General features: G+C 43.0%; 6 protein-coding genes across 7 annotated transcripts; 4 read left to right on the forward strand and 2 right to left on the reverse strand.

The window, feature by feature from the left end:
- Positions 1-31,143: 31,143 nt before the first annotated feature.
- mxd4 (MAX dimerization protein 4) lies at positions 31,144-57,843 on the forward strand. The gene is made up of 6 exons (XM_071912979.2): positions 31,144-31,352; positions 31,989-32,088; positions 36,052-36,081; positions 48,448-48,562; positions 51,094-51,256; positions 52,877-57,843. The coding sequence occupies exons 1-6, from the start codon at positions 31,289-31,291 to the stop codon at positions 53,035-53,037; spliced, it is 633 nt and encodes a 210-aa protein (XP_071769080.1). The 5' UTR covers positions 31,144-31,288; the 3' UTR covers positions 53,038-57,843.
- A 386-nt stretch (positions 57,844-58,229) lies between these two features.
- Positions 58,230-70,063, reverse strand: LOC144538072 (PRELI domain-containing protein 1, mitochondrial-like). Its single transcript, XM_078281893.1, has 6 exons — positions 69,977-70,063; positions 68,968-69,159; positions 67,344-67,569; positions 65,972-66,085; positions 65,199-65,277; positions 58,230-59,715 (listed from the first exon to the last, which is right to left on the reverse strand). Exons 2-6 carry the CDS (start codon positions 69,057-69,059, stop codon positions 59,573-59,575), a joined length of 654 nt encoding a protein of 217 aa, XP_078138019.1. The 5' UTR covers positions 69,060-69,159; positions 69,977-70,063; the 3' UTR covers positions 58,230-59,572.
- Positions 70,064-72,806: 2,743 nt separating this feature from the next.
- ndufb6 (NADH:ubiquinone oxidoreductase subunit B) lies at positions 72,807-75,325 on the forward strand. The gene is made up of 4 exons (XM_071912981.2): positions 72,807-73,064; positions 73,896-73,988; positions 74,620-74,664; positions 75,175-75,325. The coding sequence occupies exons 1-4, from the start codon at positions 72,885-72,887 to the stop codon at positions 75,238-75,240; spliced, it is 384 nt and encodes a 127-aa protein (XP_071769082.1). The 5' UTR covers positions 72,807-72,884; the 3' UTR covers positions 75,241-75,325.
- A 1,033-nt stretch (positions 75,326-76,358) lies between these two features.
- Positions 76,359-81,164, forward strand: toporsa (topoisomerase I binding, arginine/serine-rich a). 2 transcript variants are annotated; one of them, XM_078289764.1, is made up of 3 exons: positions 76,359-76,507; positions 77,982-80,589; positions 80,695-81,164. In XM_078289764.1, exons 2-3 carry the CDS (start codon positions 77,985-77,987, stop codon positions 80,718-80,720), a joined length of 2,631 nt encoding a protein of 876 aa, XP_078145890.1. In that variant the 5' UTR covers positions 76,359-76,507; positions 77,982-77,984; the 3' UTR covers positions 80,721-81,164. The 2 variants fall into 2 exon arrangements, with proteins under 2 accessions (XP_078145890.1, XP_078145888.1); XM_078289762.1 differs by having other exon boundaries at positions 77,982-81,164.
- A 2,467-nt stretch (positions 81,165-83,631) lies between these two features.
- Positions 83,632-98,712, forward strand: mtap (methylthioadenosine phosphorylase). Its single transcript, XM_071912971.2, has 8 exons — positions 83,632-83,746; positions 85,259-85,345; positions 85,514-85,572; positions 85,832-85,999; positions 90,197-90,299; positions 91,651-91,890; positions 96,186-96,308; positions 97,419-98,712. The coding sequence occupies exons 1-8, from the start codon at positions 83,723-83,725 to the stop codon at positions 97,455-97,457; spliced, it is 843 nt and encodes a 280-aa protein (XP_071769072.1). The 5' UTR covers positions 83,632-83,722; the 3' UTR covers positions 97,458-98,712.
- A 2,122-nt stretch (positions 98,713-100,834) lies between these two features.
- cdkn2a/b (cyclin-dependent kinase inhibitor 2A/B (p15, inhibits CDK4)) lies at positions 100,835-103,077 on the reverse strand. Its single transcript, XM_071912978.2, has 2 exons — positions 102,760-103,077; positions 100,835-101,610 (listed from the first exon to the last, which is right to left on the reverse strand). The coding sequence occupies exons 1-2, from the start codon at positions 102,886-102,888 to the stop codon at positions 101,359-101,361; spliced, it is 381 nt and encodes a 126-aa protein (XP_071769079.1). The 5' UTR covers positions 102,889-103,077; the 3' UTR covers positions 100,835-101,358.
- Positions 103,078-144,179: the final 41,102 nt, after the last annotated feature.

Here is a 144,179-nt window from a genome sequence, read left to right on the forward strand (position 1 = left end):
TGTTCTTGGTGAGTATGTCCTGTGGACGTAGCAAAGAGGTAGACAAAAAACACATTTAAATTTGTCTTTCACCGAGAAAATATATTACACATTTTGGTCATCCAGATTCATACCACCAGATGGTGTTGAAAGCCTGTACCACTGTGTTTGGTGATGGGTGATCAGTGATCAATTGCCCTTGGTATTACCAATATCAGCCAACTATCCCTTCATTCCATTATAATGGTTACAGATTTAGAAACTTCACTTGAATGTTGGGGGCTTTCCGTTCTTTTCCTCTGGGGTTTTCTCTACTGCATGAAAGTTGGACCACAGTAACATACCAGCCTTGTGCTAACTATTTCTAGTGGAACAGTAAATTGTTCCTAGTGAGTAGAATCATGACATTCATGTCAAGGTCAGATAATGTCTGGGTATGACAGTAGCCTACGTAACAGTGCCAGTGTGGAAGACTGCTAATAGAATGACTCAGATGTTCTCAAATATTGTGATTGTCATTGCAAATACACAGTGCAGTCAGTTGGATGTTGACACTGATTTCAACTCATTTTTTTAATATGGTTTACTGAAGCTTTCGGAGTGACCCCAGCCTAATGATTCATTCTGAGTCTCGGTGACACAAACTCATGAGTAGGTGTGTTGATCTCATTTGCTGCCTACAAATTTGAGTTTCAAAGCAGAATATTGCTTGTGTCTCAGGCAACCACTAGATTTAGCCAACAAAACACACAATCCTATTCACACACTACCACCAATAGTTTGTAATTGTCAAATAAATACACATTTTTCTATACAAAAACATAGACATTTAACTGTGTAGCACTTGGTAACATTTATTTTGACACAAAATCCACAGTTTTTGTTGAATAAAGTGAGGCAGATGTCCATGTCCAACATGGTAGAAAACCAATGAACAACAATGAAAGATCGTGAAAAGAAATAAAAAATGGCAAAACTGAACCGAATACAACTAAGCGTTCTGAAAAAGCACCAAGTTATGCAACCAAACAAGTACTTAAAAGATGTGAGAGCATCTCATTGTGAGGATTTACATCAGAATATGCTTCAGAAAGTACTATGCCATACACAAGGATACAAAATGAATGTGATATTCATTATGAGATAATCTTAAAAATGTTTGGATATTAATATTGACAAATATCATCATGTTAACAAATACCAACAACAATCAACTTTGGCCTCATAATAAGCTTCAATGATTTAACAGCACAACAATACGGTTGACGATAACTCTCTCACACATGCGTACTACACAGATAAGAGCTGCAATTAGAATTGTACAATAAGATACCCTCAAAGAACACCATATGTTGTAATAATATTCATCTGAACTACTCCACTTACAATCACGTATAGATACTGCTATAGATTCTGCTGTCTTTCAACGGCCGGTGCAGGAGTAAAAGGAGAACATTTTGTTTCCTGGGAGACGAACAGTCTTGAGCTATCCTGAATCAACAGTGTTTGAGATATATTTTTTTTTTCCTCGCAAAGTAGTTCAACCAAACCGATGTGGGCTCTATCTCTGTTTTTGAATTCTTCAATTCATCTCTTGGCATTACAAAATAAAGTCAGTACAAATATAGAGTAAATACTATCTTGATAAGGAGAAGTAAACAGTCCTTTGCAGTCATAACTCAGCGAGGTAACAGTCTTATATCGGGCCTTGGCCTATAATGGAAATGAAGGCGGAGATTGGGCGTATACACACTAGTTGCTGACAAGGCAAGGGAGATTAAATTAGTTCTACGCACTGAACTAAGACCAGTTTGGCTTCCGATCCTCACAAGGTGAAATCAGAGTTGGGGTAAGACCAGATAATCTGAGTTTGCACTTAGGAGCAACCTTGAGCCTAAAAGGCATTTAAAATGCTGTGTTGTGTACAATCAAGGGCCTCTGCCCAGCACAGGTTATGGATCAGTATTAAGAGGTAAAAGTCATTTTCACAACGTGTCATTTCCTATCAACCAGCGTTAACTAGAATAAGGAAAAAGTGTGAATACTATGCTATTGCTAAATACTATTTTTGCAAGTCTCACATGTACTACGTACTGTGTATATTTTATAAAGAGACTGCTTAAGTACTGCTAGAAAATGTTTCCCCATTTGGTATACAACTATACACAACTGACAGAAAACACACACATAGCAGCAGTAAACGATAGAATGCCTAACAGAAAATATATTTTCATCTAGGCACAATATACTTCAATAGAGAACGGAAATCGGCTAGAACCAATGAGAAAATAACGAGTCTGTCTATTCTTTAGCCAAAAAGTGTACAGTAGCCAACGGGCTTTTTGCTGATATGTTCAGAGTATACAGTTTCCTTCCAGTCGTCCTCTACTGAACTCTACTGAGAAGTCTCAGTCAGAATACTCTGTCACCTTTAAAAGACGCCACTGCACAAGACCTCTGAATGTAAAATCTGGGCAGAGGATGTCAAAGTGACATTCATAACCAAACTGCAACACACACCTGCTTGCACACCCCAGACACACACACACACACACACACACACACACACACACACACACACACAATCTGTCTTTGACAAATAAAGATATCATAAAGATGAACGGAGGCAACACTTTCTGTCCACCTAATTATAAATGAGCTGAAGGCTCGGGCTTTAGGCATTAGGCAATTTGTCAATACCTTTGAAAGCTTGCACAGGCTTTGCACCGAGCCAAGGAAACAAGGAAGTCCTCATAGCAACAGTCTCTATCAAGTGGCCTCTGCTCAGTGAATAACGGAGACGCTACCTTTGTCTTACAATAATTACGAGAAAAAGCGAGACAAACATTTAAAATTAGATTTGAGACATTCTCTCTTTCTTAACCTTGTTCTTTGCCTCAGTACATTTTGTACTGAGGAGGTAAAATTTTGTTTGAGCCAATTCGCTGCATGAGAATTAATGAGTAGATACTACAGTATGTGTGTTCTATTCCCAGCAAGTACTGAGACCAGAAGTGAGGCAGAGAACACTCTGCAGTGATGGATACTGTACAATTGGGCGTAGATTGGTAGATTATTTCACATACAAAAACAGAATGAACCATAATACACAATATCTTAGAGAAAAACAGTCCATCTCTAAGAAGTGACCACATGTGGAGCCACAATAATAATCACATAGGACTGAAGAAAACATTGTCATGGCTCTCATTTTAAACCTTCACTTCATACACTTGCACATGTAATATCAGACGATAGCAGAACTGGACCCAGACAGACGATACAATGGGCACTTCATTTCAAATGATATCTTCTTTGTATGCTTTTTTCGGTCAAAGCCCACACCATTGCGTTGCCTTCCTGCGGTTTCGGAAGCTTTTCCAGAGGTTTCTGTTAAGCGTCATGCTGTACAAGTTCTTCGTAAACAATTTGGGTTTTTTGTTGCGATGCATAACCTTTACATTCAATATCAGTGATGAGGATTAGGCTTAAAGTTCCTGCCTCATAAAAACTCAACAGTCCATCATAGAAGGAATCAGATTTAGATCGTGCTGCAAAAGGGCAACAAAGAACCCTAGTACATGTTTGTTAAAATACTTCAAATCCAAAGTCAGTCTTTAATGATACAATAAATTCATTTAACAGTCTGGAACAACAATGGATAATCATAAATACCATCATAAAGCTTTGTCACCCACACACAAATTTCATCAGTTTGCATTCCCTCTCGTTGAGGGAGAAACAGAAGACACAACGTATAAAAAACACACCCTTTGAATCATATAGTCATATAGTTGTTTTTTTCTCATTGATGCTTTCATTATTGCCTCTGACAGACAGAGGGGACTAGGCTGGTGAAAGCAAAAACACACCCAACAACAGAATTCACACGTTATTACCGTGATCTCAGACCGTCCGCTCAATATTTGTGAACGCAAACTCTTCTCAAAAGTTAGAGAGCAAGACTCTAATAATGTGATGTGATCAAGAGACACTTTCTGGAGCTGCTCCTTTGACAATGAATTGATCACTAACTTTACTTTACTTTAATATACTCATAGAACTTTTTTTTTCCAAGCTTTTACAGTAAAGGGAGCAGTGACAACGATTCTAACAATATTAACCGTTACAGTCCACAAAATACAGTCTCTTCAGTGGAGCAACTCGAGAAATTGTCACTTGATGACACACTCTCTTGTTCATGTTTATAGACATTGATTAAACTGTCTGGGATGATAGGAGTAATATGAGGTCTCATTCCAAAATGCTATATAGCCATTTTGAGAAAGATTTTACCTCATAAAGAGAGATGAAGAGCAAAATAAAAGAGGGATGTTGGGATGTTGACACTGTGCCAAAGACACAGCTGGGTTAGGTAAGCGTGTGTGTGCATGTGTGTGTGTGTGTATGTGTGTGTGTCTGTGTATATGAGTGTGTGCACTTGCAAGCTGACTTCACATGAAGCTGTTGCTTCTTACAGTGACTTCAGCAAGAGAAGGAGAGGAGGGAGACAGAGAGAGCCAGAGCGATCCATGAGCATTTTCACCACTCTGGTCTTTAGAGAAATAAATCTGCCTTCTCCCAAACCAGGAACAGAACGAACTAACAACCACAAAATCAAAGACTTTGAGTTGTGTTCTCTTGGAGTTCCTAATTTGAATTAGAATTACAGAGAAAACAACAAGAGGATCTACATATTTCCCCCCCTTGCTAGAAACTATACACACAACCAGCTAGGCTTCTGTTAGGTGTTATGGGCGTTCACCTGCTAGTCTTGATCCACAGAGGATGCGGTTAAGCAACCGTAAACACCTCCACTCTGACTTTTACTCAGCTGAGATTTTGGTCGCTTCCCTCGTTCGACGACATCTCATTGGTTCACGAGGATTCCACAGTGATGATGGCCTCGCCTGCCTTCGGGACGACGGCGGTGGACGAGGAGACGTGGCCACGCTGTGCGGCGCGGTCCTCTGGGAGCTGGGACTGGACGGCGGCCTGCGCTCGGAGGGAGCAGTCCACGCTGTCGTGCAGCAAGTCCACCCCCTCCCCGTCCCCGACCGCCCCTTTCCCCCCCTTACCCGAGTGCCCCTTCTGCAGTTCCTCTCCCTCCTGTTCCTCTCTCTTCACGTGGCAGCGACACACCTCGATGCCCGAGTCGCCCGTCAGCCGGCGATGGCGGAAATGGTCCTCCTCGTCTTCTTCTTCCTCCTCTTCTTCTTCTTCCCCCTCCTCCTCCTTTTTCTCCTCATTGCGGTTACGGTGCTCAAATACGTCCACGTTGGAGGAGAAGAGAGCCTGTTTAGGGGGAGACGGAGTGGGCCTGGGAGACGGCCTTCGATCGCAGGGGGAGGCCCCTTCCTCTTTCTGGACAGCCATGGCGCCGAGCGGGTCGGACAGAATGCGAGGACGGACTTGAGCGGAAGGGAGGGAAGGGGAGAGGATGAGGGGAGAGAGCGTCAGGCGAGGAGGGTGCAGAGGACGGGAGGGATTAAGAGAGTGTAAAGGAAGAGAGAGGGACGGAGCGGAAGGTGAGACTCCTTCGCTGCCGTTAGAAGAGCGTCTCGGTACGGGGATGACATCTGGAGCGGCAGTGGGTATGAGATCAGGTGGAACTTGTACCGCAGGAGGCGGCGGGGAGGGAGTGGGTGTGAAGGCGGCCCCGTCTAAAGAAGTCCCAACCCTGGGTAAGACAGCCCGGTCGCCCCCCGCCTCACTGGGGGTGGAGAGACGGCTGCTGTCGTACGTCTCGTCCGTCACCTGGACGGAGAAGGAGGTGCTGGAGGGGGAGGTGAGGGAGCAGGACTCGCAGGAGCAGCTGGTGTAGTTGTCGGAGCTCTGGGAGGAGGTGAGGCCGCTGGGACCAGGGCCGGGGCCCAGATAGGGGGGGCAGGGGTGGTGGTGGTGGTGATGGGGGTAGGAGGAGCTCGGACCCCCCATGGCACCTCCTTGCAGGGCGAAGACAGAGCTGTAAGGCGGAGGAGGGGTGCTGGGCTGGGCCGCCACCTCCTCGTAGGATGGCAGCTTGAAGGAAGCCAGGAAACCTACGGCGCAAGAAACATCAGCTCAGAGGGGGAGTCTGTTTGAATTCAGATACTGGATTTCACTAAATCCATTGTACTCAAGATGCACTACAGTCTAAGAAATGGTGCTATTTGGCTAGTATTATGTCTTGCACTCAACTGTGTTTTTACCATACAGCTTGACACAAACATTCAGGGTGTCTCTAAGTTTCAAGTTACATTTTTAATGCCAGTTGCAATTGAAATAAACATGAAAATAAAAACTGTAGACCTAGTGCAAGTAAACCAGAACATGTTTGTAAGATTGTAAGACCTCTAAAATTTAATTTGAGACAAGAAATGTTGTACTTAACTGTATTCAATTCCTTGACTTGAGTTGAGATAATATGATTACAGAGTATTATTTATTAACTTAGACAGTTGGAAAGTAGAGAGAGACTTTTTCAGGGCCTGCAGACACCCTGAAGTTAGAACTAGGCTATCAGAAATTGATTTCAATATGTTCAAACATTAATGAAGGACTATCTGGAGTGATGTAAACATACTGAGGTCCAGCATTGAGGCAGGGTAGTTGCAGGCCCCGTTGTAGGCGATCAGGTTGATCTCCCTCTGTCTCTGCTGCTGCTGGATCCGCAGCTTGGCCCGGCGGTGGCGGTAGGCACAGAAACAGCTGAAGAGGATCAGCACCGTCCACAGCAGCCAGAACCCTGCAGAAAACAGACAGGGAACACAACAGGAACCCAACTTTCAACATTATAAAGGAAACAACATGCTTGTTTTGGTCTTGCATTGCTTTCTACTTCCTTCTGAATTAATCTCAATTATAGGATAGGATAGGATAGGATAGGATAGTAACTTGCAAATTGTGCCATGAATGCAAGCACTTACTAAACCTCTGATCTTCTGTGTGGATGTCCAGTGCTGTGGCCCAAACTTTTATCTGACCATGTGATATAACCAAAAGAAACACACACATACACACTCTGGCTGCAGTTACACTTGTCATTTCAAAGTGATTTTTGAGATCTAATTCCAAAGATCAGATATTGTTAGATCACATCGCTGCATGAAATGAAATTGTGTCTCCTGTGGCTGTATTAATTTATTTGTGTAAGTATAAATAAATAAATATGTATCTGTGTCTGTGTTAGTTTTTCCTGCTCTGATTCTCCATCTCTCTCACATAGCTTGTATGCATATTGTGGCTGGATTGCGTCCAGACAAAGTAGAATTCTGATCACAATGCGAGCCCCGCTACTTCCATAGCTGGTTTTGTGCATCTGATAGCAAAATCGTATTTGTGTGTGTCCAGGCCTGCTACTTAATACATGCTGGCCCGATTGGATGAAAGGATGAAAGTTGAATTGAAATGACAAGTATGGCCGTAGCCTCTGGACCCCGTCTACTGTGACACAGTGGAGAGAAACCTGATCAGTTGACTCACACCAGAGTTCATAATAGTAGGTACAGCAGCCGGTCTCGCCGCAGCAGTGGCCTGTTTCACACAGGTAACCTGGGTTGTTGTTTACTCCAGGACAGTACTTTGGGCTGACTATAGGCTGACTGCCAGAGCCCCCATGGTACTTCACCACCTAGTGGACAAAACACAACATTACAATATAATCACACTACTATGTTACGAGTGATTTATTGAGGAAAGTTGCTGTTTCCCTTTGACAGTTGAGAGCATGTTTTATGGCAGCTATACCTTAAAGTGAAATGAAACAAATCTCGCACCTTATTAACTGTGCCCATGTCAGCGTCCTTCTGAGAAACTGTCACCTAAAATGAGAAATGAAAAGACCTCTATGAATTTTACAATTACACCTTAGTCATTAGGGAGTCATTGCCAGCAAGTGAAGACAGTGAAAATTTAAACCCACTTATTACATTTATTTGACGGATAATAAAAAAAACAGAAAACATCTATGCCTGGGGAGAAGGGACCAGATGAGCTCAGGCACTTAACGCAAAACCATAAACCATAATAATGTGAGGAAGAGGTTGCTAGGTCTATTATGTGCATTACTAACGTACCGCACAGGAGAATGATCTGTGCTCACAAATTATGAGATTTTACCAAAGCAGCCGATGTGGTTTAGCTTGCAGGCTTTCTAGTCAACGAGTTAAAACTTTACATTATCCGGTGGTGTGAAATGTTTGGTTGTGTGTAAAGGTTGAGCTCCCTACCGTAGAAGCCTCAGTCCCGTCCAGCCCCTGCAGGGACATGGTCATCTGGCAGACAAGACAAAAGCAAGAGTTAATACATCTGACATTTGGGAGGGGGGTGGGGTGTAAAGGTCATGGTCAATACCAGAGAGAGAGCGAGCAACAGACAGAGAGGGAGACGGAGCGGTAAAGTGGAGAGAGAAGTGAGACTATAGAAATGGAAATAAACAAAATGCCATCACCACCAATCTTAACTGTCAAGGACGTATGCTTCAAGAATGCTTGAGCAACAAATTCTACTTCCTCCTTTTTGAATTACACTGAAACTATTTTCCATCAGGATATTTACTGCCAGACACTTATTTCAAAAACATGTTTTTGTCGTCTCCTATTCAGATTTTCATGCTGTCGACTCGTACTCCTAATCAGGCGTGTCAAAAGGTCATCGCAGGCCCATTCTCCAGTCTGTAGACAGTGTTCCTCTACTCCTGGCTTCTCAAGGAGACTGAGAGGTCAACGGCTTTTTAACAAAACCTATTTCTCCTCTGTGGGTCTTTAGAGAGACGCAGACAGACAGCACAAAAACCCAGACACTCCACCACCACCGCCGAAAGCTTGTGTGCTCTCTCTCTCTGCCTCTCTCTTTCACGCACACACACAAAATATACATTTGTGGCAACCAGCAACCATCACACAGGCCTACCTATAAAGATCAATGCCAGCACTCACACATTAGTGAATGATCATAACCACTAGAAGAGAGCCACTGCTGTCCAAATATCTGCAGTGGTAATCAGTACTGTATGCATGTTAACGCCCCCCAAATACCATTCCCCCCGTTGTACCGATTTCACCTCAAACTTCAGTGTCAGTCACGCCTGTGTAAATGTCATGCAGGCCCGCTGCGAGTAAAAAGAAAATGCCTATCTCTGTGCTGCCGGGGCAGGGGCCGCCATCAGAGACAATACAGGCATGGAGACTGTGGGGGCTTACTGCCTTATTTTACACTAGGCCTGCAGCCATGCAAATCACCGCTCTTTTGTTCAACTCTGGCTGGTGGCTATGTAGTCGGCATGGGGAGCTACGCCGCCACGAGACTGCAGCGTGTACATACATGCACACACACACATACAGGTTCATAATCACAACAGCTACTGCCTCTTTACAAACTAACAAATAAAGCCATTACTATATACTAAAATGAGCATAGCTTTGAGTCACTCTACACACCACTCGATGTGATTGTAGTAGCAGTAATAACAGCGTTTGTTAGTTAACCTACAGACCCTTATATTTAGCATATTCCTGACATAGCAGTGCATAGTATACACCTCTTCAGAGCACCCAGTGTATCCACGTGTTTATTAGTATTGCATAACACAACATTACATGATATTATAGCTGAAAAGCAATCTCCAGCCCAGGAGACAAGGGCTCCAGATGAAGCAGGGCACTGCAGCATTCAGGGCATGGGACAGGCACCTCACTTTCCTGCCAAAAATTGATCTGGTGGCAGGCAGCAATGTGTGGCCAGGAACACATGAGCTACACAGGCAGGGAGTCCTGCTTCATCAAAACCAGGCATACTAACAATCAACTGATTGCTTCAACAATCAAGATGATTTAATGTTTGTTTTGTTGACTTTTTAATCAGATTACTACTGATTCTAGCTAAATAAAGGGATTGTGTTTGCTGTGCATTTGTTTCTAAGGGGAGTCGCCTTCTGTGAATATTGTGCACATCAAAATTCAACAGGTGTATGATAATTATGCTGTATATCAAACTGTCACATACAGTATAACTTCCAGTAAGTTTGCATGTGTACAATTCTACATTGTTATGAAAGTCATAATATGGAGGGGAAATCTCCCACATCACTGATGTAGTTGAGCTTCCTGTGGTAAGCCAACCACACAGCCTTGTACATGTATTCGGGTGTGAAGGGATCATTCAGGCTCTCCCAGAGACCACTAACAAACCACAGACCATTTCTACCAACCAAAAGCCTCCAAAGCAACATACTTCTTCACTTCCTGCATCTGAAATGTGTGGAAGCTTGCTTCTCTATACATGCCATTGTGTGTGTGCAGCATGTGTCTGTGGGAGGTCAGTGTCAGTAGAGGAAAGGTGAGAGGAGTGATCTTTTTCACATCTTGTGTAATCCAAGCCTGCAGCCAAACTGACCAGGGAGGGCCTTAAAAGGGTCAGCCTCAGTTTGAGTCTTTCTCCACCTACTACGCGATTTGGGAAAATGCATGGGGATGGGGTGGGTGATTGGGAAAGATTGCAGCATGTATGATGACATTCAAAATTCTATGAACCACCAAAGCAACACTATTCAGGCAAAAGTTGGTGACAGTAAGCAAGAAAACTGCAAAAAGTCATTATGTGATGTATGGTGAAGATTATGACTAGGATGGATCATAAAGTTGCCAAGCACATTAACTAACAGCTGAAAAAAGTGAGTTTAAGGTTTCACATTATGTTACTCCTGTAATATATACTGAAGCAAACTGTTGTCCTCGTGGGGGGAGACTGTAGGGTCGCTGTCAGATTGAATTAGAGGAAAGAAACCGCTTTTCTCTCCGCACATGACATATCACCCATTAGTGTCAGATGTGTGCTGAATGCAGTTTTACATGTCATGCTGACTGCCTGCACACAGCAGTCTACTTGATTATCCATCACTTGCAGTGTAGAAGTGGAATCCAACTAAGCGTGAAACACATTTCTAGACATAAGCCATTACAGTTTTGATTGTGCAGCAAATACAACTGTATAAGGTCAAATGACGGTTATCTCACTTTCAGCAGACTTGTTACAGTATGTTATACTGTACCATCATCCTGAGTGTTTGGCCAGCAGGGACGACCTACAGATTTCTGAATCAGCAGTATAGTAGCCTATACTCTTCTGCTGGACAAGCAACTGTAAATTACTTTTATTACCAGTCTCTGGCAGTAAACGCTCTTTTAATTATGGCTGCGTAAATTAGGGTTAATTCCTTGGTGCATTACAGCAATTTTTCTACAAGGAGCAGAGGGAAGAGGGAATCGACTTAACATGGAAGTGCAGTTTCTGCAACACATTGTCAACAAGTAGGCTAGCCCTAACGCAAAATCACTGTAATATTCCTATAGGGACTGATAGAGATTCTGTGGTACTCATTAGTGAGTTTATAGTATCTATCGTACTTAATATGGTATTTATTTTTCTCTAATCTTCCTATAATAGTCCTATAGGGACTTAAAGTTTTTCTCTTATAGCCTATTTTTATAGTCTAAATTGTATTATCGAATGACTATAGGCCTACATGTTTTCCGTATGGGACAGAAAACCGCATACTCTCTCTATTGACCACAACAAATTCAACAGAAACCATAGCTGCCTGACTTTCATACTGGATTGAAAACATTTGCTGCAGTGTATTCGAAATGCACGCTGCTGTCGCGAGAAATGTGTCCAAAATACGACGACTCAAAGCGAAAATGCAAAAATACTTCATTTTAAAACAGATGACAACAGTACGAGTTTAACAGCAAAGTGAGTAAGACCTCGCAATTAGGCTGCTGTTTGTCAACAACACAGGCCACGGAAAGCATGTTGCCCCTGCAGAATAGCTGAAGCCCAGCTGTTGACAGCAGCAGTGTGTATCAAAGAAAAGGTATGCATTCATATTGCCGTACCTCCTCAGCCTTCAGCCCGAGGCAGAATGTCAACGTTTTCTCTGGATCCATGGCGCGAGCCGGACGCGGACACAAAACACAAAATAAAAACAAACAAAAAACAAAAATGTAGGAGTGGGATGTTAGTCTGCTAAGCCCCCATCTCTCTCCCACTCCACAGACACGGCCTCCCCATCCGCCATTCCCCGGACGCCCCTCCCAGACTCCGCTACACACTGGGGTACCAGGACCGGCCCCAACGTATGGCACAGCTTATATGGACGGGACCGGGAACTATGCGAGTGTAAACGAGTCGGTCGTCGACTGGGGTTTGCCGTAGCAGTGAGATAAGATTTTTCACTCTTTGTTTTCCCAGATAGGGTCGGAGCTGTGCATGATGTCATGTTTTCCAGCCCCCAAACTACTTGGAGAGGAGCGCTGCGCCTTTGATTGGACGGAGCTCCCAGCAACAGCCGCAGAGAGGCTGCGAGGACAGGATCACTCTCTCTCTCATCGGGCTTGTAGTCCGTTGTATCATTACATAGTTAAGAAGTAGGCCGCCTCCTCTCGCGCCTGACAGCTAGTACCTGTTAGCTGTTCTCTGTAAAGTACGACGTTGTAATAAAAATGTTTAACCAATGAAAATTATTAAATGTTATTTTCCGCCTAGCAATATAGTTCTTCAACAGTAGCTAAAACAACCTGTTTGCTGTAGGCTAGTGATTTTCGGTTAGCGCACTAATATTTGAATTAACCTAACTGTCAGGTATTCTCCACGGCTTCGTGCTCAGCCAATCAGAACCGAGGACCCAACTACCCGCTTTACAACTGAATTTATTGTGTTTTGGATCAGCAAACTGTCCTTCAAGTGGTATTTTATTATGAGGGGGCCAAGTGTAGATTCCCATTTCACATATACTTAAGAATAATATGTTAAGAGATATGTTTCAAATTATACAAAAATGTCTAAAATATTTGTATGCTACATGTAGGCTAGATGACATTAATTCAAAATATATTTTGAGTGGGCAAAGTATAGGCTATTTTGGAAATAGGCCTACTTCAGATAGGCTACAGTAGCCTATATCTGAAGTAGGCTTAGAGGAAATTGTATTTAAAGTATCCAAAATATATTTAAAATGCCAAATTTGGTATGTTTAGAAACATATTCTGAAGTGTATGTGAAATTTATTTTTTTCAGTATGGGGAGAGAATGGTGTGAGAGAATTATCTCTTCTCATGCGACGATATTGACTGTCCTGTGTCTTGATCCATATCAGAGCCAATAATCCTTCATTAGACTTTCACTGGAACAAAATGTAAATTGATTTCCAACTGCGACTAATCCACCAGGGTAGACAGAAAACCTGGGTCAGCATCAAGTATCATTAAACACTATAGCCTATCTTTATGTCTGTTCTTCACAAGAGGGCAGTAGACTACAGGCTATGGCTTATTTTGGGTCATTTTTCCCTAGGCTATGAAGTTGACTTTAATCAGTGACCCGGGTCGGTTGAAAAATAAAGCCCCGGCTCAGACTTGGGTGAGGAAGTTATACAGTCAAACGAATGCTAATGAAAACACACTTCATAAAAGACTCATTCATCACTTTAATAGAAGTCTGCTTGTCCATCATAAAACACACCCCATCTCTCTCTCCCTCTCTCTCTGTATGTATGAGTGTGTGTGTGGTGTGTGTGTGTGTGTGTATGTATGTATGCGTGTGTGTGTGTGTGTGTGTGTGTGTGTGAGCCGCTGACACAATGTTACATAGGGAACAAGGAAAACACTGCCCCGCCTATTTTCTCCCCCGTGTTTCATGCCTGTGGTTGAAAAGTGGGTTCAAGTTCAAAAGAAGCTTTATAGGTAGCTCCTGCTTACTATTTTTGGTTGTGAATGTGAGCGTAAACCCATCATGCCATCTAGATGAAAGGCAGCAATAATGAGGAGGGTGTGTTAGCCACTGAAAGGTGTTGAAATTAACCGCCCATGGGCGTTAATAGAAACTAAACAGCCTAAATGGAGCCCATTGAAATGTTTCTCTAATAGCTCTGTTCGTGCCATGTCAATGAGCCACATGCAGGCAGGTATTTACAATAAGCGTCTTTAATATGTCTACTCGCTGTTCGTAGTAACTGGCCCAAAACTGTTGGCATGTTCTGCCCTCATGGCTCGAAGTTAAAGGCCCAATCCTTAATCCAAATGTGAGCAAGAGAGGCCCGACTGCAGGAAGCCAAATCTGTTGAAACAAAGTCTAAATCACGCTTCCAAATCTAGTCTGGTCTAAAAGTGTAATTTTTATTTTGATTATTTATTAACACTGGAATAATATCGATCAGTATTCTCATGATGGAGAGGGATGAATGAGATATGAAAACCTTTGATCCTTTGATTCTCCGTATGTAAACTTAAGGAAACGAGAAGATGTTTTGGTCAACTCAAACTTGTTTGCACACCCACATGGTGACACAGTGTGACAAAATGCACTTCCTGTGACCTATCTCAACACACACACATGCACGTGCACTCACACACACACACACAAAGAAACCTCTAATAACTATCCATTGGCGAGTGAAGCTATGTCTGTATTTTCTGACTGATAATTCATTTAGAATTCATTTACAGAAACAGACTGGCGTCATAAACAGAATATTAAAAAACAATTATTCATTAATTTTAAAGAAACGTTGATATTTGATATAAACCTAAACTTAGAACGGTCTTATTCAGAACCATATGTCACACAAAACTTGTCCAGCAGCCAAAGATGTCTCTGTGCAAAATGAAGGTCTTGTACCGTACTATCACCTGTAGCAATGGGAAGATTCAGCTGTACACAAGAAGACGACAGAACTGTCTGCCATGTGATTTTGAAGAAATTCAAAATGAAACTCATTTTATGTTTTAATGTCCTTCTTATGATGCGTTTATTATGATGCATTTATTAGGCTACTACGTGGCCTTGCAGAGCACGCCTCTCTTTCTCTTTCTCTCTCTCTCTCTCTCTCTCTCTCTTTCTCTCTCTGACTCAGGGTGAATGGCAGCAGTGGCAACGGGTTCAGCAGAAAGCTGGCTGGCGAGCTCACATGTCAGAGTCATCACCCCTCTCTTTCCACAGCAGGGGAGTGGCTCCAGAACAGCTACACATCCACATCTATCCACAAACACACGAAACAAAAGGGATGACGGACATATTTCTCCAAACTGCTCAGACACAAGTGTGTGTGTTTAAAGTGACGGTTTAGGGGAGACTCAGATCAAAGGTCTATTGGCACTAAATCCTGAGTCCAGCAGGGGCATGCGAGGTTACAACCACTGAACCATTTCTTGGCACAGGATGATTTGTTTACCATTCTCTAGAAAGCAGTCAGTATTAAGAACTAGTGTTGGGAATCTCACATATGTGGAATCATAAATTACTGCATCCTGTAAAATCCTGATGTAATTTTACGTTTTTAGTCATGAAATTCAAACTTTTCAGCCAATATATAACAATGTTCTTTCTGAATTTATAGATATATAACCCTTTTGAAATACAATTATTACAAGTATTATTGTACTGCCAGTAGTGTGTAAGTGAATTTTGATTGCTCCAAACCATGGTGCAAGTTGCATGGATCCTGCCTTTACTAAAGATATGCTGTGGTACACTAAAGAGGCCTATTGCTTGTGAGGATGTGTGTGTGTGTGTGTGTGTGTGTGTGTGTGTGTGTGTGTGAGAGAGAGAGAGAGAGAGAGAGAGAGAGAGAGAGAGAAAGAGAGACTGACAGAGAGGCTTACAGTATATGGATTTATGACTTATGACGTACTGTAATGAGAGCTTTGACAGCCCTCTGACTATCAGGTCAATGTTCACCCAGAATGACCTTTCCCAGGATGACCAGGCTGTTCTGGTCTCTGTACAGCAATACCTCCCCCTTTGTCCTCACCTGCTGGTAAAACTTCACTTGCACAACCACGTATCATAAATGCATGCACACAAATTCACTTTCCATATGAATGTACTGACATTCGCTTTATGCACTACGACAGCACACTCAGTGGACGCCTCATGACGGCATGGAGAATGACAAAACACAGGTTGTTTTGTGAGAGATTAAATGCAGCCGGGGCCAAGACTCAAGAGCTGAAGTTCATACTGTAGACTTTGACACTGTCCTCAGAAAAAAAGCCCTTATATGACAGTAAGGAATGTTTCCTGTGGCTATGCGGTCGCTATGTTATTTTGAAACCTGTCCGTCAAATGATAGTCACAAGTCTTGCCAGTGATGTCACTCTGGAGAGTAGATAAGGAAAACGCACAAGGCGTGCGACTACAAACTTCCTTTTTCTTTCTAAAGAAGACCATGAAGCAACATCCAAGGCTTAATGGGCTAATGCTGTGAAATGCAAAGAGGTCTGGTGCAGCAAAACAACATGCATCTGCCTGCACTCACCACATTCACAAGTCACATCCTGTGCCTCATGGATATGACATTTAAAAATGCCACTCTATATGACAGTAGAGTGCATGATGGGTCCCTGAGCCCCAGTGAAGGAAGGAGCTAAGCTCCAGAGTGATGCCTCTTCTCTGGGGCCCCACAGACATCGACAGAGGCCCCTAGAAAGGGATATGGTGCCTTCAGGGTCATCCGCAACAAGCTGAGACGGGGCCTCTGCAGCAGGACACAGGACACATGTTTCTCAGAGAGGCCCAGACAGAGATCACCGGATAGAACTCAATCAATACTGGAGTTTCCATTACAAATAAGTCATATGAAAAAACCCATATGTGAACTCAAAGCACATGTGCTTTTTGGATACATGTTGGTTTTCAGACTGTAAATGAAATGTAAAATTTCCCATTTCCCATGTGAAAATGATGAATATATAATAATACATAATGCATTTTACCTGTGAATTGTCTCCTTGCATGTGAAAGTAAGCTTCCACATGTGAAACAAATATCATCAGATGTAATGGCAAGTGAAAATGTGAAAAAAAAACACTAAAATACTCACCTATGAATTGAAATTTTAACATCTGAAGTAAAAACTGTCACATATGATGACGGAAAAAAAATCGTTCACATATGAAAACCAACATGTGAATTTTAAATTTTTCACATGTGACATTTTTGTGAGTTATCATTCCTAAACAAGCAAAATCTAACTCAACGTCTTTTATTCTTATTTTTCTATTTTGGCCGTTGAGTAGAAAGCCTGTTAGCTGTCCCCACAATGAGCATTTATGCATCATCACCCCGTCCCATCGATCACGCACCTGTGAAACTAACACAGACAGACCTAGAGTAGAGAAAGTCCCCTAGAAGATCATACACCAGCCAACAGTCATTGGTTGAGCCAGAGCTAGTCAGCGGGGCAGCAGCAGCGTCTCGAGGTCTCCAGGCCTGTTTGTTTGAAGCGTGACTACAGCGCGTTATCAGCAGCATTGTAAATCAGCTGTACTTGTGCCAATATAACGCAGCTGTCAAACAGCACAGTAAAGGGACACACACACAAAACTATGCCTCTAATGTTTGTCGAAAGATCACGGGCCTAATCTGGGCGCAAATATTTGTGTACAGTGTTCCAACCACCATAAACCGATCACTCGCAAAACCATGCGCTGAAAAACACATTACATAGCAATACATCGCTGCATCACATTACACAGACGGTGGAGCAAGTAACGCAGCCATTGCTAATATGCTGTGGCACACTTCAACACTTCATGATGCATCCTGGGTAGGTCATGTGAGACATCATGCGATTTGTAGTGGGATACTTCTGCTGATACACGTCCAGTGGTATTTGGCTCCGTGGAGACGCAGCAGTTTCATTAATGTGAGTCATTATGTGTGGGGGGGGGAGAGCACACCCAGAACCTGCTGAACACTGAGCTGGTGGAGGATCTGCTGTTGTGGCATAAACCTCAACGCACAACTCACACCGACTCACAAACAGCTGCCTTTTCTAATGTTCCCTTTTTTTTCCGCCCTGCTTTTTTTTTATTAATGAAAGTATTGTTTCCACATGATTCCTCCCTAACTTCAAGAGGAGACGAACACTGGTTACATACAGGGAGAGGAGACATGTGACCGACTGTTTTGCACCGCTGCTCTCCTGTCTCTCTCTTTGACACTGGATTAAAATAACAGACCACCCGTCACCCCACCCCATCCCACCTCCCACACACACACACACACACACAGTCTGGAACCACAGACCAAACAGAGGTTTCATGACAAGTCCTGACAAGTCAACCGTAGTTAACTTAATGAGGGTAGTAGAGACCTAGACACACACACACACACACATACACACACACACGCACGCACACACACACACACGCACGCACACACACAAGCATTTACTGTCAAACATGAGTGAAACAACCATTGAGAAGTCTTGCATCAGCTTACCTCACTCTGCCTCCTGAAATCCGTAGCTTACCTTCGGAGTATCACAGCCCAAACCAACAAAATAATGTATAAACCAAATACCCTTTTTTAGATATTTCCATTCACTTCAGGTAATTAAGGATTAGAGCTTGGACACATATGAGACCAAGTTCTTGTGAGTTCTCATTTGTAATGGAACATGAAGAACATTCAGAGATAATGCATTAAAAACATTTTCAAAAATGTCAAAAAGCTCACCTTAGTCGAAAACAATAAAAGAAACCAGCGACAGTGGTGAATAACGACTTTCTGGGTTGCAAACTTCAACAGGTTGGTTTGGAAGCAACACTTTCAGAGATTCATAACAATTAAACCTCATTAAAGGCCATTTTTCTCTGAAATCAAATCACATTTTTCTATAGGTTGCAGCAAAGATCTTCTCTATACCCTATATATCCTTATCTACTGAGTGATGTCTGATGTAAAGGTATTTTCTTCCTGGTGGTGCATATAGCGGTGCATATAGAGCGATGAGGTTGGTGAGTTGACTCCAGTATTGTAATAAATCTGAGTTATAATCTTCTCATGGGATTTATATTGCCTTCTGCAGCCACTCCTTCAGTTTTAATCTATTTTTGATACACTTACGCACATGCACACCCAGCAGTAACACAAACAAACAGCAACTGTCAGTGGTCCACCCTATTCACTGGGGAACACACTGCGTATGAAGTGAACACTGGAAAAACAGCATCTGATAGAGAGGGAGGAGTTGCAACCCACCACTGGGGCACATTCAATTCTTCTACCCGTCCCGAATGAATTATCCAAGGGAGGGTCAGGCATGGGCCCATGGTTAATTGAGACAAGATTCTGGCTAGGCCGGCAGAGATCTTGGACAGCATTGATTTATAATGGAATAAAGAATGGGGGCAGGGAGCCGAGGGAACCAAATATGCAAAGAGAGGGAGAGAGTGAAGGTAGGGAGGCAGAAAAACAGAGAACAGCAGAGAATGATAACAAAGTTGTAGAACAAGAGGGAATAGAGAAAAAAAAAAGTTTGAAAAAGAGAGAGGCTATTGAGGCCCTCCATATCAGCACATCCCTCCGCCCGCCCTCCCTCTCTCCCTCCCTCCCCAGGACCATGATGGCTTTCTTTCAGCGTTTGGTGCTGCTGACACAAGGCCTTTGTCTCAGTCCAGCACAAAACAAGAGGAACTTCAGGAACAGCGAAGCCCGCCGCTCAGCACTCGCAGGAGAGTTTTCAGCGAGTTTCACCACTCCGCACCACACGGATCAGCAGAGCGGTGCAAGACTGTGTGTCACAAGAAGAAAAGCTGGTTCCCATTGCATAACTGAAATGTGTCTGTTTCCCCGTCTGCTTCCCGTGCTTGAGTGATGCGACACTGTTTCAAAGAGCGGACTAAAAACAGCTACAGAATGAGGCCCGACTACTACAGCGACTCTTTGATAGATAACACACCACTGCAGCACATGACAGACCCAGAGCAGCTTGAGACAACAATCATGAAATAATAAACACGGTTTCCTTGCTCTGACAGAACAGGCAGAACTTTAAGCCTTACAGATACATGCAAGTGTTTGATTTTTGGTTTAGTTCAAATCATCTCTGTCACAGTAAGGGTTTCCAAACACAAACTGATAGATTTATGGCGAGAAGCTGTCAATATTGTGTCTGCAAAGAAAAGGACAGACTGATGTTGAAACACGCCCTTTTGTCCTATACTGCAAACAGCTTTTGAGGTTTGCACAGTTTTCTGTGTCACACCTGCCTTGGGTGAAACAAGATGAAAGCTCGCCCATGAGGAGACAACCTTTGCAATCATGGTTAATTTGTTATTTGCTCTCTTTCTGACTCATAATAAAACATCTTTAAAGTGATCTGGTCTCTCGGCTCACCAATTCTGCCCCCCTCCCTCCCTCCCCTCCCTGTAGATTTGCGGCTGCACAAAATTTCAATCCAATGAATTCTTGAGTTGTGAGTGAAAAGCTGGCCTGAGTCTGCCAACGCCTCTCGCACTTTTCCCTTCTCCCTCGCTCTCTGTTTTGTTTCTTTTTTCCCTTTTTTCTGGAGTCCTGAGACACAGTGACCCACTTCCAGTTCCTTCCTCTGCCTCTCTCTGCAGCAGAGTGTGTGTGTAAATGTTAAAGCTAACGGTTTTTGTTTTTGCTCCAGAAGCCCCCCTCTTCTCTCTCTCTCGCTCTTTCTCTCTCTCTCCTCCAGTTCTCCCATACAACACACCCACCCCCACTCTGTCTGCACGGCCCAGCGAAGTGTCCCGTTTGGGAGTATAGGAGTGGATAGGGATCTTTGCCATTGAGTCATTACCAGTGGGGCCCCTGGCACTCTGCTGTACCCCTCCTCTGCATGCAAGGAATGCTAGAAGCACTCTGCTGCTTTAATGAAAGCGGACATTCGTTCAGATGCAGACAGCAGAACTTTATGAAAGTTTGATAGACAGCAGGGTGTTGACAAAGAAAAGCAATATTTGAAAAATGAGGATTTTCCAAGCGCAACACAAAGTCCATCCAGAGGACTAGAAAATTGATGGTCAGGAGCTTTTATGAGGTTTTTTTTTCCCCCTCTTTCTTTTTTAGGTGTGCACAGCTGCACTGTTGGGCTATGGAAACATTTGCAGGCACGCAAAGAGCTGGCTGTCTGACACACTCTGTCATTTAACATGCATGCACACCTTGCAGCCTGTGTTCCTAGGTCCTACACATTCCATGCTTACATAAAACTTTCTTTCCTTCTTTCTTTCTCATGTTTTTTTTTCCTCTGTTTCCTTTACCCCTCTTAACTCCAGCCTCTCCTCTGTCTTGTTTTTCTCCCTAGTTCCCTCTACCTTCCCCCATGGCTGAGTCTGGCAGGGCCACGGGTTCAAAGACGTGCAAGCAGCAGAATGTAGGTCAGCCATCGGTGCTGAGTTACCGATTAGAAACAGCTGTGCGTTTGTGGGCCATTCTCTCTGTCTGCTCAGGCCGGCAGCCATCCCTAAGCAGCGCTGAGATAACTTTAGTGCTGGTGTTCAAACGCCCCCTGCTCCAAAACTCCCGCACTCCACTTTCCTCCCCTAAAAATGATGAATCAGGGAGATAGCATGCGAGCTGTGGTCAGCTGTTATGAACCCTGCATTGTGTGTGCACGGCTTTGAATGCTAACAAAAATATCCTGTGAATCATTCTCATCAGCGGTGCTGTCCCACTGCTCTCTCTGTACGCCGAATATCGAATAGCGCTCTCTTGTCTTTTCCTCTCCCGACGCACGCCGTTCCCTCTCTTGTTGCTCTTTTAGTTCCTTCATAAAAACACCCCTGGAGGTTCATTGCCCTCCTTTTTTTCCAAGCCCTTAAAAACAGTCAGGCATATCTGTGGTTGTGCCTATTGTTTCGAATGAAAACATTGCTCAACTGCTGAATGCGTTTCCCCTCCTGCCGCTCTGGACAATGGCTGATGTTTAGCATGAATTAACCAGTGAATGCCCGGGCCGAGTCAGAGCTGCGGTGGGCCTGAAGGTGACACCGCTACTAGCAGGTCTGGATTAGGCCTTCCTGCCCCTCATCGCCCAATGCTGGCTCTCTTACCTTACACACACATCCACTCACACACACACACACACACACACACCACCTGGGGGTAATTACCTGTCAAGGCCCAAGGGGACGGCACCTGTCAAGGGCCTCTGGTGCGTGGAGAGAAGAAAGATGGCTCACTTTGCGGAGAGAGGAGCTCCTTGTCTATAAATCTTCACATTCAATACTCTCTTGGCTCCAGCACTCACATATGGATGCAAACACATACACACGGCAACCACAACCCCCCCCCCCTCCTCCTCCTCTCCCCAAAACCCAGAGACAAACCCGCACAAGTGAGAAACACACATGTCCTCTGCTTTCTCTTCAGTCGCACGAGGAGAGGGAGCGTTCCTGTCAGCAAAGCAGTGGGAAGGGAGCCGGGATGACTCTTCACAGTCCAGACCCTCAGCACCGCACCCTGCACTGCCAGCTCAGCACCGGATGTGAGCCAAACCCTGTACCTTGCAGCTGTGGGCCTAAAATGCCAGATGAGCAAAATAATGCACCGGCACACACACACACGCAAACACACTCAGACACACACACACACACACACTGTACACTCACAAGCATGCACGCGCACACAAAGTCCACAAACAAAGGCTCACATGCAAACACCCAGCCTGACAAAACACACACGTCATGTGTCTGACCCCATGAGATGCTAATAATTACAGGGGTGTGTTGTCGCTGGCATTTTTGTCGCTGCCACGCCCCTTGATCACTTATGAGCTGCTAGGTGATGAAAAGCTTGGGTGAGGCGTTTCAGCGACACAGGTCAAATGGTGTAAACATTCAGCGCACACACACACACACATTCACGTATATTCACACACGCCAGATGCCCAAAACAAAGGCAGATGGCGGTGCACAGGCGCAAGTTCTTTCCAATGCTTGGAGTATATGTTAAACCGCTAAAATGGAGGGAAGTGAGCCCCTGTTGCTCAGTTTCCTCGCTGACAGTCTATGAAATGAATGCATGGAAACGCACAGTGAACAAGTCGCAAAGGTCAGACGCAATGGCACACCAGGGATTTGTAAATCTAGGCATCCTGACAAGGGTTCTCAGTGGGATCAAACTGTTGTAAAAGGGGCGGGGGGGAGGGGGGTCTCGTCCGACCAACAGAGCGCTTTTATTTTGTAATATTCACCCATTATCAGGAGAGAATCCGTTCCATTGGTGGGTGGTCTGTCACCTTCCTTCTCAGTCCCCGACACCCACCCGCAAGTGGAGATAGGCCTGGTTTGCATATTTATAGGGAGGATGTTTGTTGTTGGAGACCTGCTGTTTGGGTGTATGAATTAGCTTAAGTTCGCCAGTTGCTATGGTCACGGATATGGTTGTTTTATTTGAGCCCGTTCAACCTCTCACACACACACACACACACACACACACACGCACACACACGCACACACACACACTCTAACTAAAAAAGCCATACAGCTTTAGAAACTCAAGGAAGCCTAAGGGGGGCAGGGATGTGTGTGTGTGTGTGTGTGTGTGTGTGTGCGTGTGCGTGCGTGCGCGCGCGCGTGTGCGTGTGTGTGTGTGTTTCAAGTGTGTTCAGCTTGTGTAGTGTGATTTTTTCTTGGGTTCCTGCTCTGGCTTAACCAGTGCCACCATAAAGCTTGAAAAACTGAGCAGAAAACAGAATATTGTTTACAGGCTGAAGCAGAACCACAGGTGACGTCACAGTCTGGGGACACATGCCAGGATGGGAAGACAGGAAAACAAACAAAAACATATTATCGCTGTCGTGGGAAAGCCTTGTATCTCCAAAATGTCAACTTTTCAAGAACTAAGAAAAACAGCCTTGTTTTTAGCTTGATGACAAGGCATTTTTGAGTTTATCTAATGTGGTTTTGAAAGGGGTTTCATCAGCCCAAGAGGTCGAAGAATTTTCAATTGATGCGAAGACATGAAAATCACCAAAATTAGTTAGTGAGTTATGTGGGTTTCACACCAGAGAGATGCATTAGATAAGCACTAAATAGCAGTTAGCAGCTCGCAGCTGGTTTATGGTGTTTCCAGAACAACCCTATTGCTGAGTCGATCCACCAGCAGCTCTGTTGTGTTTTTTTGTAGCATGTGGCTGTCAGTGGTTTTCTTACACTAAATTTCCTCTGTTTCCCATGTCCTCAACAGCTACAGCCGAATGCAACAGCCCTGTGCGCTCATGCCTTAACGCAGCTTGAGGTCCTGGAGGTCCCATGGAGGACATATGCCGCAGCAACATGGTGTGGTCATGTGGGCCCGAGCAGAGGAGGGGCGGTCGCTCCAACACAGCACCCAGGCCGGGACAGCAGAGGAACTGAGGGACCCGGGGGTCTGGAGGGAGTCCAGGCGAACAGACTCCCTCCATCTGAAACAGCTCTCGCTCTTCCTCACTCCATTAGGGGCCATTTACATCAACAGACAGAGCGCGGTACAGGTGCTGCCGGTAGTGGCGTGCGAATAGATGTGGGACGGCGAGGCTGAAACGGCGTTATGGCGCTGGATCCCCGTCTGGTTCGCCTTTTACCCTCTGCTGCGGGAACAGCCGTCGGCTCTGTGGGCAGAGCGGCATCAATGGAGAAAGCAGGACAGAGGAGGGGGGACACAGATGGGAGAGAGCGTGGGAGGGAGCAGGGGGAGGAAAGAGTCTTCTGGACGGTCCACACACACACACACACACACACACACACCCAGCACATACTGCTGCCAGGATGTCAGCCTGGTGATCACGCAGGATACACATGTCTAACGATGAAAGTTTCACTGATAAAACGGGTCTAGAGAGATGTTTTTTTTTGATAGCCAGTATGTGCAAAACAAAGCTTCAGTGTTCCATACAGTTATAGATATCTTTCCTTGAAAACAACTAAATTTACATCAAATCAAAGCCTGAATGTAATATCTCCAACATGTACTCATTACAATAAAACCTCTCAAACAGATGTGACAGCCAGAATGTGAAGGCTGACAGGACGAATGTTATCTTTAAAATCCCTAAAAAGCGGATGGCCTTCTATAATCTATATCAGACACTGACACGGTTCAATTGTCGTTGCAAACATGAGCGTGAAGATGAAGAAGTGCGATAATTCTGGAAGGAAGATGTCTGCACTGGATGTATGTGTGTGTGTGTGTGTGTGTGTGTGTGTGTGTGTGTGTGTATCTGTGTGTGTGGGAGGGCTGCCCTGTTTTTTTCATCTGTGTGATATTCTGGCTGAAAGAAAGAAATGTAAGCCCACGGACTGAGGTTTGAAGCCAAGCTGCATCAAAGGCTGCAAGCCAGGTTTCAGATCTGGTCTCAGGCTCAGAGAAGTTTCGTTATGTGCCACACATTGCCAACTGTGCGATGAGAGCGCTCAGGCCTTGAAATCAAAATAATAGTATGCAAACAAGTTTTGCAAATTTGCCCCTTGCAAAAATTCCCTCTGTTCTCTATCACAGAAGAATATCAAAACACACAAATCTACAAATAATACATTTTCACATGGTTTGCTTGGTGCGACAGCAACCTGAGAGTTGTTTTTATTTAATAAGGCAGAAATGTGACAAGCACAGACTCACGCAATTGGTTGTGTGAGTTACATTAGCGCTACGTCACCGCTCGATCTCCACGTCTGTGTGCATGTGCGTAGGTGTGTGTGTGTGTGTCAGCCTCTATCCTGCACACGCCCCACCTCACCCATTTCCAGACAGTTAACTCTTTGGTTTTTCAGTCAGCGATGACACACAGGATGCTCCTGAAAACGCAGCGGGGGAGGGATGAATGATGACGTGACCTGTAGGCCTACTGTAATTTTAGTGACTAAGACATTTGTGTTAGTGTCTACTATATGCAACCCGTGTGGAGTATTGCATCAAGCTGATGCGGAGACACTGAATGGAAAATTGTTAACAGCAGGTGTGAAGTCAAGGGAGCTGTTTAAGGCGCACATGCAAAAACATCCTCTTGTCATGGGATGCAATTAGCTTACTGAGCATGAGATCTAGGCTGAGCCCAATCAAGCTTTCACTCTGGCTCAATAAAGGGAAAGACATTGTTATATAGGAGTGTAGTCATGCTAATACGCTGTGACCTTTGTCCAGTACAGGCTTGAACATGGGATTTCTGATCTTAGCCCTTTAATGGGCTTTTATGCTATCAGCTGAGGGTTTTAGCATCTATTTAAACCCCCACAAAGCCTGTGTGGCTTGATATGTGTTAAAAAAAAAAAAAAAGCCTTTACTTCCCTAACAATAATCTGGTCCAGGGCCTGTTGATGGAAAATGCAGAATGTGTCTGTGGACTTTTGCCCTCTCTGCAGATACACTGTAGTGGAGCACGATTAACAGGCCTAATGCTGATTACATGTGGAACCAAAGTGGTGCTAGGCGGGCTACAGTAACCGAGAGACCTTTGGCCTAAAAGGGGGGGGGGGGGGGGGGGGGGGGGGCTTGGTCACTTGAACATAGGAAGAAACAATCACCATCAATAAGATAAACAATCCCCAACTCTCTCTCCTCGTCTCTCGTTAGATTTTTTGATTGATGATCACGCTGAGCCGCACTTGCAGGAAATGCTCCATCATGTTCTACACAGCTGTAACTGAGCTGCGGTTTTCATTGTCAGAGTTTTCCACAAGCCTAAACCCTAACAGTGTCAGGGTTCACCAGGACGGGGAATACTATATAACCATGAGGCTGAGCATGGAAGTTCAGCAAGCGGACCTTATTGGGCAAAACCCTCCAATAAGGTCATATCACACTTTACATATTAGATAACAGAGAATCATATTACAGTTAACAAGGTTCTCCCAGACTTGCACCCTGGCAACCCTCCAGGTCAGAGACTGTGCTGGCTCCAGTGCCGCAGCCCATTTAACACTGAAAACAAGTTTTATGAGCCACAAACATGACTGTAAATGCAATGAGAGTGAGGAGTCCCATCTGACAAGAACCAGGTCCCAGCCACATATTGAAAGCATTTTGGTTATATCCCGAGAACATCGCTTTGATTGGGGGATTATCACTTTGAGGCTCCCTCCCTCAGTTGAGGAATCGCAAAACACATGTTGCTGATACTTTGTTCCTCAAGTGTCGAGTTTAAAAATAAAAATAGGTTGATGCAGGGGAACTGGTTTAGTCAATCAAATCTAATGTTTTCATTTCAGGAAATTTGATACAATTCCTTTTATTTCACTTGACCATGCTATATGGTTGAATTGAACAAGGAAGAATATACTTTTCACCTTCCTAGTTTGACCGTTAAAAACAAAGTGTGCCTTGGTGTTCTCAGTGATTGCTCTTGGAAGTCTTCCTTGGATCTGCTGCCCAGGCATTGGTGTGCCATGTATTACATCTGATCCCAAGACAAACAGTCCACCCACTGATAGATACACAAGTAAACAAGAGGAAAAGGAAATGAGAAGATTATGAGATGGATATTGTAGCGGCTTAATCGACCACACTATGGAGGCCAATAGTTTCATTTGACTGTGAATGTGTGAAACGTCCTTGAAACTGAAGGTTTCTCAAAGCAAATTATATTTTATGCTCACGATGTTGCAAACATTCAAGTACAATTGAAAGGCTGCAGCCAGCAAAATGCAGTGCGGGGTAGTAATTACCCTACTATAACTCATTATAGCCAAGTCTTGTTACTTAAAATTAGAAACTAGTTAATACAAACTAAAATCAGTAATCCTAACAATGCACTAATAAATATATTATGGAACGTCCAAACTATAGCTTTTCCTTATACAAGGACCTACATTTCTAGAGCAGTCATAATGTTCTTATTTACTGTGCAAATTTGGTCTTTCATGGCCTGTAGCACAATGCATGGCGTCAGTCTGAGCATGGCTGGTTGCTAGTTGGGTCAGGAGGATCGAGATGTTTAGGTAAGATGGAGCGATAGAGGGAGGAAAACAAAGAGAGAGGAGAGAGAAGCAGGCAGTTGGCTGACAGGCCCGAGGCCATGAGCAATAAAAGGCCTGAGCCACTATGATCAGAGAGCATGCAGATGATAACTCTATAAATAGCAACATGCAGCAGGAGGGACAAAGGCTATTTCCTTCAAAATGGTGCAAAAGGGTGGTTGTTTTTCTGCGCTGTCGTTAGCACTTTACAACATGCCACTTTTGGACTAATGATCACTGCTTTTTTTTTCCCATTTTGGTCCAATGACATAAAACACAAGAGCATGATGACTGTTTTGACCATATTATATTTAAATCTATTGACGCAAGGTATGATTGCTAAACATACATTGCCAGGAGGGTTTGGGCACAATAATATAAACAATTTAGTACTTCAATATTTTGTCAGAGATGGAGAATTTAACAATGACAAAGCAACAATAAATCAATTATTGCAACCAAACATTTGTCTTTGATCTTTTTGGGTGCACAGACAAAACTCTACAGATGTATATTTTACAATGATGCCTTTTCCATTTGAAAATACATTTTATGCATGATTAGTGCTAAGATCCAAAGAGTGCTACCAGCTAAACACGCATTTTACAAAATTAGATGTTGTTTTGCACGTCTACCATCCAGTCTATTACATTCTGTTCGAACCGAAGGCCTGTTTGGTTCCTTAGTGTCTGCTTGATCAGCATTCTTTAACCATACTAACCCCTCTTAGCGGTGTTCTTGGCTAAATTTGCCACTGTAACTGAGATGTTTGTCAAACCGAATAATTGCAGCTAATGGCAAACACCAAAAAGCCACAACATCTTTCCACCCAAGTTCAGTTTATCTTCTGACGAGAGTGAGAGAGGAAGCAGGACTTCTAAAACTGTGCAGGTAACGGGACGATAAACTCATACTGTTCATGTACGTGCACTGCTGCATGTTCCCTTCCCATAAGGCAAGTTTGAGGCCAACTTTCTTGCAGGTATTTGCTTTATTGCATTCATCTCCACTGAGGTCAAAATTATGCTAACACAACAAAACTTAGAGACAAATCCCCAGTGTCAGACAACATAAAATGCTATAAAATGAGCTGCAGATGAACAGAGTTCAGTGGCCCGGTGCAGCGGTATCACTTCATAGTGTGACGGCCTACGGTGATAAGAAGTGTACAAATTGCATAACTTTTCTGTTATTACCCCAGAAATAGTCCTGAAGTGTGGCCCAAATAGAGATCAGACCTGACCAGAGAAAAAGCAGCAGCTTAGTTATTGTGAAACAGATGAACTGTATGTGTGACTGTTCTATATTCTCACTATGACTGTACAGAGGCTGCAAACAAGAGTGGAGCGAGGCTAATTTGGTCTTCCTTCACTGCACTATCACCCCATATCTCCATAAAGCGGGTACAAATGAGAGAGGATAGCAAACGATATTCTGTTTTGAAAAGCCATCAAACCTCATAAATAAACCATCATTTTCCATTCAGCTTAAGGAGTGACACACAAAAAAAGAAAATATCCCCCCTTTTCTATTTTGTATATTGTGGATTAAAATTGCATGGGAAGAGAGATCATTAATAGTTTCATTGGCAAGCTGCCTCGCCTCATAAATGGATATTAACAAACAGGACACAAAAGGCAGCTAATACAACACAGCAGCCGTCCACATCACCCTGGCCTTTGCACCTGTCTGCATGATGGGAATATTGAGTGTGTTTATCATAGCAGGTAATATTAACCTGGACGGGAGTTAACTCTGTTCAGATAGCAATTTAAAATAAAGTCATGCATGCAAAACTCAGATAGTCAAAACCCAGGAAATAAAAACTCTTTCATAAAGTCATATAGTGTCATTTGCAACTGAATGTGGTTTCTACATTGGCTTCTGATCGGTCTGGTAAACAAATAGTGATCACAGTTTTCCTAACTGTCAAATCATCCTCATTCATCTGTACCATGAAACAACAGGGAGTATTTCTGATTCAGTCTCCTCACAACATGCCGTAAGTCTTTACAAATACATCTGGTGATCAGATATATCAGCCTGAACCATCAGAGTTTCATCATGATGTGTATATATTTCATTTTGTTATCTTTGGTGTATTTCCCATTGTGTTGGTTTGGCTGCTAGCGGCCGGGTTATGCCAGTTTCACACTTTTTTGTGCATTTTGAGCAAATTCTGAATAGTTTCCCTGCAAACTTCTTCACATTTACAACAACAGCAGCCTGATAAGAATAGGTTTAACTAAAAAAAAACCGTCTAAAACTTTGTGAAACCTTGCAATATTTGAGAAAACAGGCGGCAGCACAGGCCCCACCCAGACCCATGAGGATACTGTGTGACACTCATTACCAGCTCTACAACAAAACGAAATGTGTGGTTGTGGTTCCCATGATCTTTTATTTCACCATTCATACTAAGTCACTTCCTTCACATAACGCCTTTGTGATTTCTTCAGACTCCAAAGTCTGATGGCACAGATACTGTATATATCTCTGCTAGTAATATAAACTGCCTGTTTTCTATGACCAGTGAAACCTACTGTGCATTCATACTCTGCACTCTTGCTGAGAGATTCATGACTCTTACATTTCTCTAGCAATGTTGACACCTTGCTCATTCCTACAATTTAACAGCTGTGAGAATTAAGAAAGGCCTTGGTTCTGATGGGTTTTCCCCTGAAATGTTGCCCTACAGTGCATCAAGAGCCAAAGCTACCGCCTCTGCCACCTGTTTGCCTTACAAATGCTATTCAAATTGAAGCTGATTATTTAAACTTTTCCAAGAAAGTGTGTGTTCTGCAACTTGACCTTTTTACTTCCTCAACATCATATAACACTGTAGCTCATTTTAGACTGTCTGGACTCATAAACCAATTAACAATTGGTAATAATAACTGACATTTCAAACAGGAATATTACACTGGAAATCTAGGCTTATGAGAAAACATTTCCTGGATGTTCATAAGTCTTACAGGATGACTTGTGCAGGAAATGAGCACAAAATGCAACCCCGGGTAATTCTGTCTTGCCTCGTCTGTTCTGCAACGAGCTCAACACTTCTCGGGAATAAGTGAACGTGATTTACCTCACGATCCGAATACATACTTTTCGGGAGTTATCAAATCTGGCAACCCAAACAACAACCAAGTTCAACGTAAGAGGCACGCCCAACACGTCTCTGTGCCAATCAGCAGCTGCTTTTCTGGGTGTCAAACCAATGAGCTACGAAGAGGGCGGGGCTTACATGCTGTTGCTAGGGTATGGCCGTGATGGCTTCTGCGCTGCTTAGCCAATCAAGACGCACCTCGCCGCTACACCGCCTGATTATTGGCTGAGACAGGCGCTCGCGGACCGCCCTCAGGCTTTTCTCATTGGACAAAACAGCGATCACTCACTTCCTGAGTTTTAGTTATGTGCTGTTGATATTACTGTAGTTTGGAGTCACCAAGACTCAGAACTGAATATAGACGCACATATCGGTCTAAACCAGTTTTAATTTCCATTCCATTACAGCGTTATTTTATGACTTGTACATTTGTGTAAATAGATTTTTTTTCTATTTTTTATAACAAGACAACAAGATGGAACTTAATTCTCTTTTAATTCTGCTGGAGGCTGCAGAGTACTTGGAAAGAAGAGACAGAGGTATTTCACGCCAGATTGCCAAGTTGACAGGCTTTATGATCATATTTTTTCATAATTAGAGAATCGAAACGGTAAATATTCTATCCGGTGTAAAGTTTTAACGGGCTCTGCCATAGTGCAGATATGATGTCACTTTATAGACAATGGGACACTAGGCGATGGATGCAAACTGGACTCAGCAGCCATAATATGTCACAGAAAAAAACTTAAGTTGTCAGCTATTATTTGAAGTATCGTATCTGTAGCTGTATCATTTCTAAGGAAGGCATAAGCAGAATGAAGTGTTTTTCTACTTGTCCTATGGAAACGAGTAAAGCCATCTGCTGTTTACTAGAGTGACATTGAAAATATTACCCACCATCATAATGACAGATACTCATAAATGATCATGTAACACTAACTATTGATCTAGCTAGGATATCTGGCTTTACTCAAGCCTAGTCTGTATTGGGAGCGATTACACTGATGATTGACCGATCACGTATTTTTCTCCAGTAATGACACACATGACATTTGACAGTTATCGTGTTTTACCATTCGCCAAATGCCTGATTCACAGCTGTAGCCTATACATTTCCCTGCAAACACTACAAGAAATTAACACTCATTTTTTGTTGTTGTTTGCTTTGTCAATAGAGGCAGAACACGGTTATGCGTCTGTTTTACCGTACAATAGCGACTTTTCCAGAAAGAAAACGAAAGCATCGCCAATTTCCAGAAAAACTCAGAACAATAGGTAAATATAATTCTTCTTCTTATCGTCATTGCCCGGCATAGACATAGCTACAGCTGGACAGAGCCTGTTTTTCCCCCACCGCCACCCCATTCATGCACCCTGCCATCTTTCTGCTGGGCTTGGCTCTGTTTTGGTCTCTTATAAACACTGCCACGCGTACACTGTCAACTCTGCTGCTCCCACTCTCTCTTTCAGACACCTAACCCTCCCCGCCGAGAAAAACAGCCTGCATGCTGCTCACTTTACATGCCGCCATTCTCACGCACTTATTCCCACCATTGGAAAAACAACTTTGAAATGTCTTTTTGTGTGTGTGTGTGTGTGTGTGTGTGTGTGTGTGTCTGCAGCGCCAGCGTCTTGCCTGACTTTGAAAGTATACCGTGACAGTTTCAAGTCAGGAACCCCCCTGATAGACCCAGTTTAGACCACAGACCCCTATTTCATGCAGGTTTTCACCCAGCGAACCCCCTATCTGAGAGTCTTGTTGTTTGTCTGTCTCGTGCAGGTGAGGAGACAGTACAGTACAGAGAGTGAAACCTATAGTCCTTGGTTTTCACTCTCTGTCAGCGAAACCGTATAACGAATGAAATTAAACTGTCCCTCGCGTTGTTTTGGACCCCCTGGAACTCCCTTACTGATCCCCTGAGGTCCCCAGGACCCCAGCTTGGGAACCACCGTCCTTTACAGTGTTTGTCACATCCAGGCAAGGAGGCTACAATGCAGATTGTTAGACTTGTAAGTGGGACAGGCCAGTGTTTTGCACAGAAATGCTTGAGGGGAAAGAAGGTGTAGCTGCAGTAGCCTATCACATATCTACTAGTTAAGGGTGTTTTTTTTCATGCTGTTGTTTTTGCCAGAAACATTTACATGATATATCATGCTCAGTCACTCCTTGTGCCCAGCTCCATTTCCAAGCATGTCAGTGCACCGACAAAAATTAAATATAATATTCCTATAGTATATGTTTAGGGACACACAGTGTGTAATTCCTGCAGAGGCTTATAGTTTTGCTGTGACATTTGTGTAGTGTCCTTCTAAAATGTACTATAGAATTACTGTAGTTTGTTTTCACAGATGAGAATGCAGCCCCTTCCACATTCCTTTGATACTGTCATTGATAGGCTGACAGAACTGTTTGTGTGCGTGTGTGTGTGTGTGTGTGTGTGTGTGTGTGTGTGTGTGTGTGTGTGTGTGTAGGGAGGGGTGTATGGGGATGTGGCAGGTGGGTGTGGTGGCTGACACAGAGACGTACACATTCATTGCCCTACAGACCAAACCCCTGGGCTTTATGGAGGGTCTGTGGGCCTTAACCTGGCTGATCTGGATTTCCCTCCTTTTTTTTTTTTTTTTTTTTTTTTTCGCTAACGTCCCATTACAGTGCAGTAGCCTACACTCTGGGTACATTCCCCCGCTCTATACTCTCCTATACTCTCAGACTCAGAACATAGACATGAAAACATAAAGATACTGTAGAGTATGCTGAAATGAAAACTGATGTTCTTTAACTGGACCAGCGATGCTATTTTCAGTTAAACAGAATTTAGCTGTTACTTATAAACTTATAAACCACAGTGCTTTGCTTTGTAGAATCCAAAACTGACTTAGCATTTGATATGATGATCCAATCTGCAAATTAAATTGGAAAATATGTTTTGATTATGTTGCAATACGTAGGGCATGTGAAAGAGAGCGGTTGGCAGCCTGTTTCTGCAGACAGAGAGAAGAAACCCTGGTGGAGTTTCCTTGTTTACTGGTCGGCTGTTGTTAAAGCAGAACTCTTCTGAAAAGCTTTGCACTGGTAAAAAGCGCAGCCAGCGTCAGCCAGTGAGACCTGGAATTGTATTAACAACGGTTATTACACGCTCACCTCTCTGGCACAGCAAATATGAAATTAGAAAAACAAATGACTTATACAACACTTTTTTGTGTCCCCTGAAATCCTTTGTGCTTTGCAGAGAGCGTGTGACGAAGACGTCATGCATGGGGAAACGTAGATGCCATGAGGAAGAAGCTCTGCCAGTTTTCATCCATTACACCCCATATAAAAGTTGATGTAAGGGTCATTTCCTGCCCGCTGCTGTCCTGACTTTGCACAGTTTTACGGCCTCTGATCATCAATACTCAGTTTATGACTTGAGGCCACTGAGTCATTTGCATGGCACACCGACCCTTTACATAACATGTAAAGGTGTGTGTGTTAATCTGCTGTTATTACAGGTCTGTGCGCAGGCCCTTCCTGCACGAGCTGTCGTACGATTTCCTGGTCGAGCCCTATGCTTTGCCTGTGACGTTTCCCCAATTTGGGCACGTCTGACTGGGACAACTTCCTCCACGATGCAGCGAGATAAAGCGCTTCTCGTCTGCCTTGTCGGCCTTTTAAAAAAGGGGAGTTGCCAGGTTGCGTCGGGCCACTGGCCGCGCAAAGTCCCACGGCCCTTCTGGGATGATTTGGTGCAGATGCGGCGTGATCTAGATGCACTGACGATGCCGACTGGGGTAGCGCCTCCTCCGCTGTTAACCGTGACCCTTTTTTTTTCGTGCAGCTTTCGAGCTGTGGTCCAGAAGCCTCAGCCTCCTCAGCACAGCTGTGGGAACCGCTGCTTTGCGAGCACAAGGGCTCTCAAAGACGGGGGAAAATCTGAAAAGGGTTGTTGTCAGTCTGGCCCTTTGTTGTTTCTGTTTTGGTTTTTATTGCCTTGGTATCCATGACGGTCTCAGTGTGTGACATGAACAGAGGGTTTGTTCAGATGGACTGCGGTGCCCTCGCTGCTCCCAGTCGCAGATCATAATAGGCCTCTCCTCGGGAAGAACCCACGTGCTGCGGAATTCTGCAGCGTCGAGGCCTCCAGACGTCTGAGTGTGTTTTTACTCATGTCAGTGCTGCTGTTCACTCAGCGTGCAGCAACAACAGCAGTGTGCGCGTGCTGTTTGTGTGTGTGTGTGTGTGTGTGTGTGTGTAAGGGAGGGGGGGTTTAGTGTCACGTATCCTGCTCTCTCTGTGGGCCATTTTTGCCCTCTGTTGACAGCACTCTGGCAGATGTCACACAGACACGTCCGCGGAAAAGGATTTTGTTTTGCACCCTTATTCAGAGTTTTGAGTAAAAATACATGAGATGAGCAGGACTGTCAGGCTACAATAGAACGCGAATGGTCCCTCCGTTTTGCATTTATTTCGGGAAACGTATCAACTTCTGTGATATATTTTGGTCCAGGCGACGAGGTCGGGCAGAGCGATGCAGGCCCGTGTCGTCAGTATTTTTCGTAAGCGCTGCCAAGCATGTGTTTCCTGGCAAAAATAATCACTCTCCATTTTTGCACAGTTGTCATGTAAACCTCGTGGACAGAGAGTCTGTGTCTCCGTCGCTCTCTCTCCACTAGGACGAAATCAACCTTCTGCATGCAAATAAACACTGCAGTCTTTGACATTTGGGGATGCACTAGAATCCTATCAAGTGCGTATTTGTGTCGTTTTCACCGTGAAGCTGCGTTTCAGCAATTAACCAGTGAATATGCAGTAATAACCAAGATTGAGGCGGTCGTGGAGTATTTTAATAACGCAGGGCTTTATAGGCGAGACTGTACTGTTAAAGTATTCAAAGCCCCAGAGCCACCTATAGCTGAAGGAAAGGGAATATGGGGAAAAGAATTGGGCCCTCCTTTGATCTCTCAACACACTTCCCCCCCCCCCCCCCCCCCAATACAAATGTCATGCAGCTCTACTGTTTCCTGGCATATCCTTCCATACTTTTCGCTTTCATCTGTCCTGCATTTTAAACCAAATCACTCACTAACCAAGCCATTCACCTTGGGGATTTTTCGGTGCATCTCACCCTCACTTTCACTTATGTATTCCTCTCCAGCTCCTCGTGCCATGTGCTAGGAAGGCCGTGTCGTGGTTTGACAGTATCTCAGCACTTGTTGCCCTGGCACTCATCCATGTCTTTTGTTTATTTGCCCTTTCAGGTCGTCGCACAACGAGCTGGAGAAACACAGGTAAGGAGACAGCCGAGGTGCTTTGACCCAGCTTATTTGTTTCCCTGCCCATCTCTTGTATCTTGTCTTGTTGGTGTGCGTGTCTCGCCCCGCACCGTGACCGGGACTCCGGGTCCCTAATGTGCTAGGTGAAGGGGTGACGGCTGCAGGTAAAAGATATATTCCTCTAAATCAAAAGTGCCAGAACCGCAGTCCGCACCGAGTTCGCCGTCAGAGTGTTTCCTCAGTCTCAGCTTAGAGCCAGAGATTTGATCAATGGATTCCTCGTGTCTGAAAACAGATAATAAGCTGATTTCAAAGAGCGCCTTCATGTTGATTAGATCTGTCTCCGTTTCATGGATGAAACTCGTTACCTTGTATGGCGAGGGAATCCTGTCGGTAATGTGATAATCCTGCACAGACTGACGGCGGGGATGGAGGGGGGTGGGGGGGTTTTGCGAATCTGGCCTCGCGTGTCACTTCTCCTCACTGAGAAGCCCACAGTACCCACGCCCAGTGCTTCCACGCTGCTCCCAGCATGCACCTCGCCAGAGCTCGCAAACAACAGTGTTTTCCCTCCCTCCGGGGTACAGCAGCGCTCAGCCAGCGGTGATGTGATACCCTCGCTCATTAAAGGCGCAGACGTCTGTTTTGACTCCGCCAAACGGGCCAGTGACATCACAGATCCAAAGGGGTCTCCAGTCAGGAAGCAGGGCCCCGCTTTGAATCCGCCGCCTCGTTTCTTAAGAGAAGAGGGTTTGGTGGAAGTAGAATTATTTTTGGTACTTCTTCGCTTCATGGTCGGCCCCCCTCTCTCACCCCAACTGCTCTCACTGATTCTTAGAAAAAAAATGTCCGCCGGAGAGGATTTAGGAAACGGCTGATGTGGCTGTCAGCGCGTTAGTCGGGCCTGGAATGGGTGTGTGTATGTGTACGTGACACACTGTCACTCACGTTGAGGGCTTGGAGTTTGCCAGTCACATGCCTGGGAGTGAGTAATCGACATCTGTAGCGCAGTGAAGAACAAGTAAAGACATGTCCCTCCCTGACCTGACGGAGGAGCTGACGCCGATTATGCCGCGGCTGTTGAGACACAAGAGTTACCTCATGTCCGCTGGGTGTGGTTACCAGCGTAGTGACGTCCAGTCACACTGAGAAATGCAAGTGCCGGTAAAGTGTTCCATAATCACCTTGCTCACTTCCCGTGTAAGCAGCATGACCACAAAGGGGTTATTTTTTGACATAGCGTAACTTACAGTATTGTGATGTTAAAAAAAAAAAGCTGCTACTTCTCCTTCTGGTCCACTGATTTATGGCTGCAGCTGTAAGAGCATAAATAAATAAATTCAGATTCAAAAACAGAGCGCTGCTGCTCCATGGTGGGTCAAATGCTGGGTAGTTTGAATATTCTGCAACATCACGCATTTCCCATGCCACAGTGCACCATAGGGGACAAACCCCGGCTGACAAAATGAATCATTATTTCAGTTTTAAGAGATACTTTAGACCTGTCATATTCTTCCTTGTTTCTTTCCATGACTGTTTTGTTGCCCATCTGAGGGGAGAGTAGGCCGTACCTGTCTGTAATGACAGGCCCTGCAGTGTCTTTGCGATCCATTGCAACACAATGCATGCTGATTCAATCCCTGTCTGGACCTGTGTCCTCAAATTACACGGTCATTATTGTAGCATACAGGTGTTAAAGGTTGAGATGGTGAGGTTTCCAGGTTTTAGCACGAATACCAATTCATGTCCTGGTCGCCTTTGCAGCATGGGTAGTTAATTGTTGTACTGTGTGTGTGTGTGTGTGTGCAGTGTATTATGCCTCGTGATTATGCTACTCATGAGAAGAAAGCCAGCAGTTTATTTTTGAATCCGTCTTTAGCTAAGGAACGTTGCAGATGCGTGATTAATCCAACGTTTTCAGTTCCCCGGGGTTGATCTCAGTCTGCTGCTGATCCCCGCCTGCATGCGATGCAAGAAAACCAAGAGTCCTCAGCTGTCCCGGTTCAACCAGTTTAATGAGTGTATGCCCAGTTCAGAGCATAGCATCCGCTCAAGAGCTTCAGCCCTCGTTAATCTGCAGCAGGCCCACTATCAGTTCCAAAAGCTCAACCTCCCTCACGCCCTCAGACGCCACTCTGGGGAGGCGCTGCTTTTTTTAGCCCTGAGTCACCCTCTTTGTTTGGTCATGTGTTGTTTTGGTTGGTTCACGCTGGTACAGCACAGACTGCCCACAGCCATCCTTGTAAGTTCACGAGGTAGCCAAGGTGCCTCTTGATTTTCTTCCCTGGTTTTAGACCCGGGGGCAATGTAGCATTTATTGTGAATACTTGAAACAGCGTGAGGAGTGGTTCGTCTATTTGATCTTGCACAATCCTCTCCACTTTCAAGGCAGTGCAAGTGTCTGGCAGGATAAAGCAAGCAATCTCAAGTACTCAAAATATTTGTCTGTCAAGTTTTCCCTGTTTCTCCATTCCCAGGCTGCATGGCTACTGGTCATGCTGGGTGTCTCTCAAAAGGTCGTGCGACCCGACTGCTGTCTTGGCTGTTATACAGGAGCGGCCATGTTGGTGTCCTGTTATCAGAATGAGGCATCTGGATGGGTGACAGCAGCGTGACCACGGGGTCGTCTGTCCCGACGCAACCTGGTTATCTGCTGGAGAGCGAGTGCAGCCATGACAGCGCTGTGCAGACCGTCTCTAGAGTGACTCTGCTGTTTTTGGTTTTTGTTTTCCCCTTCTCATTACATTCGCCAGAGTGTCACAGGCCTCCGCTGCTGAGAATCAGCATGACATTTCTCTGAAACCACATGCTGCTGCGTGGTTGGTCTTCACTGGCATCGCTTCCTTCCCATTTCTGACTTCAACCGCTCTTGATCACGCTTATGACGACTTGTCCATGCCACCAGTTTCCTTTTCTGGCAACGCCGTACACGAAACTACAATTGTGTTTTTTTTTCCCCATTATCACACCTGTTTACGGGAAATCTGAACCCAGTCTCATAGGGTTGAGTATCTGGTATGTTTGCTTTCCTCAATTGAGAAAGGATTTACAGCTCTATTTTTATCTCCCTAGCCACAGACACCACCCATGCCAGGCAGCCAGGTGTTCTTGGTTTCATTTCTGAGATCACAGATAATTATGGTCATCGGAGAGTTTTGAAAGGACGGCTTCCAAAAAAAATTGCTTCCAAGAAATGTCTTCATCATTCTCTTATAAGCTAGTTTGTTGTGATAGTGAGCATATAAAGCTCTGGAGCGTAGTTGTGACTTGTGTGTTAGATTGACCAGTCAGAACATTCTGGCAGCCAGAAATGAAAGTATTGTTTTGACAGAATTGAAAAGAACAAAAGATCCCTGCAAATATCGCACAGAGATTTAATGTAAAAAAAAAACAAACAAAGAAAACATGCAAGTGTACATTCAAACTTCGGAAAGGTGTTTGAGATTAAAATGAAAACTATGGTTTATATCTCCAACAGATCCCAGTGAAGATAATGTACAGCAACTGTGCAACACCCATTTAAATTCACATGCACTTCATGGACATGGGAGCAGGCCCTTGGGTTTGTCACGGTCTAATCTTCTCTCTAATTAAATTTATTATCCCGGGGTCCTGTACTCCCTACTGTGATGAATGACTTATTTGGCTTTGAGAAACTCTGCCCACCCCCCCACCCCCCCCCCCACCCCCCGGCCCGAGTGAAGCGCTCCTCTCTGTGTGCGGAGGCCGGGCCGGGCAGCGGCAGCACCTCGCTGAGCTCTATGAGTTATGGCAGTGGGACGGGGGGAGGGGGGTGGGGGGGTGAGCTGTCCGCAGCCCTGTTACTTCACCTCCCTGCCTCCTCGTCTTTGTCTCCCTCTTTCTCCAGAGACCACATCTGTTTTTTTTCTGTTATCTTTTTTTCTCTCCTGATTTTGGCTCTCCTTCTTGCCCCCTGAAAGTATCTGAGTCAGCAGAAACCTGAGGAAATGAGGAGGAGGAGGAGAGCAGAGCCCCCCCCCCCCCCCCTTCTCACAGAAGGGCCTTTTTCACTCCTTGCTGGCTGTTCTGCCAAAACTCGTTTTTGCCCCCTTTCTCCTCTGTTGAGGTATGGGGCTTCTTTTGTGACTGCAAATTCCTGGCTTGCCCCAAAACGTTCTGTTTGCTTCAGAGGGAGACGGAAGATGTTATATGAAAGATAACATAATGGGCCAGTTTATCTTCTGGCTTTTCTTATGTAAGCGTAAGATGCACAACCATTATGGATGCAGCTCAGGTTAAGGTCATATGTCTTTATCCTACTTTTAAAAACCACAAAGTTCATTCATGGCGGTATATAAGTGGAATGAACAATTTGAAGAGTTTTATGACATTTACACCTCTTACTGCCAGCTGTATAGGCCAGGTGTGACAAGTTTCTTTATCTTCTTTCCAAATCTAGTGATCTAGTGTATTGTGGCGTTCACATGCTGCCGTGCCTGCACATGGCTTTTGCACTTACCTTGTTCACGAGACACTCAGTAATATTCCACGTGTCTGCGGTGACTTATGAGTCATGGATTGTTTTATATGGGCGGCTTACATTTCAGACTAATGATCTATTGTATGTGGTCCCATGTAACTGAGTCATTTAGACACATGTAGGCCGTGTAAGTAATTTGTTTTAAATGTATGAATGCACACATGAAACAGGTGAATGTGCACTTACAGTTAGAAGTGATACAACAAATACAAACAGTTACTGAAGTTGGCAGATATCGCCTACGGACAATCTGGAATAAAACTGCAGTGTTGAAAAGCAGAAGCTGTAAGGGGACAGAGAGTATGAAATAGACTACAGCTGGACTGTAGAAAGGGTCACAGAGAGGGGTCACTTGAGGAATTTCTCTGCTCCGAGGTCAGTGGGTGACAGGTCAAGCCCGGCCGTGGTCCCAGACCGGCCGCTCATATGGTATCTATTGAAGACTGTGTGTTTGCGTAGTCGTCATGGCTGCACATGGTGTGTGCACTGAATAAATGTAGTGTCTTTGGGTGTGTGTGTGTACGCTCATGTATGTGGAGATGTTTGAGTGTGTGACTCTGCACAGCGCAGGCCTACATCTCAGTGAGAACGTTCCCTCCTCCGTCTCAGGTGCCGCTGCTGCAGGGCGCTGCGCACCACTTTTCTGTGTCAGTAAATCCTGTTCGCTGCCGCAAAGCAGCTGATGCATAGGACACATTCTAACACAAAATGCACAGATACCTTTGGAGGTGTGCAAGGGCCAAGAAAAATAATAGATTGAACAGAGAAGGAGGAGAGCGGGGAGGGAATGGGTGAAGAAAGACGGGACGAGGCAATGACTGTGCCATGGTTGGGGGCCTCGGGACCGTGCGCCTGCGGAGGAGGTGGAGGAATTCTTCAGCATTGCTGGAGGGAGGGACGGGCGGCTGTGTAGGACGTGGCTGCTCTGTGTGCCGAGCAGGCAGCCTGAAAATCAGGTCAGCGGAGCACGCACACATACGCTGGAATGTTGAGTTAAGTAAGAGAGGCGGTTTAGGGGGAGAGCGGGTGGGTGGATGTGGGTCACAAAAGCAGCAGGCCGTTTATTACTAGAATGCTCTGCAGCCACATCGCCATTCGCTGCTGCTTGCATTTTTGGCAAGCAAGCAGTCACAAATGAATATTTGATGGCTGTTATTGTGCATCGATACTGTATATCAAACTCAGTAAGAGTTGTTGGTCGGTTCTGCTTTCCTTTCTCCTTTATTCGATCTAGTTTAGTTATTGTATATCGTAAAATCTCCTTTAGGAATAAATACCTTTAGTGCCAGCATGGAAGCTTCTCCCATGCCATACCTCGTGTTAATCATTGACAAGGATTCAGTATGAAACCAGAGCTGCCCTATTTTACCAGGTCCCCATGTCAGGGGAATGTGTTTATTGAGCTTGCTGAACTTGTCTCTGCTAGTCTGTCCAACATTTGCAGATGTAGATTTCAATTTACTCCTTATTTACCAAAGACATACATGCAGTGGAGGGCAGTTAAGGGTCAGGACTGTCATTTTCACATTGTGTTGAAACAATGCAGAGATGCACAACTACACCAGGGAAACCTTTCCTTATTCCCTCTCGATTTGCTCACACATTCTCCTCTTTAAATTGCATTCAACATCTGTTTTTCAGTTAACGCAGATGTAGGCTGACTACATTGAGGGAAGGATTTTGTAATGATCCGTGCCTATTTTTCGCTCAGGGGATTGTTGCAGTTTTGGAAAAAATCAAATGAATCTAATTACAAGGCATTCCCCTAACACGCCCAGTGGAAATTCCAGTTTGCTATGTGGAAATACTACCAAGGAGTGAACAACAAACCACTTCATTTGGTAGTTTCCTGTTGTTTAATCACCGCTGAAGTATGCAGCTTTTTGTTTTGCTTTAGCAGCCTAATCCTACAAGTAGTGAGGTGACTACGCCCCTCCCTCCCTCCCTCCGTCTACAATGTTGTTGTGGTATGCTGATCCAAGTTTCTGTTTGCAGCTTGCGTGTGAGAGCAGAGTCATGTGAGACCGAGCTCCTTGTTCCTGCCGTCAGGAGAATGTGTTTATGGGGGACTTGTATCCGTCTGTCTCGCCTCACAGTTGTCACTGCACACAAATGCTGCCAGTGGGTGTGGCATCCTCGATGACAGAAAACAAATACAGTTTGTCCCAGATGAGTGACATTTCGTATCAGCGTGATAACAGTCTCTCACGTCCCTCCGTCTCTCTCTGTTCTCTCTCTCGTCTCGGTGGCGTGGGCAGCGTGTCATACCGCTCTTCCAGTTTCACATGAGCTGGTTCAGCGCCTTCGTATTTTTCTGCCCTCGTGTTTTTACAAGACGGCACATCAGATATCCCCTCTCTTCTAAAATGTAAACATGTGCAGGGCAGGGCTAGAGGGTGACAGGGAGACTGATGAGGGACTGCTGAAAGGCCTTGTGTGTGTGTGTGTGTGTGTGTGTGTGTTGTGTTTGTCTGCTGGCCCCGGGCAGGGTCTCCGTCCCCCCGCTCCCTCCCTCCGTTCCTCTTGCCCCACTTCAAGCTTCCCTCCATCTGCCTTGTATTCTCCAGGAACCTGCCAGCCAGATGTGGAGCCACTCCACTGGCAAACCCAAATTCCACCACCTCACCATGGTGATACACACACGCAACGCAGCCCCCACTTTCACTTCACGTAACAGAGTGGGGCTGTAAACAGACGACCCGGGCCAAATGCTGATTTTTTTTTTCTTAGGCTTAAGTGTACAATCGGTTTCCCACAAGTTTAGACCAACATTGATGGACTGATGCTTTAAATTAAGAGTTTTGTTTCAAAATGAGACATCCACCACGTGAAAAGGTGATATTACTCTTACAAAATGATTGATAGCACAACATAAACAAAGAATATGGTACTTTTTAAGGGATAGTAGGGAACTTAAGTCCATGTTTGACAAAATGATTTGTCTTGTTTGACTTGTTGATAACGCTATTAGAGACTGGATCCCCTTTATTTTAGAGACATTGAATCATCATCAATGAACAATGAACATCAATAGCATTTTGGAATTAAATCCTTCAAATATTCTTTGGATGACCTGCCGGTTTCATCATTTCAGTTGGCAAAGAGGGCTGGATGTGCTGACATTATCTTGAAGTGCCAGAATCCCTGCCTAAAGCTGTTTGTATAGACTAGGCAATGCTTTTCTCTGTTTTCCATGCCTATGTCTTGTGGGCTGGAGTCAAAACAAGACCAGGGGCATGGCATGTTTTTTTCCTCTACCCAAAGGTGACTAACCACATTAGCTCTGGGAGTGAGAAGAAACATTGCAGTGGTGTTTCTGATGACCTCTGACCCTAGTTTAGCGGGCTTGGCTCTGCGCCAGACAAGCCACTCGGTCCTGTGCGTATGGGCCAAGGAATGCACTCGGTTGCAGCAAGCTCATTAAACAGCGCAGTGAGTGAAGGGTGAAGGCCCCGTGTTTGCACTGGTTCTCCTTCTCAGGCCCTGCCGCTCTTTGTGTGCTCACGTAGTCCCGGTCCCAGTGTGCTGGGAGGCACTGGGTCCTGGGTGACGCTGTCAAGGCAGTCCGTTGAAGACCCTGGAAAACTGGCTGTGGTCTTTCACCCCTTTCCTCCTCTGGTGCAGCATACATAAATATGCTCCATTATGCATCAATCACACACAAGGGGTGCAGCTTGCCTTTGCCTGTAGGAAATCCCTCATTTCTCTTGCAGCAAAACAAGATGTAGCCTAATTCATGGTTGTTCTCCTTCCAAGGCCCAAAGTGTGAGCAGATCTGTGGGAACAGTCTAGTCTATACCCAGTAACCTTGGAGCACAAGTCAGCAGTTTGAATATCTTGTTCCAGTTTCAGTGAGATGCAGTTTTTCTGAGGAAAAAGTTGCCTTTCCTCAGTCATTACTTTGTTTTGGCACTGGGCCCCTAACAGAGAGCAGGGAAGGGGGGAAGGGAGGAAGGGAGGGGCAGAGATCAGACACAAACCATCCCGTGGTATTTTGCACGTGAGAATGGTCAGGTGGTCATTTCCTTCTGGACATGACTCCACTGCAAATCAAAGAGCAATTTTACTGCCTTTATTCTGTTATTTAATCCTCAAATGTAGAGCGGTTATAGCCCAATGAAATTTTATATTATAGAGTTGAGTCACAAAAGCTTACAATTCTACAATTGAATGATGATGTTCTAAAATTGATTTGGGCATATGTAAAAGTGCTGCTGTTTGATTGCTAACATGAGAGAAACAACACTGAATTGTAACAGTTTCAGAATGGGATCATTGGGTTTTTTCAAATATTATATCCCACCATTATTGCCTGCATTTTACAATGAAATCTTGACTTTTACAGTATGTGTCTGAAATTGGTTTGACACCCACGACTGAGTACAACAACAGGAATCTGTTTTAGCATTGTTCTTGAATACGAACGCCTATGTGGCACCACACCAATATTCTCACACTATGACACTATTCATGACAAGAATATTAAAGACTGCTCTATTTTCAACCCAGACAAATTGGAAAATTTGTGAGTGATTCAGAACCATGTGGATCAGGAACAGTGTGGACCGTCTCCCTTCCTTCAAGTACACAGTATTCCTGTCCCGTCCGGTGCCGCGCTTTGCATGGCTGTTTCAGGCAATCTGATAAACATTGCGTGACCGGGGCTTTGGCTCAGGAATAACAAACGTGAGCGAGGAAGGGTCTGCCCTGCTCCGAGTCCGCTGCGCTCTTGAGGAAAAATAGCGAGTGTGTCTCGCGGCGGGAGAGCACGTGCTGCTAGGAGGGAGCTGTCAGGGACACACTGCCAGGTTTCTAGAGCGAGGCGTTTAACCAGGCAGGAGAACAACAGGTCCAGTCTTATTGATATGCATCAGGCGGATGAAGCGTTTGTTAGACAGTCACAATTACAGTTGAAGGAGGGATAGGTTAAGAAAGCCTTTCTTAATGCCATCGCATTAAGTACATGGGTCGTGAGGTGCAAGGCTCTGCCCAGACCTGCTGAAACTTTAGTGACAAGAAATGGACTGAAGTGAATTGTTGCCAACACTAAGAGGGTTTGATTTGAAGCTAAAAGGAGGAGGAGTTAGGATGTAGAGACAGGAATGCACCAATTTAGAAGCAGTATTACTGTTACCTTACCTAGAAATGCCAAATAATGCAGACATTCATTTTATTTTTAAACTTTCAATGCTGTGATGAATGTAGGCCTACATCTATGCCCATTTCTATCCTCTGTGTGCTGGCTAAATGTGTGTTTAACATACAGGTGGGGACTCTGATGAATAAATAAGTAAAAAATCCAGAGTTATAGGGGGAGGTGGGTAGCCAGGCAGGGTATTTTGGGGAACGCCTTGTTTTTGTTTTTCATCACAAGAGAGGGAGAGAGAGAGAGAGAGAGAGAGAGGGGGGGGGGGGGGGGGGGGGGGGTGCAAGATGGTCGCCCATTGGCTCAAGTTACCCTTGGATGATGTGTATGGAGCGCTGCCTGGTGCAGCTGAGCACACTGCGCTCAAAGAGCCCTTTTTTCAACCAAGGGGAAAGTCATCCACTCGATCGGACCCCACTCCCTTCCAAAAAACACCCCCCTCCCCCCCTCCCCCCCTCCCGTCCCCATAGACCCCCAGCTCCTTCCTGCCCGCTTCCCCCTGGCCCGCGTCCAACTGCTTCATGTGGCTGGGACTGGGGCAGGTTGGAGGTGGGCCCCCACCCCTGTCCTCAGAAGACACTTGTTCTCCAGCAGGGTGAGGGTGTGTTGGTGTTGGCAGGGTGGAGTAGAGGGTTGGAGGGGGGTTCAGAGGAGGAGGGGGGGCGATCGCCCCCTGGGAGAAGTGGGAATAAAGGAACTGGAGCACTTTCACACGCCCCTCTTTGGGAATGCCTGCCCGTACCTGTAGAGAGGTGGAAAGGGCTTGAAGTTTGTTTTCTTTTTTAGGTAAAATCCTGTGCATTTTTTCCATAGCTTCAATGAAATCCCCCAAAATGAAAGATGTGATTATAATTGAGGGCAGTGGATAATTATTTTTGGTCCCTGAGAGAAGATGGCTTCTCCTGTCTGGCTGCCCACAGGCCATCTCCAGGCTTGGCTGACCTCTAAAGGAAACAGACGGGGCTGGTGAGAGGGTCTCACTTTCCCTGAAAACACAGGCGACGCCCTTCCGTAAAAAAGAAACAGGGAAAAGGCTTGTCTGTGTATATGTGTGTATGTGTGTACTATAGTGTCATGTGTGCTCGCGCTGCAGCCAGCCCCGGAGAGCTTCATTTCTGTGATTAGGTTGTTTTGTGATTGCAGCGATGGCCAGTGGAGGCCTTGTATTGTTGAAGTTTGTTTACCGTTCAGCTGGAGTTAGCCAAGGGAACGGGAGGAAAGGGGGAAGGCTAGCTTGGAACAAAGAAATGCTTCATGCACTAGCTTGACTAATGGAGGATTGAAAGGCCTTTATGAACAAATTTGAATGGACCAAGGAGAGAAAGGGAGGTAATCTACTGATATAAATTTTGCGAATAAACGTAGTCCATTGAAATCATATACAATATCCGCGCGAAGTCATTGTATGTCCACACAGAGATGAACTTGAGCTTTGTCGTTGCTATCAGTGAATTGAACGCCCAAGTGCTGGATGTAGCTAGCTGTTTACTTGTGGATCCGGGGTTGTTGGCCTTTTGGGCTTTGGCATGGATGCAGGGTTTTCTGGGCCCGTGGTTTCTGTCTTGACTCCAGTCAACAGAGCGACAACAGCAGATGATGAACTGCCATGGCCGTCATTTTGGTCTGCGATGACTTTGGCACGCAACGACTGCGGGTTAAGGATTCTCCCTTACATTAGTGGTCGCCGTTTCTCGCCGAAATCATACACAAGGCCTGTGGGAAGTCAACCGAACAGCAGAGATGGAGGGTGGATGGCGGTGCTGCATTAATATCGAGGTCAGTGTGTCGTACTATGGCACCCTGCATATGGAATTAGCTGCGGGTGGATGCGTTGGATGCATGCGTGTGTATTGGAAAAGATCAAACAACCAAAACCTGATACCGCAGCCAGCGAAACAAAAAAACAACCAGGCCTAGATAAATATCATCATCCCTCAAATCTGTTGGTCTGTACAGATCTATTCTAAAGGGAGTGTCTGCTGTGTGTGTGCATACGACAGCATACCTTCTCACATTACCAGAGCTTTATCTTCATCCATGACTGGTCCTAAATGGCCGGCCTGTACTCTGCCGGTGCAGCTTGTCACTGGGAGGACGTTTGATGTTTGACTAGCCTTTCCAGTCGCCCTTTCAAATTCATTTCAGAGCTCGTTAACCAGCAGCGTTTGCTCATGGGCTTACGTCAGACGCGGCTGCCTCGGCTGTCCTGTCTCTTTCTGTACAATTATATAATACGACAGAAAGCGCACTACCATAGCTGCCTCTGCTCTCTGCGCGTGTGCGTGCGTGACCTTTGAGCGCGAGCGAATATGTGCGTTACACGTGGGTGTTCAATGAGAATAGGATAGCCCGTGTTGATGAGGCAAGATGTAAATGTTGGGGCGCTTACATAACGTGCTGCACTCTGCCTTTTGTCATGCATGAGTGGGTTTTGCAATGCAGATGGACAAGGATGTGAACCCACATAGGGATTTGAAAGTGGTTTGCTGGGGGGGCCTCCGCGAGCCTCGAGCATGTTTAACCAGCGAGACCCTGCTCCCCACTCGACCCTTTGAACAGACTTCTCATGGTCAAGCCCACAACCAGAACTGAAACCAAACCCGCAGCATCTGCAGCATCAACCCGATCACGTCCAGTATACAGTATATCAGTAGTCAGTCTGCTAGTGTAGGTGCCTTCCCACTCTTCTGCTGGTGGATGTTTGCTGACTCACCCTGTGCTTGTGTGTTTGCAGACGTGCCAAACTGAGGCTGTACTTGGAGCAGCTGAAGAAGCTGGTGCCTTTGGGTCCAGACAGCACTAGACACACCACACTGAGCCTGCTGAAAAGGGCCAAGATGCACATCAAGGTACTGCAAAACACAGGACTTCCTCAGCGTTGTTAAAAATGCCACTGAACCATGCCACATTCACACATTGTTTATTTGGTTTCTGTTACAACCTAATTGTTCGTATCAGTTTGGATAAGTTGGCTTTTCCAGAACCGTGACCCCTAAGCTATCACCACTAATATGTAGCCTAGGGTAATACTACCGACCAAGTGCTTGTAGATTCGTCCAAGCCCAGCTGAGCTCCTCAGGAAGTATGTGGAACTGGTCTTCCCTCCGCTGCCAAGCGCAAGCTCCATCTCTCTTGTTTCTTTTTGATCTCTGTTCCTCTCCCTCGCTCTCTTCCAGTGGCATAATGTCCTCTAATCTTTCAATCGGAGCTGTTAGAGGCTGGCGTGCGAGAGGAACCGTTCCCAAGACTGAGAGAAAAAACGCTCATGCTCAAACAAATGATAAGTCAACAAAGTGAAATATGGAACAGAGGGGGGGCAGCACATTTGGCTGATCTTCAGATATGTGGTAGGAGATAATTGGATTTGGGGTTTGCTTTAGGCCACCTCCTCCTCTACGGTTCATTAACTGTTGCAGCTCATGTCGACCAAGTGACACGTGAGATACTGTCGAGAAGAAGTATGCAGCAGGGCCGTTAAAAAAAAGAAAAGAAGATCTTACTTCAAACCTTGAAGGAAGGGCTTATGAGCTTAGAACAAGGATGTCAGCACGATATCATTTACCTTTCTGATGCTTTCACACATAATGAACGTTAACTTTGTCTTGCAAAAGATGAAATGTAAATGCGGTAGAGTTTAGGACATTCTGTACTGCTGTTGCTGCATACAGGCAGCTGAGACAGTGTGGTCGGTGGAAAATCCAGACGTAGCGCGTTTTAACCCTTCATTTCCTGTTTATCATACATATCCTCCGCTCAGACGGTCGACACTAATTCTTGTTATTGTGGTGTTTCTTTTTTTATCACATCGCCGGGGGCCTTGTGTATTAGACTTTGCAATGATTCGCCACTAAAAACCTGTGTATGCAAAAAAAAAAAAAAAGGTGGCAAACCCATTCTCATGTTGAGTCTGCTTTTCATAAATGTCAAACTTTGTGGGGAAAGGGGTGTGTGCACATCCTCTTTATGCATACGCATCAGTTATATTATAGGAAGATTATTTTCTTTACTCTGCACTAAAATGACCGAATGACCCCTGGGGCCGTAGCCACAAACATTCTGAGAGTCCTCTCAGAGAGTCTTATCTAGCAAGGAGTCCTAGCTTAGGAGTGATTTAGGAAAGTTCTCAGAGCAACTTTGAGCAAGGAATGGACAAGAACTTTTATCTTAGTGAGGAGGTGTGGTTGACCCCGTTGCTAGGTGTGATGCTCTCTTTTGGACGCTGTCATTGGTTGATCAAGAAAAATCAACACGCCTCTTTTTGTCATCCAGAATGCACACAAGGAATCACACAAGATAAAACACAATTTACTCGATATTAACGCGTGGTTTGCTTATACTATCAAAAAAAAAACAAGAGTATATTGCTGATGATGCGGACGTGTGTCCCATCAGTGACCAGACAATACAGAGAAAACTCGCTATATCCATGCTGCTGTTCTGTTGGTGCACGGTGCGCACGTCCAGTGGGAATTAAACAGGTTGCATCACAACATGAGTCTGTGAAGGAGCGGTGATTGTTCGTGTGATTGTTCTATGTGGTTGCATAAACCTAAATCATCACTGCTGCACTGTTTGCCTGTTGCTAAATATCTTAACATTGTGATAACTTTCACAATAATAATAGCATTAATGCGTCTTTTCTGCATCTTTCAGCCATTTTCTCGTCTCCTTAAGAAACTCCTAAGCTCCTAAAAGTCCTCTTCTCTACTCTTAACAGTTTTCCACCTTAGGAGCTCTCTTAAGGGCTAAGATGCTTTGTGAATAGCTTTTATCTTTACTAGGATTTAGTCTTACTTTTAAGGGGAAATTCTTAGAAAACGTCATCACTCTAAGAGTTTTCTTAAAATTTCACCACTAGGACCAACTCTTAGTACTAGGAAGCTTTGTGGATACGGCCCCTGATCTCTCTCACAGTCTTTTTGGCCACTTCCCCATCCCATGTTGAAAGTCTTTGTTGTAATATACTCTCTTTCACAACTTTAGTTGAGGTCTGACTGGTAGCTGATTGTGAACAGTGCTGCTTTTCCCAAGCTTTCATTTCCATGTGACCCAGTAACAGCATCTGTATATGACTTGAATCCAAATTCAAGCAAATGTGACAAAGTATCCGTTAATACTAGGCCTACTACTACTACTACTACTTCTTCTACTACTACTGCTACTATTACTACTACTACTTCTACTACTAAGAAGAAGAAGAAAGCATAGGACAATAAAACATTTACAAATCAAAATTGTATCATATTTCATACAGGTTTGATCCAAATGATGTATGTGAGAGAGAGGGAGAGAAAAAAGAAAGAGGTAGATCTTTGGGCCAAGCAAACATTATTATTGACTCCAGGCGTTTGTGTGTGTGTGTGTGTGTGTGTGCGTGCAGAAGCTGGAGGAGCAAGACAGGAAGGCTTTAAACGTGAAGGAGCAGCTGCAGAGAGAGCACCGCTACCTCAAACGCCGCCTGGAGCAGCTCTCCGTGTCGGGAGCCGTGGAGCGCATCCGCACTGACAGCATGGGCTCCACCATCTCCACCGACTCCGAGCAAGGTACTGTAGAGCAGCAGCGCCGTAGACTGAGGCTTCAACTGACACTAATACAGGGATTATCACACAGTAGAACCTCATTTATCCCAATTCCAGACATTTTAACTACAGTATATTCTATTATGTGTGTGCAATTTGATTTTCCTCATTGGTGGCCACAGGACCATCCATGCAGGACTTTCTGTAAACCATTTGTATGCGAATGTCACACTTTGAAAAAGGTTTCAGTCTGTATTTCAGGATAGAGTATCAGAACATTTCACTAATTTGAACCACCTCAGTTGCAGTGCAAGACTACTGTACTGTGTGTGTGCAGTTCTGTCCACTAGTAAGGGCATTGACCTTGGCTTTAAAGCTAAGGCACGGACTTACATGAAATGTAGATCAATATTGTATATTGTTATTGTATATTGTTCAGAGAGAATCTGAGTCAGTGTGGGCCCTTGAACTCTGCTGCTTTATCACTGACCCATACCATGGCTACTGAGAGAACACACTCTTCCACATTTAATGTAGATTAATATTGGCCAAGGCATGGCTCCGACTAGCCTTGACCCCCCTACAGTGTCAAGCCTGATGTTGTTTCTGAGAAAATCCATGCACATTTGTCATGCATTCATCAGCCCAAGTGCCTTACTAGGCCGACCTCCTAAATGCGTCTCGCTTCCCCTGCCTGCAAATCAGTGTTCAACACTGTTGGTGTTTTCATCTACATGTAAATCCAGCCCGAGCTGTGCTGCTGTTTGCGTTGCTCTTGCTGTCCACTCATAAACTCGGGGCCACACTGTGAACCAAGTGTGAAATCACACAATGCTTAGACCAAGCCTTGTTTGCAGGTGATGCCCCGGCCCAAAGGTCAAGTGTTGAGAGATTCCAGCTTAAGCTCAGCAGCTCAGCTACTGACCGTGGGCGATTTTGTGTCAGTGTGGCCCACTGTATTTATTTTGTGCAGCCCATCTTGTGAAGATGCCACCACAACTCCAATAAAGGCCAAATGTAGCAAATTTACAGTATTTAGCATTTATTGTAATGCTCATAATCTCATTGGATTGGAGTGTCCAGGTGGCTCAGCAGGCAAAGGCTCTAACTTTTGTTGCCATTGTAGGTTTGAATCCAGCTCATTACCTTTGTCACATGTCACCCTCCTCTGTCACTCTCCACTAATACCCAATGACGCAGAAATGCCATAAAATAAAATGCTAAAACACTACCGCTGGTTTTATTTGAATGACATTATCCTGACACTCCAGCCAATCTAATGAGGCCTGAGGTGTGTCTGTGGCTCGCCAGTGTGTCACGGGCCCCCTGAAATCCTTAGTTAGGACAGTTATGTTTACTAATCCTGGATGTGGTAAACACACACATGCAGTTGTTTATCAATGGAGGGGGATTAGCAGAGGGAGCACAAAGATCCGCCTGTTTGCTCAGAGTTAATGGCTGCCTAAATCCTGGTTTAATCCACAGGCACAGCGAGCTCCCCAGCGTACATGCCCAGAGTTTGGCACAAATAAACTTTTAACATTGTTTCCCCCCACTCTCTCTCTCTCTCTCTCTCTCTCTCTCTGTCTGTCTGTCTCTGAATAGCGGGAATAATCTTGTGTGTTTGGTTGTGTCTGTGTGCAGAGGTGGACATCGAGGGCATGGAGTTCACCCCCGGCGAGGCGGACAGCGTGGACAGCGTGAGCGACGGTGAAGAGGAGGACCACTACAGCCTCCAGAGCAGCTCCAGCGACGCCAGCTACACAGCCACACATTCCCACAGACTGCAGCCGCACCACTGCTAGGTGCTACGGCCACGTCCCCCCCCCCCCCCCCCCCCCCCCGAACCAGCCCTGATCCTTCCCCATGCTTCCCCCCCCCGCCTCCCCACCCCGAAACATTCGCATTCACCAACGCCGCCCACTACCTATATCAGGTCAGCCCAAAATGGCGGTACCCCCAACCCCCCCCCTCGGCCCCGGCTTTCCAGGAAGCAGATGGGGTTAAATTCCGCTCGAGCCTTCCTGACCCCTCCCTCCTAGACCACTGACCCTACCTCACCCTACTGTATCCTGCCTAAACCTGCCCCTCCTGACGCACCCTGCCCTCCCACTGTCCACACAACCCCTACCTAGTGTTGCCGCTGGCTCAGAGAGAGCAGAGGAGAGTTTGTGGTTTTATTGGGGACTTCTGTGGTGTGGTGGACAGCTTTGACTTGTTAATGTGCGAGAAAAGAAACAACAAGAGAGGCCAGTATCAAAATATAAGTTATCTCCATATGGCAATATACAGCATTGGAACGAGACACACACAATGCTTTGCACTATCAGCTTCTGATGGAAAGGGTAAAGCACTTTGTTTTGGGATATATGCAACATCGGGACCTCGACAGTTTTATTACATCATATATTCCCTGTATACACAAATACCATCTACAGGGGCAGCTATTGTAGATGTCCCCCATGCAGTTAACCTGCACCTACCCTGCATTAGTACTGCAGATAATTAATTATTCAGTGGATTCAAATTAGTGCAACACAAAACTCTCGTGTCTAGTCACCTTTGTAATTTCTGACCACTGAAAAAGCGGCAAAATGAAACTTTTCCAAACAGCTCTTTTTGAGGATTCTGTCACAGTGCAGCAGTACTTTTGCAAGCATGCAATAAGACGTGTCACGTTTACAATGGCTATGTGGTATGTGGCCCTTTGTTACCAAATGTGCCGCAGTTGTGGCGAAAGACTAAAATGAATCACTGACAAAGTTCCAGAGCTGAAACGGAGAAGAAAGAATGTATATAGATGTACAGTTACTGTCCAAAGCCTCATGTCTCCCTCCGGTTGGGTTGCCTAACCACTACTCCACACTACTGACCACTACACTATACCACCCTATGGTGTGGATGGACTACTATCACAAATGAAAAGGAGTTGCCTCAGAACTAAAACTCTATCCTCCAGAAAAAAAAAGTTCAAATGGAGCCCCAGGATTGAAATCTTGTTTTACTTTTCAGTAGCGAATTGATGTAGCAATAAACATTGGAAGCTACTGCTTTCTCAAAGTGTTTAACTGATTCTGGCGGGTTGGTCGAGGACCGTGAGGTAATATGGGAGACTTTTTCCTTCACTTTTTTTTTTTTACCATGCTGTAGAAGGCAGATGGGTGCGTACAGAGAGTGGACCCGCAGAAAAGGGCGATGCCTTTTTCTTTTTCACTAATGGGTCCGTCTCTTTGCTCACAGTGCCATCTACCCCAGATTCGCAGTTCTCCAAAGCTCTGTTAACTTTTTCAAGGCGTATTCATATGTGTCTGCATTTGAATTTTCTGTCCTCATTAACAAGTCAAAGCTGTAGAAGTGGAAAAAAAAATTTAAAACGAAAGAAAAAAAGGCCAGCTCTAATGATTTGCTCTCTGTAGAGGCGTTTGTTTTAGCTATCAAAACTAATCACATACAGTAGTACTTTCATTTCTATAACTCAAGGCTAATGATCTTATTTTCTCTCTGCTATGTTACTTATTTCTGGAGCTTCTGGGCATTGCTAAAGACCGATGTAATAGAGTCCTATGGGTCAACTATAAACTAACCTGTCTGTAACGCAATGCACAATAGTCACTATTGACGGAAGAGGCATTTCTGTTGCTCTCTGACCATTTAATAATCATTAGGCCTCGAGTCTTTGGCGGTCTTTAGAGCTTGGCATCCCAACACTTCAAAAAGGGCCAGTCCACAACGGCAGGTCTGACCAAAAAAAAAAAAAAAAGACAAAAGACTTAAAAGAAAAAAAACCTGCATACAAAAAAAACAAACAGCTACTTGTCACTGAAAGTGATATTAGCCAGTGTAGTCTATATTTCTTCTATTAAATTTTGTATTATATTTTCCTAAATGTTCTCTTGTAATGAAAAGACAAAAAAGAAGAGTATATCTATATATGAGAGACAGACAGACAGGAGGCCAGGCTTGTTGAAGGGAGAGTGGGGGCAGGGGAGCTAATACACTGGCCCCTCTCCCATGGGTGACTCTCCTGCTGTCATTCTGTGCCTTGGTGAGCCTTGGTGACTGTTGTCATGCTCCCCCCCAACCTCCCCGTTCCACCCCCTCCCCTCCCCCATCCCTACTCAGGTCGTCGCCCCACCACACACTCCCCCCCCCCCCCCCCCCCCCTCCTCCTCCCCATCTCCCCCGAACACACTCTTATCCTCCCTGCACTTCTCTGGAGGAGCTGAATGCTTTGATTTCAAACCCTCTCCCATGCCAAAACGGTGACGTTAGCTCTTCCGCGAGCAAAATAAGGGGGCGCATGTGAAGAACTCATAAAAGCCTCCCTCGGCCTCTACTGAGAAGCCCGTCGTGTCACCCTGTCCAGGCACTCCCCACCCTCTTTTTTGACGCCCGCCCGCCCGCCCGCCCGCCTGCCATCGCAGCCTCTTGTCACGAAAACCACACACACTGGTAAAAAACTCCCATGGCAGCTTCCAGTTGCCCCGAAACGGTCACCATCGGGGTTCAGACTTTTCTGGACTTGAAGCTTGTTTTATCTTGTTTTCGTCATGACTAGTTCTCTGTTATTGTATGTTGACAATGTGTTTGTTTTGAGACGTAAAGCGGGAGCCGCCGGGAGAGGAGCGATAAAAGAATAATCCAATCGATGGCAGCTTAAGGTGTTCTCCTCCTTCCTCCCGGCGGTGTTAAAAAGTGTTAAAAAAAAAAATCTTCCCCCATCGATCAGGGGATCTCTTGAGACACAGCAATATTACCATCTTGTGCTTTCTGAGAGAGGGTGGGCGGGCAGGGTTGTTGTTTTTATTTTATTTTTTAAGACAAGCAGGTGGTTTTTGCTTTTGACTCTGTGGTGCATTTTGGTGACCAACTCTTTTTGACTTTTGTTTTGATGAATTTTACCTCCTATCTGCACTCTCTCCATACACTGCAGGAGGGCAAAAAACAACCAGAGATAAAGTTCTTGATAAAGCTGTTTTTTTTTTTTTTCATCAAGAGTTTACATTCATGTCAAGAGATTTGTACATGACTGTTGGTAGCAAAAATGTCTTTTTTCAGTTTGTTGGTCAAATGAACAACTGAGTAAACATGTTAATGGAAAATAAGAAATTCTCTTGCACAGAACCTCCCAGCAGAAAAGTGAGAGATGAGGACAAAATGAATGGGATGAGTTGAGGGCCAGATATGAGATTATAATTTTTCAATGACATCATTTAAAAACGTACATAGCACACGTTCAGAATGAGTGGTTTCTGAGATTGTGGGTGGCGGCATACAGTATATTTGACTGCTGGATAGTGGTTATGGAGTTTCTTTTAATGATGTGCCTTGGAAAAAATTACTTTCTTAAAAGCCAGAGATTGTACCGATTGATGAAGATTGTGAAGTCAGTCCCAGTTTGGAGATGCTGTTGAACCCTCAGATTTGCTCTAATTGTAAACACCTGGAGAGGGGACAGAAGACGTTACCGGTCCCATTCCTCTCTCTCTCGTTGCAAAGAAAAAGGTTCACATTTGTCTCGAGAGGTTGATGGGGCTCCTCAACAAACTCCTCCTATTAACATCAAAGCATAATTTAAACCTTAAGAGTCATCTGAGAGACGGGGGCTCGGCACAGTTGTCGACTTGAGAGAAAGTGCAGACGAGGTTTGATGCTTGCTTTCATGTTACTGTTGCGCAGAGATTTACTTAAGTGTGTGGGTTTTCTAAGAGCACAAAAGCACAGTGTGATGCTAAGGGAAGTCAGCAGGCAGGCAGGGCCTAAGAGAGATGGGGGCTGTGTGGGGTGAAATAAGGTTGAGGCGCAGACCAAGGAAAAGCCTGTACAGAGTGCAGGGGAGAGGAGGAAAAGTCTGCGCACACACACAAGAACACTCAGAAACCCAGAGCGAGCCGGTCCTGTCCCGGGTCCTCCCAAGTATTGGTGCTTATACACACACAATGACTTCCATGAAATATTATTCCTGCCAAATAAATAGTCACTTTGATCTTCTATACCCTCCATGCAGAATGATTAAGGAAGGGTTCCTGTGTAATTCCAGATGAATAGCTTTAACAACGAACGAATTGTAGATTTTAGGTGAGCATCCCCCCTTTCCAGACCCCAGCATCTTTGTCTTTTCTCCTTTATTTTCCGTCTTTTCTGTCTGTGCAGCGTCACGAGTGATGCTCTGGAGTTTGAGTTGTCTTGTTTTCCAGAGTTTTCAGGCTTTTCAGGCGGAGCGTCCCACTTGCGTATGGTTTAGCATGCAGACCCACAATGGCTCAAGAGCATACAGTCTGTAGAGAGGGAGGGCTTGTTGAGATTTTGGTGGGAGGGTGCTGGTGGTGGTGCTTGGGGGTGGGGTGGGGGGGGGGGGGTGCTTGGCATAGTAGTTGGGCTAACATACTGTGCGTAGTAGGGAGAGTTCTGTGCCAGAGACCTGTGAATATGTCCCTTTTAGCGGATGTGTAATATGCATTCAGAAGATGTGTTATATAAGTTCCTTTTTTTTTTGTTTTGTGTGTGTGAGTGCGTGTACACGAGTACCTGGTGCTGGCTACATTTTAGCAAACACTTGAAGGTATTGTGTATTCTCTCATTGTAATATAATTAAAATGTTTTATACATAAGGTTGTTGTGGCCTCATTATTGCCTGTGAAGTGCCTGTAAAAAAAATAAAGTGGTTTAGGAGACATATGGATATTACATACAATATACTGTTATATTACATGCTTAATATGAAGGCAAGTGTGTTACTCTGTGACAAGCCATAACTAAACAAAGCAACAAGCTTGAGCAGATTGCCTGGGACTTCCTGTTGTTTGGTTTTGAAACTGTAAAACAATGACATCTGCAGTCTGGAATATTAACCAGTTTTCAGGTTTCCTCTCAATTGCAAGACTTCATCTTCTGCCTCCGTTATACCAGAAAAAAGTAAACCACCAAAAATCAAATCATAAATATCACATTTTATTATATAATATGTATAATAATATATATAATATATAGTATAATTTAACAAGTGCTTAAACTATACTTCATAGTATACCACATTTTAAAGAAATTATCTTTTCACTACAACAACACTTCAACCAGATAATCCAGTCAATTCCATCTAAAAGGGAATGCAATCATTAAATTATGTTTACAAATAAATATCTACATACATTTTTTTGTAATGGTAAGCTTCATATCAATTTCATGGCATCTTGAAATGATCCATCCTCACTCACACCAAAATGACACATATGCCATGCAGTTAAAGGGCAAATAACATTACATTATGAATTCAAGCACGGAGATTTGACTATTGTTCATTCTGATTTGCCTGATTTGTATAAATCACTTCTTTGGCATCTCTTGATCATCATCGCTTTAGGAGCGGCCTTGCTGGCAGTGACTAAGAAGTAGCATTTCACAGTACAATTTACATTTACCCATCGCATTATTATACATTTAGATGTGTGCTAACATTGGTAACCTAGATACCGTATGGTGATATGTTTGAAATTGGCAAGTTTATTGCAGGTATGAAGCCAAGAAATGTAAAATAAATAAATAACAAGTTCATAAATCCATCATCATGAGGGGAGGTATCATTTTACAATAACAGTATTTGAAGTAGTTGGATAAATATCTCTTGCATGCAGATTTGCCCATCAAATTATAATCTTCTCTTACTTGTAGAAGTGACATTAAAACTACTGATAAAAGTCACAGTCATGTGACTGGTTGGTCTTGCAGTCTGTGGAGTTTGGGATGGCAGCTTTAGGCTACACCAGTGTTCATCAGGTTGGACAGATGGATGATTGCCACAACAGCCCATTCACATTATTGATTAATTTGACAAGCTTGTGGAATTCCACAAAGACAAGATGGATTTTTTCCATTGAGCAGGAAATAACCATGTCTATTGATTATGAATCTATAATCACTTGGCTTTAAATTTTACGTGACCAAGACACCACGGACAAAGCATTTGCATTTGATAGTCATTTCTATACCATAAAAAAAAGTGTTGCTGGTAAATGTTCGAAAGCTTATATGAAGGCAATAGGTTGCACACAATGGCTCAGTACCTGAGGTTTGACGGAAGGTTTGAGAGAGAAAAAGAGAAAGAGGGAGAGAGAGCTGAGAGAGAGAGAGAGAAGTAAAATTGAGCCCAACCGTAGAGGAGCCTAGCCGACCCGACAGCGATTGGTTGGTGGGATAAATAAATACTGATGAGTCAAGAAGAGAAAAACAGTGACAGGCATGATCCCAGCTTAGCTTAAGTCCAGTCAAGATCGTCAAGAGGCACTGTGTTGATTGTGCGTCATCTCTGTCTGTGTTCCGTATAGTCCCGTGCGACCGGCCCTGTCAGACATACTGCTGGGGTTTCTGTGGGATGGCAGCGGCTGAAGCCAGGGTTTTGGCCTTCTCTGTGGCGGCAAACGCTGCCTCCTTGGCCTTCTCCGATGCGTCCTTCACTGTGTCCCTGAGCAGCCGCTGGGGTGCCTCTCCTGTGAGCCCAGTGTGTCCAGACAGGGGGACAGACAGAACAGAATGAGTACCACATCGTCTTGTATTGAAGAATAATACAACACATGATTTCTTGGTGTAAAAATTAGTCATTAACACATAATGGTGTGCGTGTTGGAAAGGTGACAAATCTTAGGTGACCCGAGGACCTTGTCAAAACGTCATGCTGATGAAAAAAAAAGAAAAGCAAAAGAAAAGTGTTTCAAGGTCAGTATGTGAGCACGCACAACCACATCTGTATGCCGTTATAACCTGCGTGTGTGTGTGTGTGTGTGTGTGTGTGTGTGTGTGTGTGTGTGGGTGAGGGGGTATTCCACCATAATGGAGATGTGAGAGAGACAGGGCCAACCAGAGATTACCCAATTCTTCTGCTTTCCGACAGAGCAGTGGATATTCGCAGAGGGCAGCTGAGAAAGCTGGTTGTAGACAGGCAACAGTTGTGGGAAGTGGAACTTGGGCATTCATGGGAGCCAAGTTGCCATAGCAACGTAAGCAAAACTGTACAGTGTACACAGTTGACTGCTAAACCTATTTCTTTACCGCAATAAAAAATCCGAACACAAATTCAAGATTTTACAGTCGTAGATTAGGTAGCGTACAAAGATGTCCTTGTATGCAGGGAGAGACACGTCAGCTCTGGTAATGCACTGATTGTCATCATCAATCTTTCAGTCTCCATGTTGAACGTTTTAGTGAAAAGTGACGTCAGCCCCTACTAAAATTTGACAGGCTGTGAGATGAGGCGCCTGCAGATTCTGCTTGGAAATGTTGAACCGAATGTTGAACTTTTTCGCCTTCCCTACAGCTTAGTGGATTTCTCATGTGCATGCTTCACTGGCTGCGCTGCCTGGTCCGGTGGATTTGCCCCACAAACATCCACCTTGCTCTTGTTGACAGTGAGTGGCAATTAGCGAATCCACTGCTCGTCTGAAAGCAACTTTTAAAAAGAAAAAATCCACCCTTGTATACTCTCACACTGTTCGATATCTATATCTATTCCTTTTTTGGTGTTCTCACTCCCTCAACCTGCCTTGTCTACTTCTACTTTAGTTAGTGATTTCCTACATTTCCCAGAATTACTTTCAACAACCCCTAGAGAAGGAGGATCTCTGTGCTCTATAAAGCACGTGTAGGTGGAGAGAGCAATAGGGATAGTATACCAAGTTTCTCAAGTTGAGAATAAGTGAGGGTGTGGACAGAACAATGTCATGGTGTGCCATGCCCAGTTGTTCAAATTACAAAAAAATGCCGTCAAAGAGCTGTGGCTGCATTGCAATATGGTCTATTGAAGCTATTGTCAGTGGAGAAATTGTGGTATCTCTTCCACTTCTACAACGGATTTCTCCCTGTATGATTGCTGAATGTCAGTGCAAAATGTTGAGTCTAGAAAGAAGCCCTTGCTCTTTGAACTGCCACAAAAACCTGCCGTTTACGGCTGATGTTTTAGATCGCTTACATTTTTTCTGCTATTAAACTTCATTGCAGCTGCGCTGGACACATCTACATGTGACATCACAGTGCCTACATTTGAATAAGAAAAAAATATACCACCAAACAACAAAACTAGTCAGTCAAATGAGAAATGCAAGGTACATTGCCAATAGCTGTGTGGTAACAGTGTTAAAGTGTTTTAGGGTGGATTTTTCCTTTAAAAAGAATACCTGACACGAAAAGAGAAAAAGACAGAGAAGAAAATGATCTAAGACACTGCAGTCTTTCAGGGGCAGCAGGTCATGTCTGTCTGTCCATCTATTGTGATATCTCAGACACCACCGGTCTGATTTTGATAAAACTGTTTTCCAGCATTTACAGAAATTACACAGACTGGTCCAATAGGGGCGCTATAATCAATGGTCAAAAACAGCAGCAAGATGCACCATTCCAACAAGTTTAGTCAAAATTCGATTAGTGGTGTCTGAGATATAACACGTGACATCCGCAAAGACCATACTCTATGCTATACAAGCATTGCATAACATAATTTTAAATTACTACAATGACTGCATCATGTGTGGAGGACGACATGTTTACTGTTGCCTTGTTTTGGAGGGTTCTCAAACCTTGTGCTGTGCTGGCAAACAGGCAAAAAAGGCAGTGGTGCAACAAATTCTACTTTTCATCATTCTTTCATACTCTCTTCCTCATCTAGCTTCAGGTCTAAATTACTTATCAAGCTAGCCGTTTTCTTCTTGATTGGCATTCCATTTGCGTCAGGTTCCTCTCTGCTCTATTCTCTCTTCTTCTCAATTTCACTCTCTGCATCTCTCTCATACAAAACATACACAGATCAAGTCATATGCTCACATACAAATAGACCTTTCCTATTCACTTCCCCATGACAAGAAACATTGATTATGAGGAAGCACTGATTAATAGATGAACCGGGTGCTGAGATGAACGATATTGAGATGCAGACACAGACACAGTGGTCAGGGAGGAGGCCAGTCAGTGATAATTACTACACACTACAGTAGATACTGACTGGCCCTAACCACAATGCAAAGGTTGGTTTTATTATGAATGGAGCACCATCAGTTCGAATTAAGACATCGTGGGTGAGTATGGTGATATTGGTCAGTTGCTAAAACTCGGAGCAGACAACTATTGTTACCAGGAGATTGAATCCTCCTTGTTAGACCAAACACCTTACAGTCAGCTGCAACTGAAGTCTAGCTAGCTGGGACACTCATGACAGTCTAGCTTCTCTGAATACTTCAGCAAGCTTATTTCATAGTTTTGCATCAGCCTTTAATCAGTGCCTTTCTAAAAGTTGATGACAAACTTTATTAAGAAGCAGCTGTGCCAATGAACTGACAAGTTGTGCACAGCAGGAGATCTGAGGAAGGGCGGTGAGCTAAAAGTTGGAATCAACGGACCTATGAGGTCATGAGTATTGTGGCCGGCTCCACAGTCGAACTATCAAGAGGGTAACGGAGAAAATGAAAAGCACAAGCTGCAGTTCAACATCTAGATCAGCTGACAATTGGGGCACACAGATCAGCAGACCCAGGTGCATACCATGCACTCACAACACTGTTGGCTTAAGTCCATCCCACACATTATGCTGCTCTCTCCCACTTTCCCAGTCACTCTTCACAACACTGTCCAACAAAAGTAGAGATGTTTTAAAGGAACACTCAAAAAAAAATAAAACAGCCCAACAACCAAATGAATAATTATCTGCTGCATATTTTCTGCTGACCACTGTGTTCATCATCACTTATCATTGACTACAGTGCCATGCGATGGCAAAATGCAGTAACTGACACCTCTGTCAAAAGTGAGAATGATTTGCTTCTATAGCATATTACTTGTCTTATGTAATGAAATATTTAGACTGTATCATCTTTAAACACTAATATCAAAGTGTCAAAACTGCAATAATTGACTAAACAAGAGAATAAAGGCAAAACACAATAGATGTGCAGTTACTGCAATGTGCCTTTTCATTCTAATGTCTGCCCTGATTTTCCATGACATTGCTCTGTTCAGGTGCCACACTGATAACTGTACTATCTAATAGTGAAAGTATTAATATTACTGTATACTTAATGATCAAAGTAATGTCAAATGGGCAACATTTCCATTGGAAATTGTTTGAGAAACAATTTAGCTACATTGTGGCTACTGAGATGAAAATGTAGGGATTGTGATATAAAAAACAAACACCTTGAATGTATGGCTTTATTGCCAATAACAACTGGTAACAAACTCCAATTTTTAAAATGAGAACAGCAATTTTCCTTATTATCTGGGCTAGCAATGAAGCTAGATAGCCTGTTTGTTAGGTAGCTATTAGTCATGTATGACATTTCAGTCATGTATGGCATGAAAACATTCACTGTAATGTCTGGAAAAAGAAAATGCTCTCTGTAAACTGCAATAACTACTTTTAATTTCTTCTAAAGGTCAAAAGGTGAAACAATTATACGATTCCAAAACAAAAATTCTACCATTAACTGCAACTAAACTATACACTACCCACTTCTAAACCAACACAGGATACTTAAGTCACTTTTCTCTGTTTCACTACTCACATAGTTACTCCTCTCTGATTTTTCAAGGCAAATACAGCATGTATCTGCACACAGAATAAACAAAGAGGACAGTTCTAGAGAGTCACTACCTTTGCTACACAGGCTAGTATGTGAGGCTTGCATGCCATCATGTGACAACCCTGGGCAAGGCCCGGGATGGCAGATGGATGCCCCACTGCTAACATACTTACCACCACGCTTAGCCTGATGCCAAGTCCTGCAATTACATCAACAGAGGGGGAATGGGACAGAATCACAACAATGGGAGAACGTCCTTTTAGACAACAGCATGCTGCATCAGCATGACACACAGCTTGTGCCACCACACAGACCTCGCTGGTCCGTGCCACTGTCAAACAAGGATAGAGCACAAAAGTGTGGTGGTACCTTTTCCCTATAATGGTTCTCCCAGATCCAAACTCCACCTCTCCATGGGCAAAATATTGGGGGTTTTATGTGAATTATGAATTATTATTGAATTATGAATTTGTTATGTAGTTGAATCAAAAGCTGGTACTAATAATCCCATGTGATTTCTCTGGGCTTGATAGTGGAAAGGCACAGGACGTGTGCACAACATGGGTACAATTATAATGAATTAGTTGGAAGATTAATGGTGTTTCTGTATTCGGTAATTAGGCTACTGATGTTTTTGTGCCATTGCAGGGAATAGACCTTTTTTATGCATTTCATGTGACTTGCTCTATCATTTTTTCGGTTATGAAACTGGTTAGGCAACATTTATTGGTCCAAGCCTCAATTTAGACATCCAAGCTGCGTGTCACTGTGGTTGTCATGGCTCCCTATTCCTCTGCAGTCACATGGTACTTCTAAGCCACAACAAGGACCTTTATGCTGCTTCAGATGCTAGATAGTGTGGCTCTGTTTGAACTAAGTGGAACATGTGGGTGTCAATTTCTAGGCACGGCTATCTCTGCCAGACCAAACTGATACACTCAAGCATGCTTGAATCATTACTGCTGCAGACTACACTGTGAAAGTCTTCAAGTGATGCGACAGACAGCGGTGCAATCATAAGCTGATTAGACACGGATGAGAGGGGAAACATTTTTGCCATACATGGCTCATGGAAGGGTAAACGTCATGTGCTGATTGGCTGGGGGATGCCATTTCACAGTTCTTACTTTGATTTCACTCAACTCATCACAATCCATCATGAGGAGGGATCAAGAGGATCTCTGGCCAAGTAGTGAAAGTTTGGCAAACGCTTGATTCTAAATTTAAAACACTAAAAAAATAAATGGTGGAAAAAGTGACGCATAAAAATGTCCTGGGGAAAAAAGAAAGCCTACTTCCTGTAGTTTTGTCCTTTCCAGACCCAGCAACAGTTAAAAATAAACTGTTTTGTTTCCCTTTTCTCTTGCCCTTGCACTTTTCTCCCTTTATGGCTGGTGCAGTGTACATACCGTGTAAGTTTGACAGAGCGTACTCCAGCCCTTTCATGGCCTTCACCTGGTTACTCTTGAAGCGGGCCAATCCAAACTCCTGGGAAAAGACAGAGCAGGAAATGGCTTTACATGGGGAGACATCTGAATAACAGCACTTTGCTTACAGTCTTCCCTCTCTCCCTCTCTCTAGGGCATTCAAGCAAGCCTGGCATGTTCCACAACTAATAATAATACTAGACTGACATATTTTTGGCCCCCATTTCCTTTCTTCCCTCAAATCTCCCATTTCTTTACTTTGGCATTTGCTTGCAGGCTCCCACGTCTTTGCTGCCCATGCTATTGCTTGACCTACAAATCATACTAGAGGCTTGAAAATACTTTCAGTATGTCAGCCTCTATAATAAAAACTAATGTGTCTAGATAAATTAGGGAGGAAGAAAATATATACTTTTAAACTCTGGCAGAGATTTAAGTAGGTGTTTTTAAATCATTCTGGATTACACACACATTTGCTAGCAGATGTTTTGTTCACCCACAACTGGATTGTCTAAACTTATTTTATAGGCAAAGTGTGCTTTGCAAGCTGCCAACTACTTAAAACCTGCACTGATTAAATCATATCTGACTTAAGCAAAGAACATAAAGGCTGACCGGCTGAATTCAGATACACTTTTGAAACAAGATAGGAAGAGGGAATTGATCATAATCTCACAGTATATTACACTCAGATTAGTTTTACATGCCGATCTAAGCACGGACCATCTCATAGTGTACACAGAGGTCGAAAGTACCTGAATAGGTCTGGAGAAGCCATATACACCTGAGGATATCCATGCCTCTCGCCTCAGCTGGGTGGAGGCCGGCTGCTCCCCCGACTCTTGGAAAACACAACGCTCCTCGACAGACTGATATGGGAGGGAGACAGTGACAGGGGTGTTAATGGTTAAGTACTATGTTGTAGAATTGTTTTGTCATGATCACACACAAGTTCAGGATCTCAAGTAAAAGAATCGAATGGGCGGTTCCCCTCCAGCTCCAACATAGCTAACAGCTGACTTATAGTGAATATCCATCCTGAAACCAAATAAACTTTGTGTTCCTACATGATCTCGTACAATGTAAATCAGTCTAGATTTGTGAACATGAAGAGGTTTCTCCCAAAGCTCAGAACAACAGACCCACAACTCTCTTGGTGATGCCGTCATGACAAATCAAGGAACTGCTGCACTGAACAAAAAAAGAAAAAAGAAAAGTGAGAAATGGAATTTGTGGGTGATTTTGAAGGGATGGACTCATTTTTGGGTTCATAACTGTGAGCATGAAATTAGTGGCCAGGGCTGTAATTGTCAAAGTTATATACTCAAGCACTTTGAGAGAGAATTGGCTTTTTGTGGTTTGCAATTTGCATTTGTGGTGATAATTTGAAATTCCCTTCTTTTGTCAAATGTTCACATTGCATTTAAATCATAGTTTCTTGTTATTATTATAGCATTGACGTTGGCAACTATATCTCACTGTTACCACATAGTCATTCCCTAGATAAGTTGCATTAAGAAAAATAGATCGGGACCTTTGCATTCCTAAACCTGTACGTACTTAGCACAAATTGCAATGCAAACTATTATCCGCCAATTCAAGAGGCCTTTCAGAATTCATCTTTTTATCACTTAAGAAAATAGGGCCTTAGAAATCTAGGCTGCACCATAATATACTCTGTATATGGTGCATTCACGTCTGCCTCTTTGTGACAGACCCATTAACTGGGACACCAGTGATATGATTACAAAAAACCTGCAGTCCAGTCACTCTTCACCCTTGAAATCACTGTTCAATATACAGTGTTCACTGTTGAATATACAAAGCTAAACATGCGGTTTGTGAATCAAGGACATTTCTTTAGACTAAGGATTCTTTTTGGACTCTACTTTGATGCCGTCACCAGTCAAGTGAGAATAGATGGACACTTAAGCTCTACAGCCATTCTGACTGGAAAATGAAAAACACTTTCAAAACACAGTTGACGGGAAATTGGCCGCAAAAAAGGTTAATCAGCAAGTCAGGGAAATGTCACACTGAAAGCAGTAAACCACACAAATGAAAAACAATTCAGACCATATCAGTGTACATGAGTGTTTGCTTCAGCACAATCAGAGGACAGCTCACCATGAGTGTTGTGTGGTTGAGGTTCCAGGTGTAGGTGGTCAGGCTCCTGGTGACGGGGTCCACGATGGAGTCCTCGACGATGTAGACCGACCGAGACATGCCGGAGGGGAAGATCTTTTCTGCCCAGCGAGGCAGCCGATTGGTCTTGGTGAGGAGGCGTCTGGAGAGGAGCCGGTGGTCCGCAGTCACCTCCCGGTACACGACGTCCTCTGTGAGAACATGGGTGCTGATGGACAACACAAACACTCAGTCATGTCAGCGTGTCTAATGTTTGGGTTTCAGTTCTGTTTGTGAATAATAATGGTTCCATTTAAAACAGCGGCCCACTTTCGAACCATCAACAGAAAATGTATATGAGTGCTTTGTGGGTCTAGACATACATTTCTTGTGAACGAGCATAACGCAACTGTGAAATTTGTGAAATATTGTAGAACACTGTTCTGGCCTAGTTTTGCACTGATTTGAATAACCTTGTTAAGTAAGCAGCTTCCCGCTGGTGTGCTGAATAATTAGTTTTCACACTTAACATGTCTAGCACATGCTCTAAATGATTCAAACTGGTTACATTTTTCTTAAAGAGTTGCTCATGTGCCATTATAGGCCATCATACAAGTATTTGTTCTTACTAGTGTATCCTAATGTATCCAGTTTCTGATGTTGTTGCGGTTAACTCAAAAACAGAAAAAAAAACAAAGAGCTTGACAACACAACTTCCAATATTCTAAATGTAGTATTACTTCTCTAGAATGCATTTTCTCAGTTCTCTATGTCAATAACGGTTGTGACTTTGTCTTTGTCATAGGTTCTCAAATAGACTCAGTATCCACTTTATTAGGAACACTGGGGTAGTACCGGGTAGGACCTCCCTTTGGCAGAGATTCAACACAGTGCTGGAAATGTTCCACTGAAATCTCCATCTATACTAACTCAATAGCGTTAACAAGATTTCTGCAGATTTTTCAGCAGCACATCAAGCTATAAAGACCCAATTCTACCTCATCCCAAAAGGTGCTCCATTGAGTTGAGATCTGGGAACCGCACAGGCCAGTGGACTAAACTTAAGTCAAGTTCCAGGAACCTTGAACTGTGAATCTTGAGACTGTGCATGTTTTATGACATGGCACATTATCCTGCTTGAAAAATAGTAGACTGTAGCGCCTAGATATGCACCTAGTCAGCAACAATGTTCATGTGCACTGTGGCATTTCAACAATACTCAGTTGGTACTAAGGGGCCTAAAAGTGTGCCAAGACAACCTTCCTCACACCATTACACCACCAGAGTAAAGTAGGCCTAGCAGTGGCGGATGGACAATTACTGTCCATACAGCCATGGTGACCTGAAAATGGGCAATGGGCATTGCCAAGATAGTTTATTGGGAAACTGATGGGAAAATGTTAGGGAAGTCAGGGAAATACCACATTAAATGCAGTTACCAAAACAAATGGGAAAACAGTTCAGAACATAGTCTTTTGTTTTTACCTTGATTTTGCTGTTTAGTATTTGCGAATAAAAATAAAAAGGTGTGATTTAACAGGTTTTCATTTCAGGCCTCAAGCAAATAAAAACTAGAGAAATTGAATGAGTGTGTGTAGACTAAATGAGCATGAAAATATGACAATACCTGAATGGGTTGGGGTACCTCTGCCAGAAAGCAGAGACAACATGGTCCCACGTACTCCTGATGTCTATGTTATTAGAGAAATATTTGACCATTCTTCTCTCATGGATGTGCAGGATGCTCTGAATCCTGGGCCGTGACTACACAAGACAGTGAAAATTCGGGTGCTGACTCCATCCAAAGCTTGGCACAGCCCTGCAAAGGTGAGAGAGAGGTTTATCAAACTCATCTACCATCACTAAGAAGAACACTGTGCATGCACAAATAGTATTTGAGGTTATGAAGAAGGAAGCATATTTGGAATCATAGTTATTGCTCTCAGGGTGTAATATGGGTTTGCCTAACAAAAGGAAATGATTATTTGAGCTATGTGCAGAACTGTTCATGTCGACGTTATTCTTCATAACAAACCATAGAATGTATATAATATAATAATATAATATATAATGCAGCCATGAAAATATCCTATCTTGTCCTCTCTTCCAAGAACTAGATAATCAGATATGAAATTAACTGAACGCAATAACATGATTGGTAATTATTACTGCTGATAACGTAATCTATGACACATGTCACCTTGACTTATGGCTCCACACAGACCGAAGTTAGTACTCTCGTGCTGGCTAACGTGACTGCTAACGTAGTTAGCTAGATAGCTAGCTCCTAGCGCTAACTGTCTAACTGTACTCTCAGCGACTCTTCAACTGTTCATTTCCCTCAGCATTTATTCATTTAATTCAACAGTATGACAGCTAGCGGTAAGGTTGAGTAGCTAACTTAGCTATTGGTATAACTTAGCTTAACGTTACTCATCACTGTGTAGAGAAAGTTTTGACAGATAACGTTACCTAACGTTAAGGTTAGCTTGACGTTAATTCCTCGATAGCTAATTTACTGGTCTTCTGATACCAGTTTACGCTAAAGTGGACGGCTGGCACAACTTCAATCTTTAAAAGCTGAAGTGTTCAAATGCTGCTGGTATAATGTTATAAAGGAAATGCAAATATCTTACCTTAAGTGCGACTGAAACATTTAAATAACCGCTGAGCGACTGTTGCGCATCCACAGTTGCCTAGGTTAGCTAATTATGCCCGTTATGTTACATGTGACAGCCGGCCGGCGTCAGAGCAGCAGCGTCTCAACCAGGCAGAGTAAAGAATAATACTTCCGGACAAACATTTTCAAAATAAAAGCCTTTTGACGAACGTGTGCTGCAACGTTTTTCAGCAATAGTAGGCTACCAAGTGCCAAAGTGAAAATAAAGAATGTATGGACTAAATTTAAACAGGAATCTGTACTAAATAGAAAAACAGTTGTTTTTAAATGCCATATTTATAGGGCTGCCAAATTTACTCAAAGACAAAATTACAAAGCATATAACTTGGAAGAATGCCTACTGAATTGAAAAAGTTAACTTAAAGCCCATAGCAGTGGCAAAATTATTCCCTAAGACAATAGACCTATAGCATGGGAGCAGTGTCAAGTCAGAATAGTAATGTACAGCTGAATAATACAGATGAATCATGCACTGGAAAACTGCACTCTTATTCCATTGGCTTTCATTTATGAAACAAGCTCAAGAAAAAACGTTTGGAATATGCCGTTTCAATTTGTAAACAAAAGTTATTTTCTTAAATATTAGTTATAAAAATGTAAACTCGTTTAAAATAACAGATCAAATCCAGGTTCCATTCTCTGGGGTCCCTCTGGTTTATTTTGCCATCTAGTGGATCAAGCTTGGCATAAACTGTAAAGCTCTGATCTGTGCTAGTCAACACAAGCACCAAAAAAACACATTCAATTGTGCTTAAAAATCAATTTATGCAACTTGTTATTATGTTATTATCAGTGGTACATTGTGATTAAAGAGTGTATCTAAGAGTGTAAACCAAGAACACCACACAAGTTGAGATGTTAATATTTTACTCTTGGTAGACAGCTGCTATAAGCAACACTGCTTCTGTCTAAACTGAACTGACAGTTTCCAGATCCAGTAAATTACTGAACAGAATGAATTAAACTGTATGACATAATTAGTCTGCGGTCTCTGTGTATGAAAAATGAGGTCTCTTGGAGTGATGTGGCAGTAATATAGGCCATGATACAGGGAAAACTGTCCTGTTAATGACCCTGAATCTGAACTGTGTGAGCCCCATTGTCCAAACTATAGCCTTGTCTCCCATAAACAGAGTAGTTGGGACAGAATGAAGGCAGCTACTCCTGGCAGACAGTGGGTCCAGTGCCGATGAGGGGAATCCCACCAGCAGTCTCATCGTTTATGCCCAATACAGTGAGCATAAAGCCAAATAACAGGCCAGATGGCAATAACTATCCTTGTGCGTGCGTTCAAATCATCCACTTTCATGGTTTAACATGCAGCTTTTCCTACTTTGCAAACTGAGAAACAGTGCTGTCCACAGTTAAGTATTTAATATGAATTGCATTTCCCCAGTTTCTGCAGTTTGATCATTTACAATACATCTTGGCTGGCAAAACATTTAATTGATGTAACAGCTAAAAGGCGGGGAAAAAAAGAAAGAAAAGAAAACAAGATCCTGTGTTGTTTCTAGTTAGATGAAATGACTGTAATTAAGTGGCTGCCTCATGCCATAGAGAGGTTAACAGTCATCATTTAAGCATTAAATGAGACAGTTTCTTCTTTTATTGTGGCTGACCACACTGGCATCACCATATCCTGTTACAAAGGACTGCTCTCTCTCTCTGGAAGCCATCCACTTGAAAGGATACACTGAGCACATCCAAGCCCTCTATGGAAAATGGGTTTGGGTATCCAATTAACACAGTTTGGATAACCAGTCATGGCATGTGCATGAGAGTTTTCTTCACTACTAAACACTTATTATGGCCATTATGGGCATACAGTGAGCATTTCAGAAGTCAAAGAGCGTCACTTTGTAAACCATGCCAAATGTCGCTTCACGCTACATTTAGATGTCTTCTATTTGATAGAAAAATGAATTACTGATCCATCACAGTGAATTTGGTAGCTGGTATGTTGGAGCCTTCACAGATCTAAAGTTAGGATATGGGACCTCTGACCCTTCAGCATGAGATCTGACTTTCAAAGAATGGAATGAAAGTTATTCAGCAAACTTCCGTCTGTAGCCCAGCCAAGAGACACCATAAGCCCGCACAAATCCTCTGACAAATAAAAGGGAGTGTCTCTCTGGTCTCGCTCAGCTCACAGATGCTACCAATGAACCTAAATCAATCCTTTGAAGTATGGGTGGTGCCAGCTCTGTCTAAAAGGAAGAATCTGCAGCTATGTTATGGGAGCGTTGTCTCACAGAAACCCTTGAGTGACCCAAGGTGTGGAGGTTAGAGAAGGAAGCTTGTGAGTGGAGGGTCACTAGTTTGAATTTGTGGATAAAATCTGGCCAAGGAACATGGAAGTGTATTCCCTCTACTTTCCTCAACAACTAGGCTACTGTCAAGATGTTCTTGAGCAACTTAATAAAAATCTCCCATGTGTAATTTGTGTTAGTCTGCGAGTGTGGACAAGATCAACAAGCAATTGTAAAAAATAAAGACAGACAATTTTAACTTTCTATGTACCAAGCAGCTTGTCCTTAGGCTACTTAATTTTCCCAGTATAGACTATAAACTCCATAAATTGTCTTTTTCTATCTTAACTGATATGTAGGCCTAGTGTTATGTAGAAACTGAAATTGTAATGCTTGGATTTTGTGTGTGTGTGTGTGTGAGAGAGAGAGAGAAAGAGAGAAAGAGATTTATTGGTCATGTAGTGTAGAGCCGCTCCAGTCCAGTAGATGTCGCCCTAAGATTCTCACTGTAGTCAATCTGTGTCACGTTTCCTGCTAATTCTTCTTCGTGGGTGAGGAAAGTGTCCTCCATGGTGTCATTGTAGTGTGTTGAGGTTGAATATCCAGAAAGAAATAATGTCTGGGTACACGCCAGACGAGAAGCTCCGTGTGGAGCAGATCACGAAGCTCCGGAGGCAGTGGCTGAAGGACCAGGAGCTCAGCCCGAGGGAGCCGGTGGTCCAGGCCAAAGCTCCCGGCCCCGTCGGCAGGTTCTGGGCTAGCTTTCTGGAGCCCAAGAGTCTGTGGAGGCTTTATGTGAGTAGACTGTATTGGCCAGCTAGGTGGCAAACTAACTTCGATGACAGGGCGCCTGCAGGTGCTTAGACTCCTGCGAAATATCACTTAAGTAGAAACAAAGCGACCGGTTTTGATGCTCGCTGACAGCTTCGTCGAAACTAGTGACTTTAGTTTTCCGAGCCGTTATGTTCGCTTGCAACGCTGTGTTGTGATACAGCTGCTGTTCTTATGCTTATTTTGTGGGTGAATGTGGTGTCAAAGGTGATTTAAATTGGAATTTACGGGTCATAAGAAGTAAGATTCATAAGAAGTCTTAAATGTAACTTGCAGAAACCCGTAAACACCCGGAACTACACCAATTGTAGTTCCGTGTATAATTGTGTGTGTGTAATTCACAACTGTTCATATCTTTCTGCTCCTATCGCCTGTGTTGATGTTGAGGTTCTGGACAGTGTGATCATAAATTTACACTTTTATGAGCCTAATGTATTCGGCAGTTGACTCTACATTTGATTCCACATTTTAACTGCCATAATGAGAATTATAACATAACGTTACACGTTGTGGTTTTACAAGGTATCCCGAACGGCCTTTTATTCATGTATTACTTCAACTAACTGGAGATCTTCTTGACATCTTGAATCTCTCGAATATCGCGTGTCGAATCATATCGTGAGATATGCATATTATCGTCCAAGACTTTGTCTGAGTTGTTTGGCTCCACTCCTCCTTTCAGCATGCATTCAGTCTATATATTACCTCTGTGCAGCAGCTGGGATAAATATTGTTAATCTTCATGCACTTCTCTTTATTAATATGTATCTGCCTATAATGTTTATCTCCTTACAGACCTACAAAGCATACACAGGTGGAGTGTTCACGTTAACGCGGCTGCTGATACCTGCCTGGGTCATTCACTACTACGTGAAGTACCATGTTGCTGTAAGTTAACAGAAATGTTTTACATTATGTGATGAATAATGATCATTATGAAATTGTAACTGTGTAATAGTTACTAGAATTGGACATCTGCAATATTGTACTATGAAATGGGTCAATGTAGTAAGCAAGTAGAGAGTAAGATAACTAGTAAGCAAAATAGACACCAGTATCACTTGGATCTGGGTATGTTACATAACTGCTAAATAAACACCATTTTTACCACAAGATGTAGATTGCATGCTTTGATGAGCAGGGCGCAGTAGTTATGCACATGAGTTTGTTAGACCTCCAGTGTTCAGCATTTGAATGGCCTCTGATTGGCTGATTTTCTCTTATTATTGCTGTTTTAAGTTGTCCATGCACTGTGCATGTAGTCACTTGTACTTGTTTACTAAGTTATTGAATAATTATTTGAATTGAATAAAAGAACGGTGAAACAGATTTCAACATTCAACAGTGTTTAGGTATTCAGTGTGTTAGATTCTCTTTTGTATGTGACAAAGCGGGTATAGCATCCATTTCTCATTCATCCATTTCTCACTTTCAGTTCATGAACGGAAAGTTTAGCGATGTCACCATGAAAAGAAAGATAGGCCTAAGTACTAACAATATCGTTGTCTCCCCCCCACAGCAAAGGCCATATGGCATTGTGGAATTGAAACCCAAGCTGTTCCCGGTAAGGATACCTCATTTATTCATTTTTGCATTGTTCTTTTGATTTCCTTATATGCTATGTACAACTGCAAATACACAACTAACACATTGCTTTACTAGCCTACCCCTTAAACTGTACTTCCTGGCTAGTCTACTGACATTGCCTGCCAAACATGTATGGCAAATGAAGTCAGTAGGCCGTAGTACACAGACACGGCTGCTTATAGAGGAGGGCGGAGTAATCAGAGGAGACAAGTATCTGTTATGGATGTTGTTGTTTCACGAGTACTGCTGTCATTCGATCAACAAGATAAATCTTTTCTGAGAACTATGGCGGATAGAGCAGCCTGTTGCAGTCATGTTTTTGCACAAATGTTGATCAGTTAAATTTCCTGTAAGAAGTCTTGACTGTCTGTTTGTGCCACCACAACCGGCTACTGTTTTACTGTATAACACCCCTGAGATGCTCTCACAATGATGTCGTGGTGGAGGAAAAGAGTCTAACTATTTCTTTACTCGTTTTTGTGCTCAGGGTGACACTATTCTGGAGACAGGCGAAGTTGTTCCAGATCTCCCCGAGAGCCATGGTCACCACTGAAGACAAAGTTGAAAGATTTCTACAATTCCCTTAAATCCCTGTTGTAAAAACTATGTGTATATGTCATTAAAATATTACAAATAGGCGTATGTGAGCGGAGTCCTATTTTACATATAAATGAAAATTAAGACGCATTACAGCAGAGATGATGAAGTAATGAATGACAGATTGTGGTATCCCCGTGAAAAACATTTCCTTTAGATTTTCATTTCACTGCTAGACTCATCGTCAGTTTAAAGAGAAACTCAATCCAAAATCTACCTGAGATTTATACTTTTTGTAAACTGAACCACACATTCTGATGAAGAGTCCACTGTACAAATCCCATTGAGATGTGCTGAGCAAACATATTGTTTATGATAAATGCTCATTAATTCCAGGGGGAAAAAACCCTATTCAAAACCCTTTATTACCACTTTAATAGGTGCTTGCAAACACATCAATAAGAGCTGGCCTCTATGCTCTGTGCGGTGCTTAGGGGAGTTGAGCCAGTACATTAACTTACCAGGAAGGTCTGTGATTTTCTAACTGTAGTGGCCAAGTCGATGATGAATTATTTTGTTCAGCGATACTCTTTGTTCCAACAACACTGCTAACACAGCACTGATGATGGCAGGTGAAGTTTTTAAAGTCAATGTAGTTTCATTCACTCCAATCATGCAAAATCCTCACCCGAGCATCTAGAAAGGGAAGTTTGTCTTCTTTGTGTAGATTTCAGTCAGAAATCATGATATTTGTCCATATTGGCCACATCAACATCTTTTCATAGTAAAAGGGGGTGATTTTTCATGCCACTGTACTGTGAAACTCAAGTAACGTTGATATTTTACACACAGGTACACATACAAACCAGGGTGAGTGTTGTACATGGAAGTATTATATATAGTATATTATATAGTAGGCCTACTTAATGCATGTACGATAATTGTAATTTAATTATATAGCTTTAATGATGTTTGGGTTTGGGACGTACTGCTTCCTGATAAAGCGGAGGAAAAACATTTACAGGCTACAGATGCTGCTACACCTGCACCAAGCCAAGAATAGTCACCCGAGGACTCTTATTTTGAAAAATATTAACCGGAAGTGTTTGCGATTTTACACTGGTTAAATAATAACAATACATCTCGATAGGGTATGACACAAGTGCGGCGAATCTCAAAAACTGTCGCTCAAAGGACGACAATCATGTAGAAATTAATAAGATGATACCAGACAGAAAGGATTCATCAGTTGCCAACCGCAGAAGAGTTTGAGATTATCAGAGGTAATATTATACAACTTTTCTTCTAACCCCCCCTAACCTACTCCACTCCAGTTCACCTGGTGGTAAACTAGAGGCCGTGGCTTGACAGTCTTTTTGGATAATAATGTATCTACTTCAGATAAAATAGCTTATGTTTGTGGGCGCTCAAGTCTGTGAAAGTGGAGTGTCAACACACAATGTTTTTGTATTCGCTATTCACTGGTCAGTTCGTTGGGAGAACACAACGAACACAGACGACCAGCACTAGCTAGCTAACGTAGCTAAGCTAACCGAAAACACCAACGTGATCGAGGACGGAAAGGAACACATTTAATAGTTCAAAGCGGTAGTTAACTCTGATGATGTGCCATTTTCGACGCTGACAAATGTATCTAGGTTAGGTGAGTGAATTTCCAGGGTAAATGGCCAGTGTTAACGTTATATTCCCTGACCAACTAGCTAGCCCACTATTGGGTAATTTGGCTAACGTTAACATTCAGTATGAGGTTGACCAAGCCATCTACAAAACCTTGAACGTACCCCAATTTAGAAATGACTGAATTTCATTCACTGACTTAACTTTCCTTAACTATGAAATCTTGGGGGCCCATGGGGTTTATCAATCATTTTCTGGAAAACATACATAGCTTTAACATGAATGAACAAATTGCACAACACATACTGCAGAATCAGTTATAACGTCACTACGTCAGTGGTATTTCATTAATAGTTTTGCGTCACATAACGTTACATCTTTAGGGGACGATGAATGATTAACCACCAAAATTGGCAAAATTGGGACCTGTACTACACTTATCTACTTACAGTATATGTTGAAAGTCTCACCTTAAATCTTACTACCGAAGCAATAGTAGACAAGTGTGGAATTATTTAATTCTGTATCTTGTTTCATTATATGCCCTGGTTCTGAAATTTCAAGTAGTAATTTTTAATTAGTAATTACATTTCAGTTATAAATACTAAGAATGAAGATGGTGACCAACATGAAATATCACATGGAATTTTGCCATCCAGTTTGTGTTCCATCCTTCCAGCTATTGTGTCAGGCTATTGTAAAAATGACAAGTGTGGGACAGTTTTCTAATGAGAGTAGCAGAGAGAGAATGCATCTGTCAACAGCACCAGGTTCTAATCTTCAGATGTATTATGATCTATGGTTGAATTTGGTGCATAACAATCATTTAAAATTGTCTCTTTTCAAATTAACAGTAAGTAGACACTATTATTATTATTACGGTATTATTATTATTATTATTATTTTCTTTTACAAGAATTTTAGGATTCATTTAAGATTAGGATATTTTCCAAACTACATGCATATATTACTCTGGTACTAAGTTAAACTTCAGTAGCCTACATCAGTAGAGCTTTACAGATTATTCCATAATTGACTGACCATTCTTATTTGATCAGTAAATGGATGAATTAAGCAGAGTTTTCAAAATTAATGTTTTATCCTTTTTTTCTATCTAAGATCATGTCAGCAACTAAGATTGCACTGCGGCAGAGTCAGAAGAGTGCCAGAAGGAAAACCTCTGAAGCAATGTCTGCAGAGGTGTCTCCAGACTCCAAGTGCCCCATCTGTTTGGATGTATTCAACAACATGTCTTACTTGGACCTCTGCCTGCACAAGTTCTGTTTCCGTTGCATCCACGAGTGGTCCAAGAACAAAGCAGAGTGTCCTCTATGCAAGCAGCCATTTAACTCAATCTATCACAGTATAAAATCAGAGCAAGACTTTAAGAAGTATGACCTGCGGCCGTTAGAAAATGGCTCCTTTGGGAGTTTTGGGGGAGCTCGGTTCCGGTACCGCACCACTCTTACTGGGGTGCGCAGGCAGACTCAGCGAAGGACGTCTCCACCTCCAGACAATGGCGTACTGTTTGAAGGCTCAGCGAACCCTCCCGAACAGCGGCAGGACTGTGCCCTCAGGCGCATGATGATGAGGTTGGCAGCCAGGAGGAGAGCTGCTAGTGAAGGCAGGGTGGTGCACAATGTCAGAGAGCAAGAAATGGTAAAGTTCAGGAGGGAACTGTACCGGCGAGGGGTGAGGGTTCGGAGTGTGCGGGACGGGGGCCGCTCCAGAGACACCACAGCTGAGTTCTACCAAAGGAATCCTGCCTGCCTACACAGACTGGTGCCCTGGCTAAAAAGAGAGCTCATGGTGCTATACGGGGCCCATGGCTCTTTGGTCAACATCGTACAGCACATCATCATGTCACGCATTACCCGCTACGACATGGAGGACGGAGCAATTCAGGAAGAGCTCAGGCCTTTCCTCCAGGGGCGCACAGAGCACTTCCTACATGAGTTCATCAACTTTGCAAAGTCCCCCTTCAACATGGAGGCCTATGACCAGCATGCTGTATATGACTGCCCTGCCCCTTCCTCCAATGAAGACAGCAGCTCCAACTCATCCGTAATTGCTATCTCAGAGGATGAGCAATCTGTGGAGCTGGACCCCCCAGGAGACTCCATGTCGACTCTGAGCCAGTCTGTGTGGGACGATGAGACGCCTGGGCCATCGTATTCTATAACAGCAGAGCAGAGCATGGCTCAACGGCTCTTGGTACCAGACTCAGACTCAGACAGCAGTGTGGAGGAGGAAATGCAGGAGTATGGGGCTTCTTCACAGCACAGGAGTCCTCACAACCAAACAGACCCACCTCAGGGTAAAGTTAAAAAGGATGAGTGTTTGTCTTCTGACAATGAGGACTGTGTCATTGTAGGCTTTGTCAAGCCAACATCAGAGAGGACTCCAGAGCTGGTTCAGCTCTCCTCCAACTCTGACGAGTCTGGTCATGAAGAGACTAAAGAAGTGCCTCACCTCCCTCAACACATCCGCTTCACCAGTCTCAGTCCTCCAGCTTCCCAGAGTAGGGGTCCTGGCGGTTCTGGACGGTCAGAGAGTACAGAAAGAGAGGATTATCAGTTGGGTTCAAAAGAAAGATGTAGTCCATCAATCCCTACCAAACACGAGCCATCCAGTAAACCAGAGAGAAAAAATAGAGACCACCGTGACAGGGATAGTAGAAGATTTCATAGTGACGATAGATCTAGGGAGAGGCAGAGGTCGAAAAACAGAGACAGAAGGAGGAGGAGGTCAAGAACTGGAGACCGCAGGCACTCTAGTAGGAGCCCAGTGATCTCTCTCAACAGTGGCAGCACTCTCTCCAGAGGTACGAAGCATTCTTGCTCCAGTAACAGAGACCGCTCCTACTCAAAATGGGGCAGTAACGATAAAAAGAGGGACAGTGGTTTCAGCCATAACGCACTGTCACACAGCTATCACTCGCAATCATATAGTCGTTACAGCCAAGAGAGAGATAACAGTGGGGTGCATTACACAGAGAGGCGGTCGTACTATTTCAGTTGTCGCAGGAACTCGGATCGGCGCTCCTTTTCTCGTTCCAGGAGCCGCAGTAGAGAATCTCACCGACGGAACAGGAGGCATTCCCGATCAAGGACTTACTCCAGCAGTTGCTCACCTTTGACAAGAAGGAGGTCTCACCATGACAAGCCTGGTGGGAAGAGAAAATACAAAACAAGACACTTGCAGGAACCTGCCAAAAACACACTTTCCAAATCATACCCTGAACCTGATTCCTCCACGTCACTAACGAAAGACAAGAAAAAGAGAAAAGAGAAACATCATAAAAAATCCAAGGAGAAGTTGAGGAAGAGGAGCAGAAGCCTCAGTGTGGAGATTGTCTATGAGGGAAGCTCTTCTGAACGAAGCAAGCGACACCATAAGAAAAAGAAGAAACACAAGAAGAAAAGCAAAAGACACAAGAGTAAGGAACGCACAGAGAAGCACTCACCGACTGTCATTACCATTGATAGTGACAGCGATTATGTAGCTAATGACAGTGCCATCCAGGCCAGCAGCACTAACGAGGACAACCCTATCAACAATACCACAGATGACCCAGCAGACTCCGCCCTTCTGAAGTCTCTGATACAACAGTTGGGAAAGCAGATTCCCACTGTGGGTGTGGGCAAAGATGAGTCAAAGCTGGGCTCACCGCCGGCTGCTAATGCCTCAGGCAATGTAGAACAAAATAATGTTCCAAATGTTGAAGGTGACCAGCCCTCGAAGGATACGGTGAACACACATATCCCTTTAAATGCAGACACAAGTATTTCCTACTGCGACAGTTCATAAGACACTGGCCCGTATATGACAGAAATGGATTTTCTTGACTCTTGTTAACTTTCATGTGACATGGTGCTGTTTTGCTAGCAAAGTGCCCCTCCGTTGAACAAGGCAGGATGACATAATGTGGAGAGTCACTCCTCTGTTTTTTAAGCATCAACAGTAGTTCTGGGGAAATGTATTCTCTCAAAAGGATTTATTTTATTTCTAAGTTGCTCTCTCAGGGATAACATTGAGTACAATGATTTTTGCTGTCATAAGCATCAGCTGTATTCTTGAGACCAAACAGTTTCTACCTGCTGCTCATGGAATCTGTTGATCAATAATTGTTCTTATTATCAGCTGATGGTGTTTGGAATTTGGAAATGGCCTTTTTGTAATGAGTTTTATTTAACTAATAAATTGTTAACAGCATCTGTGTGTAGTCTGCTGTTTAATTGCTTTTCTGTTGATGCCATACGAGACAGAACTAGGTAAGTCTTAGTATTATGTTCATATTAATGGTAGTTAATCTATATGTACATTTGCCAACCATTTTAATGTGACTTCAACTAGAGTGAGACTACATTTTGCTACATTATATACTGTATATATATATTGTAAAACATTAAAATTGTGTAATCTAACTCATTCTACACATTTTATGCAGGCAGTTTTGCTTAAGTTATTTATATAATCTTCCTTGGTGCACTGTCATTATAATGATATATGATGGTGTTTCTACTACTACATAAAGATACTGTGTGACAAACTGACATTTTGACACTAAAGCTTAGGTAGATACATGCATTGCAGATTGGTGATCCTATACCAGAGTTGGAATAAGAAATCAGTATAAACATCATTGGACTCACTATCGGAATGGGATGATTTGATTTTGCACAGTCCAATTTTAGCCTAGTAAAAAGGGGTGAAGAGAAAGACTGATTCATTGAGAATTGAGCTGGTGGCATGACTTAATCTTACACTAACCCTGAGAAGGGAGGCTAATTATATACAGTGCCTTGAGAAAGTACTTTTTCTGCAACTTGTGGTGTTATAGCCTTAATTCAAAACTGAATTTTGTCAACAATCTACACAAAATACTCCATAATGAAAACATCTGCCACTGCCATGCTACACAGTAAGGATGCTGTGATGAGCTGTGCCTGGTTTCTACCAGACAGCACTTAACATTTCTAATGAAGATAGTGGGTGTATGTTTCAACCCTGGAATATTTGGCAGAGTGGTCAGTGAGATCAGAGAACCGAACGACAGAATACCAACAAGGTGTTTTTCCAAATTGTCACTTTGCCACTTGTTATTGTTTCCAATGCAAGAGTGTGCTTTGGTGCTCGGTATATTTGGGGCTCAACAGGGACAAAGACAACTCAGAATGTTCTGAAACTATACCAGATGTAAATGTGAAGTATAACAGTGGAAATTAATGTAAGCACATCTTACATGTGACTAAGCCTTTAGATAAGTGTCACTCAGTGAAATTGAATGACCTTGTCTCATGTATTTAAAAATAATAAAGTTTAAAACAAACAGCCTTAGAAAGAAGAAAGGAATGAAGGAAGTATATCTAAAAGAGATGGAGAAACAATATAGGAAAACATTCATGTAAAAGTACTTTTTGCTTAGATATGCAGGAGTATAGTACATGAGTCATGAAATTACATAGAAATCCGTTAAATGGCAAAAACCCAAACCCCCTGTCTGACAAGCTGGGGAGTTTTGAATGACCACTGTGCTGTCAAGCCAGGAGAAGCATGATTGTCTAATTGTGGTCTGATGTTTGTTTTTTTCATAAAGACAAGATGCTCTTACATCGGATCCTTAAACCTTATGCATTGGTTTAGCAAGTAACTTGATGGAAAATCTGCATAGTTGTAGGATAAAATTGTCCTTGACAATGCATGAGCTATTGCTGAAGGCTTGTCAGATACTCTTTTGTTTATTCATTGGACCCACACAAGTAAAGCCATGAGGAAATTTAAATGAAGGAAGTCCAAAGAAAAGTGTCCTTCTCCTTAAAAAAATAAAAATTATATATATATAGGTTTTATCTCTTAATTTTTTGGCTATTTGACACAACTTTACTTTTGCTGCCACAACATAGGCAACTGTAAGCATTTTCTTTTTTTTGGGGGCCAGCAGTTAACCACCAATTTAGTTACAGACCCATTTGCAGATCAGATTGTTGGCTCCGGTTTAAACTTGCCTCTCTCTAGACCAACAAGCACTTAGTACAAAACAATATCAGTTTTATTATTAAGACTTGTTGTCAATCTGTGCAATTTACAGGGGCAGAAATCCATTTAAATGTCCATTAGTGTCATGAGTAGTGTCGGGTATAAGGAGTAGACTTGCTCACAGCAGATCTGATGAAGTGGCAATAATGCTTGGATGAGATTCCAATTTTGCATCCTTCCACTGCCAAATGCCAGGTTTACCTCGATCATGATCAAGGGTGCTGCTAGAGTGGGGAACAGGAGTATTTTCATAGGGCCCCAAGTTGGAGCAGAGGGGCCCTTCAGACAGGAGAGGTGACATAGTATCAGGTTACACGTAGAGAGGTAGGGGGCCCAGTGTGATATTTTATCAGGGGGCTCAGAATTTCTCTCAGCGCCCCTTGTCTTGATCACAGTTAGGACACTGACAGCTTCTTTTTCCAAATACAGAGTACTAGCACTATTTCCTGTGGCGCTAGATCATCAGCATCTTGCTTTGACCCCCTCTGTACTGTCAAAACTACTTTAAGGCCCTCTTTAGTCAAGAAATGCCCTTCACCAAAACACTACAATCTAATTTGTATACATTGTACTGCTCCTGTTTTCACTGCAGGTTCAACTAAATGCAATATGCTAATGTGATTGTTTTTTTATTTGCATACTATGATACGGTTACGTTCAGTTCCGCGCGTTTATTTTGAAGGCGAAATCGCCAAACGGGAAGAGAAATTGCTGCACACTTGACTAATATCGTTAACGCTAGCAGCAGTAGCAGCTAGCTATAGCGTTCTTCCTCACAACTTGACCAAACCTTCATTTTTGTAGCCAAGGAGATAGTCATCATGGCTTCCACCATGCACATCAAGGTAATAACTAACGTTACATAGCAAGATTTAGCGATTTACCACTTTCTGTGTTTCACTAAGCTGACTGTGGGAAAAGAATGAGAAAACATAACTTAGCCTAGTAGATAAATTCATGTCAGATGTGCACTTGTCCCAAACCCCTCTAAGTGCTGGTCAGTCAAAGCTTGTAGCTAGTGTTAACATTAGCTCCACGTTAGCAAGACAGTAGTTAGTCTGCTGTGTTAGTAAGTAGCGGTTAAGTAAGCGGTTATGGCTGTACAAACATACTCACAACAACATACGACTAGCTGCATGTTGGCGTTAATGTGTTTAGACATCTCTCTTGCCTTTAAAAAAAATCTTGAATACACCTATTAATGTGAGCTAGCCAAAGTAGCTATGGCTAGTCCAAGGAGGTTTAGTAGTCTCTTTTATAGTCTCTCTATTAGCACCACGTGTATATGACCAGTGCACCCTAACTTACTTTGACACAGGAAAGTGAAAGCTACAGATTGAAAGTAACATCAGGCAAAAACACAATCTTAAAAATACAAAACTCTTAAGTTACTACAGCAGACTTGCATGGCTTGATTGATATCTCAGTAAGTGGAGTTTAAGTGGAATTGAAGCTTATCCTTCAGTTGAGTTATTTTCAAGTAAGCAGCAACGTTAAGCCACTGTTAGAGGCCATACTTTACTGGGATTTTAGAAGGGCTAAGGATGTTAGTGAGGCAAATGGTCAAGAGACCTTTTACAATAAATGTTTATCTTCCACCTAGCAAGATAGTGCATATCAGTAACTAAACAACATATGCTTGCTAAGCGATACAGATTATTATTTGATAATCCTTACAATTATCATAGTAATGAATCATAATTCTGTGGAACTGTGTAATAGCATTCTCTAAAGCATCAGATCAGCCAGGCTATTTTTATTCATTGGCCTTTCACAATATGTTCTCCTCTGCTCTGCTGCAGTGTTTCCCAACCCAGTCCTCAAAGTGCCTGGCCTGCAAGTTTTTGCTCCAGCTCTATTCTTGCACACCTGATGACCCAATTGAGGGCTGCACACTTTCATGTTAGCCCTGTGCAGGTAGATCTGTTTTCTACTGCTCAGCCAATCAGCATTAAGCCCGTAATTGGATCAGGTGTGCAAGAGTAGAGATGGAACAAAAACTTGCATGAGAGGGGGCACTTGAGGACTGGATTGGGAAACACTGCTCTGTTGCTATTATTTCATGATTTTAACCATGCTCTTACTTCAATTACTCTTAATTTTGGTGTTGGTGGTGTTACACGCTCTGCCTCTTTTGTAACCCCCCCCCTTTTTGTAAAGCACTTTGATACACACTGGTACTTTGATACACACTCGTTTTGTGTTTTTAAAGAGCTACATAGCCTAAATAAAGTTGACTTGTTTTGACTTTAACCTCATATTTAGGTCTCTGTTTCAGATGTTAATTCTGATATATGTGATAGGCTGTTAGACATTTCTTCTTACTCTCTGTATCGTGCAAAATTGGTTGTCTTTAGATTGGAATAATTGGAGGTTCAGGCCTTGATGATCCAGATATCTTGGAGGGAAGGACTGAGCGTTACGTTGACACACCATATGGAAAGGTTAGTTTTATGTTGTGAATTTGTGATAAACAAGATGTTTGTTTAAAACACCTTGTCACATAGAGTAATGGAAACGATAAACTCTACTGGTGTCCACACCTATTATGCCAGTAAAGTTACCTGTTCTTATTCTTCTGTATAATGGCTTATTGTGCTCTTCTCAAACAGCCATCAGATGCTCTGATCGTGGGGAAGATAAAAAATGTTGAATGTGTGCTCCTTGCAAGGTAAGAAAGTATGTTATGTGCTGCAGGTAAGATGGAAATATGTAATTTATTAGCACCATCTAGTGGCAAAACTTTGTACCAGTTATAAATCCATTATCTTGATTAGAAAATACACATCTTTTCCTCTAAATACGTCACTACATCTAGCAATGAGATAGTTGTTAAATCCAAATGGACATTTTGACATTTCTTATACTGACTTCTAAAACATAGAAAACCAGTGTATATCATGAGCATACTGCCTCTTGCCCGTCCTTAGGCATGGGAGACAGCACACCATAATGCCATCCAGCGTGAACTACCAGGCCAACATCTGGGCTCTGAGGGAAGAGGGCTGCACACACCTGCTGGTCACCACGGCCTGTGGATCCCTGCGGGAGGAGATTCAGCCAGGAGACATTGTCATCATCGATCAGTTCATTGACAGGTGGGTGGAGTGTGTCCTGGTTACCATGAGGTCAGCTGGTGGGCCCGAGCTGAAGGTTCAGAATAACATTTTTTGGAATGTGAAGATATTATCATGAGATAGAGATTGTGCCCTGTAAGAAAGGAAAGTGTCTAAACTATTCTTATTAATAATGCTTTTTACAAATTGATTTTCCTTTTTTTTTTTTGTTTTTCAAAATGCCACTATTTAATACAAAATCAACACAATTGCACAACACAATATGTAGCTAGTTTCATACTTAGTGGAATTTTACCTATTTTGTATGAAAGTAAATGCATATTTAACAACAAACAACACCATCACCATTAAATCTATTGGGACCCGGAGATTTAACAATTTTGTCTGATGCTATCACTTCCTGGACTTTCTTCTTAGAAATCTCTTTTCCAAGTTGTACTCTCTCTTCATCAGATACTTGTAGAGATATAGCTTTCACAAAAGAGTGCTTGTTATGCAATTTGCTGCTAGCTTCTGAACTATAAAGTGAAAAGTAATGGTCCCAGAAAATACAGCTGCCACAGTGCAAAATTTGAGTACTTTTTAAAGGATAGTAGTTGGCTTATTAGTGTTGAATCTTTTGACAGCATCCCCCCTTTTTATTGATATTAAATGATTAATTCCATGTAATGATTTTTTCCCTAAATGGATACATAATCTCAGACACAAAAGCAAGGGGTCGCTATTGTATAAAGTTTATGTAAATAAAATGGCGACATTATGGCCCTATAAACCAGGGCTGATACTGCCACGGGTGTTACCATGTTCCCATGGTTCAGACTTTATACTGTGAAAGCCACAATGATTGTTGGCCTGTAATGAGTGTAAAGGACAGCAGGTGAACAGTAATTCAGGCATCTTCCCACACATCTCACTGACAGGATTCATGTTACCGCATGTCAAGAGAGTCCAGATAGCTGAGTGAAAACAGGAAAACACACAGCTTGCCATTTTGGTCTATTAACTGTCCTGTTAAACATCTTAGATATGTATTTGATGTACCTTTGCAAGCTTTGTTCTGTGTGAAGAAAAGTAAAAAAAAAAAAAAGTAGCATCTGTATGATAATTTGTTGAGTTAAGTGTTGTAGTTTGCTTAGGGCTTCACTTGGAGCTACATGTATTGTCACTGACATTCTACCTAGGGCAGTAGCTAACACCACTAAGATGACAGATAGTGTGGCACAGGAATTTTACTACTGAGATATTTTGTACACACTCAGGGCTCCTTCCTGCCTTTCTTGCTTTTCAGTTAGTGTATCAATTTCTCTGACTTCTGAGAATTTGTGAGAACTTTCAGCCCTCAGCTCTCGCTTCTACTTCCATTTACATGGGCTAACTCCAACTTTTCATCTGTTATTGGCTGTCATGTTGAGCATTTGTTCACATAAGGTGTCAATACTAATTTGATATCAGGTTGAATGCAAATTAACTGCACAAAGTTTTTTTTCCCTCTGTGATAAATACCCATATTTAATTGCAAGTTTTTGTCCAAATATCCTACCATGACAAAACCTGTAAAAATAACCCTGTATTTTCACAAATTGTGATTACTAGGAATCCACGTGCGTTTGCAGATTCCTAGTAATCACCACACATAAAGACACCAGTTATTCTGTCTCAGTGGTTCATTGCATTATTTGGAAGGCGGGGACTGACTTCTTCCTCTTGAGTTAAACACAGGGCTGGAAAATTGAGACTGTGTTTATGTTGCATTTGTGTGGAAAAACCTCCACAGTATACCTTTCTCACCAACCTCACTCTGACCTGTGTATATATACATACAGTATACAACATGCAAGGAGTTTGAACCTACGAGCATGTTGTGCACTCTCAGTTGGCTGATTGCACAAATTCCACTGAATAACACAGAATGCACAAAGAGAGGTGCTGTTTACGATTAAAATAGGATGACTTCTTTGTGTACAATGAGTTGGCATACAGCTGGTTGAATTGAGATAAGTAGGAAAATGGCTTCCCACAGTCTTGTCAGTGTGCTCTGCTGTATACACGTGTCGGACTACAGCAAGCTAACTATCCTCTTGCTAGGCCATGCTGCTGAAGCCGATGAATAGCTCAACTACCACTATCAAGCACAGACTAGATCTATTTATCAGAAATGAGGAAGCTGCTTGTTGGGACTTGTTCGGACTTGTCCCGCAGCATGTGACAGCATATTTCCGAAGGCTTTAGTTTATCGGTGCCACAATAGTTATGTCATCACCTCTGTCTTACTTGTTTTCCCTGGCTCCTCCAAACCAAACACTTGGCTGCTTTAGTGCTTGCTCAGTTTTGAGCATTACTGGCTCACACAGGCCTCGAAAGCTTTGTGCAACGGTTCCAAATCCTCCTCCTTTCACATCTGATGAATTATGTGCTAAATTTCTTCATCCTTTTTCTTGCTTTAAGAGAAATGTGTTTTGCTCTAGTGCTCTTGTGATGTTAATTGACATGAAGATAAAAGTAATAGTCTACTAATTTAAAACTTCTTATTTTGTCTGCATATCACAGAAATGCAACAGCTAAATTCTATATACATATGATACAAACATATGTTTGAATATTCTACTTGTATCTGTACACTCTCCTTTAAAAACATTAAAGTCTACAATGCCTTTACCAACATATTACAGTGATAATGTCATAGCTGCATGATGTATCTTTTGATATAAACAGTAGCCGTATTTATATCATTGGTAATATAAACAGAATTGCACCTTGATTTGCCAAAGCATGTAGATCTCCCAAGAGAGACAAGCTGAGACCAGGCGGTTATTGGAAGTTTTGCAGTATATGCCTGCAACTCATAGTTGCCTATAGCATGTCTCTCCATCTTGGCATAACAGGAACAATTTAAATACTTGATAGTTAATGGTTGTGAAAGCCATTCTCAGTAACAATGACACCAGTAATTAAATGCCAGGCCAAGGTAACTTGATTTCTATAGCAACAACAAGCGTTGCAGTCAGTTCGTAGTTTGTCACATGCACTACTGTGATTGCTTTTCAATGGAGTAGAGTTGCAGCTAGCTGAAACCATCTATTTAAGCAGAGGCCTGCATTCCAACTTTGGGATTATGAACAAGAAATATCTTGTTAGCTAGTTAGGCATCGTCTTAAAAACGTGATGCTGATGAGGACATTCATATGAATGATGACTGTCAAATGACTTTAGCGACTTTAGCTGTCTGAAATAGCTGTGTTTTGAATAGGTATTCAGTGAGGCAGTAGAAGGAAATGCAAGTAAACGCCATAATCGCTGCTACGAAGAAATCTTTCTTGTTTTTTGATTGACTCCATTACATAATGACTAAAGTAGTTGCAACAGAAAACTCTCTAATAACTGATTGCAGTAGAATTCGGTATTTTAAAATGAGCTGAGAAGTTCCAAGAAAACACAGAATCCTTGATCCTTCTAGTAAAATTGTCCGAAGTGAGGCAATCTCTCGTGTGCTTCTGCCCATCTCCATAAAGAGATGGGACAGCAGAGGGGAGGGGAGGGGAGCTCACACCGTGCCTGGTGGAACTCCACTGACTTAGCCGACCAGAGCCAGAGCACAAGTATTTCATTGTATTTTAATACACATGACAAGAAAGTTGAAAGTTGAAAAGTTGACTCAGCCGACCTGGAAATTGGAAGACAGTTTTTGGGGTGGAGCTGGAGACCAGGGTGATGTTCTTCTCTTTTCTTGCATGTGTAGCTCTGGATAGCTATAAATAATAATAATAATATTAACAATGGATTTTATTTATAACAGGGTTTTCTAATACCCAAAACGCTACAAATCATCAATGCACAGACAACAGGACAAGTACATGCACAGCCATACAACAGTTTGAGGGACATACAAAGACATACAAGGACTGTTGAGCGTTTCCATAAATTAATAAGAAAGATTCACCACTCTGGTTCAACAGAGTTTATCGCTCAAGCTATGGCTGCTTAGTCTTGGCTTTCAGAAGATTTTAAGAGACAAATTGTTATTTAGATGATGATTCTTGCTTGCGACTTATACAACTGTTCATTTGTACATAACATAAGCTTCTAAGGGAATCAAAGCTTCTTTCTTCAATGCATATTGATTGGGATAACGATTCCCAGGAGCTGAACCCAGCACTGGTGTCCCTGATTTTCCGGGAAGCCTTAACCACAGCTTTCGGTACTTCTTGTTTGCTCTGCCAGGACTACCAAGAGAACTCAGACCCTGTATGACGGGCAGGCCACCAGTCCTCCAGGTGTGTGTCACATCCCCATGGCAGAGCCTTTCTGCAACAGAACCAGAGAGGTGAGTCCACGACTACCTGTACATCCCATCCTATACGTTTCACTCCCTGTATTCAAAATATACATGTTCCTAACAGTAAGTACTATCCATGCAGCCTGTAGTGTGGCATGCAGTATGTGAAAATCTCATCATGCTACATTACATTTTCAATACACATTTAAATAATACTGAGGCCCACATGCCAATGGCTGTCTAGCATCACATTGTTGTTGCTTTTTCATTATTGGTTTATTTTAATATATATGGTCATGCTGTGCTATGGCTAGCTTGTTACCCAAATACTTTCATTATAGATTTATTTATTTATTTATTTTTTACATCTGCTCGGTCAAACCAGGAACACCGTCTATCCCAGTGTTTTCAGTATACTGACATAAGTAGGACTGAAACCCACTGGTTGATTGGTTGATTGTTTGGTCAGCATGTTGTTGGTTGACCTAAATTGCTGTCAAAGCAATTGGTTAAGCAGTCACAGTTTTTTGCTCTACAACTAGAAAATTCCCACCAGTTGTGCCTGTCTAGCAGATAAATCCATCAGCCTAAATGCCTAGGTCTACTTTAGTTAAGACCAGTAACAAGGCCAGCAAGTGACATACTCATTGTCTTTTCCCCTTGATTTGAAAGTCAGTTAGGTCTGGGAACTGTAAGTGGTCTTTAATTTTATACAACTTTTGATTGGATGCAACATCACCATATGGTTATGATAGCCTGGCAAGTTATAACAAAGAAGCATTAGCCAGCAGGGTACTCCTGGACAAGATGGAATTCATTTTACACAATGATCAATTTGTTTACAAGCTTGTTATTTGATTTGTCAAAGTGAAATGAAAGGTCTGGCTATGCGAGAAAATGAAACCAATTTTGCTGTGTGTTGGCTCTTTGGTATGACTAGTCAAAGCGTTACATTTTCTTATTTATTATACTGTTGAATGTCCCAATGTCCACATTCAAGTGCATCATTAAGGACTTGCAGTTGCAATTAAAGATGTAGCCTACATATCATAGTCAGTTATCCAGTGTACAGCTCATATGCAGCATGTGCAATAAAGAATTATGTGTTTTTTGTCTATTTTATTCGAGTTGGTTCATTTTGAAAATAAACAATGCTGATTAGTCAGGAAAAAAATCATAATTGGTCGACCAAAAAATGCTTTGTTGATGACAGCCTTAGATGTTGGATGAATATCTGCTTATTTGCAATTGACTGACGCAGCCTGCGGATTAGCAGGTCCTACATGGCATAGCAGGCAGTGTCTTATTCCTCAAAAACTACAACTTAGATGATGAGATGAACAGATAGCTGAGCCATTCGCTACATGGAGACACTTCATCCCTCTCTACCCCGGTGCAGGTTCTGGTGGAGGTGGCACGGACCCTGGGGATCAAGTGCCATGTGCGAGGCACCATGCTGACTATCGAGGGGCCCCGCTTCTCCTCGCGGGCAGAGAGCCTGATGTTCCGCCAGTGGGGCGCCGACGTCATCAACATGACCACTGTGCCAGAGGTGGTCCTGGCCAAGGAGGCCGGCCTGTGCTACGCCAGCATTGCCATGGCCACAGACTACGACTGCTGGAAGGAGCACGAGGAGGCGGTGAGTGACTGGTGAACTGCTGGTCCTAGTAGCCATTTTTATTTGTTTGATCTCTTTGCTGTTCTCCTCTCCCTGTCTCTGCCTCAAAGCACCAAGGGTCTTTACTTTACTCTAAAATCCACCCAAACAATGAAAGAGGTTCTAGCAATGAAAGGCAGACTGCTGAAATGACAAGTTGTATTTTATCTTCCATATGTCAGGCTCATTTCTAAGAGGGTTAGAGGGATTTTTGTTAATTTCAGGTGTCAAGTCAGGTCATCGATCTCAATCTCAAAATTTCAACTGCCAAGATTCACTTTGCTTTCCATGTAGAGTAGATGGCAGTATTCTAACTGGAGGCAGGGTGAAAGTGAAAAATACATTAGCAGTTGTGTTTTTTGACATTAAGATTCAGCCTTTAGGTGAATTGCTTCATTGCCCTTGTATAGACTAAATCTATATCTGTGATAAGATTAATTAAAGGATAATTCGGGTTATTTTCAACCTGAGCCTTATTTTCCTAGTTTTTGCCTTTTGTTTTTGTCTTTTCAACACAGTAAAACTCACACTGCAGTTACATGTCTTTAAATAGCTGTGATTAAACAATTACCATGCAATTTCAGTTATAATAGTCCTATTGATACTTTTTAGCATTGCTCACGCACTTCCTTGTTTACTTTGCTGGCTGCTGGTTTTCTGCTGCCTTCAGGTCATATCAGAAGAAGTGGAAGACCGGGCGTTTGTTGCTTCAGTTTGAAAGCATTCTTCACATGTTTTACTGATTGGAACGCCCACATCCAAAATCATTTGCATTTATGAATTTAAAACCATAAAAAAACAAGCAAATATTACAATACCTCAAATATTTTTCATTTTTTCATAATTATGGTTGATTGTATTAGTGTGAATATAACTGATTATTTTGATTTTTAATACCTTGGACTGCCAACATTGGTGGATTCGCTGCCGTGTTTACTGCTTGTTTTGGCACACTTCTGCAAATTGCGATGCCAGGTGAAATCGGAGCCTGCAAAAATTCTCACATATCGTACATTGTGAGGTTGATGTGAATGGGTTTTCCCAGTCAGCAGTTCGTATTTACAGAACATCCGATATGACTTGAACGCAGCATCAGAGTACTTGTGTGGTCTACCTGCCAACCAGCTCACACTAGTAAAAATAACATATCTAATACTGCAATATCCGCAAGTTTCAAGCAATGGATAATCAGAAAATCGGATATAGGAAGGTCCCATTGCAGTGTGAGTGTGAAAAGACGTGTTGTAATCGCTTTTTGGGTTCAACTGTTGGGCATTGCTTTGGCCCTGTGGGTGTGTATTGAAGAGCAGTGCTCTTCAATACAATTAATTTGATTATTTTTGTGTACGGCTTATGGCGCCTTATTGCTTCATGGTACACTAAACAAAAAAACTTTTTGTTGAAGTCCATGCCCTATTATGCATTCGACGTACATTTTTGCAGTCGAAGCATTGTCCAAACCACAGTTGGAAGAATTTAATTATTGCTCACTACATTCTCTTGGCACATTATTCATTTTGTTATGAGATTACTGTCAGTTTATGAACGAATATGGTCCAACTACATTCCAAAAAACATTTACATTTTCTAAATTTTTTTTTTTTCCTCCAAGGATTGAGTTTTCATTGAATGATTTGTTGTACTTCCATTGTCATTTGGTTGAATTTATGAAACTTTATCAAGCAAAGCCAGCAGTGGTGAGCCAACATTTTTTTCTAATGTTCATTTCATGGCCTTCCTGTTTTATTTGATTGTATATAGCAGAGAGGGATGGTAAATATGTGAGAGTGCTAGGGAGACATATCACAAAGGATTAAACTGTTTCAAAAAGCCTTGAGCACATGCCACGCACTCCTCCTCGCTCTGTCACAGCAGCACAGCAGCCCGTCTTCCACAGCTCTCTATCTGCAACATCGTATGGGTACATAGATCTACATCAAATAAAAATCAAATGTGAATATGTTTTTAGTTTGGGGTATTTACAAATGTTTCACAGATTAGCAGAAATCACACTTTCAGTTTCCTTTTTGGAAATCCCCTTGTCTGTTTCTGAATGTCTTCTGTGTCAGCATATTTAACAAAAAAAAAAAAAAAACCTAAATAGTAAAAATGCTTTATGTGCTCCATGGTGTGATATCACTAGCATAAAGTAGGTGTTTCATTTGCGTACAAAGTCTGGTGATATCTCTGTTTCACTTTTCCTTCTTCCCACTGGAGCTATTTTACAGGTTGCAGTTGTAGGTGGGAACAAAAGACTAACACTCCACTTGTGTATAATGATGACTTTTTATTTACTTTTAATATCTTTTTGAAATTGGTACACCTGCCTTAAATTCACAATGGCATTAATCTCTGATCCAACAAAGAAATGACCAGGAATGTGTGTTAAGGTGGTTGTGGGTTTTATTTTATTTACTTTTTTTTGTTCACTTTACCAGGCCAGGGGGTCTGTTTACTCTTATTAATCTGATCGTGTTCCCCCAGAGGTTTTTGCCATCTGTGCTCTGTACGCAGGCTAACCACAGAGTAGCTGCTTCCGAGTGACCTATCTGTCAGACACCCTGGATCATGCCAGTTGATATACTGTGTCTGGGGGAGTTTTGGCTTCTTTGTCGGCGCTCCAGCCCAACTCACAACTCCACTTCCGAGTTCCTGCAGCTGACCTCTTCCCCCTCCTGTTGCAGAACGCTCGCCACATCCTTCCGCCCACCCCCGCCTCCCTCCTTCCCCAGCTTCATACTACCTCCTGCCCTCCCTCTGTCTCCTCTGGCCCCCCCTCAGTCAGCTCGCCTGCCAGCCTCCGGTGGAAGCCCTGCCAGAGGAGGTTGAGTCAGACTGAGTCATCAGCTTCACTGTCTTCCACCCTGGCCCGGCCAACACCACAATAACACAAAGCTAGACACTGAGTCTAAGATGAAAACAAAACACTCAAGGGTTAAACGAGGTTAAAAGGGGGTAAACACGAGCACAACAGGGAAATGGCGCAATACTGTGCTGGACGGCCCTGCACTGTACTTTACACTGTACTACTGGCTTGCTAATGTTCTTCAGTTTAAGATAGTGTATATGATGTTATCACATAATTTTCTGCAGATAGTATTTTGATACTTTGATACTGTGTGACTAAGGCAGTAGATAAGTAAGTATGTTTATTGCACTGTTTTGTTTTGTTTATTATTATAATTATCCTCCTTTTACAGTGGTGTTAGTTTCATTTTAATGCAGTGATTACCACCGTTCAAGACATGGGAGGTGGGATGTTGAAAGACTTAATGCCTCATTAAGTCCACATATTGAGACATGGGTAATGTGGTACATGGCACACAGTTGGTGGCTCTGTAAAACAGTGTGCTGCTGATCAACCTGTGACACCGATGTGGAATTGTTGTCTTGATTGACCACTATTTCTGTGGGTGACTTGCAGGTGCTGTTGTGACGGATAGTGATCAGACTGAAGTCAGAATGAAACTATGACTCTGTTGCTCAACGCCGTCCAGGCTCGCACTCCTGTCATGATTAGCTCTGCAGATTCCTGAGGATCTTTAATACTGACGATGACACGAATCAGATTGTTATGCAATACAAAGGCCCAGATTTGCTAAAACCTTTAGTGGGTGCAAAAACAGTTCCAATGTTCAAAGTCAGCACTATGACTTGTGATAGGTGCAAGACAATTTGCTTGACCAGTCAGGGGTTATGTTACTGGTTTTGCACATGCTAAAAGTTTTTGCGCCCATGAAAGGTTTTAGTAAATGAGAGCCAAAGTGTTTGTGTTTTTGTGCTTTTTAAAAAAAATTGTACTTTAAAGTGACTGTGGTATTACAGCAATGCCACTGAGATATGCACATAATGACGCCAAGTCTGCTTCAGCACTGAAACATTAACCCCCCCCCCCCCCCCCCCCCATGTGATCTCTATTAAAAATAAAAGGCAAATGCATAGAAAAGGGGGGGGGACATTATTCTAATCACAACAACTCTGATTTTACAGGATAGTACCTTCTTTTGCACCTTGCATCTTAGCCACAGAAAGCTCCATATTAATTACATTAAGATGAATGTTAATCCCATTGAGGTTTTGTGAGTGTATGAGTTGGAAACCTGCACAGTTCAAACCTTTCATTTAGGCTAGATTGCAAAATAAACTTTTTGGGGAAATCAAAAGTGTTTTTTTTAATTTTTTTATAACAGAATGTTTATCATCAAGAGGAAGTGAAATTTGCATGGTTGTAAGTGATTCATAACACACCCCCTCATGTTTTCCTTCCCTTGCTCTAGGTCTGTGTTGACAACGTACTGAAGACAATGAAGGAGAATGCCAACAAAGCCAGCAGTATCCTGCTAACTGCAATACCCCAGATCTGTCAGATGGACTGGGCTCAGACGATGAAGGCCTTGAAAGTAAGTTGTCAGGAGAGTGATGACTCATTTCAACTCGATAAGTTTTAGGGCGCTTGTGAAAGACGGCCTGTATACATTTAGCTGGCTATCATGAACTGAGATCTCAATGACGGTGTCTCACATCTCGCTGCACTGCTGCTCGCACCACCTCTGACGCTCCGTCTTAAAAAAATAATGAAACGATCAGGAGCATGACCTCTGGAAAACACCGTGCTCCTTCATGAAGATATGAAGGCAATTATCATGAGGTCAGGGTAGTATACAAAGAAAAGCCACCTGCCCTGCCCAGTGCCAGCAGTGAACAATGGCAGTTCGACCTCAAACTGCACAAAGTGAGGGTGACTCAGCGATAGTCTGCATGCTACGTTGCACACTCCTAAAATCTAAACACAGCTGGCTTAAGTTTAAATGGAAATCTGCATTAGAATCTTAAGAATGCATTGTGTATTACCACACCTACAATGGTGTGTTTTCATGCTTAATTCAGTATCTGTGGTAATACCCATATATCTTATTGTACAATGCTAATTGCACTTTCCCAAGTTTTTAACAATGCTCAAAGATATGATACTGCATGATTACTAGTGTGTTTACACACGGGATGCACATCTTCCAAATTATTCCTTTTTTTTTTTTTTTTTAAATTTTCGTCAAAAAGGATTCACAACAATAATTTTGCATTCCATTGAAGCACTTCTAGGTTGCAGTAAGGTAAGTAGGTTAACATTGTATTTAAAATGTGCCTTTGCTTCAAAAAGAGTAAGTGTTAGAGGTTCCTAAAATTGAATTGCTTTTATTCGGATTTTAGTAATAATGAAAGGCACACCGGTCTTGGTAGAATTCATTCCTTTGACAACTATGTGGCTCAAGACATGAGGTGTAGACTACTAGACTGAAGTGGGACATAATACTGTAAAACTAGGCCTATAAGTTGTTAAATATGTCCCTTTCTTTTCTGTACTATCTGAGTAAATGTACCTTCCTCTCAGACATTTCTGGCCCAAGAGTAACCTGAAACAAATAGGCAGACGTAATGTAGCTATTGTTGCTGCATGACATTATCAGTGAGACTTGTTTTAAAAAATCCATGTTCCGCTCTTTGTGTTGCAGTCAACAGCTCAGTCTTCGGTAATGCTACCAAAACACTGAGCACAGAAGACTCTCAGTACAGTAGAACAGGATTCGGCTCCCAATCCCCCGTCACCATCACCACCGACATGGACAACAGATTCACCCGTCTCTGCCTGTGGATTTGTCATCAGTGAATCACAAGAAAGTGCCTGACACATATAATGCATGTCTTCTCAGCTGGAGTTTCACAGTGTTTCCTCTTGCCTTGGGATACAGATAGAAATAATCTAAAAAGTGTGCGGATACACCGGACTCCTTTTTCCCTCCAGTAAACTGTCATCATCACTCAAGCATGATTCTCTGGCAGCTCTTAGTCGAGCCACATTTTTTTAGGTACCAAACATTTTGACAGATCAACAAAGGATTTGAAGTCTTTTCAAGATTATACTATAGATATTATTTTTCATGAATTTATATTTTTTTGTGGTCTGTAAAACATTGGTCTCTTTATGGCTGTTTGCGTGGGATATAATAAAACAATGCTGAATAAGTTCAACACAGTGAGACTTTGCTGCTCTCTTTACTACAGTTACAGCTAACATTGTTCTAAAGTGGCATCTAATGTCTTACACTTGAACATATTTGCATGATTTACTCGTCAATAAAACATTTTAAATGCACTTCAATAAACGTGGACCAGGATATTAGCCAGAGGTTTATTAATAATGCGGGCATTCCTATCTTTGCTGGTCATCAGCTGACATTTGATTTTTTTAATTTGTATTCATGGAATCCTTCCATTTTGTATTTGCACTTCATGTCAATGTTTGTTTTGCAATTGGGTATTTAATGAATCCAAACATAGGTGGCACTTCAATTATAGTGCACATGCTAAATCTAATTCCAGATATGGCTGAATCAACCAATTGATGGTATTTTTGGTGTTTTTATTTGTATTTTTTGAGAAACAAGTATAGTGCACTTATTGAATTGACCATGAAAGAGGTGAGAGAGCCACGTGTTTTGCATTCTGTGACTGTACAATGTTTTACATACTGTAATCTTCATTCATAATCAACTGTTGAAATCGATATTTTGAAAACCCATTAGGCCGTACCCAGGTACCGCTGACACCAGATCAGTGTTGGTCTTCTCTCTTTAGATCTTTTCTGATCTGCTCCTTTCATGCACCTGGAAGCTCATCACGCTGCACAATGTCTGACATTTGGTCTCCTTGTACTCCCTTTCTCTTGGCTTGTCTGAACAATTTGAACAGATTGTGGCATAAAGTAAATAAAGACTGCCATTTATTTAAATCTTTCTAATGTCTAATCCTTTGATAGTTTATGCTTAGTACAGAGCATTGGACTTGTCCCGTAGTTGATTACCAACACCACTAAGTGGTGCTGGGGAGGTGTTTCCTATAAATAAGGCAAAGCTTTAGAAAATAGATTTGTAAAGTTGAAAACCTTAAAGCACTTTTGACTTTAAATATAAATATTTAAATATAGGCTATTCGTCTATAAATAATTTAGCAATCGCGCATCGAGCAACGTGCCGTCGAATAGTGACGTTCATTTTTGAATCTCAACTATTAATACAGAAAATGCAATAGCCTACCTATCCATGTTTAGGGGAACCATTTTGCCATTGATTTTATGGTACAATTGTCGTCTACAAAATGCTGTTTGACACGTTGGATGGATTTTATTTATCTACTGTTGAGATGAAGCGGTGTTGCCATTATCCTGTCATAATGTTATATTAGGCCTCTAGGGCTGCGCTGGACCCAGGTATATTAATATCAAAGTCAATTTCTCAACAAACAAAACCTGATTATTTATTAAGTGTGGATTTATGTTGAATGCACTTCGTGGTTTTAGCGCATTTTGTGGGAATTGTCAAATGTTCCGAGTGTCGGCGGCTTCGCACACAGCCGCTAATGAAGAACAAGGCTATTCTGCTTAAAGCCAGTTATGTTCTGCCACCTTTTATAAACATGTTAAAATCAACACGCCATCCATGACTAATTAATGACTCTTTAATGAGTTCATGGCCAGTAAAAAAAAAAAATAAAAGTCGTAAAAAAAGAGAGAAAACAAAATGGAGAGAAAAAAAAAAGTTCTAACTCACTTGCTCCGTGCCAAATAGACAATTTCATCCCCACAAAATCCATTAGGCCTCCATTTTATCAGAGTGGGTGCAGGAGTTTAATTTACTGTAGCCTGTACTGACAGCACAAATTTTACCCTCTCGACCCTGTTTGTCTTTCTTTTCCACTCCAAGGCAGTGATGCATTACACATAACGACTGCCTGATTGTAAACCATTGTAGGTACAAATACAATTTACATTTCCTTTTAATAAGCAATGATAAAATTATCCTTTCATATATACACAAAAATACTTAAGCTAAAATTTTGAAATTATGATTTATGGCTGTGACAATGCTTTCAGTCAAAGTCAACGCACTTGTGTGAAATGAAGTCTAGTCCTTATTGATGGTGCACGTAACATTTTGCACCAGTGAGTTATTTATAGCGGTTGGCAGGTGTTAGTTGCTAAGGAAGACTGGCCTTCAAGGCCCCTATGTGTCTTTTCTGCCGGCTTGTTTATGCTTTCCTGAATTAAAAAAAAAAAAGTGAGTTTTGTTTTGGTACCAATAGATCGAATAACTGCCTCGGGCTTTTCACTGAAAAAAGAGGCCTAAGTTATGTTCCCTGTGCCCGGAATAAAAAAAAGTCAGCCTTGATCTTGCATTATTTATGATGTGTGCTTAAACTCTGAAACTATCTCAGATCAGGACTGAAGCTTACGGAGTTAACCTTGTGACATGATCATGTGGCTAATATTTACCCAATTTAAAAAAAAAACCAACAAAAAAAACATTTCATCTGTAGACCTACATCTGATCTGTTACAGGAAATGATATAGGCTACGTGTCTCTCAGGCCTAAAAAAACTATTTAGCAATAACAAAGGTATGGAAAAATAGCCTCATTTAACAGTTAATTGTCGACTTAAGGTTTATTCACAAACTAGCCTATTGCTCGTTCGGAATTACAACCTTTCTTTCCAAAAAAATATCTCCCAACCGAATTCCTGAATGCAGATTGAAATAATCATTATTTGTTCAGTGTTTTTTATTCTCTGGCACCTAACAGTAGTTAATCCATTCTTCTATTAAATAACCTGTGGGTTACCTTCGCTCTGGTTTGTAGCCTACCTGTCATTACGTTAAAAAAAAGCACTTTTATCAATTAATATCAAGTGACATTTTATTAAAGTGCATAAGTATATCCAAGTTTAAATTCGTATTTGTACACAGGAAAAGTGAATCACTGAATAGTCTCTGCCAAGTAATGCTTACTGAATCGTCCATTAAATATAGGGACACTGATATTCAAACTTGCACCACAGAATATTTTGTGTGCTTTGTATTATTTGGTTGCTATTGTTAACTATATAAAATAACTTCGACAATCATAAAGAAATAAATAGCTATAACCTAACTAATTGGGCTACCCTAACGAAAAATAACAAATCCTATAAAAAAAATTAGGATACTATACAAATACCACAGCAAAGCTATAGGCCTGAGTTTCTGTAGGAATATTATAGTGATACCATGGAAAATAAAACTACCATAAAGTACGATAAGGTCGCTATAAACTCAATATTGAATACCACAAAGTTATAAGAGAGATTTTTCGTTTAGGTAGCCTAATAGTCATAGCTGCGATTAAACAATTAAAACTCTTTCCTGCCTATTGACAACCGTAATTTCGTTAAAAATGAAGTCCTTGCTTCATATGCAGCCGTTTAGCAAAACAAAAACAAACAAATAAATAAAAGTAGGCTACATTTAACAGCAAAAACAGTCGATGCATTTAGGCTGCAGGTCTCTAGTCAGGCCCACAGCTCCCACACCCATAGGTCCCCTCTCTCAACAGCAGAAACATCCCACCGCCGCGCAGTATTTTACAGAGACTCCAGAAACCCCACCACATCTCTGTGGCCGTGCTGTCGGGCCAGGTCGACCGGCCGACAGTCTCTGTGGTCCCGGGCCTGCGGGTCGGCCAGGTGCTGCACCAGCAGCCGCACCGTGTCCAGAAAGCCCGTCCTGGCCGCGTCGTGCAGCGGGGTGGTGCCGGTGCTTCTGTCCGCCACGTTGGGTTGCGCTCCCCGCTTCAGTAACAACTGAGCCACCGGCGTGCTGCCCATCATCATCACCTTCATGGGGACACAGCCAGGAGTTAGGAGTGAGAGGTGGAACATTCAGAGTTCAACGTACATCCTAGGGGATGGCAAGGTGTGGTCACTCCACTCTTGATCTCTTATCTTATCTTTATAATGGAGAGCTTAGATCAAGCAAAAAAACAAAAAAACAAAACGTTATGAATTAATTTGGAAGCCATATAAAATGCAGGGGAAATACAGGGGAGCATTCAGGACCAGTATTTGCACTAAGTTGTACAAGATTGTTTGAGCTACTATTTTATCACATTCAAATAATATCTTAATATATTTTGTCCATAAATAGCCTACAGGTTTGGAAATTTTGGTGGCAAATACAAGCTATTAAATGCAAGGACTTTGTCATAGTTCAGGGCTGAATTGACGCCCCTGAAAATGTGCACATATGAAGCACTGGACAAATCAGAGATCCTGTATCTTGAGGTAATATTCAAGTCCAACATAGAGCGCCATTTATGATCTAATATTTTTATTGGAGCCTTAGGATAACTTATTGGGCAGTAAGCACCTGGGAGTTGTAAATAGTCTAGGTGTCTTTGGCGCACGGCAGAGGCAGCCATAGGCAGAACACATTATTAGCTGGATTACCCCTATATAGCCTACTATTTAATATTCAAACCTGATTAATAAATAGTGGGCCTATAGTAGTAAATTGAAATCCAGGGTCACAACGTTCAATAGGTCTGTTGTGAGTTGCATAGTATTTTAAAGGGTGCGTAAAATGGACGGTTCGTTGTTTCACATAGCTTGATGAGAATATTATATTGACATGAAAAGAAAGGAGGGTCAAATCCTAAAATCCTAATGTTTTTCGACAATAGAAATAGCTGTGAGTTTGATCATTGCAATCCATGGTACAAGGCGCACAGGATTGGGCCTTATGAGAGTCATTTTGCCAGGAGATGCGCACAATAACAAGTCTAGCTTTTTCGAAAAGTGGAAGAACTTTTTCTGCCTCAACAATACCATAGCCAATCGGGCGATTTCTTGATTATGCGTTATTAATATATATTAGCTGTTTCTTAAATTAGGTCATGATCGATGTTTGCTGTGCGTTCATAACAGAAAATGCAAAACAACTTGTCATTTGATCCCGGGGACGGTGGATCGCACAGTGACACTGACCTGCAGCGCCGTCCGTCCAAAGCAATTCTCTCCGTTGACATCGGCCCCACTTTGGAGGAGAAACTCGACATCCTCGGCGTTTCCAGTCGCTGCTGCTGATGCTAGATCATCTTCGAGAGTCATTGTCATGACTAAAAATATCCAATGCAGTCAGTCTCAGTGACAGATTGCTCTGACAGGTATATTTGAGGAAATATAATCGGCGGATAAACGTGCCAAAGTGCATGTAAAATAATGTATGCTGCTTTCTGTGCGTGGTTGTTGCTCAGCGGTCCACGGTCAATCAGTCCGGACCTCCAATCGCCTGGCTCGGATAAGTAAACCGTACATCGTCTGACCAGCGGACGGTGTGTGTCTGGGCTTGCCTGTGTTTTGAATGGGTGACGTCATTCTCTGTTGCTGCAGTGCTGCCGACATGCGCATGCGCTGCTTCAAGGAACTGGTTTTGACAGCAGCAGCAGATGCTGCCTTCAGTGCTGCTCCAACGCTCCTACTTCCCACTTCTAATGTCTTAAAAACGGGCTTGTCGCGCATTCAGAAGCTTCTGGTTGTAAAACGTAACAACATGGGCCGTGTAACAAACAGTTTATTTCGGTTTCTGTTTTGTTTTAGAAGTCCAGCTGCACAGAGATAATTTGTTATTATTATTTGATGCTGTACTTGATTTATTAGCTAAAGGTTGTTGCATATAAGAGCAATAGAAACATACAACAATACTAACTATTTACATCAAATGATAATCAATAAATTATGCCGATCAATAAATTATGTCAACTGGCTACTAACTGGAATACTGACTATCCAGCAGCCCAAGCTGAGGGTGCTATGGGCCCTAAAGTGTCTAAAATGCCCTTTGTGGTCCTCAAGTGTACATTTATAAATATTGTATACTTTTATTTCACACTGCTCTGGTTTAGTGAAACATGGTTTGGTTGAAATATAAAAACTGTAAAAGTTTCAAAAATATGATAGAACATGTGTTGTGTTATATTATCTGAGACAAACTGGAACAAGCAAGAATAAAATTTGGCTAGGTTTTTCCTGTGCAGACTAAAACAAAATTGTCCTTCCTAGACAGATTTTGGGGAGACAGCCGGTTAGCGCTATCAGGGTAGCACCCAAAACCCATAATTTCATGTGTCCGATAATTGATCACTAAATGAATGCTTGTAAGGTGCGTTTGAGCTGTAGATTTTTGTCATAGATGGAATAATGATGGTGTGGAGACAACAAAGTGGATTTCCTAGCCAGCCTACGCCCCTGTATGACAATAAAATACATCACTTTTACCATCAGTTACATCATCTATAAAATACAATATTTCTGATGGCACTTGAAAGCAGCAAAACAGGGACGGATCTGGGGGTAGTAGTAGTCAAACAAAGAGAGAATTGAGAAATTGCACAACTCTGAAAGTCAGTTGCAGAATTGTGATCCACTGTATTTGGTATCCAATCACCGTCAAGCGTCTACAATGCTGCCACCTTCCAGCAGCTACATCGTTAACAGTTCTCCAGTTCTCTACGAAAATCATATAACAACAAAACTCTTAGATGGGTGTCCCTCAGACAAAATCTCATCGAATGGGGATCCATGGCCTAATGTGCATCTATTTGTTGGCCTTGACATGAATATATTTGGGAAGCCGTGTTCTATACCGCAGGTATAAATAACAAACGAATGAGGAAGCACAAGCAACGGCCTCTGTGACAAAAAGGCAGGGCCATGTACAAAACATGTCAATAAAAAGAGGTAATGAGATAGGCTGACTGAGGGGTGACAGTAGCTACTGTGTCTGCTCAGACAGAAGAGGTTTTAGTCCAACAATGTGACACAGGCTACATGTTACTCTTAAATTACTGTGGGTGTAAAAGGTGGTTTAGGACTCAATTGAGATGAATATGTAGACCCACTAGTTTAGACAGACTTGCATTGGCTAGTCTGTTTTATACTCGGGGGTTTGTTCCAATAATCCAACTTTTTGTCATTTCAAAGTGTAGTAACAGAACAAGCTGACAGGTTATTCAGCCTATTGAGAGGGAAAGGAATAGGCCTAATGTTAAAAATGATGCAACCAACAGGTCTTATTTGACTTCACAGATATAATGTTTTAAGGCTTATAATAAATACAATAACATCAAGGGTTATAATTATTATTCAGGTCGGCAGGCTTGTTTTGTAGGCGGCTGAACGGTTCTGCTGCAGCCTGGCTGAGAAATTAACACCAGTAACCACACACACTTTGACTGAACATTTGAAAGTTGACTAGTAAGTTTGTCTACTTGTCTATTCGTCTTTTAAGAAGCAGCTAATCATCCATCGTTCAAAGCTTCTATTCTCAGAATATTTTGCAGGTAAAAAAGAGAAAGTGATTAGTGAATTTTGGAATCCACCTATTTTATTTTGTTTCTTACAGTTAAAAGTTTGAATGTGTGTGTGTGTGAGAGAGAGAGATAGGGGGAGACATACTAATAGTAAAAAGATGCAAATGATAATTAATGATTATTACATGAGTACCCAGGCCATCATTGTAATAATAGTGTGTTGACTTGATATGAAAATAACTGTCAGATGTGGTTGCAGCTCTCAGAATGATTAGTCATGGACTCGGCGGTGATAGGATGTGTGTCAATAATTTTTGCTTCTTGATTTATCTGCGTAAATGAATGTGAGTAGAGCTGTGTGGAATGTGCGCTCGTCTCGGGGTTCACAGCCTGTAGCGATGGAGGCCGAGAGTGGGTGGAGGTGTGTTGGTTTGGAAGTCCCCTGAGTGCATGCCTGTGTGTGTGTGTGTGTGTGTGTGTGTGTGTGTGTGTGTGCGTGTGTGTGCATAACTGGTGTGAGAAAAAGGGCACTGTCGTTGATTACAGACGTTATGGCTTATGCCTTTCATGTTCTGTTTAAAGTATGGAAGAGTAAACAGTTCACAATTTTACACAGTGAAGAAAAAAAAAAGAAGACTGTGAGGACGATTAAAGCTTGCTTTTAATAACAACCAAGGCCATCATCAAACATGTCTTACTCGGCGGTTTTTCTTTGTAGGGCTTGACTTCATGACATCAGTGCGTTTGGAACGTTCTTTTGGTTAGAAAAAAATGCTTTAGGAAGAAAGTCCTCCTTTATAATGCTAGATTTAGCCACTTAGTTTGGAGAGGAGCGGTCAATAATGATGTGACCATCATTGTAATCTCTCAGAGCTATTATATGTCTCAGAGAACCTCCACTAAGCTACATTCCTCAACTGCTTTCTCACTGTTTAGCAGCTGGGTGCTCAGTGTTTTGATGTTATGGTGGCTCTGAGAGTGAATGAATTAAACTTTTACCTGGATTTGGTAGGTCAGTGTTTATTTCTTCATCATCACTCTACTCTGAGCTACAGTAAATTCTCTGTGCGTTGCATAGTAAGATCGCAGCACCATCCAAACCGCAGTTCTAGACAGCCGAGAAGGGGAATACCTACTTTCTGATTCCCGGTGAATGAAATCACCTCCTGAAAATTGTTCCATTGAAATCCCCTTTTAATGCTAGTTTTACAGAAAAGGCTTTCATCTTTGGTCCTTTTCATTGTCAGTTACAAAGCCCTTTGTGTTAATTAATGTGACATTTGGGACTTAACACATCTGTTTATCCTCCTGTTTACATGCCTGTTTAAAATGCCAAAATTGTAAATCTAAAACATATCGGCTATATTCAATACTCGTTCTGCTCATTCTGCTCTATGCAACACAAAGTTTTCTTTCCCCTCCATTTGCTCTCTATCATTTCCACATCAAACACATCAAAGCAGTGGGGTTGTGGATACAGAAAAAGGCCACACTGTAAAGCACACTCACTAGTTTAGGTTGTTAAAAGTGTCTAAATTATGTGAAGTATGTACACAACTCTCATACATCTCCTTGGTTTTGCCTCCACCCAGTGGCATCTACAGACACTATGGGGCTAGTTTTCTATAGGGCATGTAGAAACACACATCTATTCATAGCTTCTCATTGCTGGTGAAACAATTCTACAGTATATGTGGTATTTCACCATGCTGTGATAAGAGGAGACGCTGCCCTACTTCCACTTTGGCCTTCCATATTGTTCCTTTTTGTTTGCATGCCTAGTATTATTTGCATTGATGTTATCCTACTTTGACACTTCCCAATGGCTCAAAATATGCAAATAATAATAATTATGATCATGAAAATTGTTTTCAGAGCCCCTTTATGCCTGAGTTCCTCACAGCTAGGTTGCATTGCACAACATTTCAGTGAAGTTAGCAGTGTGATTACAGGACAGACACTGTTTGGCTCTTGTGTCCTGAGAAGACTATTGAACTACGCAGACACTGACTCAAACATCCAACCAACCAACCCATTCTGTGCTATTTATAGCCCACACATTACATCAAAGGCCCAACACAAACCATGACTTAGGTTAAACACACACCATGCAATATATTGCTGATAAAGGCTTTGTTATGCTGGCATTGTAGCTTTGAAGTTCTCCTGTCAGAACAGGTTCCATGAACAGAAGGATAACCGCCAGAGTAAAGCTTGAGTTTTATACCAATAGTTTGGGTTACTTTTTAATACCACTCAAACTTGACTGATTTATTGAACAAATGCAGTTACTCAGGAATGTGTTATCTCTAAGTAAGTGGCTATTCAGCTACTCTGCAGATGTACAATAAAGTTGATCACCCTACTTTGCAAAGGAACAAAAATGTTGATTGACATTTGAAAATATGTGATCTGTTTGAATTCAGTAATTTGAAATCCTCCCAAACTATTTAGATTTACAGTGTCGCAATTCTCAGTGGGCTAATAGTTCCAGTATGATGGAAACAATTATTTTGAGAGGACGTGGCCTCGTAGATCAGTGAATGATTTGTCTGTCTCACTTCTGTGAGACCAGTTTGACCTTGGCAGAGCAACTTGAAAAAAAAACAGTGTCCGTTTGATTGTTTAATGTTTGGCAAAAGTGAGACATTACTGCCGGATACTGTATCAGAGAGGGCTGGAAATAAACAAACCTTTATGAAAAGGAAGTAAATACAAGCAGGAGCAATCTCCTCAATATATAATAATCACAACACAACGTGTATTAGATTGAACAGCTTCCTGGCAAATCAATTACCGAACAGACTGGTCACATTCAGTGAAAACTATCTCTAAATATAAATCTGGTTATCCAGCCGCAGCGTGCTATTTCCTACTCATGACGCAGAACATTTTCATTTAGGCAGTTCAAATCTAAATGGGAGATTCACCCCATGCTTTTCATTTAGAGCGATGCAACACTTTATTGACGATTAACTCTAAAATTGTGTGTGTGTGCTGAATGTAACCTACACACTCACGACCCACTGGTTAGGTGACTGTACGTTACATTTGAAAATACCTGTTGCTCATTGTGGTGTTTATTTTCGTACCAAATGTCAGGCACTACAGGAAGGTTATCTGAGCCTCTCTGTAAATGGTGAATCATACTCTCATGGCAACCGGAACGATTCATGTTTCTGTAAACATCTGAGATTCAACAAGTTCTCACTTATTTGGTGGAAAATGTTGACATGACATGTTAGTTCTGCTACTGATTTGGACAGATTGGTGGAAATGTTTTTTTTCACTTCATTTAACAAAATTGGCCTTTTACTATTGCGTTTGTAGCATTCCTCTTTCAAAAGGGTTCTGGTGCATGCCAGCTTTTAGTGGTATTATCTGCAATGGCAACAGAGGTCTTCTTTTTTAGTGATATAAAAATGCATTGACCAGTTTATTCATTCACAAATTCATAAATGTATCAGCCATTTGTGTGCTATTTGTTAGTCATAGTAAATACCAGTGTTTTAGATTTTGTCTGGTGAGCAGGATAGTAGCCTGGGTAGTAGTTCGGCTAATGAGTGTAGTGTGTGCCACCCTTGGTCTCATTTCATCACACACACATGATATCACTGGGTACAATAGGCTGTTTGTGAGTGTGTCAGAGGCAGAGCAGGCCACAGATGTTCTAGGGCTTGGCTCGCAGAGGAAGAGCGGAGCGTGGAGGGAGGGAGCTAAGAGCAGCCAGCCTTTCTCCTGCTCCTGTTCTCGCTGTGCCAGTCACATGCGGAGCGGAGCGGGGCGGCCACCGCCCACATATGACTGCCTCCAGCCACTGGGCCACATCGACAGATGCACAGGCACAGACAGACACATGAACAACATGAGAGGGCAAAAGGGGGAAAGAATTAACTACTGACAAAAGTCGCTATCATACTAAATCAGTGGCTAACATACAGTTTGTACAGTGGTGACATAGTTGACTCACGCTGCTCTAACAAGGAGTCTTCTGTACACTGACAAAGAGGTGAATTCAAGTGTCAGAATCAGGGCATAACCGACTAGATCTCAGTATTGCGGGGGTTTTAGATCCGGTTTTCAGTCTGAGAGATATACACACTTACAGTAGATTCACGGCTGTTTATTTTTCCAGTTTTCGACAGGACAAAAGCACACTCCTACTTCCTGGGTTGTAAAGGCTACATTTGAGTACTTCACTTTTCCATTGGTTGGATAATGATTAACATGGGGGTGACATCATCTCTCTTTTTATTGACGAGTGATTACTGGCAGCACCTTAAGATATGCTTACACAAACAAAACCAGTGGCTTAATAATCTGTTTGGAAGATAGCAGGAATACCTCATTAGAGTGGGATAGCAGCCTGGATAGTGGTTCGGCAGATATCGGCATGAGGGCATCCACCAATTTGTATTTTTTTCAAAGGGACAAACTATACTTCTTTTGTATTTTATTGGGGACAATACAGCGAGACTGAGGAGTGACTGTGCTTCACATTGTGGCTATTTGCATCAGAGTCGGCAGGTTACGGCCTGTCTTAGGGTCAGTGTTATATATACAGGCTGTATAAACCCTCACTGCTATCAAATTGTTAACCAGGAAAGTACCGAGCAATAGGGTAGTAAAGAAAGAAGTGGCGTGTGACTGGGCACGTTAACATCAATCTTTCATTATCTTTCCAATCTTATGAGACCCAGGTGGTGCACTTTATGACCGCCTCATAAAAGATAATTGTTCATCAGTACGGTTCATTTTGTGTGTTATGATATTGTATTGACCATTTGTTTTTAAACTAGTGGTCTATATAGTAAAGTTGGAAACACTGCTTTTCATAGAGTGTGGCAATAGTTCTCAGCGTGTAATTCCTTGTAAGAAAGGAATCAGCATTTCCGCCGCAGTCTCGCAAATGTAATGCTATTTTGAGGTTTTTCAGTATGCTGATACGTCAGATCAGCTCTTCCTCTTGATGAGTTCCGGCCAAAACTAGTCATGTCCGCTCTCAGAGGTGTGTGGGTGGCCAGAGTGCCTTCCGCCTCAGCTGAGAAGCGACATGATTGAAAAGACAGCTATTATATCACAGGAAGATTAGCAAGGAAATTTACACACAGAGAGAAATCAGGGTTGGGAAGGAGCCAAGATTGTTGATGTTTCAGATGAATAATACAATTCAGTATCACAGAATATGCTTGAGATTTTTTCCCCCCACATTGTTTGGACAACCAGAATTAATTTTCCCACCTGTCAGTACAGCATGGTGACATAATCTGCAGCTCTGCTAAAAGCTGAGCTTCAGTAAAACGGCTTGCTCTGTGCTGAGGGTGCGGTCGCTGTTAGTCTTTCTGTCTTTTCCCTTACAGTCTGTATCAGGACCGTCTCCTTACACTGATGGAGTGCAAGTCAGGTAAACTTTGAAGTTTCCCTTTTTCTCCCTCTGTGACTTTGACCCAGATTAAGTCAGTCTGCCGCTGAGAGATTCTGTTCCACACGCAGCGCTGTATGCACACACACACACACACACACACACACACACAGTGCTTCCTGTGTATTTGTCACTGGTTAAGGGGGAGTGTACTTATGGATCTGAGATGGTGACTCAGTGGACATACAATGTGGTCTGATCCTGACAACACTACCATCCTGCCAGCGCAAGTGGTTCAGCAAAATGGTGGCTGTGAGGTTAGCAGACACGAGGGAAGTGAGGACAGGAGATTTCTAAAGATGAGGAGCAGCGTGAATAAATATATTTCACACTCACATAAAAAATAGTTTGAACATTTATGTGAATGGAGGACTTTTTTTTTTTTGTGGCAATATTGTTATTCAAAGCAACCTGCTTGAAATATGTTTTGCAAACTCGGTCTTCTTTGAAGACACAACTGGAAATTCTGAAAATGTTCTAACCTTGTTTTCAACTGATTTGTTTTTGCTCTCTTCATGCTGTAGTAGCATTGCTGATTTGTTTGCTGTGAATCCCCCGAGAGAAATAATAACAACAACAACAACAATAATAATCATAATCATAATAATAATCTTGTTCATATTGAATTTTTCATATTGAAGTTTCCCGGAAAGGGAAACCTATCTGTCTGAACAGAGAAACATCACATGATAAGCCAATTTAAGTCATATGGTTGCCTCTAACGGCTGTTGTGACTCATCAGTATCAGTTTAAGTAACAACTCATATACGTAATGACAATCTGTGACCTTTGTTATGCTGGCATGCTGGACATGTTGATAAGAACATAGAAGTTTATGTTTTCATTGGTGTAATCTCTCCTAACAACAGTCATTAAATTATAAATGGAAATTATCTTTACGATAATTATTTTATCATCAGCATACTTTAGCATACCTTGTCATAAAATGGACAGATATACTTGACAACATGTTGGTGGTGGCAGGGATAGCAGGTTATTCTGTGTATCATGTCACCACCAGGTGGCAGAATTGATGCTAAATTAAACTGAAGCCATTTGATTGATGTGAAGTGGAATTTAGTTTCCCTTTTTTCACCTGCATGGATATGCTCACAGTTTACTAAATGGACAAAACTATCTTGATTTTCCATTAATTAGCATGTGTTAAAGAGAAGGGGGAGGAATGTTTATTATTGATTAGCCAGTTGAATACATTCCTGGGCCAAGTAACATTTGCAAATAGTGCAGCATTAGTTTTAATCTGCTTGCAGATCCAAATGTGTAGAGTTTTGCCACATAGGACAATACACAAAAAGTTTAGACTCTTGAAAGTCAGTTCACTATACTGTGTATGTGACTGACAACTTATCTGACTGTAGGCTACTAAAATACTGTATATATATACTAAAATTTGCATCTCTCTGCGTGAACCTTCATTCATGTTTGATGCCTTCTCTACCTATCAAATGAGCAACAGCAAATACCCGGCAAACAAAAGTAATCTTCCATTCATAGGACCAAATGTTAGATGTTGAAGTCAGCAGAGAGGAGATAGAGGCTGTGGCTGCGTGGTTTGAGCTGCTCCCAGACAGATAATGTGTGTAGTCACCCGCCCCCTTCCCCCTCTACCTCCCACATCAACACCATCCCTCCGGGCAATATGAGACGTCTGGGAGAGCAGAGGGGTGAAACTGGAGAGATGGTGCAGCCACTGGCCCATGTAATAGAACGATAGAGGAGTGTGCCGGCGTGGACGTACGCACATGCACACACATGCGCATGTACACGCACACACACACACACACACACACACACACACACACACACACATACACATTTGTAAGTTGTATGTGAATATGCTGAGCAGTTTGACTTGGCAGTGTTTGGACAGCAGAGTAACCAACAGTCCAGCCGTAATTTTGGCTGTAATTTTATATTTAATTTTAGTCTTTATTTTAGTTTTTTGAGTATTACTTTTTGTCAAATGTTAGCCTTTTAATCTATTTTTGTTTGGAGGCATGGGAGGTGATGAGAGTTGGAAAGCATACACATACAGTGTTTCCAAAGGCACAAACATGACCAAATAAATAACGATGCAAGACAGCTTCCCCAAATTTGGTCTCTTAATAAAGTTAGCCTTGTCACATTTTTGTTGACAAAACTGCACAATGATTTTAGTCTAGTTTTTGTCATTTGAAATGCACGGTTTGTAGTTTTCATCAACTCACAGTTACGTAAAATATATTTGTTGACGAGTATTTATTTTTGTCAAGCTTTTCACCTTCACAGCATGCAATAATAAAAGTTCATATATGCCTATATGGCACACCATGGTCTTTAATGAAATAATAATCAGTATGTTCACATATCTGTAGTTACGTACATAGAGTGCTTGAAGCTGCACAAACATGTATTACGCGAGGCCTGTAAATGCAGGCAGTGAATATTTCCCGTGCCTCCAGGATGGTAATTCCTCTCTGTTTACTACTGGCCTAGCAGCTTTAGTGGCTTCCTGTCATGTGATCAGACTGTCTCCAAGAGGTCTGGACCAAACACCTGTCGTCAGGAAGCAGGGAGGGAGGCCTGGATCTCTCATTAGGGACCGGAGCATTACCATACTAAACATGTAAACACAAGCATGAACACAGCAGACACACACACTTACTGACTTACTGTCTCTCTGTCTCTCACACACACACACGCACACACACACACACACACACACAAACTAAAACAACTATGGTGGAGGAAAAGGCTCACAGTTTGCCTTTCTGAACTCTTCACTCCTCTGAGCTTATCCAAACAATTCATCAAGAATTCATTTGTCAGAACTAAATGTCATCAGAATTGCTATCTGAAATCATTAAAATAAGATTGTCAACACTGCAACATCCACATTACATAGGTGTACGAATGCCATATAGACTGGCAACGCATGTGACAACTACACTGAACATGGCCGGTGAATGGCTAAATCCAAACACACCAGAAATGTCACTTGCAGACAATGTACAATATGTCATAAATCATTGTTAAGTCCTAATTTGATCTCCATTGTCCATCTGCAACTGTGTACTTAAGGGACAAGGCGTGCTATGCAACCCTTCACCACTAGATGGCACTGTGCTGACAGCGATTTCCCCCCCCAGAGCACACTGACCTTATTCCCTATCTATCTAATTACACATTAGACCTGTAATATGCCATTCCACAGCCATGGGTCTCAGATGAATGGTTTCCCCCTCCCTCCCTCTTCTCATCTCTCTCTCCTCCTATCCTTCCCTTTTTCCCTCCCCCATCTTCACACTGTTCCGGCCAGCTTCCCTCAATTACTGTCACGGGCAGGCCACAACATTGGGGCGGCTCTGCTTATGGAATGGAGGGTGGGGTGTGGGAGAGGAGGGAGGGAGGGGAGGGGAGGGGAGGGGAGGAGATGTATATGGATGCGATGAGAGGAGGAGACAGTGGCTGACACACCGGCGCAGGGTATATGTTTACAGGTGTGTTTGTATGTGCTCGTGCGTGCCTGCCTGCCTCCCTGCTCGTGCGCTGGTGCGTCTGTGATATGCCCATGGGGCGAATTGCTTGCCTCACACCTTGGCTGTTGTAGCATCGGCACTGTGACAACAACAGTTTGACATTTGTGAAGGATAAATATATTTCACTTAGAGTAAAGCTATTACCATCTACTAGTTGTAGAGGAAAAAAAAACAAACCCACAAAACTGAAAAATATAATGACACCAGCTGCAATGATTGTGGCCGTTACAATATACATTTAGCCATGTTCAGTTTGTTGCATTCAGCTGGTCCTGTATTTTTAAAGATTATTTTAAGGCATTTTTGCTCATATTTGATAGTATGCAGTATACTGTGAGAGAGATACATAGATAGATAGATAGATAGATAGATAGATGTAATAAAGGACTGGTAAACAAGGATAAAGCAACTTCAAGTTCAACACTGGTTCCAAAATAATGCATAATAAATAATACCTTGACACCTAGCATATTTCATTATGTGGGATGTTTTTTTTTTTTTTTGTACTTGCATTTGTATTCTTAAACACAATAAGACAACCTCCAACACTGACAATGCTCAATAAAATCACCAGTGTAGTAAAAAATCTTGAGATCCCATTGTAAGATTCCAACATTTTGAAGCTTTTCAGTTCCTTTTGATACATTAATCAATATTGAGACTGACTGACTAACTGACTATATAATAGACGGTACAGCACTGATAGGGATTGTTTCTCAATACCCAGCCTAAGTGACAAATAAGCATCAACACATGAGCTACAGTATAAAGCTTTTTAAAGTTTCTACAACACCAATAAACACTTATTTTCTACCTAAGCTGCTATTCTAATGTTATAATCGATACACAACAGACAAGAAAATACACTATTGTAAAGAGCACATCCTGGATTACAATACATTGGAAGACTGTGCCATCTTTTTCAACCATTAGTACTAATTCTATATTTTATTATCAAAGTGACTGTGGGTAATGACTTTTACTTGTGTGTGTATGTGTGTGTGCGGACCTACGAGCGAGCCTGTGTGTGTGTGTGTGTGTGTGTGTGTGTGTGTGTGTGTGTGTGTGTGTGTATGCGTGTGCGCATGTGTGCATGCAAGCAAGTGTGCTTGTCTCTGTCTATGTGTATACATTGTGTGTGTGAGGGAATCTGTGTATGTTTCTAAATGTGTTCCTAAGGTCTGCAGGTCAGGTTGCTGTGTTTCTCCCCTGACTCAGATATCTTCATTAGGAACTCAGGCTGGCTGGCTTCATTAAAACGCCTGTTCACGCCTCCCGCCCTTGCAAAATACTTCATACATAAAATCCCTAATTTCCTGTCTGGGTGAGTGTGAGTAATTGAATCATTTGACACAGAAGAACGATACGTATCACTCACTTGGAGGTCTCCTCACAGATTCTGGGAGATTGTGGCCAGAGATTTTGGCATAAAGCTGTAGTTTGTGATCTTGGCTACGGTTTAGCTAGGCCTACCGTTATGTTTAATGAGTCATCTGATGTGTCGTTTAGTGCTGTATCAGTACAAATACTGTAGTGCATCTTTGAAACTTTATGTCTGGGAAGAAATGAAATCTTCCAAACGTCCAAGGCTGAGTGTGAAATTGCTTCATTAAAATATATAGAAGGATAGGGTGAGGTGAAGTAAACAGTTTGATAAACTCCTGGATTCTAGTGCTTTTCCTTTGTGAAATTCAAAAGTGCTACCTACAGTCAAAACTTGTCTGGAGTGTGAGTGACACTTTGTATGGGCTTGGATCCTTGCCCTGAAGTAGCCTTTAGGAAAACTTTGATTGCAATTTTTGTAAACTTTATTTATCCGGGTAAAGGAAGAGCTGAGTACACCCACAGTCTGTTGGCCACTGAGCAGCTCCATTGGAGCAGTTGGGGGTTAAGTGCCTCGCTCGAAGGCAAATTGATGGCAGTGTAGTTGCAGGAGAGGAGAGTCTTTCTCATTCACTTGCCCTGCCTAGATTTTCCCAACCAGTCTGGAGACTTGAACTGGTGACATTATGGTCTCAAGCCCACTTTTCTAACTTTTGGGCTAACACAACCCCATGGCTACAGCTGCCCTTATGCAAATATGTCTGTATAGATCAAACCACTTCATTAAGTCATAATTGTACAGTGTGAGAAACGCGAAAGTAATTTCCCCTTGCAGTTCAGGTATCTAAAAAAGCATATTTGATGATGACTTAAAGGATAAGTTTGGCGATTTTGGACCTATATATAATTTGTCTCTTACGTATCTGTAGTACTTGGACCCACAGACAATATTGGCTCCTGAGTCAGCTGTCAGTTTAAAATGGCGAGCTCTGTTGCTAGGCCCTGCTAACAATGAGTCCAAATGGGGTTTGTCAAAATATCTCCAAAAAATCTAGTCAGTGTAAATGATATGGCAACCAACCAATGTATTTATATTCACAGCCTGGAAAGCAGCAGCACCGCACCATTTTTACTCAGTGGATAGTCTTCTACCAAACTCTACCCGGCTCCATGAGCAATTGTTATACAATCTGACCTGACTGTCCACAAAACTAGATCATGCTGCCAGTAACACACTTTCACCCCACAGCAGGCTGTGCTGCGGCAGGAAAAAGTAGTTCTGTGATTTCCTGATTAGTGAAAGTGTGCGTAATGATGGAACTGTGTCATGAAATCAGAGCTCATTTTAATTCATATACTTTGCAACTTTTCTGTTGACTCACAAGCCAATATTGTCTGCAGGTCCAAGTACTACAGATATGTAAGAGGCAAATTATGTAAGTCCAAAATTGCCAAACGTATCCTTTAATTGTAACTCTGTCCTCTGTGATTACATGAATCATTTTTTTGGGCCATTTTATTATAATCTGCATCCTGTGAGGCTAGGTTGCAGTCTTTCTTTGACACCTTTTTAAAAAAAAAAAAATTATTTACTCAAATTTGCCTCTGAACTCTAAACACTGATGTCCTTGTACGTCAGCGCTCCTAAACTGCTGCTGCAGAGAGGGGTTGGAACGGCCTTTTTAGGGCTAGAAGGAGGGGGCGATAGGGTGAAGAGTGGGGTGAGGCGGCGGTGCATTGTGGCTGTCCATTAATTGAATGGGCTTGGGTCCTGAATCCCTAATTAGGAACAATGGCTGTGACATGGGCAGCGCAGAGGCAGAGAGCTCTTTTGAGAGGTAAGTGGGGTGTTGAAGGACAGCCAGGGGAAAGCACCTCACGGTCCTCTCATATGGCATCCTCCAAAAGCCTTAAGAGACTATTGTATGAGTGTGAGAGCACACACACATACAAATGAAAGAGAGGTGGGTTGGAGCGGCGGGGGGTGGGGTGGGGTGGGTGGGTGGGGTGGGGTGGGTGGGTGGGTGGGGTAACAGGGAGATGGCGCTCCAGCAGCCTCTTCCATTCTATTCCCTTCCTTCTTCCAGCTCATTGACTGATGTCACCGGGAGTGAGAGAGAGGGGAAGCTGCACCATTGGGGGAGAAGCGGAGTGACGCGAGAGTGCAACCCACGTCAAGGGAAGAAAATAAACACCTTGCTAAGCCCATCAGGCTGTAGCTGTGTGCTAATGTGTGTAACGTTTGCATGCGTATGTACGCGGCATGATACGAGTTCTGTGTCTGTGCGCGCGTCACATTCTGGCGTTGTCAAATAGGCATCTTTGGGCCATATTGCAGCTTAACGAGTTCACTTCTGAAACATGCCTTTATGTGCGACTATCAAAACACTGTGCCGAGAGCGTGTTGAAAGACACTCAAATGCTGTTTCAATTACACTAATTATGATTTCAATTACCCAGTCCCTTTTTTTTTTTTTAACTCTACTGGACATTTTCAGTCAGCTTTGAGACAAATGAGAAGCGTGCGAGATTCAGCGCAAGGTGCGGAGCGCTTAGACACTGACTTCCACAGTGCTTTTCAATGAACCAATCACACCTGACAGGATCAACAGACCACTGGGGACAAGGGAGCGCTGGCCAAAACCAATTCACCATCCCCAATGTCCAGTTTATGCGGGTTTAGCGTGGTCAATCAATACTGTACAGTACTGTCTGCTGTCCTTCAGGTGTCCAACTACAGGATATAAAATAGTAGAAATGGTGAGAGTCTAGGTGTGCATGTGTATGTGTATGTGTGTGTGTGTGTGTGAGAGAGAGAGAGAGAGAGAGCATGTTTGCGTCCTACAGAGAGACACAGCTGGGTCCTCCAGGCCAAGGGTGTCAGCCAGCAAGCCACCCCCACCCCCCACCCCTCTTCCACCTCCACCCCCACCCCCCGCTCCCGCCTCCCTCCCTCTCTCCCTCCCTCCCTCCCTCCCTCCTATGGGCCTCATTATGAGAAGGAGAAAGCTCACGACTCCCCCTCTCCTCCCCCAACTCCCGCTGCACCACGGCCGCGGAGAGAGAGAGAGGGAGAGAGAGAGAGAGAGAGAGAGAGAGGAAAAAAAAAGCGAGTCAGGTGCTAAATGTGAACGTGGATTAGTTTCTATGCCAACGGCGGGAGGACGCACTCACGCAGTCAGCCAGCCAGGGTCCCTGCAAGACACTTGTTTTTGTCCCTCTTGTTTTCTCCCCTCCCCTGCCTTCCCCTCCTCTCTCCTTCGTGCTCTCTCTATCAGTAGGGGAGATAAGGCTGGGCCCTGTGCCCGGTATTAAACCTTATCTCTCCAGCTGGGGCTAAGGCCTGGCGGATTTGGCTAACAGGCGCTCCAGTTCAACTCAAACATGCCTTGTTTTAATGGCCACCCATTAGCATCACTGTCACCAGGAGGTTTGACGCGGTTTTAAATGGCTCTGTTGACTTTTTGGTTTCCGTTCTGCACATGCTATGGCTGGTTATCAAATCATAACGTTATCTCATGGCTCTCTGGATGTGCATATTCATGCCTATTTAGATAGATAGAGTCTGATGATTTATATATCAGTTCCCCCCCTCTCTACATGCAAATGCTCTGAGTCACATAGCTCTTCCATTGGAGCTACAACCAGCATTTCCTTTGTGTGGTATTTCCTCCTGCGCCTCCTGCTGCTGCTGTCCCTCTCTCTGTAGAGGCTGAGAGAGGAGACAGAGACAGAAAGAGAGAGAGAGGGGGGGGTTGATGGGAGAGCGACAGACAGACAGAGAAGAGATAGACAGAAGAGAGAGAAAGAGGAGCAGAGAGAGCCAGCAAGGGGAAAGCGAGAGAGGGAGACAGAGGAGAGGAGAGGGGAGGAAGGCACACACTCTCCCAGGCAGGAAGGAAGGGGTTAAGGTGAAAACAATAACAAGGGGAGTGGGGAGCGTGCGTCTGTGCGGCTCCCTGGAAGTGTCAGGCTCTCTGTTCATTGACAGTGTCGTGCACCCGCCGCCCCGAGAGCGCCGGCAGCCTCACAAAGACAGACAGCTCGAATTAATCCCACGGGGGGAGTGCGTGACAGTTTGGCAGAGCAGAGAATTGAAAGGGAGGAGGATGCTGAAAATGGGGAAGGCGCGAGCATTTGTCAAATCATAATTAAATGATGAATCACTATTCCGTTATTAACGATGCCCACCCGAACCTCCCTTGTTACACAAAAAAAAAAAGAGATGGAAATGGAAAAAAAATAGAACGACCACCGGCGCTGAGGCCACTGAAAAATGGAGGATTTGATGGCCTGCTTCCCTTATTTTTTACACGGTTATGGTTTCACAAGAAGTACTAGTTTATTGTTGATGGTTTGTACACAATATGTACAGAAGAATCAAGACAATTGGATTGAATACAGGCTATTGGAACAAGTATCTTAAGAAAGGCTTTGAAAACATAGGCCTATTTATGAGAAACAAATACAGTGGTTAGAGTTTGCTAAATTAATACAGTAATTGAGGAATATTATTTTACCATTTGACAACAACGTTGATGCCTAAAAATCCCTTGTTTGAATGGAATTATCAGCAACCTAGTTTGTGTGAACCTATTTATCTTCTATGAACAGCATCCATTTCCATTTAGTGCATCATTAAACCAATTACGCATCGTTCTAATGCATTTGCTGCTGTGCAACCTGTAGCACAGCTTTCCATGAATAAGATGTTTCACCTATTTGACCACCGTCGCTCGCCACTGACACCCACTCCCAATTTATTCATAATCAGGGACTGTCCTTTGTTAGTGAAAACTAATGCTATCTGCCAGCATTTCACGCTGATCCACATTACATTTGGAGACACACCAATCAGACAGTGTGAAGGAAGGATATGCGTGGCTGTGTGATCTCAGCCAGACACTTTGTGCCAGTAAGACACTGTAGTGCAGATGAGAGATCCCACAGCGCAACTGCTTTCATACCCAAACAGGGTCACCTTTGTGGTAAACTTTGATAATACTTTTCTATATAATGTGTGACTAACGGTCTGAATAACGAAACATCTATTTATGAAACAAAACAAACAACATTTACTGATACGGTCAGATTGTGATCAAAGGGACATCGTTGTTTGCAAAGACCAAATATAACAAAAATGTTTAGTGTCAGCTGTAACATTTAAATCACTGTTGCATTAAACCATCTTAAGGGTGGAGGGTATGATTGTTTGACACTTTTTGCTATACTTAGATAATAGGACGCATACACATTCCCTGTTTGGGCAATTGTAATGTCTATCAGCTCTATTCTATTCTATTCTATTCTATTTATAACACTTTTTCGGCTTTGCTGAAGGAAGGACATTGGAGATGCGTTTCTAGTTCTTGACCGTTTTTTAGTAATAAAACAACTAAAGAAAACTCAAAAGTGAGCATCACAGGAGTCAGTAAATTGTCAATAAACATCTTTTTCCGGCCTCTTGATATTTATGTGTCGCTGTACGTGCCTGTGTTTCTGTTTAAAGGCTATTTCACATCTGATTTCACCCACTTTGTGATGAAAAAGGATATGATGTCATAAGTGATTGGATGGGCATTTCAAAATCTGAGGAGGACGCCGCTGTTATCTACTTAGCAGCTATCTTGGAGCCGAGTTAGCTTAGCATCTTGCTTTCTGCTAAGAAAAGGACAACTCTGGTATTGTATCTGGTTAGAAGGAGAAAAATGAAGAAAAATGGCACGCAAGATGTTGGTTCAGGGGCCCAAAGCAGCATTTCTATTGGCCTTGCAAATTTCCAAGTCAGAGTTCACCTGAAGGTGTGAAATTGCTTCTCAACTGGAAACGATGGCTTTAATTCACCCCTCAATGGAAGTGAATGACAGGCAGAGCAAATTTTCTTGTTTTTCTTACTTGCTGTCTCAAAGGTCTATTCTATTCTATTCTATTCTATTCTAGACTCATAAGAGGTAACACACCTAACTGCATTTAAACGTGACCTCACTTGAATCTCACATCAATGGCAACAAATTCAAATGGACTGCTGAGAATAATCTCAAATGGCTTTTACCACTTTACAGTTTTCTCGTTCATCAATGATGCAGTTTTGGCTAAATGCCATCTAAAATAGTAGAGACCCCGAAGTCAAAGTCCCCGAAGCCAATTGAGAAATGGCAGCAGCCTATCTTAGAGTTATTTTCCCATTAGTGAGATGTGAGGAGGAGACTCTCTCATGCCCAGAGCCATGTCTGACTGATGCCTTGCTTCCTACTGTCGCTAATGGACAGCTGTACAGCCTGTCTGGACCTCTATGCCTTATCCCTAGCACATGCATACATATACACACACACACACAGGTGCACACACACATACAATTTTCAATTATGTACACAAGCATGCACTCTTCTTTCATTTTCATATGCACATTCATGCGCATAGGGCACGTTTTCAGTTGGTTCGTAAGTTGAATGGAAAAGCAGGATAGGAAGGGAAAGCTGTGCAGCACTCCCGCTCAGAGAAAATGAATGACATGACTAAATTATCTGGAGTGATATGCCAGAAACAGCTGGAGATGGCAAATGAAACATGCCATTGATCTGACTTGGAATATGAAACTGTATGTATGAATTAGGTTTGTACAGATTAGGATATTGCCTGATCACTCCCTGGTTGCTCGTGTCCACCTTGTGACTGAAAGGTAGAGGCGTCAGTTTGCAGCAGGGTGCTATACACCTCTTACCACAAGCCTCTAAAGATGGCACCCAATCTCTTTTCTGCCTCGTATCAAAACAGAGGGCTGAATCATGCTGCCACATACTGCAAAATCCGTAGATTGGTACCTGGCATGAAGCATATTTCAGCGTATTGCTTGATGTTTCTTTTTTGGTTGAATATTGGCGACTCCTGTTTTGTGTCTGTCATGGTTGCTATGCCTCTCAGTCTGGATGGCGGATGCTGGGCTGTGTTGGCTTACAGTACACTGTTAATAATTGTTTGTAATATTTGATTCTGTTGTTGGATTCACTTGTATTGAGTTAGCAGTTTCAAGTCTGTGGAGTCTGTGCCCTGGTGATAGATGACCAGCATGCCCTGCCACGCTTCTGTCTGCTCTCTGCTTTACGACAGCTATGGACCTCCAGATAAGATAAACCTTGTGGGGGGAAAAACACAACAAATGGCCTGCTGCATATTTCCCTCTAAGCACGGGCATAGATACAGGATTCATACTGGCTAGAGCCTGGGTTTTCACATAAACAGCTCTGTGTGTGTGTGTGTGTGTGTGTGTGTGTGTGCATGTCCTCATGTGTGTTTCGTATTTTTGAGCTCTTGTTATGGTGAAAATATGTGAGGATGTGGGAGGGTGCCAAACAAATTTGTGAACCTAGAATATATCTATATGAATATATCCCCCTCCTCCGGACATATGATTATTATCTATATATGTGTGACTCAAGTCTTTTATAGTTTGACCCCCAAATTATCTTCACAGCACATAAAAAAGATACCAATCTCTTCACCAGGATGACCACAAGCACCTTGAAGAACACGGACACCAGTGCAAACTCTTGGCCACTTAACTACGGGACAGTACTTTGTCTTTACGTGGTGACATTAATGCCTTAGCATAAGTACATATCCAGCTGAAAAGAGCACCGTGGAAACCATTTTGCCCCTTGTCATGTAAACTGCCTACTTCCTGTGCTGTGAGGAACAAGAGCAGAAATCCTGGAAGCTCGGAGAGGAAGTCGGAGCAATTAAAGAGCCATTAGCAGCACCTCTCTGAAAAAGCCATTAATCAAGAAGCAGCACTGCAGCTCACAATGGCAAGCACAATGTACACCAAGGAAAATGAACGACAGATGATTAAATGAAAGATCTCTCTATTTGTAAAGTGTCTCTCTGGGCTATGCACACTGTAGCACTAAGAAGACAGGTACTTTTTTTTACATAGAGAAATTCTAAAGATTAGTATTCAACGCACAAGGAATGAGAGAATGAGGATGTATAGTTTATTGTTCTATTGTTATAACTTGTGGCACTGGGTCCGCCTCAGGTTTGGATGAATGCATCTAAACCCAGTTTCCCAAAGCATTTACAGTAATATAGGGATTGTAAGGACACAAGAGGGAGGATAATAATACTGTAGGTTCATATTGAAAATGGTCGACTTAATTTAGAGTCAAAAAACCTTTGGGAATAGTCAGGAGAAAAAGGTTTTGGTGCAACTTTTGAGTTCTCAAAACTAGGAATCTACTGATATTTCAGCCACTTATCAGGCCCGTTTAAATTAGCCACAACTGCTGAAGTGCTAAAGTGCATGCACATTTTAAAGGGAGAGGAATATAGAAAATAAATACAGATATTATCGATTGCATTACTCAGCCATATTGTATAAATACTGTCAAAAATATGGCAGCTGCACATTAATTAGGAATATTGATAAAACATCAGGCACTCTGCTGGTTCAGCAGGCCACACATTATTAGGGAAAGGTTAAGTGCCCGGCCGACATTTAATTTCCTCCCTCCATCCCTCTCTCTCTCTGTGTCTCTCTTCCCCTCTCTTTGTCTTTCTCTCCCACCTCTTCACTTCCCTCCCCTTCTCTATTTTTCCTCCCTCTTTCTTTTTCTGTCTTCCTTCCTTCATTCCTTCCTTCCTAAACACACGCATCATAATTCCTTATATGAGATTTTATAGAGGGCTAAGCTGAGCTGCACAGAAAAGTTGGTTTCCCATTGGTTCCCCACACTCATCTCATGCATGTGTGTACACACACACACACACACACACACACACACACACACACACACACAATACCCCTCACTGTCATTTAGCAGCATCCTCTTCAGCACGCGTTTGCAAGATGGATGCCCTCTCACACGCATTCATCCGCCAGCGCCCCGGTGCTTTATTATCTAATTTTGACAGCCCAGTCCCGCCCATCGTGCCGCTGTAGCGCTGCCGACGTTTCCCCCAGGGACAGTCTGGGCGAGGCCTCTGCTGAACCCAATCGCAAAGTGCTAAACGCACAGCGCAGCTCGAATGCTAATTTACTGTAACCACAACGCTCGCCAGCGCTGAAAGACCTCCTGTCATTGCAACTATCCCTTCCGCCCCATCTTGGCCGTCACCATTACTACCGCCACAAACACACGCATGCACACACGCACACGCACACGCACACGCACACGCACATGCACACACACACACACACACACACACCCACACACAAAAAACAGACTGCATGCTCACTCAACTGGACTGTTTTTATTTTCCTCTAGTCCATAAAAATCTACATCTTCAATGCCGTCCAGGGTCCAAGGTTTACTGGGGCTGATAAAAATGATGATTTTGAGGGAGGGTGTCTCTGCCTGGGGGGGGGGGGAGATGACAACACAAGATTGAAATGTGTGTAGAGCTCTCCCAGTCGGCTGTGATGAGGGATGGCTGTCCGCTCCCTCTGAGGTCTGAGTGGATGAAACATTAAGCCACCTTAGGATAACTGATGGTGGGTTGATGAATGGTCGTAGTTAGCATCATTGCCATTCATCACGCTGCGGAGAATGATCGTGATTCATCAAGTTCACCGGTTTGCATTAGGATTAGCTTATGCTTGTTTTTCAAGTCATTCTAACTATGAGGCTTGTCATATAGGTGTGATGGCTGCCCTCATGAGGCTGTCATACTTTGCCTTGACAGGTAATGACAAGTGACAAAAATGTATCAAGGTCTTGAGCAGTGCTTTTAGACAACTACAGCGGCCAAAAAACCCCGCAAAATCTAAGGTGTATTATTGCAAATATGCTTCATTCTAGCCCCTTCAAAAATACATTAAAGCTGAGCCCAGAGTTACAAAAACATCTATGATTGTGAGTCTTCTTTTCCTAATGGTCAGCAGAAAAGAGTGTACTGAGATGGTGTAGCACATATTATGAGATTCAAGCATTTTCATTTTTCCTTTCACTTTTTATACCACACCAAACTGAGATAGAAAACTCTGAAATGGACTGTCAGCCCAAAGCCTACCATTCAGCCCATGATGGAGTGGGACATCAGGTATTTTCCTTAGAGGAGGCAGTGCTCTCTGAATACCTTCGCTAGTGTTTCAAATGTGTAGGGGAGGAGTTCTCCTCCAGGCATTTATGACCCATGGTACTGTATATAACATCTCTTTACATGGAATTGGATCCAATATCTTTGAACACTGTAAAATCTGCATTAATCTCTAAATTTAAATTCATTTTTCCCATCTTACCTTGAACTATAATTTCCACCCTTTTTGTGGTGTCGAATGTTAACTCTTCAGTGACACAGAGAGTGGAGACAGATAGCGGATGAAATCAACTATCTCTTTGGTTTGTATTTCTTTCTCAAATGAGCAAATGTCATCAGCCAGAAAGGCAGATTTTTTCTCCGCCTACTCAGTAACTGAACAATTCAACAATCATACGCTCTCTGTGACTGGAAGATGATTACGATTCTTAAAAAATATGATTCTCGTAGATATGCTTATTTTCTTCACCAAAACAATGAGTGCTTTTGGCAAAAAAATGCACATTTCGGTACCAACAATTGTCAGAGCAAACTTGGGGGCGTTAGCTCTCGTGGACTTGAGATTCTTTGTGGCACATCTCGCCCCCTCCCAAAATCGGATAATCCTCATTTTCTGTCCACCGTTTGCCACAGTAGTGCGGTGCTTCAACCATTGAATTGGTAATTTCATTCCAGTCCCCCCAAGGCTCCCCCTGCAGCCCTAACCACCCCCTCCTCCCCTTCCCAATCCTTACATGCAGGCCCCGCATTTGGTCAAATTGCCTAAACCCTGAGCGATTGTAATTTCTGAAGAGGCTGCCGAGTGGCGCTTTGAAGAAGGGGAGGGAAGAGGAGGGGAGAGCAAGGCTGAAAAAAAAAGCAGTGATGGCGATGGCATTGGGCATGCGGGGAGAGAGGGAGGCTAGGTGCGAGCGGGGAGGGGTGCGCCGGGCGGACGGGGAGGCGGTGTTAAGTGCTCTCACCGAGGAGTCGAGCCCTCCCTCTCGCCGGTCGCAGCCTCGCTCCCGGCGGTCTGATCCCCTTTGAAGCAATTACCCTTTCACCTGGACAAGCTCATCACAGAATCACCACCACCTCCACCACCACCGCCAGTCCAACAATGCAGGACTCCAACCAAGACTGCAAAATGCTGTGAGGGGAGAAGGAGAGGCGGTAGTAGACAAAATTAGGCACATGTGCCCTTGACTAACCCAACTGTGCATGGGTTTCAGCCCGACAGAGACAGTAGTAAACAGCCTCCACTGGGAGCCTTTATTGTTAGTGAGAAGCAGGAGAAGAAGAGGTATTCTGAATATTGGCTGAATCAATTAATAGTGGCTTCTTTCTCACAAATAGACAAAAGGTTGCATAGTCTGAAAAAATGCATTATTCCAGTTGTTTAGGTCTGACACTAAGCATGTGTTTTCCTTGTTGCTATTTTTTCATCCAGTGATGGGTAACAATTTTAAAGTGCACAGTGGCCCTTACCCCATTTCACCATGATGGAATGTGTGAATGTACAATCCTGGATGCGTATGCATGTTCTTTACTTAGTTGGAGGAGGTGTATGTGTGTACTGTGTATATATATATACAGTATATGTGTTTGTGTGTATGTGAAGATGTATATTTGTGTGTGTGTGTGTGTGTGTGTGTGCGCGTGCGTGCGTGCGTGCGTGCGTGCGTGTGTGTCTAGAATTTAGGCTCACACGTCGTCCTGTCAGGGGTCTGTGCAGCTAATCTTTATGCACTCTGTGACCTCCTCACTGCAAACCCTGCTAAATATATTATTCCCCTGGGCCTTTCATTGCTGCTTGGTGTCAGAAATCAATATGTATGAGGCGCGTAGATGGGAATTTCTAATAGATCTCCGCGGCCCTGCGCTGCTCTTCAATATCTGCCTTGGACTATTAGTGCCGGCTCAGTGGCGGTGAAATAACCGAGATAATCTTTTAAGGTACCTTTCTTAAGGTGGAACGGCAACTCCCGCTCTGCATCCTCCTGCTTTCACCTGAATGCCGAAGATGGATTTATTGTTTAGGGATGTTTATCGGACTGATATGCATGTTCACTGCGATTCGAACTGAATGCTGTACCTGTTTACAGTGTGTTTACAGTTGTAGTTATTTATGTTTTGAGTACTGAGGTAAAATATCAACGTATGCAATACCTAGCCTTCTGAAAATGCCATGACTTACACTCTGTAGGTTCATGTTATTACCCTTCTCCCTCCTTATACATGTATTCAAATTATATGGCGTAAACCCTCCACAAACAAATGTACAACTTACAAGTATATCAGCTAAAGACAACATAACAAACAGAATTTTTTTCTGCACACATGTAGGCACGCACGCACTCGCATATATAGATGCATATGGATGCGTTTCACGTCTTAAATGCTTATGTGAAAATTCATATTTTTTTGTCAGTATATGTGTGCATGCGCATATGTGTGCGGGCGTAAAGGCGCAAGTGTGTCTGGAGGGATGTGCCACAGTGCTAATTGCCCATATACCTAATGCGGGGATGATTTGCTGCAGCACTTAGCTGCAGCAGCACAGGAACCTGACTCGAGTTTCTGTCTCTCTCCCCCCAGCCCCCGATCCCCCCGCCTCTCTCCCACTACGTTGAGAAGAAGAAGAGACATCCGGCATCGGCAGGCAGTTAGGGGATTGGCGGGAGAGGTGGAGGGAGGGGGGGGGGGGGGGAGGGGGAGGAGGTGAATTGGGAGGGAGGGAGGGGAGGCGGGGGGGTGGTTGGCTCAGACAGCGTGCGGTCCCGAGGGAGGGAGAGAGGCTGAAATTATTCTACGGTCACAGGCTTTTTTCCCCCTCTCCATCTCCCGGCGAGGACCTCGGTGTATAATCCTTGGCGCTCGCCTGGCTCGTATATCTGCCGTCCCTGAGACAAAGGTTATATCTCTCTCCTTCAGGACCAGCGGCCGCTGACCGTAGACCACAAACCTAGACTATTATCACCACATCAGCAACCCCACAGTAAAGAGATAATTACGCCAATGAACATAATTTGTTAATGATGCATATTAATACAATCGTGAGAGAAATCCCAATAACACAATGACAGATGCGGATAATAGGCAGCGTCGCATACTTCAACTCTGCTGATGTATTGCTCGTCAAGGTTATTTTTGCTACGCTGCGTTTCTCAGGTATCTCAGTGTGCTTCCATTGTTGACTTGTTGGCCCAGCAGTGCGTGTGATTCCACTCACTCACAAATGGTTCTCATCTCTCTTTCCTCCTCGCTCTTGAAGCATCACAAACCTACAGCCCTGACTGTGAGCACCCATAAGATGAGAGTAATTACTAGTCTCTTATTCCCCCTCTTCCTGGCTCTCTCCCTTTTCGCTCTCTTCTTGGCCATATAGGTCTCAGGCATTACCGTGCATCGGCGAAGGCACTTGATGCCAATCTTAAGGATGGAATTATTAAGAGATATTTAGATGTAATGCGTCTCTGTTCCCCTGATTCGGGGGGGAGGGGTGGGGCGGATGGGATTCATTAAACTCGGGTCAACGAGGTTGGATGGAGGTGGTCCGGAAGTAGGGTGTTAAAACCTCACATCGCCCTGTGGATTGAGGTGTGAAGACACGGCTCAGCAAGTGGCTCAATGCGGGAGAAAAATTAAAATCGAGGATTGAATGACCTGGAAAGAGTGAAAAAGAGCAGGCTGAAAGGGAAAAAGAGGGAATAACAGCGGGAGGGACAAAAGAAATAAGGGGGATGGAATGACGCTGGAGAGATTGACAGAGAGAAACAGGCAGAAATGAAGAAACGGCGAGGGAAAGATAAACATAAATCTCCCCCTGCTTAGTGTGGGGAGCCCCCAATGGCCCTCCGTCTAAGATTGGGTACGCAGACACACTGCGTGGCCATGATACCTCCCCTCTACCCCTCCACACACACACACACACACACACACACACACACACTCAAACATACTAAACCCTCCTCCCTCATGCTGCTCATCTCGATAATTACCTCCCCCAGGTACTGGTACACAGGGATACACCAAGCTCTTGCAGCCACGCACTGCCACTGGGGGCACTGCGCCAGGGAGAGCAGACGGCAGCCATTCAGGGGGCAGTGTGTGTGTGTGTGCGTGCGTGTGTGTGGGGAGGGGGTGTGTGACTATAGGAAAACAGCAGGGGGGGGAAGGGGCTTCTGAGAGACAGGTGTCATGGCAGGAGTATGGCCGTCTAATTACGCAAGGTCTCCCACCGCCATTAGGAGCTGTCAGTAACACGAGCGGACGCAGCCGCCCACCACAGAACAGGAGCCCGCCATCCGCCACGCAGCGTCTCTGTCCTGTGAACAAGCTGCACAAACCCTCACATGTGGTTTTGGCTTTGACCTGAAGGGATTCCGTCTCTGTTCCGTCTCCGCGTTCAGAAATATAGGGGAGCTACGAGAGATAAAAAAATTATTGGCCATGTGCGGAGATGTTGGATAGCGACATTATCATTATTTAACAAAAAAGGGATTCATGGCTAATCCTATGTATTAAAACTCTGTGGATTACCATGAAGCTTGGATTAATAGCAGACAAAGGAGATTGAAATATCATTTTGGTGACCAGTATCAAATTCCCCAACATTCCTTTTTTTTTTTTTTTCTGAAAAAATATTCTGAATGTTTCATGCACAATCTATCATGAAATGTACGCACAAAAAAACACTCACACATAGATGCATAAGCACTGCAAGAGACATAGGCAGGAAATAGATAGAGTCTAATGATATCCAGCTTTCCTATTTCCACTTGATTTCACAGCGACCTCACTTACAATCAGTCAAAATTAGATTATATGTCCTTCATTGAGGCTGTAACCGTGTGTTCACATTGCGAGCGAATTCGTTGATGGGTCGCTCTGTTCTGAACAGCAAGCTAAAATAGCTAGCTGGCAAACGCTAACTAGGTAGAATTAATCCAAAATAAACAGAAAAACTCAGTAAAATGACTTACCATTGACTCCAATGATGGATGCAACCGTTCTCCAAGCATCATTTTTGAGTCGTTTATTCCTGTAGTCCTTCAAATAAAAGTTGTGGAGAACTGGCTTGAGAATGGCTGAAATTAACTACAGTCCATTTTTCACTTGCCAGGCAGAACTATTGTTCATGGAACAAAATCACATTGGTAGGGAAACAAGGAAGTACAGAAATCTGATTGGCTGCCGATGACCGCAAAAAGTTCAGCCATGGCTAATTTCCCTGGTTGCTCAGCTGTATAGGAAATGAATGGACTTATATGACTTGTTGATCATGTTGCTTGCAGTGTGAATGCATGGCAAGAGTGATGAAATAGTATTTTCTCATGAAAAATAATGATCACTGACACTGAAGTCAGGCATAAAACAAATAAAAATTTTTTTAGCATAGCAACTTGCCCCAAAACTGCAATTCTATCCGCATCCATATATGATTAGCTGGACTATTTCAATTATACCCCTGGTTCAGGGATTGTCATCTTTTTTGGTATTGAGGTCAGTGTCTGTATCATGTCTGTCCCCATGTGCCTGGCTGGGGTCGCCCTGTCTGTTGTTCATGATGACTGGTTGAGGGTGTGGGGCTGCCCTGCTCTGCCCCCTCCACTGCTCTGTCACAGCTGGGCTGGGGTGGGGTGCACCGACCTGGCAACACGCCAGGCGAGTCTCAACTCAACTGGGTCCGCTCCTACTGGGCCATATGCACCTTTGCACCTGTTCACAGAATCCACAAACCCCATTCCCCTTTCTATACCCCCATAACCGCGTAACAGGAACTGGCACCCATGGCACCAGCCAAGCTCTGTGCTGTGTATGTTAAAGGAAAAATGCACCATAAAACACTTTAACATTGTTAAAAACAGCTATCGGTGATGTACCTTGCACTTATGGGCCCATGTTGTTGTTTGGTGGTGTATTTTTCTTATTACGGTGAAAAATAACTGGCCAAACACAGACGATGTGACCTTATGTTGAGATATTTCCAGCGCAGCTACAATGGATGTTTCAGCTAAAACATCATCGGTGAACGTCACATGAGCGAGAGCTGCTTCCTAGACTCACCGTTTAGCTCCGATGCTCAACAATCACACAGGGAGAAATCTTCTGCTGACAGCAGCCTCAGTAGACCATAATGCAATGCAGCCAAGACATGTTGTGTTTTGAGTAAGGGGCGCAACTCTCACTTTTTCTTGCTGGAAAATCTCACTTTATTACTATCACTACCGCTATCGTTATTGCTCTCTCCGCCTATACACGTATTTACCCACAGCTGAATGACACAAGTTCAGGCACTTTCTCTGGGGGCTGTCGAAAGGCATTCTGGGAAATGTAGGAAATCACTAACTGAAATAGAGGTAGACGAGGCAGGTTGAGGGAAAGTGGGTACAGCAAAAAGGTAAATTACACATCACAAAATAACTCCTGGAATGCATTGAACATCACAGACTGATGATATATAACAGGGAAAGAGTATCTGAGGGTGCAATTTTCCTTTAATGAGAGGGAGATGGGGGATGAGGGGGAAGACACAGGTAGGTGTGTGTGTGTGTGTGTGTGTGTGTGTGTGTGTGTGTGTGTGTGTGTGTGTGTGTGTGTGTGTGAGTGAGTGAGGGGTGGGGGGTGTTTGTGTGTGCCAGTACATGTGCATTCACTATAGGCTTTTTTCTCTATCCCCTTTCCTCTTTTTGTTTCATAAAAAAAAGTCTTACCAAGCTAAACGCCAACAGCTCTCTGAGGAGCTCCAGCACGGTCTGGCAGCAGGTATCAGACATCAGCCCAACGGCACACTGTGTCGTCTACCAGCCCATTGCAGCTGCTGTGGCGCTAGCCCGCTGCAACCCCCTCTCTCTCGCTCTCTCTCTCTGCCTGTCCCTCGTGCCTTCCCCTTTAAAGAGACACACGGGTGGCTGCGCTCCACTTGACATGTGGGCCCGTATTCTCACCTTAGAGACGGAGGATGGGCATGCTTGCGCGCTTTGATGGCTTAATTATCGCTGTGGAAACAGGAGTGGTGAGAGACAGAGACGGGGAGAAGGAGAGAGAGAGAGAGAGGAGAGAGAGAAACAGATAAAGGGTTATGTGCAAGTGTTAGCGGCACTGATAAGCTTGTGAGGATCGTTAGCGTGAGGCTAAAATGGCACTGTGGTCCCATAAGGCATCTTAAATGTATGTGCTTTGGGCGAGGGGAATTCTGGGGCTTATTCAGGTCTGGGCTGATATAATAACGTATTTTGTATGGTTTGTGGTCACATTTTAACTGTGCCATGCCTAGATATTTTTTCGTGACTATATTGGTTTGTTACAAGTTGGTGCCTCCTGTAATTTAGAGTTTGAAAATGACAGCAGTAGTAATTCCATTATTGATCTTTGTTCCCCAACAGCAAAAAGCAGGGTCCATATAGACTCTGTACCTGCGCTGTAGATGTAACTTGCTGTTTAGTAGGCTTATAGATTCAAAAGATTTGCACATTAGCCAAATGATGAGGTCATTTACATGTGAAATCAGTGCAGTACAAAGATCCCCGCATGAATATACCACACATAAATTGAGGCACAGACCTAGTAAAACTGCGCCTCAAATGTTTTCTCATCCAGTGGTAGTTCTCATCTGGGCTTTTAAATCACTTCATGCATTTATTAGACCTTTTTAATGAGCATCACATGATTTGTTTTGGATGAAGGTCAAGTCCCAAGACAGTTTCCACGTTATGACTTTTGAATGATACTGCCCCTACTCAGTATAAAGTATGCTTAAGTTGTACGTGGAACAATTATGTCCCCACTCCACATCATATTTTATGTGAATTTTCACCAAAAACATTGAGCAGTGTTTCAGTTTTGTCATATGTCTAACTTTGATTTAGATAATATAAGAATACCGTGTGACTTGCTATTGTAATTGACATATCTAAAATATTTCTTCATTTTAAATCACATTATATGTGATCTATCCAAATGTGTACATTTCAATGATAGAAACAGATATGATAGAAATATCCTGTAAAGCTTCACTACAAAGCCATTGACTTCTTTTATTCTTTTATTCACACTCAAAAATGTTATGAAAATAATATACCAGTAGGCCTATTTAAAAATCAACACAGAATTTGTCCTTTTCATTTCAGTGGCCCATCAGCTGGAAAACATAAACAAAGCAAATGTATACACAGATTACTATCGTTGCCGGTCATATATACAGCAAACACGGACCAAAAAATGGCCATTTGGCAATACTGAATTCCAGTGGTAAAAAATGCAAACTGCACACACACTTGCCATAAAGCATGGCAGCGCCCGGGCTGCGTGGCAGGGGAGTGGACCATTTATCTTCGGGAAGAGGGGCTGTGTGTTCCAAGGCCCATCTGTCTCCGGATGGGGGTAGGGGGTTGTGGGGTCGAGCTTGGTTTAATTGAAGATTATCTGCTTAATTACTCAAGCACAGCCAGCGCTAAACAGCCATGGATTAAGAAAGCGTCAGCGAGGCAGACCTTGGGGTCCGGTGCTGCGCTCAATTAGCAAGAGGGCCCTGATATGGCTCTCCCCTCCTCACCCACCACCGCACTGGAACTGAAACTGCATGCTAAGAGACGGGCCGTAAACACACACACACACACACACACAAATGCACAACAATAAAAATGCACAAACACACACCCTACACTCAATTTCATACATTGTTTTGGTAATATTGCTAATAATGTCTAACCAATTACAGGCGCACGCTATATGAATACATCGTTTTTCCTTTTGTTTTCCTCATTTTCTCCTTGACCACGCTGCGGTGTGGTATGGATGGAGGTAGATGTCAAGAACTGACCGCCCCCCTCTGTGCTAGCCAGATATCCCTCTTGGTAGATGGGTTATTTATACTTGGCACCTTGATGTTTGAAGGTTTAGCTTGACCTAAAAAATCCATTCCCTCATCTGTACGCCTCTACCACTCATGTTTATCTGGCTACTATATAGGTTGTGTGTGTGTGTGTGTGTGTGTGTGTATGTGTGTGTGTGTGTGTGTGCATGTACGTTCTTTTACGTGCATGCTGACAGGTCCTTTTGTCTGGCCGACTCCCCTGCAGTGAGTTGAAGTTGGGGTCATGTGACACCCATGCCCTGCCCAATCCCCCCCCCCATTCTTCATCTCTTCGACCTCTCCCTCATCCCTCTCCATCCTTCTTCATCCCTCTTCTTCTTCTTCGCTTTGCCCCCCCCCCCCTCCCGTTTCAGCGATGGTAAAGAGACGTCAAGGGCTGCGGAGCGCGCATGCCAGAGTTACACACAGATGCCGGGGAGCCAAGGCTAGCTGGCAAGGTGAACAAAGCGTCATGCAGCCTCCCAACATGACCCTGACCTTTGCTGCTAAATGCATGCAGTCACCTTACATGACGGCCTGGATTGGACAACCGGCTTCATTGAGGTTGCCAAGTCATTTTGTTTGCTTATTTTAATTATTTCTTTAAATTCCAATGAATGTGAGAAAATGAGCCATTTGTATACAGTATTAGCACACTTGACAATGTAACAGTATATTTCTTGCAACACACTGTGCCATAAAGCTCTTTCATACATGCTGTTATAATATTTTGAAAGGAGCTGTTATTTGATTGTATGAATGAATGCATATGGAATCTGAAAATCAGCATATCAACATTGACATTTAACATTGACAAATGAATAAATAGGTATGATTTCTTTATTTCTATCTTTATAGATAGATAGCTAAAGATAGATTTAATGTGCCCAAGAGCGCATTTTTTATATAAGAAAACCATTACCTACTTTTCATACTCTAATGTGAAAATAAACTCTAATATGTACCTGATGATTTGCTAACACTTCTGTACAAATACAAGTGACATTTTCCTTCTAGTTTACCTACTGATTTTTACCTACTGATTTATGAAAGTATATTGGAGTTGATAAGAAAGTGATCTTTAACCAATTTGTCCTGTAATGTTTTTTTTTTAGCTTTACACTTGCAACATTTATAGTGGTGGTAAAATTCTACCTTGCGTGTTTCTTGGCAAGACAAAACAAAAGTACAGTTGTTCGTACATCATCCTCAAATGATAAAAGGGAATGTAATTGGCTAGTTCTCTCAGACAACAGTTAGTCTCAATTAGACATGAAAAACCACATTCACAATTGGAGAAGCTCCTTTCCCCATCCTCGCTCTTTTTGCTACCTCTGCAAGGTAATCTTTTGTACAATCTGCCATCCTCTTTTGTTTCATTGTGCGGTTGTGTAATTGAATAATTTCATCACTGAATTGCCTAAATGAAAAAAACACACAGTTGGAAAGGACACAATGGCATCTCCGCTTTAATTGTCCATGGGCATGGGTAGGGATGAATCGCTAGTGCACAAGGGCACAAGGGGTTACTTTTACCACTGCAGATATGGCAAACTATAAAAATCTGTCTGTGCAAAACATTTAGAAGGTAAATATATGAGAGGAAAGTAAAAAGAAAGAAAAATGGTAGCGCTTCATGGGACTTTGTAGGGGATTGGATTTAATAAATCTCAGTAAATCCATATTTGCCGCATAAGGAGCAGGAATGGGGTGTGGTACTTTAATCTGACCTTGGGCTAAGGTGCTGCTGCATCAAAACTGGGTGGGGAAGAATTTAATGAATGGACTAACTTTCCATGTTCCACCTGCACACCCATTTCTCCAGCCTGTAGAGTCAAACATAAAACCATTACACAGAGCATTCACAGAGAAACACAGTGGGGATTTACTGTGCTTGATAATCTTGACAAAATCATGAAAAGATTAAAAAGGAAAAAGGGAAATATGATCAAATATAATAATCTTGTGTCACGATATAGTACAGACCAAAACCAGACATATGGCCTTCTGGCACACTATTCACAAAGGCTATCCGATGCTTAAAATCTTGTACAATACATTTCAATAGGTCTTTCTACCCATTCTCTTGCAATATCAATCAGCGCCATTCCATTTTTTTTAGTTCTCAAACACCTGACCTCAACCCTGTTTGTTCATTAGTTACAAGGACAAAGTGAAGAGAAGTGGGAGATATTTCCTTAGCATAAAGATTCTTTGCTTCCTTACCGCTTGTGTATTTCTTTAGGCTTGCCCTAATGTGTGTGCTGGCATTTCTGTGAGCTCTTATCATGGTTGTGTGAGACTAGACATGTTAGGTGTCTCACCAGCTGCTGGGAGACAGCATAAGAATATTTTTTGACCCGTCGTCTACAATGAACTTCTGCACATTTCACTTGCCCTACATTTGTCAAAGAATAACTAGATTTACCAATCGGAGAATGCCTTTAGTTGTCTAAATATATAACGCTGTATCCGTGTGTTGATGCATGAAACTTCATTAACAACAGTATTGACAGTGCTGCATGTTTATGTACGTTTGTGCACACTGTACTGGGCATCGTTTACCTGCTCCGTTTTTCGGACAACTCATTTTCTCTGGAGTCATTGTCTCCAGCAGTGATGCTTTAGAGGCCTCACACACACACACACATACACACACACACACACACACACATTCAGGCTCCCAGTATAGGATGGGAGGATTATTCTGTTATCCAGTAGTGCTGGTGGGAAAGAGAGAGAAAGAGAGAGAAAGAGAGAGAGAGAGAGAGAGAGAGAGAGAAGGGAGATGAAGCGAGGGGGGTGGAGGGGGTGAGGAGGTGAAGATTTTGTTCAGCCTGAGTGCTCCGCTCATGCGGCGGAAATGCTGAGGAGGTCAGTCACCAGCCGCCCCCCCACCCCCCCCCCTCCACCCCCCTCCACCTCCCACATCCCCCCCCTCTCCATCCCTCCCCCTCGTTCTCCATCCCTCTCCTCTCGGCGCCTTATCTGTGCCAGTATTTCCTTCCCTCTCATGCCACGCGCCATTTTGACAAACAGATTTATTGGTTACGTCATATTTCTTCCCTGTTTTAATCAAATGCCGGGGCGGCGGGGCTGACTGGCGCTCAGATTAATATCGCCATTGATCAGATTGGATGGAGGTGTCCTCGCGCCCGCTCCTTACACACCCCCCCCCACCCCACCCCACCCCACCCCACCCCTTACATTGCAGGGAAGAGGGGGGTTGCACTCTGAGAATTCCAGTAATATGCCTTGCCCCTATGTGGCTGTGATTTGAGTCACATGCACACATCAGATTTGTATGTGTGTGTGTGTGTGTGTGTATATGTGGTGTTTGCCAAATATGTGTTCGCTTGTATTTGGTCATGTGTATAAATGAATGAATTAACGAATGAATGAATTAATGAATGAATGAATTTATTTCCATGTCCAGTCATGCAAGTATGACCCATCCCGCAAAGGTTTATTTGGACACATTATATAAAGAAGACAAGAAACATGCAAAAACAAACCGACGTGTGTAAGAGTGTTTGCATGCCTGCATGTGTGTTTCAGACCTTTTGCTGTGTTCAAGCATGCAATTTTTCTATTTTCTTGGGGGGGGAATACTACTGTAAAATGTACTGAATGTGCACCTGTGTTGGTGTTGGTGTTGGTACACTCACTCAGCATCTGGACTTGGCATTCGTGGTCATTTGTGAAGCTGCGTGTTTGTGCAAGGTGAACGGGAGCACAATGGTTGATAGTGAGAGAAAGGGAGAGAGAGAGAGAGAGAGAGAGAGAGAGAGTGAGAGAGAGAGAGAGAGAGAATGAAGCGGTGGAGGCTGTGGGGAGGAGGAGAGCAGGTGCAGCGGCGAGCCAGTGACAATGCAGCGCGAGGAAGTCATTTTAACAAATACACCGTGGCGGCCAGGGCCAGTGGCAGCCATCAGCACCCCCCCCCACCCCCTTCCACCCCCCCACCCTCCCTCCACCACCACCACCATCACTCCCACAGTACTCTCACCCCCCTCCTCGTCTCTCCGGCCTGCCAGTCGTGCTGCCGCAGCCCGCCGCTCTCCCCCACGTCGATCATGCGTGACATGGGGGTCAGCGGCGAGCAGCGGCAAGCCAACAGCCTCGGTTCCCCCCCTCTCCCCCGCCCCCCCCCCCCCCCCCCCAGGGTCTGACCGGGCCGGCGGTCTGCCGCACGCGGAGGGAAATTACCACACATCTTTTGTTGCTAAGTGCATGGGTGACTGATGAACAGAAGCGGCCTTTGGTAGATGCTAACTGCAGGGGTGTAGAAGGAGGTGGGGGGTGGGAGGAGAGAGGAAAAACATAGAAAGAGAGAGAAAGAGAGACCGAGAGAGAGAGAGAGAGAGAGAGAGCGAGCTGGGAGGGAAGCGGTGGCTGGTGGTGAAAGGATAGAAGGAGGGGGATGGGGCGGATGGGGTGATGAGGGGATGGAGGGGGAGGGGGGGGGGGGGGGGGGAGAGCCGGGGAGCCGCAGCCTCCTGATTAAGGGCGAAAGACTGCTGGCTGAGGTGGTGGGGGTGGAGGAGGAGGAGGAGGGATGCTGAGAAGGAGAGAACAGAGTGAGTGAGAGAGTGAGAAAGGGAGAGAGACAGGGAGAGGAGATAGAGGGAAAGAGAGAAAGGAGACGGAGAGAGAGAGAGAGAGCGTGCGCGCGCGAGAGAGAGAGGGGTGGGGGAGGGGAAGGAGGGACAATTTAACCAAGCTCAAAGCCGCTGCCGTCTCTGAAAAGCAAGAAAGGAGACAGACACGGAGGAGATCGGGCTGGTCTCAGGCTGGTGTTAACAGCCTGTTAGTTCTGCCCTTGCTTTTCTTCCTCTCCTGCCGTTTTGTTTGTGATTTGGTGTTTTGGAAAAATGGGAGCTGGGATTAGTCGAAGCTTTTGAAAGAAAACTTTGAACATCTATTTTCAGAAATACAGTAGGCTGCTGGGTTTACATAAAACCATCTTGATTGTAGAACTTGTTGATTATCCACTTTATTTTTATTCATTCATTCATTTATTTATTTATTTATTTTTTGCTCACATTCTGCCATCTCAAATATTTCCTTCTCCAGAAAAAAACTATGACAAAAAGTAGAAAAAAGCACCAAACAAAACATACACTTAAATGCTAAAAATGGCTAGATCAGTGTGTTCTGAGTAATCAAGGTGCAACCTTTTTATAAGTGTAACAAATTCAAGCTGAACTTGAACGGCCGCCATTTAACATTATTGAGGAGAGGATGAAAAATCCACGAACATTGGACGAGACGGAGAGAGAAAGAGAGAGAGAGAGAGCGAGAGAGAGAGAGCGAGAGAGAGAGAGCACCTGTGTCATTGTTATGCCTGTTGCCTGGTAACAACATTCTTCACTGTGCAGCAAACGGAAGCCATGCATGAAGAAAGCCTTCCTCTTAAAAAAAAAAAAAAAAGGAGTAAAAAAGAATTCCATATTTCATGGAGGTTTTTGAAGACAGCATTTGTGTTTGGGATGCATCCTCTCTGTGTGGATTTCAGCACAAACAGGTGTTGACAATGAAATTAACTAGTCAGCCATGGCGTACCATGGGCACAATATCTCTCTTAGTTTGCTAAGGCATTTCAAATTACTGGTTTTACCTGTTTGTGAACACACAGACACACACACGGCTTTGATCTGCCTATGGTGGAAATACATTGCTGTGGTATGAGATTGTGAGGTGGTAGCTAACTCTTAAAAAAAACTATCCCCAATTAATGTGCTCAAATTAATATTAATGACTGTGGTTCATTTTGTGTGAAAATCTGTGTTGCAGGTGCAATTCGTGTTAGTTAGGACTACTTTCTCCATTCAGAGTGGGTTCCTGGGTTAAAACTCACAAGTTGTTACTGTGACTTGTTGGTTGCACAACCTTAATTCCAATCAAGCTCAATTTTAAAGCTAGCTCTTGCATTTGATGAAGGCTGGTATTTCAACCAGCAGCTGACCTTCAAGTCTGTTACCTGTAGCGTAAACAAAAAACACTTTTTGGATCTTGAACCGTTCTGTGACTGTGTAAGAGACATAAAATTTGAAAATGTAGACATAATATTTGAAATACAAGCCATGGACTTTTTGCCTGTCCATGTCTTACTAATGAGGCATTGCCTTTACTGTGCACTTTTAATTCAGTTTTGTTTAAGATGACTGCGCACAAAGATTGAATTGGCAATTTGCCCTTGGGACATTAATTGGACAAAAATAGAATAAAAATATACTTTCAAATCTGAAGTGATTTAGGCCACTCTGCACTTTTGCCTACTGACTTATGGAAGCCACTGAAAGAAGTCTTTTGTCAAAAGATGAGTTTCTTAATGACAACTGTTATCTACTCAACTCAAGCTGCTCTCCAGGTGCATTATGCATCTTGGTGGCCAAACTACAGCGCTGCAAAATGTGTCATGGGCAGAGCATGGAAACTTTGTGCAAACAGTTTTTATGGCCATGTCTTTGCATGTCTGGCCATGTCCGTACATACCAATTGAATTGTCACGGAATAATGTCTTTTCCTCTTCCTCCAATTTTTTTTCTTGTGTGCTCGGCGCCCTAATGGCCACATACGCACAGCTGATGGCACCTATGGCATTTGGAAAGCCTGCAAATAATGCAATCAGTCCTCGATTGTGCGTTCTCGTGCACACGTCTGGCTCAGTGCCATTAAGAAGTGCACCAGGCAGCGGGAAACAGAGGTCTGAGATACTCCCACAACATCCCCGGACACCCTGCCCGCTGACGCTGCACCTGTTGCCAGGATGGAGAGGCGGCCCGCTACCTTGAGTAACACGGTGGCGAGGTCGGCCGTGCAATCTGGCTCTTCGAGTCATTCTTCAAAAGGCGGCGCAGCTCGATGATGGAGGCCCTGTCCGTGCGCTGGGCATCTGTTAAACTTAGCATATTCGCCCCGGTCGTGCTGTCTCCTGTCATGACCCCGTGAAAACTGCAGCACGTAAATGTCACGATACATTTTGATTGGAGACTCGTCCAATTTTTATAAATGCCGTTCCATTTGTTCAGAGACCGATCAACAGTGTTCCACCTTCAAGTTTTGTGACTCAACCATTCGTACTCTATCTGGTGTTTGGGGTTTATTAGTGTGCAGATGTCTTATTTTACATCAGGAAACCATTGGGAGTGCTAGACATATTGTACGGTTTTAAGTGTGTAAGGAAAAAAGCATGCAAATTCAGTCAGTCAGAATGCATGTATCGTAATGAGAAGGTGAACATGCCTTGATTTACATATTTATCACCTCAAGTGTGCATCTTGCAGGAGAATGGGTACTTCTATGCAGAATGAGTGGTGTGCATAGGTAAAAAACATTACTAGGTAGGTAAAGGTCTGCATCGGGCCCTTAATTAATGCCATTTCAGTGCTCATTTGAGTTGGATTTTGATATCAGACATTCAAAAAAAGATGAAAAAATGCATCCTCTAAACTATATATTCAGACAAAAGTTGCCTGCCCATTTTTCACGCTTTTCTCACACCATGAGATTTGCATTTAGCCAGGCAGAAATTGGGGAGCAAAGCGTGTTAGCTAGCCTGCTTGTTAGAAATAGTCTTTTAGCTGGATATTATTACAGAGTTGCAGTAGTTCATAAGGTTTTTCATATTATTTTTCATAACAGGCAATACCACATCGCTGCATTCCCTAAGAGTACCAAAGCATGCCTAGTCAGCATCCTTTTCCGATATGGCTGTGGGCTGACTTGACCCGCGTCGATGTGAATGGGGAAGGGAGATACCAGAGGAAAAAAACCCTTCATTTCAAATGACCTCTCTGTAGCCAAAGTATGGGAAAACTTTTTTTTTTTAATCTTTGTCAGCAAAAGTACAGTCGGATACTTTCAGTTTTAGTTTCAGGCAAATAATAAATTGGGTAAAATTTGAGTATGGGATGCATGGTATTTAAGATAGTTTGGGTCACGGTGTAATTTGGTGGCATTAGCTTGTTTGATTTCATCTCAAAAGAAGGCCGTACACTTTGCAAATCCAGGTTTGACATTTTAGGGTTCATAAATTCAGTTTTGTCATCATATTTGACTAGCAGCATTACCATCTGGGAATAGTCGACTGCATTTTTATTATTAAGTTTCATGCTATCCACAAACACCTGGCAAATGACATTTTAACACAATCAGAAATTCCTAAATAATTTAACACTGCTGAGGATTTTTCAAAGAACAAAAAAAAAAAAAAAAAAGAAGAATTTTAGTTGATAGAACTGCATAAAAAAAAAAATTCTTTCTTTTTTTATCTATTTGTGTTCAGAAGCGATGCTCATGCACTGTGGGCAGGATTTTACCATTCAACATACACTCCTCCACCAACACCCCTACCTCCTTCTCATCTCCTCCCCTATTTTACCTTTTTCAAAACACCATTCATAATGGCAGAAGACCAGAGAGTCATCACTTTTTAAAGCTGCCATCCATGTGTATAGTCGGAAAAATGCAAATGCTTAGAACATATTTATAACCTCATCTAAAGACAAAAAAACATTGTGACTAGAAGATTCCCTCTTTCTTCAACTGAGGGAACTTGACTCTTTTACACTCCTGTATCAAAGCCGAAAATAAAAGTGAAAATAAAAACCGAAAATTGCAGCTTCAACGTTGAGGGCTTTTCCATATTCCTCCAACAATTCAATAGAGATTTCCAGACGCCGTTGTCCATCTCCCTGGTTTATAGGCGCTCTAAGCTCTAGGATGGGGCTGTTACTGTCTTCAGTGAGGAGGGTAAAATGTGTCCGTCTGTGCTGTGAAGGTCCTTCGGGGCGCCGTGTAAGCCTTACTCCTGAACTATGAAAGCCGGCCCTTGCCACGGCTTCTTTCGCTCGCATGAAACACCCCCATCTTTGATGGTTGTTTATGTCAGAAATCCCTCCCATCCCATCCCCCCACCCCACCCCATCACCACCAGCCCATCACCACCAGCCCCAGACTGAAGTAATGTGCGGCAGCTTAGCAACCTCACTGCTCAATCAGTCGATAGTAAAAAGACAATTCGATTTTCAGCAATAAAGAGAGTAAGGCAAGTATATATACATACACACACTCACCTTGCTCTCTAACTTAATATTATTTAAATTTTATTGGTGATGATTACTTAAAGTCACAGTGAAACTGCATTTTGAGAGCATCTTGCTTCCTTAATGTGATGTATTTCTTGCTGAAACAGGATATTACGTCAGGACATAACGTGTGGACGGATCATTTAAAGGGCATTTTATTTGATGGGAAGGGCAGAATTGTTCCAAATTATGTGATGGTTTTATTGGCTGGAATTTTTATGTCGCGTCCTGGTACAAAATGAACTCTCCCCTAAAGATTTTTCATTTCCCAGGAGGTAAAAGTAATGAGATTTTGACATACAAATACAAAAAAATACATTTTTGGTCATTTTTTTGACATACATTGTCAAATAGGTGTATGATGTGATATTACAATGAGCTAAAAAGGCAAAAAAAAGACATTTTTTATTTCAGTGTGACTTTGGTCAAGTTTGTGTGCCTCATTTATGATTTACACCTGTCAGCTTCCTTCTGCAGATAAGGTGTCAGCTTTTTAACCTTGTGGCTCTCCCATTTGTCCCCTATGATGAAATCAGGAGGAAGTCTATCGATTCCGTTTATTCACTCATGACACAAAAGCTCAGACACCGGTGATCTGACTTTGACGAACCTCAGGGGAATGATGCATCTCAACACCGTGATGCAACATTTTCAAACTTAAAAGAGGGGCATTACATTGTTAAATTGTTTGCATGCAACATGCAACATTTCAGACACCGCTGATCTGATTTTGATTAAACTTGGGGAAATGATGCATCTCACCACTGCACCCCGACATGTTTGATTTGATTGGTCAGGCTCTGCTGCTGGAAGCCACTACCTGCCAGCCGCTGCTTTGCGAGCTTGGTC

This window comes from Centroberyx gerrardi, chromosome 3, assembly GCF_048128805.1.
Source record: "Centroberyx gerrardi isolate f3 chromosome 3, fCenGer3.hap1.cur.20231027, whole genome shotgun sequence".
Classification (NCBI taxonomy): Eukaryota; Metazoa; Chordata; class Actinopteri; order Beryciformes; family Berycidae; genus Centroberyx; species Centroberyx gerrardi.

Excerpts from the sequence above, each read along its gene's own strand:
- mxd4 (XM_071912979.2), top strand. The coding sequence starts at position 31,289 with ATGGAACTTAATTCTCTTTTAATTCTGCTGGAGGCTGCAGAGTACTTG. Across the intron at positions 32,089-36,051 it reads AGAAAAACTCAGAACAATAG|GTCGTCGCACAACGAGCTGG; the intron begins GTAAATATAATT and ends TTGCCCTTTCAG. Across the intron at positions 48,563-51,093 it reads GGGCCAAGATGCACATCAAG|AAGCTGGAGGAGCAAGACAG; the intron begins GTACTGCAAAAC and ends GTGTGCGTGCAG.
- ndufb6 (XM_071912981.2), top strand. The coding sequence starts at position 72,885 with ATGTCTGGGTACACGCCAGACGAGAAGCTCCGTGTGGAGCAGATCACG. Across the intron at positions 73,989-74,619 it reads ACGTGAAGTACCATGTTGCT|CAAAGGCCATATGGCATTGT; the intron begins GTAAGTTAACAG and ends TCCCCCCCACAG. Across the intron at positions 74,665-75,174 it reads TGAAACCCAAGCTGTTCCCG|GGTGACACTATTCTGGAGAC; the intron begins GTAAGGATACCT and ends TTTTGTGCTCAG.
- cdkn2a/b (XM_071912978.2), bottom strand. The coding sequence starts at position 102,888 with ATGACAATGACTCTCGAAGATGATCTAGCATCAGCAGCAGCGACTGGA. Across the intron at positions 101,611-102,759 it reads TTGGACGGACGGCGCTGCAG|GTGATGATGATGGGCAGCAC; the intron begins GTCAGTGTCACT and ends GTCCCCATGAAG.
- LOC144538072 (XM_078281893.1), bottom strand. The coding sequence starts at position 69,059 with ATGGTCAAATATTTCTCTAATAACATAGACATCAGGAGTACGTGGGAC. Across the intron at positions 66,086-67,343 it reads TCAACCACACAACACTCATG|TCTGTCGAGGAGCGTTGTGT; the intron begins GTGAGCTGTCCT and ends CTCCCATATCAG. Across the intron at positions 59,716-65,198 it reads CGCTCTGTCAAACTTACACG|GAGAGGCACCCCAGCGGCTG; the intron begins GTATGTACACTG and ends CTGGGCTCACAG.
- toporsa (XM_078289762.1), top strand. The coding sequence starts at position 77,985 with ATGTCAGCAACTAAGATTGCACTGCGGCAGAGTCAGAAGAGTGCCAGA.
- mtap (XM_071912971.2), top strand. The coding sequence starts at position 83,723 with ATGGCTTCCACCATGCACATCAAG. Across the intron at positions 83,747-85,258 it reads CTTCCACCATGCACATCAAG|ATTGGAATAATTGGAGGTTC; the intron begins GTAATAACTAAC and ends GGTTGTCTTTAG. Across the intron at positions 85,573-85,831 it reads GAATGTGTGCTCCTTGCAAG|GCATGGGAGACAGCACACCA; the intron begins GTAAGAAAGTAT and ends GCCCGTCCTTAG.